The sequence below is a fragment of the Dermochelys coriacea genome, chromosome 5 (assembly GCF_009764565.3).
Source record: "Dermochelys coriacea isolate rDerCor1 chromosome 5, rDerCor1.pri.v4, whole genome shotgun sequence".
Classification (NCBI taxonomy): Eukaryota; Metazoa; Chordata; order Testudines; family Dermochelyidae; genus Dermochelys; species Dermochelys coriacea.
In genome coordinates, this window is record NC_050072.1 from 74,544,167 (window position 1) to 74,663,300 (window position 119,134).

The 119,134-nt window shown below is 41.5% G+C and overlaps 1 protein-coding gene across 4 annotated transcripts; it reads left to right on the top strand.

Annotated features, from left to right (window-relative positions):
- The first annotated feature begins 54,774 nt into the window (after window positions 1-54,774).
- On the top strand, window positions 54,775-118,089 carry LVRN (laeverin). 4 transcript variants are annotated; one of them, XM_038402474.2, is made up of 20 exons: window positions 54,781-55,661; window positions 73,315-73,457; window positions 75,879-76,018; window positions 77,250-77,376; window positions 85,206-85,360; window positions 86,916-87,029; window positions 89,498-89,641; window positions 90,011-90,076; window positions 90,215-90,280; window positions 92,140-92,306; window positions 93,048-93,124; window positions 96,438-96,577; window positions 98,978-99,033; window positions 100,838-100,991; window positions 102,539-102,633; window positions 103,363-103,470; window positions 107,499-107,669; window positions 109,448-109,588; window positions 111,826-111,901; window positions 116,188-118,089. In XM_038402474.2, the coding sequence occupies exons 1-20, from the start codon at window positions 55,006-55,008 to the stop codon at window positions 116,332-116,334; spliced, it is 2,943 nt and encodes a 980-aa protein (XP_038258402.1). In that variant the 5' UTR covers window positions 54,781-55,005; the 3' UTR covers window positions 116,335-118,089. The 4 variants fall into 4 exon arrangements, 2 of the variants coding, with proteins under 2 accessions (XP_043370808.1, XP_038258402.1); XR_006281512.1 differs by lacking the exons at window positions 109,448-109,588; window positions 116,188-118,089 and adding an exon at window positions 104,606-104,616 and having other exon boundaries at window positions 54,775-55,661; XR_006281511.1 differs by lacking the exons at window positions 111,826-111,901; window positions 116,188-118,089 and adding an exon at window positions 104,606-104,616 and having other exon boundaries at window positions 54,776-55,661; window positions 109,448-109,582.
- Window positions 118,090-119,134: the final 1,045 nt, after the last annotated feature.

The window sequence follows — 119,134 nt, forward strand, 5'->3', positions numbered from 1 at the left end:
GGAAGGGTATGGTGTGGTGGGAAGGAAGCTGGTTAAAAAGACCTGGCAGCTGGGATAAAAAGTTTCTTTAGGAGAATTGGGGGAGGGGAAAATACCCAGCCCAAAGACTGTTTGTTAGATTCAGGAACTGATGAGCTAGCCTCATGTTAAATTTTTGAAAGGACCAAGGTTTCAAATATTAGTTGGATTTCTATGAGTTAAAATATAAAGTATCAGCAATTCAATGGCTCCCTTGTTTGAAAATAGAGTAGTCGTGGAAATTGTAAAAAATTATAATACTTAAACTATTATTAAATTATGATATGTTCATTATTGAATTTGAAGTTGAATTCAGCTTTACCTGCAAACAGCTTTTATTCACTCACCTCTTGAAGAGCATGGTGTGGTGCCCATATTTGCTATCAAAAGTACATATCTGAAATTTCAAATTTCTTTCTGAATCATTGTCTGTCAAGACCAGCTGTAATGTTTCAGTTGTAGTGTGCGTGCTTCTGCCATCAAATTTCATAGAGCTGTAAATATAACAACTTTAAAGTTTGGAAGCAGAAAAATAGCATATTAATTAAATCTGCAGGTTAAATGTGGGGAGAGAAAGGTTGAATTAGATATGTAGAGACAGATATTAAACAAGATAAGTTAGAAACATGACTAGGAAGTAACAAGATTCAGCTACAAAAATGCAAGCTTATATAACTGGGATATAATAATCAAAAACAGATATTCAGTTGGCTTGAGATACTTGGAAACCAGTAATGTTTTAAAGGCCCGTGGGTGGTAATGGGCAGGAAATTAGTATGCTGTTGAGTTTGCAAAGTGATAGGGTAGTCAGATAAAAAACATCAAAACAAATTATGGGGCAGATTATCAGCTGACGTAAACTGTCACACTTTCAGTGGAAGGAGGGAGTTGCCATTATAATTATGACAATTTACATCAGCTAAGAATCTGCCTCTTTGATTTTGGGCTGGGTCCACTGATGCATTCCTTCATGGATCACTGAATGAAAAGTACTGTTCTGGGTAGCACTGGCAAGACTGCATCTAGAATAAAGCATGTAAGGGGAAACTGCAAAGAATGGAGGAAATATCCACTGTGAGAAGGTCCACTCTCACAGGCATTCCACATATTTTGTCTTATTACCGGTAAGCAGTGGGCCAAAGGTTTAGAGTTCTGCTGACTAATGACCAAAGTGTTGCATTTGTTTTGTTCATTTGTTTTTTTTAGCATAGGGCCAGTGAGAATATTTACTGGTTGTTTGTTCTGTCTCTAACTTCATAATAATACCTTTATATTTCCTTTACGTTAACTTGACTGAATCTGCTTTTTTAAAGGAGCTATGTTTCAGGGCCAAAATCCAGCCTTTGTTTCCAGGGATTCAGAAGTTCCACAAACACTGGGAAAGGGGGCATTCTTGTGTGCAAGAGTGTTGAGGGGCTGGTGGTGAGGGTGGTGAACAGCTCGATGAAGGGCGGGGCCTTAGGTGTCCTGTGGTAGGGATGAGTTCAGGGCTAGGGTTCCACCATCTTCGAGATCTTTGTATCTTCAGGCCCTCGGTGCACATTGGGGGTTGCAGAGCCTAATTCAGCTGGAGACAGTCTGGCCTGGCCACCTGGGGTGGATGTTGGACCAAGGATCTTAGCAGTAGTACATCAGAATCACTGAATTATGTTTTTTTCATTATAGATTCACTGACCCTTTCCTATTGAACCACAGACAGTTCTGGCGTCTGCCTTCTATTCTCCTTTGTGAACATAAAGAATTCAGAGAATATTTCAGTAATGGTACATAACGTATTCTGTTGCTAAATTATTATTGACATATCATGGAGTCTGTGCTTGCATCTACACAGGTTTCTGCTCCCCCTTATAGTTAGAGATAGTAGCAATGCCGATAATTAATGCTGCCTAACACTTCATTATAAGTTTCTGTTTTCAGTTGTTTATAACATTGCCAAAATTTAATCAATTGAGGTGAAACTTTCCATGTTTTTGTTTTTATTTTTATTTATTTGTATTATGGAAGTGCCTAAGGACCAGCTGAGAACAGGGCCGCATTGTTCTAGGCAGTGTACAAATAGAGTAACTCAGTCCCTGTCTAAAGAGCTTAATAGACAAGACAGACATGGGGGTAGGGAAAATGGATAGAACAGAGGGATGGTTTGCAAATGATGTGGTGTTGGCACAAAATTTTAAAAAGACCTCTGCAGTGGGTTCCTGTTAGGGGAGTGGATTAGCGAAGCTGACAGTCAAAACAAGGGACAGAAGGGACAGCATAAGGAGGATAAGGGCAGTGTTAAAAAGGGAGGGAAGAATGTAGGGGGAGCACACAGGGCTGATGGAATGAGGCTGAGGTGAATGGACTGAGCAAGGGGGCAGACCAGTCAGCACAAGAGAGAGAATGGCCAGATTAAAATTGTAGAAAGCGGTCTGATGACATCCATGTTTGACAGTCCTGCAATGGTAGTAACTATTGAGGATGCTCCTTGCCTTTACCCCTGCAGGCTTGAGTTTCTCTTGCCTCTGGGCTGTGTCTTCCCTCTAATTTCGGTTCAGTGTGAATTTTTTTGGAACATTTCAATGAAAACGATTTAGCCATTTCTAAGGATGAGGTTAGGGAAGAGTAGGTGGTAAACTTCTGCTACTGGCAGTAGCTCTGGGTTTAGACCAGGGCGCCCAGTCAGCAGCCTTTCTGTCTGGCTGCCCAGTTCTGAAGGCGGTGCCCTTGCTAGCTGTAGGGCAGAAGTAAGAGTAGAGATCCCACGACCCCTTACAGTAGCCCTGTACATCCCCCTACAATAGCCTTGCGACCTCCCCTTTCCTCCTCCCGACTTTTGTGTTGGGACTCCCATGGTTACACCGCCTTGAAATTTCAGATGTAAACATCTGAAAATATGAAAATGGCTAATTTTAAAAAACCCTGACCTTGAAATTGGTAGGGCCATACTCATGCCTCCTGCTTACCACTGATCTGCCTGTAAGCCAGCAGTTTCCAAGCTTTTGAGGGTCTCGCCCCCTCTTCATTTGCACACCACAGTCTGAGGACAGCTCAAGAAGATTTTCTTGCTGACTGATAGAGGTTATTGCTGCTAACATGTGACAAAATGAATGCGTTTCTGACCCAGTTGAGCTGAGTTGTGTTGAATGTTGGGGAAATATGACTTGAACTCAGATGGCAAGTGGGCTAAAAGATCTACTGTTGTTTTTTTAATTTTGCTCTGCTCAGTTTCCCCTGTGCAGACAGCAGTGACAGGCATGAGGTAGTGGAAAACAGGTAAAGTCTTTGTCTCCACATTTATGGACTATCAGAATTCAGTTTTCATGGTAAAAGCATTCACTTTGTCATAGCGATTTAGAATGTTAGTGCCACGGCCTTGCATGGACAAATTTAGATCATTCAGCTTTCTCCTGTCAGTGCTAGTGTGTGAGCAGCTTTTTTTTTTTTTTTTGCTTGGATGACATAATTTATAAATAAAATGCTAATATCTCAAGATGACTAAAATATACATCTATAAATGTGAAGGAAAAAATTACTGGCACAGTGTTGAAGTTCTAGTACCAACGCCACTACAAAAGTAATGATTAGGCCTCCCCAAGAAGTCATGGTCATGCACTGCAGTGACATAAAAAGAGGATTCTCTGACTGATTAACATCAATTTTTTTCTGTGATCAACCTTCCTAAGCTTTCCAATGAAGAAAGCTTTGATTTTCCTGCTATCCTATTTTCTGTAGCAGATAACTTTATCAAAGAAATGTAACCCAAGAGCATGCTTCCAGTCTTGTTGAGTTTATATCTCATTTCTGCAAACAAACAAACAAAACCCTTAATATGCTTAAAACACACACTTTTTGTTTCTAATGGTGCATGAATTATTTGAAAGTAAAATAAATTAACCTCTGAAAACTATGCTTTCCTAAGAAAAAAAAACCATAAAAAAACCCAGACTGGGTCCGATCAGTAGTTCATCTAGCTCAGTATCCTGTCTTCCGACAGTGGCCAATGCCAGGTGCCCCAGAGAGAATGAACAGAAGTAATCATCAAGTGATCTATCCCTTTTTGCCCATTAATGATTCCCAACAATCTGTTTGCTTTTTTCCCTTTTTTGAGTAGTGTCTCTATGCATGCTCCACTGTAGGTGTATCTGCGCATCTAATCAAAGATTTTAGGTAGCAGTGTCCATTTTGCTTGCACTTGGGTTGATAGCCTGGGAGCTGTTGCCAGCCTGAAGGGTAGTACTTTGTACAGGTAATTGCCTAGGTATTTTCTGTGCCTTTACCAACCCAGCCCTGAAGGTTGAGAGCAGTCATTATGCTCCCCAGAGGAACCATGTGGAATTTGATTTCCCTTTAGAATCTGTTAAATTTGTAGAATTCTAGAAAAGAATGCAGACCACAGCCTATTTTAGGAGTAGGAAAATGCCAGGAATTAAACCTGCTTTCTCAAACAGAAACTTTCTCCACACCACTTCTGTAGCTCCCCTTTTCAACATGGACACCGCTTCTTCTCACAAGTTTCTGGTGAGAAGGATCTTTCGACCGGAGTGAACCTTGACCAGACTATTATTTCCTGAGCGGCATCAGCTTGTCTTTTTGAGTTCTTTCTAAAAAGAGCTTATAGACATCATAGCCTTTGATTGAAAAGGCTTTCTTCCTGCCCCTAACTAGCAGTTATAATTCCTGTCAGAAGTGGGGCGTTTAGCATGGCAAGAAGATAACCCAAACCCACAGTTTTACGAGGTGGGTTTTTCACTGGATGTGGCAGTGTGGGAAGGGCCCCCAGTTATACAAATGCAGGAAGAAAATGTATGGAAACTTTAATTTATTTTTTTTTAAGACTATCAACCAATTATCCAATCCAATAAAGAACTATTTACAGAACTTCATCTACTGCTTTTGTAGTGGAAGAAGGGAGGGAATTGGTTCTGTGACTGCTCCAGCAGTTGGTCTTGGAATGTGGGGATTCAGAACGCATGCATGGTCCATATGTGCCAACTACTACACAAAAATGGTTTCATGGCTATGTGGCTAGACACCCAGCACTGCCATGGGGATGTGAGGCCGTGGTGGTTTGAAGAAGGTTATAGTTTGATATTGGACTTGTTCCTGGTGAGCGGAGATACAAGGCTCCCTTTATTTGCCTTTACCAGGAAACCACTTTCAAAATGTTGGATAAAGTGACCACACTTTAGAAAAAGCTTTAAATGGCCAGTAAAACTCAACCGGTCAGTGTAATTTATTAAATCAGACAGACTTAATTCACAAGTGGTTTGCATCAATATCGTATCTATGCTAAGACATTTATTACAGTTCATTTGCTACCAAAGGAAATAACTTGAAAATAAGAAAGCAAAGTGGAAAATAGAGTTTGCTCATAATAGTCAAAAGAAGAATGGACTAAAGCTATTTCCAGTATTTAGGTGGCTTCTTTCTGTAACAAGTTTTGCAACTCAGAGAGTAGTTATCACTGGTTCACTTTCAAACTGGGAGGATGTATGTAGTGGGGTCTTCCAGGAGTCTGTCCTGGAGCCAGTACTAGTCAATATTTTCATTAATGACCTGGATAACGGAGTGGATGACGACAAGCTGGGAGAAGTTGCAAGCATTTTGGAGGACAGGATTAGAATTTAAAATGCCTTTGATAAATTGGAGAACTGGTCTGCAATCAAAATGAAATTCAATGAAGATAAGTGTAAAGTATTAGGGAACGAGAAATCAAATACACAAATATAGAATAGAAAGTAACTGGGGCTAGGTAGTACTGCTGCTGAAAAGCCTCTGGGGATTGTAGTAGGTCACAAATTGAATGTGAGTCAGTGTGATGAAACGGCAAAAAAAAAAAAAGGCTAATATTCTGGGATGAATTAACAGGAATGTTGTATGTAAGAGAGGAGTGGTAATTGTTCTGCTGTACTCGGTCCTGGTGAGGCTTCAGCTGGAATATTGTGTCCAGTTTGGGGCACCATGCTTTAAGACAAATGGGAGAGTCCAGAGAAGAGCAACAAAAATGATAAAAGATTTAGAAGACCTGATGTGTGAAGAAAGGTTGGGGAAAAATTGACAAATTTAGTCTGAGAAAAGAAGACTGAGGGGGGACCTGATAAGTTTTCAAATGTATTAAAGGCTGTTATAAAGAGGATGGCGATCAATTGTTTTCCATGTCCACCAAGGATAGGATAAGAAGTAATGGGCTTGATCTGCCACAAGGGAGGCTAGATACTAGGAAAAATGTTCTAAAAAAGAAGGATAGTTAAGTACAGGAATAGGTTCCAGAGGGAGGTTATGGAATCCCTGTCATTGGATGATTTTTTAAGAACAGGTTAGACAGGGATGGTTTAGGTTTGTGTTCCACTTGATCCTCCTGGTAAGACCCAAGCAGAGTCATTCAAAAATATTAAATAGTAATTAACATGAACTGCTACTAAAATAAGCTTTATTAGAAACTACAAAATATCTCACACTATGCTGCACAAACCCACCACTTTCTGGAGGACACACTGTCTGTATTACTTTTGCCAAACTTTTAAGGATAATTTCAAAGTGTGTTAGTTATTTCAATGATGCAAAATAATCCAGGGTTTGAAGGGCATCCAGACTCAATTACTATATACTATATACTCAATTACCATATACTACATTATGCAGTAATTCAATTTGTGTGTGCCACGCACAAGCTGGCATACATATAGTCAAAGGTTTGGGAAGTGGAGAGGGGTAGGAAGGGTGGAAGGTAAATGGGTGATACGGAGTGGTGAGACCAGTTACAAATTCCCGCAATTACTACATCTTTTCTTCACCCAATCTTTCTCCAGTTTTATAAACTCACCAGTTAAAAAAGAAAAAATGGGACTACCTCAACTAACCTCTCTCCTTGCTTTTATACTTTCCTGTGCCCTCTTTTGAGATGCTCCCTCACCCTAATCCTGCCTGCTAAACTTTTTCATACCTGATAGTAATCAAAGCCTCCCAGCCTCCTTACCTGATAAAAAACCCTATTATCTCCTGTGAGCAGTACTCCTAGCAGACCTCCCCATTCCTTCACTCATTCTGTGACAAATGCTCTGATCCCCTTCCAGCTGCCAGGCTCTCTTGTCCCCATTCAGTTTTTTTCTTTAAAATTTCCCACCCATGGCAGCAAGGATGGTGGGTAGCACTGGTCTGAACAAGATTGTCATGGACCTGGGTGTTTGTGGCACAGGTTATGCCTGAGTAGGTTTGGGTAAGATAGTGGCAGCATTTTGTGACCACCTGCAACCCTGTGTTCACCAACACTGCAACCAGTGGATGTGCACCAGGTTTAGCAGTGAGGCAAGCGTTTTCAGAAAAAACAGCTAGTGTAGATGCACTCTAGTGCCTGTTATGTTTCTGGAGCCAACAGTGAAGGAGACAGACACACAGATGCAGAGGGAGCTGATGGATACATAGCTGTGTGCTGTGCTGCCTTTATTGTTCTGGCTGCAAAACTGAAACTAATATAAAAATGAGGTTTTGCACAGGGGAGGTGGGAGAGGAGAGCACAAAGATCCCTGAACACATAAAAGGACAGGACATTACAGTGACAAAACCCTGCTGTATCCCATCTCCTCATTATTTCAACTATGGCTAGTATTACAAGAAAATACTTGTCTGCTGCACAGGTCAGTCCTGTATATCGGTATATCTTGTATATCAGTCCTGTTATAGCCAGCCCATGAATATTTTATCATAGTGTAGGGAGGTGGTCGCCCTGCTCTGGCCCTGAAGGGGTTAAAACAGCCCTGGGAGAGGGCTGCCTGCAGAACCAATAGTAAAAGCAGCCCTGGAGAGGGCTGCTGCTGGGGGAAGCTGAGTGAGGCCAGCTCAATCAGGACCCAGCTGGCCCTTATAAGAGGGCTGTGAGCCAGAAGCTTGAGGCATCCCACTCTAGCCCTGGAGTGGGAAAGGCTAGCTGCCTGGGAGCAAGGTACCTGAGCTGGAGCAGTGGTGGGGAAGGGCAAAGGGAGCTGGGGCGCTCCAGCTTGGTAAATGCCCAGAAAGGTACTAGGGCTGCAGAGGGGCAGCCTGGGAATAGGCAGAGGCAGCTGGTCCTAACCCCTTGCCAATGACAAGTAGCCATTACACTGCAGTCTGCCCCAGTGAGCAGGGGCTAGATGATGACTGGCAGTAGCCACTGAGGCGAGGTGGGTTTAGAGGGTTAGGGGTTCCCCTGGGAAGGGAGACCCAGAGCATGGGGGGTACTGCTGGGGCAGAACCCCAAAGTTAAAGGGCACCATGGTCCGGGAGGAACACAGGGGTCAGTGGTAGGTGAGACACTGGCCTGTAGAGGGCGCTCCAGGCTGGAAGAGCTAATTCCCAAGACCAGCAGGAGGCGCTGCGCCAGTGAGTCCTCGCTTCGCTGCACATAAGTTTTGGAAATGTCCCAAATTCACAGAGTTGTGGAATGAAATTAAGAAATGAAAGAGTGCCCATACCAAAAATTCAACTCATAATTATTTTAAACGTCCTGTTTAATATAGGCTTAGTTGAATTGTTTGGATAGAACACACAACAACTAATTCATAATCTGTTATTTTGGTCCAGGAAAGCGTTTCTCTTTGAGTGAATAAACAGCCTGGATCCTATGAAGCAGCTGTGGAGGAGACAGAAAGGGGATATTTTCTTGTGAATGCACTCACATATTTATATAGATGAACTACCATGCATAATTCTTATGTAAACACACACTTTATCCACATGAAGGATATATCCTGGTTATCTTTAATTTCCTCCTACTCAATGCTTCAAAGACTGAAATCCTCCTCTTGGATAAAACATTCTTTGTGTGCCATGTGACACTTATTACTTTTTTTTAAGTTGGGTCTCAGTTCCAGAGGTCTTAGAAGAAATCCAGATTTAGCAATGATCCTGTCTTTTCTCATCTCCTGTATACAAGTTTGCCTACCTCAGTATTGCCAGAATTCATTCATATTCTTGACTTTTCTGTTGCAGAACTTTAATTATTTTCTGCCTTGCCTACTGCAGTTCCTTCTTTTATCAGGTTTCATATTTTTAGTGTGTGTACATAATGACAAAGTATTAGCAACCTCACATTGATTATATTTTCCTTTTCCAGTGTTGGTTCAGGAAGGAGAGCAGTATGTAAAACCAAGGAGAGAAATCTATGGCACAGATTAAGATTCCTTAAGAACAAAGATTGTACCCACTGAGCAATGAGAGAAGAGAAAGTAGAGAAAAGATGGGTAAACGATGAGGTTGTAGTGACCCAGATTGAAAAAGGTTTTTGTGATGGGGTGTACCAGGCCCAGAGGCCGTACTGGAGGCCTTGTGGCCCTTTCACACCCTGCCCCAGGAAAGGGAGCAGTAGAGGTGGGTCTTCCAGGCTCCCTAGAGAGGCTTCGGGGGGGGGGGGGAGAAGCAGCCAATCAGAGCCCATCAGGCTCTCAAAAGTTGCTGCTGAACAGAGCAGTCATTGACTGGAGCCAGAGGAGCAAGGGTGGTGCTCCTAGTGAGGTGCAGGAGCTGTAGTATATGGATAGAGCAGTTGCTGTCTGGAACCATAGGAACAAGAAAGGTGCTTTGCTGGCTGCTGGAACTCAAATGATATCTTCAGCCCTGAGGTAAGGTGAAGCAGAGGGGCTGCATGGGAAGTGGCCTGAGGAATAGCAGCAGCACCTATTACACAAAGCACAAGTGGCTGCTATTTATAGAGTGCTTGGGGTCAGGACTTTGAGTAATGGGTGGGTCTGGGTCCCCTGCACTGGCAGAATGGCCTAAGCTCTGTGAAGGGGACAAATGGTATTTAGAGGGGCAAAACTCCTTCTCCATGGAGAAGGCACTGCTCTACAAAAGAGCAGGGACAGATTGAAAACTAGCCCAGAGGGGCTGAAGATTGAGCCCTGAGACAGTACCGAGGGCACTGTGACAAGTCCTGCTGGACTTTTCACCTCAGAAGGGGTTTGTGTGTTCAGGGATATAGACTATGTATGGCTTAGCCGGAGGGCTGAGCCCCTGAAGACCCATTTAATTCCAGAAAAGTCTGAGAGAGACATTAGGGAAGTCCTGTACAATTCTTGAGTGAGAGTTCATCCCAGTCCAATAACTGAAGCATGAACATCTTTTGTACAGAACAACACAAGGGTGATTTGCTTGTTCATCCAGGCTTTCATACTAGGCTTAGTATCGTGGTATCTGACTGACTTTCTTCTGGACCACATGCATGGCTGGACTCTCTATGGAAAAGGGACCACTGTGCAGAATAGCTCTGTCCCTTATCAAAAGAATCTTCTGAAAATTAAAGGTCAAGTCCACCTCCAAAGAAGACTAGACTCAAGCATGTCTGTACATGGCTGGGAGGGATTCATGGCGAAGACCGAACGGTAAATGTGAAAGCAAGGTGAGTCCAAATTATTGTAAAAGAGCCAGTTTGTTAGTTTTAAAACAACTCAAAAGCTGAACTTCTAGCTAAAGAAAGGGTGTTTCCAGAATAAGTGGAATAAGATCAGGCAAGATTTACATGCCCTGAGACAGGAACCATTTATTATACTTTTATGTTTGAAGTGTGGTGGGATGGATCAGACACAGCAGAAACCTTTGAATTTCAGCTTTTGTTTTGTAGTTTGAAACTCCCAATGGGGTTTCTGCAGCTGGGCTGAGTAATTCTGAATGTATTCATCTCAACAAAGCTTTAATAACTCATATTGCACAACACTACAGTCTATTACTAGTCTTCTGATATCTGTAGTCACTGCCAGAATACTTAGGGGCCCCTGCATTTTGTACACGCAAATTTGAACCACCCCAGTTTGACTATAATTATCTGGCTAGACTGTAGGGGAAAATATTTGAATTTACTTTTTTGTTGTTGCATTTTTTTCATTCCCCTTATTTACCCACCTGACCATAATCTACTCTGAGTGGTGCTGCTATACCATGCTTAATGGATGTAATATTGTGGATAATGTATTCTTTTAGCTAAGAGAATGAGAGATTAAAGAACCTTGAGAAAGATGAGAGCTGTGGCCAAACTGGGAGTTGGGGAGAGGTAAAGAGAATAATCTTTATCCAATCCCATAAACAGATGTGGTTTGGTGGTTCGGTGAATCTAGCCAGGTTTTCAGTTTTCCAACTGCTTCTCTCAACTCTAGGGATGGGCATGAAAAGTAAAGCCCAGCACAACTTGTACTGTATTGTACCCATGAGGATTGTATTTCGGAAATGGCCTCAAGTCAGATGACAATTGATGGAATAACCTCCACTATTATAATCCTACCACATTTACCATGTCTCGTCTGCAGTCCTGTTCTGACGTCCTGAAATATCTATAATTTAAAAACAAAACACAAACACACACAAAAATACCACCCCAAGGGTTTTCTCCTATTTTAATTTTTTCCTGTGCTTTTCTAGCAAACATAATCTTTAAATAAATATATGCAGAACAAAATGACACAATGAAATTGTTTTTAAAGTACAGATCTAAACTGAAAAGTTACAGAAAAATAACAATGGGGGTTCCTATATTTATTGTTTCTCAACAGGTTTCAGATCAAACTTGTTTAGCTGACAAATAAAAACGCAAGTTTTCTAACTGCTAGCCTTGCAAACTCAGCTTGGGATCTGAGAATCAAGCTGAAGCTTGAATTTGCATTGGCCCATCAATCAACACCATTAATAAAGATTCTGCTACTGCAAGTTAGTTACCAAGTCTGCTGATGTTACATGAGCCAGATAGAATCCAACTCACTCTACATAGTCCTTCGGAGCCAATACTACTATTAGGAGTAAAAAACAAAATAATCTTTTACTGTTATCAGAAATGTAAGTGGGTCTGACACTGTGAATAAGCCCCCTGTTTTGTAGAAAAGAGAATCTCAGCTTTTGTTTAAATAATAAGTTTCTAACCCTTGAAAACCTAAACTAGTTTAAACTAATTACTAAAGCTGAAAGGAACAAATAGGATACTTGGGAAATGACCTGAAGATCTCTGTGGCACACACAGCTGTTTATTTTAAATAAAGAGGAAGTAAGTTTTGAGTATATTGCAAAGATCACTTTGAGGAGATAGGGCTGGGTCCAATGTTCATCAAAGTCAATGGAAAGACTCCCAGGATAGGATCTACAAAGGTACTTAGGCATCTAAATCCCATTTTTAACCACCATTGCAATCCACAAAACATCTGCTTGGCTTCTGCTGAGCCCTGTAGGCTTCTGCAGTTGGTCAGCACCTATGTTTTACTGCCCCCCTCCCCAAAAGAGTTCTCTAGCCACGTACGTTTCTGTAGCTCAGCATGTGCACTACTGTCTCATTCTAGGTACCCAGGTGTCTGTCTCTAGCCAGAATGATTCACAAACCAGGGGAAACCATAGGTGTTTGGCCACCTAAGATGCATGCAGGGCCTGGTCCGGTAGCTAGGCTCAGAGGCTGCTTAACTCCATGCAAAGCAGCAGGAGTGGTCTTCTATTATAACCTTTACCTTTGTGGTTAGGGTACTCACCCTGGATGTGGAAAACTCCTGGTTCAAGTCTCCTTCTCACTCCCTATGGATGTGCTAGGGTGACCAGATGTCCCGATTTTATAGGGACAGTCCCATTTTGGGGACTCTTTCTTATATAGGCGCCTATTACCCCCAACCCCTGTCCTGATTTTTCACACTTGCTGTCTGGTCATCCTAGAGTGTGCACATGTGTGGGTCCCAGCTGCTCCCTGGCCCCCTCATTGAAGCAGGTGTGAAGGGTTACTGCCCTGGGAACTGCAGGGCACCAGTGGACGTGGGGCCAACTGCACACAGGGGCGTGGGGCAGGGCTAGCTGGAGGCAGGGAGTGCAGGGCTGGCTGCGGGCAGGGCAGGGAGTGCCGAGCTGGATGGAGACAGGAAGGTGCGGGGTTGGCTAGAGGCAAGGAGGTGTGGGGCTGACTGTGGGCAAGGCAGGGGGTGCATGCGGCAGGGGCTGGCTGCAGGCAGGGCAGGGGTGCGGGGTGGCTGGAGACGAGCTGACTGCAGGCAGTGGGTACGGAAGGGGCTGACTGGAGGTAGGGGCTAGCTGCAGGCAGGGCAGGGGGTGCGTGTGGCAGGGGTTGGCTGGATACAGGGAAGGGGTTGCAGGGCTGGCTGGAGACAGGGCAGGGGCTGGCTGCAGGCAGGGGGTACATGTGGCAGTGGCTGGCTGTGGGCAAGGCAGAGGGTGCGGGGGTGGTTGGAGACAGGGCAGGGGGTGCGGCAGGAGCTGGCTGCAGGCGGGGATGGTTGGAGATGGGGGCTGGCTGCAGTCAGGGCAGGGGGTGCATGCAGCGGGGGCTGGCTGCGGGCTGGGCAGGGGGTACGTGCGGCAAGGGTGCAGGGTGGCTGGAGACGGGCTGGCTGTAGGCAGGGGGTGTGGCACGGGCTGGTGTGGGCAGGGCAGGGGGTGGCTGGAGGCATGGGCTGGTTGCAGGCAGGGGGTGCAGGTGTGCCTGGAGATGGGCTGGTACGAGCAGGGGGTACCGGGGGTGTAGCAGGGGCTGGCTGCGGGCAGGGCAGGGGATGGCTGGAGACGGGGGGTGGCTGCGGGCAGGGGGTGCGGCAGGGGCTGGCTGCGGGCAGGGCAGGAGGTGCGGCAGGGGCTGGCTGTGGGCAGGGGTGCTGGGGTGGCTGGAGGCAGGGGCTGGCTGTGGCAGGGCAGGGGGTGCGACGGGCTGGCTGCGGGCAGAGGGTGCGGGGGTGTCTGAGGCAGGGCAGGGGCTGGCTGGAGACGGGGGGTGGCTGCGGGCAGGGGGTGCGGCAGGGGCTGGAGGCAGGGCAGGGGGTGGCTGAGGCAGGGCAGGGGTGGCTGGAGACGGGCTGGCTGGAGAAAGGGCAGGGGGTGCGGGGCTGGCTGGAGGCAGGGGGTGGTTGGAGACGGGGGCTGGCTGGAGGCAGGGGGTGGCTGCGGGCAGGGGGTGCGGCAGGGGCTGGAGGCAGGGCAGAGGGTGCAGCAAGGGCTGGCTGCGGGCAGAGTGGTGGGTACTCACGGGGAGAGCAGCAGGATGCAGCCCAGGCCCAGCAGAACAGCTGGGGACCCACCAGACAGCATGGGGAGCCCCAGGGCCAGGGGAGCAGCAGCGGCAGGGCTCGTGCCCAGGGCCAGGCGGCAGCCCACATGGCTCCCGCAGTGCAGCGCCCCCGGCAGCCGGAGGAGGAATTACATCACTTCCCGGCCGGAGCCCATCAAAGCCTCAGTGCCCCCTGCAGGGAAGCAGGTTAACAACCGGTTCCAAAACTGGTTCAAAATTTAATAACCTATTCGCGCAAACCGGTGTGAACTGGCTCCAGCTCACCACTGGCTCTAACCACTGGGCTATGGGATATCCTGATGTGGGTCTTCCTCAGTCTCTCCTATTGAAGTTGTTCCACTTTAAGTAAATATTAATTGAGCCAGTGGAGTTGTTAGACTGACTCTACAACCAAGGGATTAGGCCACTCCCCTGAGAGGTGGCAGATACCTGTTGAAAGCCTTGCTCCTCATCAGGTGCAGAGGAGACTTAAGGGCAGGGTTCTCCCCCCATCGAAAGTGAGTACCCTACCCACAAGGTTATAAGGGAGGTCCTCCAGCCCTTCCCAGCCCCAGGTTGTTATGTGTGGAATTAAGTGGCCTCTGAGCATGCATGTTGGATTAGGCCCTGCACACAATTTAGGCACGAATTGCCTATTTTCCTTGGTTAGTGGGCCACTAGCAGAGACAGATGCCTCCCTGCAGCCCAGACTTAAGCACTGAGCTCCAAGACAGGGATTGGGCTTCGTACACCTTCCTGTCCTCAGCATCTCCCATTAGTCAGTTTAGGCAGCTCCCCGCCAAGTATGCTGGCTTTTGGATCACATTCTAAAGCATCGTCTCTCTCCGTTCATTGTGTAGGAGCCTAGGCACCTAATGCAGCTTTGTGGATAATAGTGTTGATCATGTGATTTTTTTTTTTCTAAGCTGTTCTCAAATAGTTGAAAGAAAGAATCTGATAGACTTGAGGAACACACCAATAACCTACTGATTTGCACCTATTGTGGCTTAGTGCTATAATCAGAAATACATTGTTTATTTGTAACATAAAAACTCACCATCTATGTGGTATTATATCCTTTCCTCATAAACATTCTCAAGAAATATGCCTTCTGGTCAAAAGATGGTATGAATAAGGGTAAAGATCATAAAGAGTTAGTTTTCCTACACAACATACTTGTTTCTTAAGAACTTATGTATTCCTTATTGCACATTTAATTCACTAAATGAAGCTATTCATGATTCAAAACAGAATAATCTATTTAATTAAGAAATGAGTCATTGACCTCATGAATTGTTATTGTCTTTTAATACCATCTCTGTTTTTATTCAAAAAGCTTCTGAAATATAAACCTTGACCTTTTTTTTTGAAAAAGACCAGATAGATAGTCTGAATAAAAATGAAATGTTATCTTTATTTTCTGTAGTGTTCTTATTAACTAAACCATCAGTGTCTTAGCATGGCAATGTATTTCAATACATGTTTCAATTATTTTAAAAATACCAGTTGGAAATGTCCCATACTAGAATTTCATTTATAACTAACTGATTTACTGTTAGAATTTGTGATATTAATTTTCACATCTGCATCATAAGCAGGTTTTCTGATAGATATTTCTCCTCCCTTGTGAGTTTAAAAAATACAACTGACATTTTCGACATGTCATTTTCAGTTGTCAGGATGAGAAAAGTTATGTTTGGATGATAATATGCTGTTTCTTTTATAAGTACAGTATGTAACAATGAAATGTGATACATAACGATGCTTGTTTTTCTGTAATACGACTACAATGTCATAAAAACAGTTTTTGAATTTTTTTTTTTTTGGTAACAAACACAATGTTCTTTATTTTCTTTGTGGGATCTACCACAGGAAAATTGAGCTTAATTTAATTTGCGTGTTCTTGCCATCAGCTTAAAATGTATAACATCCATCACATTCATGTATATTGTGTTAGTCACAACAGCAGAAACTCGATTTTCTGTACAACATAGCAAGTAAATATTTTCCAAAAGTAGATAAATATTTTAATTTCAAGTGATGTCCCCCTCGTGCAGAGCTCAAGAAGTAGTAATGACATGATATTGGCTGTTGTTGACAAATCTAGTTGTTAAACTAACAATTTTATTAATAATGGGAACGGATGTGACAATGTCAGAATATCAACCAAATAGGCAGTTACTCACAACCAAACACAGCAACGAAGCAATGGGGTATTAGGACCAAATAATAAGGACACTAAAGGCGAGTCAATTAATATAAATCTGTGGATTTAAATTTCTCACTTGCATATACTCTAATTACAAGCTTCTTAAATTTATAAACAACAACATCAAATCAATAATAGTTTCCACAGTATATCATAGAGAGAGTGTCATACCATCTAATTGACAAGCCAGGGAATACAGGAAAGGACCCTAAATTAATTACACAATGTTGTGCTAAAGAATATGTTGAGAACATTAGTGCACCTATCCTGCAACTATATGTGTTCAGATGGATATCTGTATTCAGGCAGAGCCCCACTAAAGTCCTGTTGAAGTTGAGGAGGCTCCATGTAGGGGTGCAGGAATTCACGTATACTTATTTAACTGTAGGATGGGGACCGACGGTTGCAAAGTAGTTAAAAGCCAAGAAATGCCAGAGTTAAGGTTGGGTACACAACTTTCTGTGCCAGCGACTTCTCGCCTAATCTTATGAGAGTGTTCTGGTTGCACATTATGTAAAGTAGAAAAAAATGTAAATAACATAGCTGAAGCAGCAATATGCGTTGTCAAATGATCGCCCTAAAGAACCTGAGCATCAGAGATAAAGAGGAAAAGGCAGAGTATATTATCTGCGTTGGCTGCTTCTCTCTCTCACTTCAGATTTATACTGCCACAGGCATTGTTGGTTACCCAAAGGCCTTAAAGGCATGATTCAAACCCTACTGGAGTCAATGGGAGGCTTTTCATTGACTTCAGCAAAATTTGGATTGGGCCCTACATCCCCTTTTGGACAGGTCACTTGTGTTCACCTAGTCTCTGAACTATTTGGTAACTTTCTGTTCTGTGTTCCGGTTGTTCAAGGCTAAGTGGTCTTGGAAGCAACTCCTTCTTTGAAAATGCAGGTATCTTTTATAAATGCTTGCAATGGCTGATATGGCTTGCTGTGATAAAATGAACTCTTTCACTATTCACCAAAAATGTTTGGCCTGTAAGTGTTAACTTGTATATTGCTTTTCATAGCCCTGCTCTTGGGTCTGAGCAAGGTGTAGTGCAGGGATCGGCAACCTTTGGCCCGCGACTCGCCAGGGTAAGCCCCCTGGCAGGCTGGGCCAGTTTGTTTTCCTGCCGTGTCTGCAGATTCAGCTGATCGCGGCTCCCACTGGCCGCGGTTTGCCGCTGCAGGCCAATGGGGGCTGCGGGAAGTGGTGGCCAGCACATTACTCGGTCAGCACTGCTTCCCGCAGTCCCCATTGGCCTGGACCAGCAAACTGCGGCCAGTGGGAGCCACGATTGGCCGAACCTGTGGACGCGGCAAGTAAACAAAGTGGCCCGGCCCACCAGGGAGCTTACCCTGGCGGGCCGCGTGCCAAAGGTTGACAATCCCTGGTGTAGTGTGATATCCTTAAGTTAACATAAGAACGGTCATAATAATAGGTCAGACCAATGGTCCATCTAGCCCAGTATCCTGTCTTCCGATCATGGCCAATGCCAGGTGCTTCAGAGGGAATAAATAGAACAGGTAATCATCAAGTGATCAGTCCTCTCTCGCCCATTCCCAGCTTCTGGCAAACAGAGGCTAGGGATACCATCCCTGCACATCCTGGCTAATAGCCATTGTTGGACCTATCCTCCATGAATTTATCTAGTTCTTTTTTGAATCCTGTAATAGTCTTGGCCTTGACCACATCCTCTGGTCCACGTGTTGACTGTGCATTGTGTGAAGAAATACTTCCTTTTGTTTGTTTTAAATCTGCTGCCTATTAATTTCATTTGATGACTCCTAATTCTTGTGATTATGAGACAGAGTAAATAACACTTCCTTATTTACTTCACATCAGTCACGATTTTCTAGACCTCTATCATCTTCCCCCCCCCTTAGTTGTCTCTTTTCCAAGCTGAAAAGTCCCAGGTTTATTAATCTCTACTTATATGGAAGCTGTTCCATACCCCTACTAATTTTTGTTGTCCTTTTCTGAACTTTTTCTAATTCCAAAATACCTTTTTTGAGATGGGGCAACCATGTCTGCACACAGTATTCAAGATGTGGACGTACCATGGATTTATATAGAGGCAATATGATATTTTCTGTCTTATTCTCTATCCCTTTTACTAATGATTCCCAACATTCTGTTCACTTTTTTGACTACCGCTGCATGTTGAGTGGATGTTTTCGGAGAACTATCCCCAATGACTCCAAGATCTCTTTCTTGAGTGGTAACAGTTAATTTAGACCCCATCATTTTATATGTATAGTTGGGATTGTGCTTCCCAATGTGCATTACTTTGCCTTCATCAACATTGAATTTCATCTGCCATTTTGTTGCCCAGTTACCCAGTTTTGTGAGATCCCTTTGTAACTCTTTTGCAGTCTGTTTTGGACTTAACTATCTTGAGTAGTTTTGTGTCACCTGCAAATTTTGCCATCTCGCTGTTTACCCCTTTTTCCAGATCATTTATGAATATGTTAAATAGGACTGGTCCTAGCACAGACCCTTGGGGGACGCCACTATTTACTCATTCTGAAAATTAACCATTTATTCCTATCCTTTGTTTCCTATCTTTTAACCAGTTACTGACCCCAGAGACCTTCCCTCTTATCCCATGACAGCTCACTTTGCTTAAGAGCCTTTGAAGAGGGACCTTGGCAAAGGCTTTCTGAAAATCTAAATACACTATATCCATTGGATTCCCCCTTGTCCACATGCTTGTTGACCCCTTCAAAGAATTCTAGTAGATTGGTGAGGCATGATTTCCCTTTACAAAAAACATGTTGACTCTTCCCCAACAAATCATGTTCATCTGTGTCTGACAATTTTGTTCTTTACTATAGGTTCAACCAGTTTGCCTGGTACTGAAGTTAGGCTTACCAGCCTGTAATTGTCGGGATCACCTCTGAGCCTTTTTTAAAAATTGGCATCATATTAGCTATCCTCTAGTCATCTGGTACAGAAGCTGTTTTAAATGATAGGTTACATACCACAGCTAGTATTTCTGCAATTTCACATTTGAATTCCTTCAGAATGCTTGGGTGAATACCATCTGGTTCTGGTGACTTATTACTGTTTAGTTTATCAGTTTGTTCCAAAATCTCCCCTAATGACACCTAAATCTGAGGAACTGTCCCAGACTGGCCACCTAAAAAGAATGGCTCAGGTTTGGGAATTTCCCTCACATCCTCTGCAGTAAAGACCGATGCAAAGAATTCATTTAGTTTCTCCACAATGGCCTAATCGTTCCTGGCCATATTGTTCCTTTAGCATCTCGATCGTCCAGTGGTCCCACTGGTTGTTTAGCAGGCTTCCTGCTTCTGATATAGTTAAATTTTTGCTATGACTTTTTGAGTCTTTGGCTAGTTGTTCTTCAGATTCTTTTTTGGCCTTCCTAATTATATTTTTACACTTTATTTGCCAGAGTTCTCCTTTTTATTTTCCTCACTAGGATTCAACTTGGGCTGTCAATTAATTGCAGTTAACTCACACGATTAACTCAGAAAAATTAATCGCGATGAATCACACTGTTAAACAATAGAATACCAACTGAAATTTATTAAATATTTTGGATGTTTTTCCACATTTTCATATATATTCTCTGTTGTAAATGAAATCGAAGTGTATATTTTTTATTATAAATATTTGCACTGTAAAAATGATAAACTGAAGAGATAGTATTTTTCAATTCACCTCATACAAGTAGTAGTGCAATCTCTTTGTCATGAAAGTGCAATTTACAAATGTAGATTTGTTTTGTTTTTGAGTGCAGTTATGTAACAAACAAACAAAATGTAGGTTTCAGAGTAGCAGCCGTGTTAGTCTGTATTCGCAAAAAGAAAAGGAGTACTTGTGGCACCTTAGAGACTAACAAATTTATTAGAGCATAAGCTTTCGTGAGCTACAGCTCACTTCATCAGATGCATTCATTCAAACAAAATGTAAAACTTCAGTGCCTATAAGTCCACTCAGTTCTACTTCTCATTCAGCCAATCGCTTAGACTAACATGTTTGTTTATCTTTACAGGAGATAATGCTACCCGCTTCTCACTTTCTGGTGACATTGTAAATAAGAACAAGCATCTGCATGGCACTTTTGTAGCCGGCATTGCAAGGTATTTAGGTGCCAGATGTGCTAAACATTTGTATGCCCCTTCCTGCTTTAGCCACCATTCCAGAGGACATGCTTCTGTGCTGATGATGCATGTTAAAAAAATAATGCATTAATTAAATTTGTGACTGAACTCCTTGGGGGAGAATTGTATGTCCTCTGCTCTGTTTTACCGGCATTCTGCCGTATATTTCATGTTATAGCAGTTATAGAAGTAGGACGGAGTGGACTTGCAGGCTCTGAAGTTTTACTTTCTTGTTTTTGAGTGCAGTTTTTTGTACATTTGTAAGTTCAAATTTCATGATAAAGAGATTGCACTACAGTACTTGTATTAGGTGAATTGAAAAATACTATTTTGTTTTTTTACAGTACAAATACTTGTAATAAAAAATAAAGTGAGCACTGTACACTTTGTATTCTGTGTTGCAATTGAAATCAATTTATTTCAAAATGTAGAAAACATCCAAAATATTTAAATAAATGGTATTCTATTGTTTAACAGCACGATAAATCGCGATTAACTTTTTTAATCGCTTGACACTCCTAGATTTAACTTCCACTTATTTAAAGGATTCCTTTTTGCCTCTCATTGTTTCTTTTACTTTTCTGTTTAGTCACTGTGGCACTTTTTTGGTTCTCTTACTATGTTTTTTAATTTGGGGTATACATTTAAGTAGAGCCTCTATTATGGTGTCTTTAAAAAGTTTGCATGCAGCTTGCAGGGATTTCCCTTTGGCTCTGTACCTTTTTAATTTCTGTTTAACTAACTTCCTCTTTTTTTTGTGTAGTTCCTCTTTCTGAAATTAAATGCTACCGTGTTGGGCTGCTGTGGGGTTTCCCTGCTACAGGGGTGTTAAATTTAATTATATTATGGTCACTATTACTAAGTGGTTCAGCCATAGTTGATGCAGCAGCTGTGCTTTGGAAGAAATACAAAAACACAACAACATCCCCACCCACCCTCACATATATATTTATAGTTGCATTTGCATAGAGAAATGTTTAAACTCAAAATTATCCACACCAATACACAACATTTTATGGTAGTTGGCTCCAAACCTGTGTTAACAGCCATCACATCTTCCAGTGTTGTTCCAGTTCCAGTGCAAGAATTGACAGTGTCCAAAAACCTAGAGATCCAGAGTCCTGGAGCTGAAACTAATTTAGGGAAACTTTGTATCCAAATATTAGGTCTAGCTCTATAAAAATATAGGGCTAACATTTTTCTGAAGTGCAGAGCATCCAAAACTCCATTTGAAACCAGTGAGAGCTGCTGTAATCAGGTCTGTAGTGATCAGGCTGGAGCTTGCTGCAGAATACCCCTGGGAAAGCAGAGACATTGATAGAACCAGCTGCCTTGAAACAGGTACCAGAATCTGAATATTAGATCTAGTTTTGAACCCTAAAAAGACCATTCACAGTGCAGACTTTATTTAACTGCTTTGTTGACTTGGTCCAAGTCCCATCAAAGTCAGTGGAACTTGGATGAGAGTTGGATTGGGCCCTATTACTGTATTTGATAAGTTTGTACCATGAACTTTTGTATTTTTTTGTGATCCTGTGTAACTCAGGTCCATGATTAAGGCTGTTTGGATGTTAAAGGTTGAGTATGACTGCTCTAAAGAGTGGCAATGATTAACAAAGAACTGAGGGAGAGTCCTAAAGAATTCAGACTGTCTCCTTTTAGATAAAAGCCTCTACAACAACTAACCCATCATCATTTGCTGAATTTGGTTCCAAGATCTTAAGAAAATAAAAAGCTTCATTCTTAATGGAAAATAGCATGGCTCTTGCAGGCATCAGCACGTATGTACTGTCTGCGCATTTGGAATGGAAGCATGGCTAGGAGTTTGCCATCTGTTGTACTATCAGCATTCTGTTCCCTGCTCTGCCATTGTCTTGACCTTGGGTAAGCCACTTAGTCTCTGCTTCATTTTCATATAAAGGTGTTATGAAACTTACTTCATGTACGCACCATGCATTGAAATCTTTGGATGAAAGGTCCTACATAAATGCAATGTGTCCTTGCAGAGAATAGTGTTCAAGTCTGCCTCTTGGATAACAGCATGTGTGGACTTATAAAAGAACTGTCAGCCAACCAGGACAAGGGCAGTCAAGCCTAGTGGCTAGGGTCAGAGCTGTAGTCAGAAGCTAAAGCCAAGGGTCAAACTGGAAAGCAGGAATTGGATACCAGAACCGAGGGTTGAGCCAGAGACAAGGGTCAAGCCAGAGGTCAGGAATTGGAGCCAGCAGGGGTTCAAGGAAGGGGCAGAAGGCTGGGTGCAAGGCAGGAGCAGCCAGAGCCAGGTAATACAGGAGTAGGTGCACTGATGAGTATGAGCATTGAGAAGCCAGCAAGCTGCTGCTGCTGGCTTCAGAACCACCCTGCTGGCTTCTGCACCCAATCAGGTGGCATGGCTAATCAGGCAGCCTGTTGTGGGCCAGCTGTACTGATGAGGCTGCCTGGAGACTAGCTCTGCTGCAGGTCCTGATTCCTAACAGTATCCCCCCCTCGAAGGCGGCTTGGGACCTGGTTTCTCAGGGTAAGTGTGGTGGAAGGCACACAGGACATCCGAGGCATGGATGCGTTCTGCAGGTTCCCCTGGACATTTGTCCCAGTCATCCATACCTGTCCCAGTCAATTAGATATTGAAGTTTTCCTCAGACCCAACGAGAGTCTAGAATCTGCAGAACCATGTATTCTTGCACCTGAAAAGTTGTAGGCAAAGGAGGGGGAGTAGTATGGAGTGGGAAGGGGTTCTTGCTAATGGTTTTAGAAGGGAGACCTGGAAGATGAGATAAACTTTCAGGGAATCTGGTAGTTGTTACTTGAAAGTAACTTGACTAATCTGCTTTGTGATCGGAGAAGGTCCCAGGGTACTTATGGCCCAGCTTTGCAGAGGGGCAAGTCGATCATCGATTCTGGACAGACAACCACATCTTATGCCCTACCCCAAAGCCAGGTGTTGGCGGGTGGGACTGGTCAGCATACTGTTTGTAGGTAGCCTTGGTGACTTCTAACTGACTCTGGAGTTCTTGGTGTGCCTGCTGCACATGAGTTTGGTAACAGCAGCCATCAATGATTAGGAGGGGATCTCTGGATGAGCATGAAGATGGAAACCGTAGTTAGCAAAGAAGGGAGTCGTCTTGGTGGAGGTGTGTATGGCATTGTTGTAAGCAAACTCAGCATGAGGGATCAGGGACAGCCAGTCATCATGATGATAGTTTAGGATGCAATGTAGATACTGTTCAAGGACCTGCTCTGCCTGCCTGTAGGTGCTAGGGTGACCGGCTGTTGAGGTTAGGGTCTCGATACTCTGGCTGCACAGAAATTCTCACCAGAAGTGGGAAATAAACTGAAATCCTTGGTCAGCCCATAAGCAAGCTGTCGAGATGAAAGATGTTGCTTACAAACAGGTGGGCTTTTTCCTGAGTAGAGGGGAGCGCTTGATATGGAACAAAATACACCATATTGGTTAAATCGTTCACCACCACTAGAATGGTAGTGTGGCCTTGGGAAGGTGGTAATTCCATGATCAAGTCCATGGAAATGAGGGCCCCAGGCCAAAGTGAAGTGGGTAAGGGCTGGAGAAGACCCAGCAGTCTTGAACAAGGGAATCTTGGTTCAGGCACAAAGATCACAGGATTCAACCTAGGATGCAACAGAGGTGCATACAGCAGGCTACCAAAAGTTCCTGGAAGCCAGGTCTTAGAATGGCCAAAGTGACTGCTAGGGGAGCATTATGGCAGAGTTGTAGGATTCAAAACTGAGTGGCGCCTTGAGGCACATTACCATGAGGAACATGTCTTAGGATCCCCTCCTGGCATGTGAAGCCTGTGGTGGTCTGCTCCTGGTAATGGTCTTAGGCTTGGATGGCAAAGAGATTGGTGGGTAACAGAGAAGATTGAGGATAGCAGGTCAGAGGCTGTGGTGCCAGAAATGAAGTCTGAGGGCTTGAGAATTGTGGATGTATTATCCTCACCAGGCTTGTAGCACTCCTCCTTTATGTCCTCGTTTAACCCCAGGCAGAAATGGTGGTGATGTGCTGCCTCATCCCACCTGGTATCAGGAGCCAGACAACAAAATTCAGCAGTGTACTTGGCTATGAGCTGTGCCCCAGCCAAAAGACCTGCAAGGGTTGCCTCAGTTGTCTGCACATGGCCGGGGTTACCAACGATAATGGGCATAGCTTGAATGAATTCCTCTAATGGTTGCAAGAGGGAACTGAACCGCTCCAGGGACAGGAAAGCCCAGGCCCCTGCAGTCAACAAACTAAGATGAACCCCACGTGGGCCTGATCCATGGAGAATGATCAGGGGCATAGGAGGAACAGGAGTCAACATTGATTCAGGAACTTCCCCCCCCCCCCCCCCCCAACTGGTCCCAATCACCATCAAATTTGTCGGGCAGCAGAATCTTTGGCTCCAAGAGGGGCAGAGTAGGAGCAACCTGCGCCTGGAGTGCTGTATTTTGTGGTTGCGGGGCAGTTACTTGGAACTGCAGGTTCTGGACAGCATCTACCAGTTTCACTGGGGCCTTAGTAGGGTCCATGCCAGAGCCAAGAGCCCCTGGCCCCAATTTTAAGGGCTTCTCAATCTGTTAGCTGACTGAGATCAGAGTGGTCTAGCCTAGTGGTCCCAGCTAGTGGTTAGGGTCAGGAGCCAAAGCCCAGGGTCAAACTGGAGGTCAGGAACTAGAGTGAGAGGGTATCAGACAAGGAGGGGTTCAAGGCAAGGGCAGGACAAAGGCAAGGCTGGGTGCAAGGCAGGAGCAGAGGAACATGATAACACAGAAGGAGGCACAGTGGTAGGCATAAGCATTGAGAAGCAGCAAGCTGCTGCTGCTGGCTTAAGAGCCAGCCTGCTGGTCCCTGCAGCAGTCGGGTAGCATGGCTAATCAGGCAGCTTGCTGCAGATCAGCTGTACTGATGAGATTTCTGGGAGAGGAGCTGCAGGCCCTGATACCTGACAAGAACACTCATTACCTTTTGTTAATCTCTAAGGTGCCACAAGTACTCCTTTACCTTTTGCAATGTTTGTTGTTTTTCAGTAATAAAGAGATTTTATGAAATATGGATTTGTGCCCCATCTGACATAAAGAAGGCCTGAAAAGATATATATCATAAAGCAAAGAAAGGCAAAGCCTGTTTCCCCCTCTTTGTAAATCACTGGCATTTTGATAAAGTCTGCACTGTGATTATTATTTTTAAGAATACTGGTTGATAATTTTATACAAAAGGGTACAAAACTTTAGGATTAGCAGGATGATTATTGCTTCACATACTAAGTATATTTGGTACCGGTAGTTTGTTTGTATCCAAAATTATTTACTCATGCACCAAGGGGAATGCAGACAGCAGCATGTTGCTCTTGGATTTTCTGTTAATTAGAGGTAGAGATTAACTGAAGAGAGAAAGTTGATCTCTTTTGGGGGGATTAAGTACTGCCATATTGTCTATTTTTCAAATGAAGGCTTTATTCTGGTCTTGTGTACTTGTACAGATTGTTTTGTAAACATATTTTTCACTTCCCTCCTACACAGTTGGACAGGAACACTGTATCCTGAACTGCAAATCTGAATTTAATATGGTCACCTACTTGATTGTTGCATTTGAATAATACCATATGTGTAACCCTAACAGATGCTTATTGTGCAGCAGTACTGTAAATAGGGGAAAACTTGAATTCTCTATGAAAGATATCTTGAAAGAGAAGAGAGAGAGCCAGTTTCTAAATATTTTCATACTTCAGAGAATGCTACTGAAATATTTAAATTCCATGAGCTCTTTGAAATGCAATGTACCAGTAAAACAAAAGAGAAAATATGCAATTAGGAATATATCACTGATTTAATATTGGTTATTTACTTGCTTAACCCATTTAAAGCACTTTATAGACACTGATATCATGGTGATAGGTGTGATATAAGAACCTAGAGAGAACAGAATAAGAATAAAATGAATAATTTACTAGTTAATAGACATGATATTTAGTCTAAAGGATGTCCATTTCATTAAACTTCAGAGTCACTTTGAATTTTGTAGGTATTTTATGTAATATTTTTATTATGTTTAACCTATTGGACGTATGGGGTCAGATTCTACTCATTGACATCATCTTAAATTATTTGTTTTAACAGAGAGTAGAATCTGGCCCTTGATGTGCAGATATCATTTTTGGTAACACTCTCACCATTAATGGTGTGATCAAAAATTTCTTCTTGGATGATATTCTTATATTCTAGCTAAATGTTTTATTTAGGATTGTGTAAATATGTATTTAGGCTTTTGAGTTAAATGAGCATTTTGGAATTATTCACACTAGACCATTGCACCTCTGATATGTACATAGATAGATTGGCACACATACTGATTTGGGGGGAGAGGGGAAGGCTTTAATAAATAGTATTTACAGAAGCCATGATGGCACGTAGACTATGCTGATGCCAGGAGCTGCCTATCTAAGTTAACTCAAATGCGGAAAAAGAGGAGGGTTCCTGTGATGGTGTATATAAACCTGGGACTGAAGAGATTAAGGAGCAGTTTGGGGCCTATGTGGCTCCACCCCACTGCACCTGTAGAGCCTGTTCCAGTTGGAGGAGGAGCTTAAGAAAAGAGTCAGTCAGACAGCTCCAATTGGGGCAGGTGAGGGCTGAGCTAGGCTGAACTGGCAGGTGTGGGGGAAATGGAAGTAATAGCTAATGATACTAAAACCTGGCTAGAAAATGTGGATAGGGAAATGCAAATGAGGAAGAAGAAAAGGGTAGATTCTTTGGAACCAGCAGAAGGAGCAGCAAGCGGGAAGGTAGGAGTAGGACATGGGGGGGGAATTATATAATAGTAAAATCGCTAACTAAGGACATAAAAATAGGGGATGTCTGCCCCTGGACGATTGCAGAGTAATTTAAAAAAATTGTTGGAGATATAGTAAGGGCTAGGAAACTACCTGATGGAGACTTGTTAATAGAATGCAAAAACAAAGAACTAGTAGGAAAGCTCCTAAGACACTGCTGCTAGGAAAGCTAAAAATAAGCTGTTATTACCTAGGTTTCTAAATGACGTGAGAGGGGCCGTATATGGTGTGGCACTTGAAATGTCAGTAGAGACCATAAAGCCAGAATAGGCGAAGATAAAGTGAAATATGTGAAGAGGCTAATTAGCAGAAGAGGAGGTGCTGGTCATGTTTAAGGCCATTTCCAGAGAGTAACTTTAGAGTATAAGATGTTCTGGACTAAGCTGTATATACCTCCTCCAGTGAGATGCTACCAGTGTCAGATTTGGTCAGGTAGCAAATGATTGCAAAGGGAAATTAAGGTGCAGCAAGTGGGGAGGTGACCATTCATACAACAATTGTGAGGAAGGGGCAGAACAACAATGTTGTAACTGGGGAGTGAAGACACAGCTCAGCATATGGAGAATGTACTGTGGGAAAGTAAATGACAGAAATACAACCCCCCCCCAAATCATTAATAACATCTCCTATGCAAAAGCTCCTAGGAGACACCTAAAAGGAGGGGGAAAAGAAAACGCATATTGGGACAGGGATCAAAAGCAACAAAATATTGGGAAGGAAGTAATGAGTGATATCAGGGTAAAAGGAGATGACATGCTACTTATAGAAAAAGAGAGTCATTGCACTTATGATTGAAGTAATATATTATATGTCTCAGACAGGAAAGAAAACAGAAAAAAAGAGAATTGTAGTTGACAATGCTGAAAAATATCAATGAGCTAACAACCTGTCATTGGAATGACACCATACTTTCCTAAGTGAAAGAAGTATTGAAAGTGATAAGTGGGGGGTGATTATTTTTAGCTGGCATGCATATGGGCAGGATTTAAAGAAACATATAATTGATATGAAAATCAAGCCTGATTATAATATGCCTACAAGACACTTGGCTAATTAAAAGAAAACAAACCTAGACTATAAAATCCCTGGATGTAGCATATATAAACATGATAGAGAAATAAGAAAAGATAGGGATGTCTGTACCTTCATTAAGGAGAGCCTAAACTACCTCAAAGTAGAGATTACAAAGCTAAGTATTGACTATAATGCTGTTGAGAAATGGATACAAAACACTGTCTCTCAGATCATATAATATTTATAACTTGCAAAGAAAACTAGGGGTTATGGAACTGAATTAATTGCAGATGTCACACGCCCATACATTATCTGCAGTGATCCGAACAGTCAGATTGTGGAGAAGTAGGACAAATGATAATGGAAAATGGCTAGAGCAATTTTTTTGAAAATAATCTAGTAATAGTAAATGATGGAGCACCTACCAGCTTCAATGCAGTGCAATGGAGCACCTACCAGCTTCAACAGAAACCTCTCTTGCTTAGACCTGGGAATAGCTTCTAGTAATATAGCAACAAAAAGCAGCTGAGCAATTTACAGAGAAGAGAGAATGGGTAGTGACCACTTCCTGAGGTTAATTATCAAGGAAAAGGAAATACCCCTACCTGAAACCTTAAAAAAAGCAAATTGGAACTTCCTCAGATATAAAAGTGAGGAATATGTGGGCAAGCAATGTATAAACAAGGATATTGAGGAATTCTGTAGTAATATTACTAATGGAATTATAAAGACAGACATCTTAGCTATGCTGAAGATACCAATCCTAATTAGAGATAGGAAAAGTATACCATTGTGGAACAAGGAATGTGACAAGATAATTAAGGGAAAGGAACAAGGCATATAAGAAAGGAAAAACTACATTAAACGGTAAGGAGTTAATGATGTGAAAAAAGTAAGGGAGTTGCACAGAGGGCAATAAAAAGTGCAGAAAGAGAAAGCTGGAGTAAATATTGTGGGAAAGTCAGTAAAGATACCAATACATTGGAACCTTGCAGTGGAAGGTCATGGAGTAATGATCTCAAACAAAAAGATATCAGAAATTCTGGCTGCCATGTTTCACTTCACCTTGAATGGTCCCTTGAAATATGGGTTAACTACTCGTGCTAAACAATCTATTCTACCTTGTATTTACTGTGACACCATATTTCCCAGATGTGAAGAAGAGCAATGTGTAAGCTTATAAGCTTGTCTCTCTCTCCAACAGAAATTGGTCCAATATAAGATATTACCTCACCTCCTATGTTTCAAAAATGGTGAAGATCAGAGGATAGAAACTAGGAAAAGGAAAAGAATCATCCTTAATAATAATTTATGAAATGATGAAGAGGTGGGAGGAGGATGTGGATCTTATTTTAAATGAAAACTTCAGTAGGAGTAAACTCCAAAAAAGTGGTGATGAGGAGCAAAAAACAACACACCAGGCAAGGAGACAAAATAAGTTTTGAAATGCTCAAAAACCTAGGTGATGAAAGCCTGGGGGATTATACAATAGTATATTATACAATAGCATATGGGAAAAGGGGAAATACCTAGAAATGTGTGATTATTGTTCCACTGAGGAAACCAGGCAAGATGCATTCTAGGTCTGAGGCATACAGATCAATTGTCCTCACAACATGTTTAGGTAAAACTCTGGAAAAACTGATGACTGTGAGATTAGTAGCACACTTGGAAAGAAATAGGCTCATGGATGGAACACAAAGTGGGTTCAGAAGCGATATGTGTGTGCAGCTGACCACACTGTAGGGATAGAGATAGATGCACCAAAAAAAGTGTGAGAACCAAAGAATATGTGTTAGTAGCATTCCTGGACCTAGAAAAAGCCGGTGATGTGCTCTGGGGAGAGGACTGTAATATAAAATGACAACCTTGAGTATGGTAGGAAAAACATACAGATGGATAAGGGATTTCCTTAGCAAAAGAATTATACAAAGCGTGGGTAAGGAAAACCTTTTCCACCATATATTCCATTACAAATGGAATTCCATAGGGGAGTGTCATTAGTTCAGCCATTTCTAATACTGAATAAATTGCCTTTCAAAGATGAAGAGAGCAGGAATAGGGTTCACATTGTTTTTCTGATGACTCTGCCATATGGCCCAAAAGCAGAAACCTTAAAAGTGACACCAAAAGAATCAGTGCTGCACTTTAGAGGCATTCAGAATGGGGAAACAGGTGGGGCTTCAGATTCTTGCTTGAAAAAAATATGGGAATGATCTTCACAACACAGAAGATTCAAAAAGAAGTAAAACATGTGTATATATAAAATGACCATCAGAAAAGTATAGCAAAAATGTACAAATTCTTAGGTGTGGAATTTGACACCAAGCTCATTTGGAAGGACCATAATAAAAATATTATCGATAAGTAAAAAGTAAGAATCACCTTAGTATATCTGGATCCTCTTGGAAAGCAGATAAGAAAATGGTGACGTTATACAGAGCACTAATCAGACTTCTTATTATTGATATGACTGCCAGGAATTTAGGTCAGAATTGAAATAAAATCTCAGAAAACTAGTCTGTATCCAAGCTGACACTGCATATAGCATGTGGTACCTTCATTAGTACGCTTCTGTGTGTAATGCAGATAGCAGCTGAAAAAATGCCTCTCACTCTTACAATGAAGCTCCTAGACTTAACCTGTTGGCGCAAAGTTCTAGGTAATAGTGAAGATGATAATAATGAGCTAATATATACACTGATTGTTGGGAATTAAGTGGAAACTGGGTAGGACAAAAACTCAAAATTTCTCATGTAAGTAGGATAGGGAAGTGGATAAAGGATCTCCATGAAAAGAGAGGCTTAAAAGAGGCCAAAATCTATAGCTAAGGGAAAATACTCTTATCACTGGAAAATCATTCCCCCTGAGATAGACATGGAATTATGTAATAAAATAAAAGGAGAAGAATGATAAATTTACAAGATATTGCAAATCACTATATCTGTGATAAATAAGGACATTATTCTCAATTATATAGTGATGGATCCAAAGAGGAGGGAAGAGTGCAAATAGCTTGTGTCCTCACATTCAGACTCAAGAAAGCCATAAAGCTAACTAACTTTATCTCTGTCTTTAAGGCGGAGCTAACAGGAATATTTCTGGCACTAATTTAGTCCTTAGATGTGTGACCAGCTGCTATGGCCATCCTGTCTGATTCCTTATCAGGGTTGTAGTCACTAGACAATGGCAAGTCAGGCAGTAAAAATGGTATACTTAATGAAATAATAGTGCTAACAACAGAACTGGCCCAATTGGATGTGACCGTAGCATAGATCCTGGCATATGTAAGGATAGCTGGCAATGAATTGGCCGACAAAGAGGCAAAAAAAAAAAATGCTATTAAGCACAAACAACTTGACCTAGAGATCCTCTTAAGCAAACTGGAATTTAAACACTTAATCAAAAGTGACCTAAGGAAGGAATGGCAGGAACTGTGGGCACATGAAACAAAGGGGAAAAAATTCTGTGAAGAATGCCCAAGAGTTGAAAATGTTGATATAATCCAAACCTCTGAGAGGAAGAGTGAAGTGGCTCTATTCAGAATTTTAACAAATTATTGTTGATTAAACAGTAATATATTTCTAATAAACAAACATAAGGATGGTGTATGCGAAACACATACGGTCCAAAAAACTGATATATCATCTTTTATAGAACTGTAGAGATTGTACCACTGAAAGGACATTATAACTCAGAAGCCTTCGAGTAACATTTTCTTTGGAAAACCTCTCCAAAATACCCAATTTTAAAAAAAAGTTCTGCAATTCTTTAAGAATACAGGGAAAAGAACAGGTTATGATTTAAAATCTATTTGCTGCACCACAAAACAAATGAAGAAGAAGGGGGCAGACAGGATAGGAGGAGACACCTATCCTGGCAGCTCCTGAGTATAGGTCTAGCTGGAGTCTTGGCTGCAGGGGAGAGGTCTGCAAGTAGCAGCAGTTATCACAGGCCCTAGAGAAGGGACTAGCCTTTTCCTAGGACTAGGGAACCTAGTTCACACCATCTTCTGATGAATCATTTGCAAGGCTTTTGACCATGCTCTGAACTGGGAGGGTAAGTGGCAGGAGGTGGCCCAGGGAGATAGACCTGAAGCACTCCTGGCTGTTTGATATCACTGCCCCTCAGAGGGCCCTGGTTTAGAGCCCAGTGGACAGGGAGGACTGGGCTCCCCAACCAACTCCCTCCCTCTCCACCTCCCCCTTCATCCCCCAGAGATAAGAAGGAATAGAAACATTGTAAGCCTTGAGGCAAGGGTGTGGAATCTATGGGGTCCTGAATATGGGGTGAAGACTCTTTTGAGAGGGAGTTTGACACTAACAGCTCTTAGCAAAGGGTTTCCTGTTCTTTGCAAACAATGCTCACCTCAGACCTGACAAACTCACTATACCAAACACGTCTTACAGGATATTAATCCATAAAGAGTAACACACAAGGTATCTCAAAAAAGCTCACAACTTGTCAACATTCATAATCATTATGAGATGTATTCCTAGGTAATATTTAAGGAATCATGTATTTATATATGAAAGTATGTTTTATGGACTTGGAGTAGAAATTAATCACCAGGGGATAATATGGTTCAGTGATGGCCTATTCAGGCGGGAAAGAGTATCACCCCATCCTGTTTAGCTGGTGAGGTAATGCAAAGCTCAATTGTTTAGCCTTGCACAATGTTAAAACTTTGAAATGGAAAACATCAGAGGCAACTACAAACAATCAAAACTACTTAAAGGTAAAAAAGAAAGTTTACAACAAGGCAAGGGTTCATCCTATCTGTGAATAGAAACCAAAGGCTGTTTCCAGGGGTGCTGGAACAATTTGTATAGTGGGGGTGCTGTGAGCCATTGAACCAAATTGTAAACCCTGTATATAATGAAAACCACTTCAAGCCAGGGGGTGCTGCAGCACCCCTTGCACCTGTAGTTCCAGCCCCCATGGCTGTTTCAGTATAACAGAGGAGGGAGAAGCAGTCTGTATCCATTCAAAGAGGAAACCACTGGCAGGGGATGCTGCAGATGGGAGAGAGTTGTGACCCAGGTATGTAACCCACTAAGAGGCACCACCAATAAGTGCCACCTGTCACAGTTCCTTTAAACTTTTATACCGATTCAGCGTCCCAACCTCTTTGTCATTTTTTTGTTAATCCTCTGTCATTTTCCATTCCTATGGCATCACTATGAAAACTCCCCTAAAGAAAACGTTTTTTTGAAGTACTTGCTACCTGCTTATTGCTAGGGTTTTATAATTCAACTTGTATGTTTTTTATAACCCAGGTCAACACGAGAGCTGTAACATGACAGCTCTGTACAGGTTTGTTTAAGGTCAACTTAATTTGAAGAGCTCTGTTTTCTCTGGCTGAGGCAATTAGATTAAAACACTGTCAAGGAATAAGATTGTATCTGAAAAGAGTGTCTATTTTTAACTGGCTGGGAAAACATAACGTGTTCTGTAGAAATCAATGTCATGAAATGGAAACAAATTAGATTAATTTGGAAAATTCAAAATTGCTCAAGTATTTCTTAAAGCTTATAAAAGGAGAATTTATTCTAATTACTATAAATGATGTGTATATATGGAATCACTCTCAAATTTAGACTAATCATCTGTTCATGTCAGACTCCATTAATTGATCTCCACAAGGGAATTAAAAATATAGGGAAGAAATAAGAGTAAATTATTGGGGCTACTCCTTTGAGGTGTTTTGGTGATGTCATAAACCACGAGAATGCAGAATGGGTGTGTAGTGACAAAAATATGTACCACACTAGAGGGTGATGAGACTTTTCCCAGTGGGTTTCCCAGCTATTGACTAATAGCAGAGGAATGGCAAGACTCACAAATTTCAGGTTCCATTACAGGCCCTATAGGGTAAGATGCTCTGGGCCCAGACTCTTCTGCCTATTCCCCGACCCCCCCCCCACCCAGAAACTTTATCCCTTCTTGTCAGTCCCCTCCAACATGTCCTCCATCCCAACCCTGTCTCTTTCCCAACCCAAGCTCCACATCCCAGTCCCAATCTCTGCCCTTGCCAGTCCCAGTCTATTTGCCCAGCCAGTCTCTCCTCCAACTCCTCCTCTGAACCCAGTTGCAGCCCACCCTCTGGCTTTCAATTCCCCTCCAACATTTCCCTGCCCACCTCCCAGTTCCTGGCTTCTTGCCCAGATAGTTCCAGTCTCTATAGCCTGGTTCCTAGTCCCAATCTCCTGGACCAGCTAGTCCTAGTGTCCCTGTCTGCCCCAACTCCCAGTTCACCTCTTCCTCCACTTTCCAGTCCCAGTCCCCCCACAGCACAAGCTCCTTGTCCCAATTTATTCTGCTTGCCCTCTCCCACCGTGTCTGGCTCTTGTCCCTGCTGCATTTAAATTAGGCAGCTTCCTCCTCCATGCTTCCTAACTCAGTGGGAAAGTTCTGCTCAGCCCTGGGCTGAAGCATGCTCAATCAGACGGAAATGTCAGAATTTTAACTGCAATGCTCTATCTAGTCTTCACTGATCACATGTGAACTATGATGTTCCAGATGGTGTTATCCTTGCCAAATTTGGGCTGATTTTCACAGTATTGTCAAAAACCTTTCCCCGACACAAAGGCCACCCCATGCCATATTTTAAGTCCCTGCTTGAAAGCATGTGGGCACTAGAGTATCTCAAAGGAAAAGTTGCCAGAATTTTTTAACATGGACAAAGCTATTTATTTTTATTAGCCTTGTTTTCAGAATGAATGTGCCAGTTTGGCTGACATAAAAAAAAATCAGCCTTGGGAAGACACCGAGCATGGAAAACTTCAGTCCAAATAATTAAAGTTTGGCAAAGTTATAAACAATGGTAAACAGGGTCTTATAATAGGAAGTGTTGGGCAACCTTAATAATAGATAAGGTTAAGATTCTGTCACAGGTATTTTTAGTAAAAGCCAAAGACAGGTCATGGGATTCTGTGAATTTTTGTTTTTTGCCCATGACCTGTCTGACTTTTACTAAAAATACCTGGGGGGGGGGGGGGGTGAGAAACAGCTCTGCCAAAGGCTTGCAGCTGCTCCAGTCGCGCTCCTGTGGAACAGGCTGACCACTGCTGCTCCAGCCCCAGGGAGGCTGATCCAAACCTAGCTGTTGCTCCAGCAGCCTGGGGGCCGATGCTCTTGTGGCTCCGGCGGCCCTGGGGCTGGCCTGTGGTGCCCATGGCCCTGGGACTGTTGTCCCTGCGGCAGAGTCTGACCCAATCCCAGCTGCTGCTTCAGTCCTAAGGTCACTGCTCCAGCCCTGCCACAGAAGTCCCGGAGGTCCCAGAAAGTCCAGGAATCTGTGACCTCCATGACAGAGTCATATCCTTAATAATATCATTTCATCTATTTATAGCCCTAACAAAAAACAAAGTTAAGAATAGGATGAGGACGAGGTTTACAATGCAGTATGGACACCCAAGCCCGGGCTTGGAACCACTGAGTCAAAAAGCCCATGTCCCACAGACCCAGATTAACAATGCATAAAATTACTGTTAGCTGACAAAGAACACTGATTTAAAGGTGCCTTTTGAAGACTTTATTGGTAGGCATAATAACCCACCAGCCTTCATGAATTTTGATGATATAACTCTAGGGATTAATAATGCAGAGGTGAGAATGAAGGGAGTTGCATATGAACAAAAGAAAGGGAGGAGATGTCAAGCTACTTTGCAAGTAAGGCCATTTCTCACTCTTTTTAAGATTGGTTTTGTTCTCAGTTATATATCAGTGTAAAGGAGTGCCTCCAGTGAAGTCAATGGAAATACGTGAGGGAAAGCTAGTGGCACAGGAGAATCGGGTAAGTGAAATTAGGATGCCTGAATGTGGATGAAGTCAACCTAAGAGACGGACCGGTAGTCTGTCCTTTTCATTTATGGAAAACTCCTCTACTTCCAAATGGAATCTGGCTGAGATTTAGTACAATCTCTAAGTGGCATCCCTGGACCAAGCATTGTTTCCCTAGGAAGATCCATACTATAGCTAGATATTGCAGTGAAGTGTGGAGGAAAAAACCACAGGACCTGTCTGGTCCACTCTGGAATGACCACAAGAATAGGAACAGTGGCATTTCCCATCCCCAATTGTACTACCACAGAGCATGGAGCTTTGAACTGTTTCCCAGCACATACACTTTTTTTCTTAGTGTGTGAGTGTGTTGTTTGCTTCAGGATTTCTCTGCCTGCTAGGCATCCCTATTCTGCTGCACAGCTATTGGATCTGCTAATCCTAGTGCGGGGAGGGAAGAGGCTATTCTGATCCTCTGCTGACATCATTCTTGTCTTAGTGATTGATAAATAATGTGAGTCTGGACATGCCCAAATCTCCTCATGCTGAACATGGCTAAACCAGAAATCCTTTTATTAGCGTCTCACAGGATGGGGACCTCTTCTCTCTCTCCTGAGGCCAGTTCTGCTTTGATCACTCATGTAGTGGTGACGAAGAACTTGGGATTCCTCTTCCTCCCCATACGGAATTGATGATCTGACCCTGCAAGCTTCAGTTAGTCATTATAAGACTGATAAACTCATTCTAATTTCCCCTTCCCCAGCCTGACTTTCTCCCTGTCAAATGTGTACATTGTTGTATTTTAGGAGCCTGATCCGTGACAAAATATTAGTTGCATAAACTCACAGCATTAGCTGTCTTCTGAGGGATAAGCCTAGTGGCCTCCTGCCATTTTACTCACTTCTGTGATTAGCTTGCACTCTCCTTCTCATGGATCTTCATGGGGGCAGCCACTGGCCTGCTCCTTCCTCCCAAATATAACAGCCAGGTCAGTTTCCCCTGCTGTCTGTTTAGGGGAATAGCCAGTAGGCTCGCTTCCTGTTCAAACCCAAGTTATTTTCTTCAGGAGGTTATGCCACTTGCTTATCCCAGTCCTTGTTCTGAAGCAGCAAGGCTAGTAAGATTTCTCTGGGTCCTGCTACTGCCACTCCATTGTCCCTTTCACTGTACTGGAGGCTGAGATGCCCTACAGTACTGAGTAATCACCAATCTTACATGATATTCAGGCATATAACTATTGTTTTCAAAACAAAGGCAGATCCTCAGAAGTTTGTTTTTACTAGATTAAGAGTTGCTCTGAGACTTATCCATAGTTTTTGTTAATTTGGAGCCCTATCTGCACCAAAGATTGGTTCTCCTGTTCAGTCTTGACAACCTGGCTCTTTCTGCTGCTTGCACACTAGTTCTTAGCAAGAATTTTAACCTATCCCTAGTCTCATTTATAAGGATCCCCCTTCCCTCCAATCCTGCCTAAAAGAAACCCCAACTACTCTGCACCTGCAGCAGTAAGGAAGAGAGCTGGGTGGGTGTGGGGTTGTGTGTGTACATGTGGTGTTTGGGTTTTTTTTACACACAAGTCCAGTGATGTTAAAGGTATATGGATTCATATCATGACTTCTATAGCACACCATAGCTTTTTATTTATTTATCTTTTGCCATGAGGCATGTTATGAAGTGTAGGGACTGGCCAGTGTCCAAAATTAGCCAATCATGCAAGATTTGGCAGGAATCCTCCTCCTTGTCTCTTTTTGTGTCAGAATGGGGGATGGGAAAGGAACCTTCCTTGGGAATTCATTAGTGTTTGAGCTGAATCCTGGCAATGGTAAATTCAGAACATAAATAAGTAGAGATAGTGCTTCTGCTGGCTATACTCTGACAATGGTAAAATATGTCCAAGTAAAGCAGGGGTGGCCAACCTGAACCTGAGAAGGAGCCATAATTTACCAATGTACATTGCCAACGAGCCACAGTAATACATCAGCAGCCCTGCATCAGCTTCTCCCACCCTCCCCCCCCCTCCGGCTCCCACCCAGCTCCCAGCACTTCCTGCCCAAGGGCAGCTCTGCCGATCAGCGCTTCTCCCTCCCTCCCTGCACCTCCTGATCAGCTGTTTCATGGCATGCAGGAGGCTCTGATGGAGAGCGGGAGGAGTGAGGGCATGGCAGGCTCAGGGGACGGGGTGGAAAGGGGTGAAATGGGGGCAGGGCCTGTGGCAGAGCCAGGGGTTGAGCAGTGAGCACCCCCTGGCACATTGGAAAGTTGGCACCTGTAGCTCCATCCCTGGAGTCGGTGCCTATACAAGGAGCCGCATATTAACTTCTGAAGAGCCACATGTGGCTCCGAAGCCACAGGTTGGCCACCCCTGATGTAAAGCAACCCCTGTCCTGAGACTGACACACAAAAGGGCTCAATCAGAGACCTGTTAATCCATTTGCATCAACACGTTTCCAGTAAACTATGGCTGAATGTTCTGCCAGAAAGAGGCCCTAGAAAGTGGACTCTCTAGAGTCTGTAAAACACAAAGCTCCGGCCAATTTGATCACAGGTGATATACAGCCATCATCTGTGGTGAAACACGAATGGTTTGTCTGATTGACAAAGGTTCTGTAACATTGCTGTAAACTCTCCTGGAAGCTTATCTTGTAAAATGATACCAGAAATCTGGGGGAGGAGGGAGAAGTCCACCTCTGAGCTTTAGAGACCCTTCAATCATAACTTTTCATTTAATTCACTGCCAACATGGATCCACACTCACATCTCTCAGGCATTGCTTAGTCTCTGTGACTTATGATGACTTTAATAGAAAATCAGTTCTGCATTGCAAGATCTTCCATGATGAGGATATAGATGCCTTAACTTTAGGTTTGGAAGGATTAGATTTGTATAGGTAAATGTCAGTCAATATCAGTTTCACTGTACGCACACAAACCAACAAATATTTCTGTTGATAATCAAAATTTACGGATAGGCAAAATAAGAAAAATGCTGCTTGAGAATATAATTTTGATTTAAAGATATTTACTTTATATATTTTGACATGATTTTGACTCTGTGTTTTAACATTTAAGGCTTTAACTGTTAAAAACACAATGTCTTACTGTCACTAAATAAGTGTCTGATAATTGACTGGCACTGCCCATTTAAGATTTAAAAATAAATCTTATCCATTGAGGTTATTTAAAAAAAAAACCCTGAATTCCATCACACCTACTTAATTTCCATTGCTTTTTAAAATCACTCTGGACTACTTGGCATATTGTCAAAACTAGAATCCATCTTGATTTACAAGATAATGGGACAGATGTTAAAAATACTGTCAGCAAAAGAAGTTTGTATTATTTTGGGCTGTTTTGTGCACAAACCCTGCAGCTGTCATTAATTATGTTCTGCTGAAACAGCTATCCATGGGCAAAGTGAGCAATATGAGCCAAGGCTCTGGTAAACATTTCATGCCATCCAAAAACCTTGGCCTTCTTCAAAAACAGATACAACTAGAGGAGACAAATTCCTTCCTGGTCTAACTCATTGAGTAAAGTTATACACCAGGATCGATAAGGCCCAATGTACCACTGTATGGCATTTGACATCCTGTGGCGGATAGAGAATTCATGGACAGGCCTGCCAAGAGCAATGATGCACCCCAGGGCAGAATAGTCATGCTCGTCCGGTACAGCCAGGGCTTCTACATGCTTGCCCGGCTGCCTTTGCCACCATCGGTACCACCCCACGCGCCCCTAGGAGCCCTGCGGCCCACCCGGGGAATTTAAAAGGCCCCGGACCCTTTTAAATCACCCAGGCCCCTGGGCAAATGCCCCTTTTCTCCCCCTCCCCCTGCCCTCCCATCGGCGGGCCTGTTCATGGAATCGAAGTGTGTTTTGCACTGAGGCGACAAATACCACCTTCCTGACTCCATTACAACTGTGGAGTTGGCTGGAGAGGGCATGAGCCCTCTATGCAGTTAACAGGGAAAATCAGCCCTGGACAAATTCTTATTTCTTACGGCTTATTTGCAGCTTGCATTTGCTGGGCCAGATTCTAACTGGCTTCTTTTCCTTGGCCCTTAGGGCCACATTTTTAAAGGTATTTAGGCATTGCTGTACTCAGTATTGTAGTGCCTAACTGATTTAGGAGCCTGGCTCAATTTTAAAAGGGATTTAGGCACTTGGGAGACAAAATCCCATTGACAGCTGATGTCATTTAGCCTCTCAAGTGCCTAAATCCCTTTTGAAAGTGAGACTAAGGCACCTAAATCAGTTAGGCATTGCAATACTAAGTGCAGGAATATCTAAATACCTTTAAAAATCTGGGTTTAAGTGATGTTTGAAAATAGTACTTAGGCTCTCAAGTCACTTAGGTTATGTCTACACAGCAAAGAAAACCCCCATGGCTGGCCAGTGCTGGCTGGCCAGTGCTAGCTGACTTGGGCTTGCAGCGCTTGGACTGTGGAGCTGTTGCATTGGTGTCTAGACGTCTAGGCTTGGGTTGGAATCTGGGCTCTGGGATCCTCCCACCCTGCAGGGTCCCAGAGCTCAAGCCCGAGCCCAGAAGTCTAGACAGTAATGAAACAGCTCCACAGCCCGAGTGCCGCAAGCCTGAGTTGGCTGATACTGGCCAGCCGCAGGTTTTCTTTGCTGTGTAGACATACCCTTAGATACTTCTTTGAAAAATTTATCCTTTATCTAACTAGCTAACATCAACTTAATTTACTTTAATGTAATACCTACTTAGCAAAAATTGTCTTTACATATTAATTCTTGGCCAACCATTTGCTCACTTCACACAGTTTCACAAACACAACTCCTAAAATGTATAATGATTTAATTGAGCTAATTTGATTTATGGTGAATCAAATCTTTCTTTTATGTCTTGAGGTATGTATTTAATGCAATTACATATATGGTACATAGAATATTTTTTCAGTAACTAAACTTCAAATTAAATTGCTGGCACTTTTTAGAGAATACAGTTTTATAGCTGCTTAAATGCAGTAAAAATCGTAATCAGGTTAAACTTTTCTTTATAAAAAAGCATAATTAATTCCATCTGGACTGGATTTTCAATATTGAGGATAGTTCTTGCACTCACACATTCTTTTCATCTCAAATTGTAACAATACGATTTTCAAAACTCAGTTCCAGTTAACAGTATGGTGTTTTTTTATTCACACCAAAACTAACTGAGGGAAATATAACTAACTTGTTTGCTATATATCCTTCTTTGCAAAGGTGTTGGTTTTCCCAATCCTGGAAATCAGGGTCTTTTCCAGGCATATCTGATTCCAGCTGATTTAGCCTAATTGACTTTTGAACCCACCATAGATACAACCACAGCCTTTTTTTATTCCAAGTAACGCAGACTGATGACATCCTGTCTTGCTCATATCCTGGGTTATTGCTCTCACACACATACGCAAGTAACCACGCAGCTATGATTAATTGTCCAGCCATTAGTTTAGAGCTTTACAGTGAATCTCTTGGGGGAAAATCTCATCAATTTCCTCAGTAATCACCATGTCATAATAATCTTTTCCAAGTCAATAGATATATCTGTACAAAAGGCCAATGTGAATTTTAGTCTGCAAAAATTAAGGCATTAGTTCAAAGCATGGAGGCAACATGCTCCTTAGAATATTGAATACAGAATTAGAATATTTATATGTCAGAAAGACACTGATAGGGTTGGAGGGAGTTTAGAGATGAACAACAAACCTAATCAGAAGATTGGAGAAACTACCTAAAAGGAAATTGAGATATGGCTAGCTTTGGCTAAGTGGTGGCTATTGGGTGACATCATAGGCTACAAATGTTATTACTTTACCAAGCAGAGAGAAGAATTAGTGTGTAATATATGAAAGTATAGCTAGAGGTAATGAAATGAACTAAGTAAGAGAAAAACTAAGACATAGGTTGTGGAATAGTCTCCAAGAATAAATAGTGGAAGCTTGGAACTCTTTAAAATTAGACTGAACAAAATGACAATGTTATTAGAACTGGGTACAACTTTTCAACTGAACTTTTTTGGCCAAAAATGCAGATATGGTGACACTGTAACATTTAGCAGATTCATGTTGGTTTCACCAAATTGTTCAAGTGGAAAAACAGCCTCCAACCCCCAAAATCCAAAATAGTTAATGCTCCACTTAAACATTTATAAAACAAAGCATTTGGGTTTTTTTAATTCAAAATGACATATTCAGGATTGTCCTTCACATTTATTTTTTTTTAAATTCAAAAACATTAAAAAATGCTTAATCTAAATTAAATGAATTTTTTACTTTTTTGATTCACTGAAAAATTTTCTTCTTAGGTTGACCCAAAATGATTTTTTCCCCAGTTTTTCAGAATTGCCAGTAAACTGTGAACTCTATTATTTGTACAGCCCTAAATGTAATTTAGGGAACAATCCTGCATCTAAAAGATGATGTCCATTTCTAGAATTATTAACTTTATTTGTGTGGTTTTAGAACTATACCATGGTGCTCTTTCACAAGAATAAAGCTGCTAACGAAACGTCCTGATGAAATTTCAGTGTGAGTTGGTTTAATATTCTGCTTATTAAAATTTAATTGAAAATTTCAGTTGTAGATAGTTTAGATCAGGAAGTGAGACTATCAAGTGCACTATTGATTACCATATTTCACTTTAAAGGATGGTGGGTGAACTGATCCCATCAGGTCATATTTTACCTTTGTCTTGTTTTTGTTTAAAAATCTCCTTGACGTCAGTAGGACATCTGCATAAAGAACAAGGGTGAAATCATGTCTGTAATCTGTAAATCAAATAGTAAAGTTTGAAACATTTTTCGTGTCCTTAAGAATGCAAGATGTCTAAGTACTTTTATATTATGTGATTTAATTCTACACTCAGATGTGTAATTTACTTATATGGAAGCCACCTCTGTGCATTCAAGGTCAGAATTTGGTCTGATGTAGGATATGAGTGTAAAACATTCCTGATGTATAGTGCCTAATTGGCTGTGTCCAGATCATATGCTTCATATAATTTCCACCCCAAAACCATATAACCCAGGTACCCTAAATGTAGTAATTCTGTCATATGTTCAGCAAAAAGGTGAACTGAACTATTTATAATGTACTGCATACTAATCTTTAAAATGTCAAATTGAATATTTTTGTTACTGCCAAGGTGGGTAATCCATAACATAGACTAATTTCAGTCCTCATCCTTATTTTACACATGTGCACAATTAGAACAACAAACCCCATACAAAACAATGGAATTAACAAGACATTTAACTCTACCATGCAGTTACGTTGCTTTTTATTTCTCCAAACACTCTATTACTTACTGTTCTGTGTTAAGATTATAATTTATTCGTTTGAGACCTTGTCTTTATTTCTGTCTGAAAAGCACCTAGAAAACTATTGATACTATACATAAAATAATAATTTAGTTATTTTTATTGTAGTATGCAGGTTGCAAATTGCTTTGATCAACTTCACTTTTTAAAAAAAGCACTTTTGACAAGCTGAATGCTAGAACTGTATGAAACTGCAATCATTTTCAGAAAAAATTCATCACAATTTCATTTGAGATGATTTTTATGTGTAAAATGTTTTTCTTTTTTTCATAAAATTTCACAAAATGGAGTCTTCTAATGGAAACATAGAATCTGATCGTCTTCACACTGCATTTCAAAAACATGGGAATTTTCACTCAAAATAGTTTATTTTTAAAGCAAAAAAATTTTAAAAAATCCACAATCTTTTCCCTGATTTTTCACAATGTTGACCATTTTCACAAAATCATAATTAAATGAACAAACATCAATTCTGTTGTTTTGAAATATTGTGCATAGTCCTACTCTATATTATAGGTGGTGCAGGTTACCTGACACTTTCCGTTATATAACTCTGTTTTCAGTTGCTTATAACTTTACCAAATGTAAAGTTTCAGGCTGAAACTTTCCATGCTAAGGGTCTGCTTAAAGCTGAATACTTTTGGACAATTTCAACTGAAACATTATGTCTATTTTCAAGAATAATATTAGAGGAAAATACATTGGCAAAACAATGTTAAAAATATTCTTACAACTGTTTCATTGATAAGGACTAGTGTCTCTATGCTTTGGAGCAAAGGCTTGAAATTTGACAGGAAAAATTGCCCCATAGTTGGAGAAGTGCCATTTCCCACCCCATGAAAAACTGATCGCATTATAAGTCTCTGAAAAAAATCAGTTTGCACATGCTCAGTAGAGGCTTGTTAGACTTTGGCTGCTAAATTCTCTGAAGAATTCATCTCCACTGAGCATGCTCCAGTCTCTTTCAGATTTTATATATTAACCAGATTGCACATTTGCCACCCCTACAGAGTGAGTGAGCATACTCCCTTCCAGGGCTGCAGGGGCCACGCAGGACTTTCAGTGTCACTGCTCCTCCTGGCAGTTGGGGAGCTGCTGTGGTGCCAGGCACTAGAACTGAGAGCAAGCAGAGAGGCTGTCCCCCTTGTGCTTTCAGTGTTCCCCAGCTGGCTCCCAGGTGAGGACGAGAAAGAAGCTGCCTGATTTGAATGGAGTGGGGGTAGGGGGAGAGAGGTTGGGCTTGATGGAGGGAGTATAGGAGCTTGAGGGGGAGGAGAGGTGTTAGGAGCAGGAGCTGGGTGGGTGGGACAGGAGCAGAGGGCGGAACAGAAGACAGAGGAAATAGGAATAAAGGAGGGGAGTGGAGAGAGGGAGGGGGTGAGAGAGAGGGTCAGAAGCTGGGGAAGATAGAGATAGGCAGCAGCTGGGGAGATGCCAACAGAGAAAGGGACTAGGACAGGAGCTGAGGAGGGGGGAAATAGGAGCAGAAAGTGACAGGAAGATACTCAGCAGGACAGGAACAGAAGAGTCTGTAACCACTACACCACACTCCCCTCCAGAACTTGGAATGGAATACATTATTCCTGAGTCTTAGTATTCCTTTGTTTCTAACAAATAGGTGTGAAACTTGCTGGCTAAGTGTGTGTGACTCTATCCCCCTCTAATGGCAGTCAATATGGAAGATAACAGTCTTCTACTGCCACTACTTGCTCCATTAGTTTAAATGGTAGAGGACTGTGCTGTGGATCTAATGATCCCAACTCTGCTGCTGATCCATGTGAAAAAAAATGTAATCATCATGCAGTTAAAGTCTGTGTCATAATGCATACACACAAGGAGGCTGCATTAAGGTTTGACAGGCAAGCTTAATTTTGGCTTTCCTACCTTTTGAGTACTTTGTGCGACCTTAACTTTCCCTTAATGTAGGTTGCTTAGATGTAATTTAAAAACAACTTATGCATTTTGGCTCATAATACCATGATGCAAAGGTATGGTTACATATTTAAATTAATTGTGTTCAGTATACAGCACTAGTGTTTTTGCTAACTAAAGGGTATAACTTACTGGTAGTGTTATCTAGGGAAAGCTATTAATTAATGAAATCAGGCCAGAATTTGAAAACTATACAGAATGTATGACATGGCTACAGCCAAGAGCACAATTTTTACATTTTTGTGAGACTCTACTAAAAGATGTGGAAGAAACTAGATATTGAAATTTGATCTGGGGAGAGATCTCTTTTTGTGCCCAAGTGTAAATCGGATGGCCTTACAAAAGTTGTTGTTCACGCAATTAGAAAGTTAGTTATGTGTAGTACCTTCTCTATATGCAGTTTTCAATCTTCAGTGATTGGGAGTTTGGGGCATTTCCACTTCCTGGGTACTATGTTTTTTGGCTACTGATCTGAGAATGCAGATCTTATAATGATTTAAGAGAAGAGTTGAGAATATGATTTGTGGAGCTTTGAACAAGACCTCAACACCAGTACAAGGTGCCAGAGGCTCAGTCCAACAGTCTTCTTAACATTTTGGCCCCAATCTCTCAAAGCATTTAAGCATATGCTTAACTTTATCATGTCTTTAATGGGATTACCTACATCAATAAAGTTATGCACATTTTAAAGTGTCTGCAGGATCAGGCCCTAAAGATTTAATTTGGGTTTCTCTTAGTGAGTACTATTTTACATAACCCCGATCCTTATTTTTTCAATGTCAGATTTCAAAATTAGTATCCTTTTCTCAGGTTTCAGAGTAACAGCCATGTTAGTCTGTATTCACAAAAAGAAAAGGAGTACTTGTGTGCTACAGCTCACGAAAGCTTATGCTCAAATAAATTTGTTAGTCTCTAAGGTGCCACAAGTACTCCTTATCCTTTTCTCAACTTCATAAATATTTAGGTTTTATTTTTACTGTAACAGTCAATTCTACTTTGAAAATAATATACTGTAAATTTGTAACTAGTGAATTTTTATCTGTTCTTAAGATTGCAGAAGGTATATTCATTTTATTAATTATTATTATTTGGGTCTCTTGTTGCTATTTTACTTCTCTAAAAAAATCTTTTCTTTTAATGCTCAGCTGGATCTTTGGTAAAATCAGCTAAACAGAGAAAGAATCCCTCTCTTCCTAATGCTTTGTAATACTAATTTCATTACTTCTGCAAGCTTGTCATTATTTTTATAAACATACCACTTCATGATAATAATTCATATAGATTTGTGTCCTTCCCTTATATTGTTTTTGTTGCACAAAAATGCAGAATCCTACAAAAACAGAAGAATGAGCTCTCCTGTGACTTGTGGTAAATCTATAGAAGTGATGCCAAAAAATACAACATGAAAAGATTTGAATCCTTGCAATCATTGTTATTGCATTGAAGTTAATACTGGCTAGTTGTTCTCCGATCTCACAAACAAAAGTTTCCTTTACTGTTTAGCACAGTCTGAGGGGAAAGAAGTGTAAAAACTGAAAAACACTGAAATTCTCCTGTGACAGTGGGAGGATCGCTGGAGAACTTATTGAACTACTAGGAAGGACACTAATGTTTTCTTCAGTCCTGTGTTCCTGCAGTATCTGGACAGTACTTTTCAAACAACTACAAAAGAGTATTACAGGATGTGTATCACACAGCAGCCTTTTGAAATCAGTTCAGATTCTTACTACTAGCTGTGCTTAATCCAGTGCAATTATTTTTTTAAAAAAAGCCATTTGTTGTTTCATTTGTGCACCACAGTGCACTAATTTTCCTATATAATGGCTTTTATTTATGACTCCCTCATCTGATTTTTTTGTTGGTTTGTTTGTTTTTAATGGGCTTGCTGGAAATGCAGCTGCCCAAGACGCATACACTTTGCACATTCTTTACTTAAAAACCTGGCCCAAGGACACTAGACTAATCTTGCTTTTTCAGTATAATTGTCTCAGTAGTGACTTGCCATAATTTTCCCTTAAATAGAAGTTGGATTAGCAAATGGATATTTAGCCTTTTTGACCCAAATTCATCTTTATTTTTATTTCTGGACCTCAACTCTTTGATCTCCTTGCACATGACGCATCCTTTTGCCTGTATTTTGATTCAAAGCTAAGGAATACTGAGAAGTGAATGTATTAGTGTGAAACATCTACAAGCATTGTAGAAAGTATCAGTGCATCTAAATGCCTTTTGGGATCCCTGTTTTGAGCTATCTGTTTTACATCTGGAGTAGATCTGAGAAGTGCTTCCAGAGACTTTGGAAATAAAATATTAAAGTCCCATTAGTTTTCCTCCCATGTGAACAACAAAAAGATGCATTCAAAAGAGTTTCTCGTTTCCTCCAGTGAATTACTCCATGATATAATCTTCCCAGGAAAAGTAGTTTTTAAAGGCTTAATGGGGGGAGAAACTTATCAATTCCCTCTCCCCTTTGCATGGGGATTACACAGTCAAAGCAAACGAGTGCTATCTTTTTTCGACCTGAGTGGTTCGTCAAAATTCGGGGTCCTGCAGGTTGTTTCAGTTAGGAGGGAAACTTGATGATGGTGTCCAGGTATTTTTTTGATGTAATCTTGTTTATTTACAAAGAATGTATACAAAAATGGTTACTTATCTGTAGTATAACTGCTGCTCTTCAAGATATGGGTGCAGACAAATATTCCATTCAGGTGTGCATGTGCCCAGCATATTGAAGACAGAGAACTTTGCTTAAAAGTACCTAGTGGGCAACACCTCCTAATGGCCCCTCCTAGGGTGTTTTTAAGGGCAGTGCTGCCCTGACCCTCCCCTCGGTGCCTTTGTACGAGAAAGCACGAGTGGGGACTCTGATGCAGAAGAGACAGAGGGTGGGTTATGGAATACATCTGCACCCACAACTCGAAGTACAACAGGTACAGTACAGGTAAGTAATTTTTTCCCCCTTCTTTGAATGGTTGCAGGTGTGTATTTCACTCAGGTGACTCACAAGCAATAACAGAAGGAGGTAGGACTAGAGTCTACTTAAAGAACATCTGCAGAATTGCCTTTCCAAAGTTTGCAGCTGATCCAGACATAGTCATACTAGCATAATGTTTGGTAAAAGTATGCACTGAAGACCAGTTAGCAGCCCTGCAAATGTCCAATATAGAACATCACTGAGGAATGTGATTTGAAGCCGCTTGGGCCTTCATCGAATCAGTGACAAGTCTCTGTGGCAATGTAGTGTGAGCTATCCATATGCTGTCATCATGCAGGAAGTGATCCATCTGGAAATCATTTGTGTGGAGACTGCCTGATCGTTCATTTGATCCGCATATGAGACCAATACTTAAGGAGTGACCAAAATGGTTTAATTTTCTCCAGACAAATGCCAAGCATCATCTCATATCCAACATATGAACACACTGTTCATTTGCATTTTTGTGCTACTTAGGAAAGAATACAAGTAAGTATATTGTTTGGTTAAAGTGAAACTGTGAACTCAACTTAGACAAACATTTTGGATGTGGCCCTAGGGCCACTTTGTTTTTGAAAACCTGCACATATGAAGGCCCTGACATTTGGGCCTACAGTTCACTTACTCTCCTTGCAGATGTTATGGCAATCAAAAAAGCTGTCATTTGGCAAAGGAGGGACAGAGAACACGTTAATAGGGGATCAAACAGAGCAATACAGTGCTAAGAGCCCACAGTGGACAGGGTGGATTTGATTTAAATCAAATTGATTTAAATCATTAGACAGGAAAACTCGATTTAATCATGAATTTCTAATAAAAGTGCATTCTTGTTGGTTGTTACAACCTTAATACATATTCTTCACAACTCAGAGATAGATGTAGGTTTCATTTTTAGAAGGTACACACTATACCTTTTCAAGTGATTTATTTTGAAAACTTTTCAGATTAGTTTTACAGCTATATCAGAAAACAAATGATTGTTTGGTTATTTCATTTGCCAAAGGTAATTGAAGCAGATATTTATGAAGTCATTGGGAGGTGAACTATCTCCAATTAAACAGGTTAATCATTAATATTTGGAGGATTTTCTTGCCATGCTGTATTAGGAGGAGAACATCACCAGACACACACTTACATTGTTTTAGTTAACTAAAACAACGTTATGTATTCTGGATTTTTTTCTTCAACAGCAAATATATATTTTAACAAAACAAGCGTATGAATTTTTGAATTTAGTTACACATTCAAGTTTTTAAAATCAGGTTTGTTTTTGTTAATTGTTTTTTAGTAAAATGAAATATTAAAAAAAAATTAAATCTACTATGTCAGCCAGGTCAACATGAGAAACTTAAAATATTGGCTTCTGCAGCTAACTCAGTCATCTTCACCTTCATTTTCCTGTTTGTCATAATCTGGAAAAGAAAAACAAGCTTTCCTGCTTTTTCAGGTCCCAAATGAAGATGGATCCCTGGATGTTGCTCTTCAGAGACCCCGCATGATTCTGGGAGAAATTCCTGTGAGGTGATCAGCCACGTGATTCTAAACAATCGGTAAGTCATTGTCTGTTGGAGTAATGCCTTCCTTGATACAGAAAAACCACAACTTTGTTTCTTCCTGACAGAGTTGGTTGGAGTAGACCACCCCTTGCGTGTTCATATAAATGTGGTGGTATTGTCAGCAAGTATGTGGACAGCAGTACCTTTGATTTGAGTCCAAAAGGCCCTGCACGCATTTTAAATTGCTCGGAGCTGAAGTTCCAGCATGTTGATATGAAGTAAGCTTTCTGTTCTATCCACATGACCTGAACTTCCACCATCTGTAGATAGCAATCCTTCCACAATAGGTTGGGGAGTACAACTATAATCCTGGTGGGTGAAGAATGGATGAAGGGCACACCCTCACAAACATTGTTTTGAAATGCCAACCGTTGTAGGGAGGCCAGGATTGCTGATGGCATTCATAGTAGGGTGTCCAACAACTGACAATTTAGGAGATAGACCAACTTTGAAGATTATGAGGATGCAGTCTCACATGCTGGATTATGTATGTGCATGCAGCTATATGACCTGATAACTTCAGGTATATACAGATCATGGTTGAAGGCTGTTAGATTAAAGGCAGAGACATAAGTGCAAACTCTTTGAAATCATTCTTTTGGCAGAAGAGCCCTCAAACTCAGAATCTAGCAGGGGCCTCAATGAACTCAACTTTTTTGTGTTGGAATTAATGTTGACTTTTCCTTGTTCAAAATTAGGCCCAGTCGATCAGAGATCTAGTGTAAACTGAATGTAGCAGAGGACCTGAACTTCAGACTTGCCCCTCACTAGTCAATCCTCCTGGTAAAGAAAGACATGAATCTCCATTTTCCTGAGAGAGCCTGCCAATACAATCATATATTTGGTAGATACACGTGGGGCTGTACTGTGTATTAATGATGTTGACATACCACTACAAATCTCAGAAACCTTGTGTAACTTGGGAAAATTGCTACACAAACACAGGCATTATGAAGATCGAGGGCAGCAAATCAGTCATTGTGGTCAAATATGGGGAGAATTGTAGCTAGGATTACTGTCTTGAATCTCATAGTTGATGTACTTGTTGAGAACTTGGAGGTCAAGAATAGGTTCCACCTCTCCCTTAGAGTTGGGATCAAGAAAAAACAAGAATAGAATCCATTTCCCCAGTCCTGAAGGGGAACTTCTTCTGTGACTTCCAAAACACAAAGTCTGGATCTGCTGAAGTGACTTGTGAAAGGGGTCCCTGTAAAGAGATGGAGTGGGAGGATAAGGAGAATGGATGGACAGGAATTGGATGGCATAACCAAATCCCACAGTGCTTAGGACCCATTTGTCTGTGGTTATCATTTCCCAAACCCTGTAGAAGTGGGATAGCTTGTTCTCAAATAGAGAAGAAATGGCCTGGCTGTTGACAACTGGCATGCTGTTCTCTAAAGGAGAGTCAAATTTGCTGCTTGCCCAAAGCTGGTGGAGGTGTGACTTTTGTCTCCTTCTGGAGAAGTTTTTCTGCCTAGTGGACCAAATCAGCTGTCTAACATACTGCTGGGAGTATTGGCAGAATTGCTGTTGCTGACCTCAATAATGATACCTCTTAATTGCTAGGGTATAAACCTCCAGTGACTTTAAAGTGACCCTAGAGTTTCTAAAAGAATGTAGCATCTGATTAGTTTTCTCAAAAAAACAAGAACTGACCATGAAGGAGGAGGTCTTCTGTAGTCTGAACATCAGGAGCAATCCCAGAGTTCAGCAACCAAGACGCTCTTCTGATTGTTACAGCTAAAGCCATAATCCTGGAGGAGGTGTCCACTGCACTGAATACTGTTTTCAGTGATGTCTTAGCCACTAGAATGATACAGTAGTCTGGAAGGGTTGAGAACCGCTATACTAGATGACCCTCAGCAGGAAAGCCTTAAATTCTTTCCTGGTATCTTGAGGAATTTATCAGTAAATTTAGATATTGTGTTCCAGTTCACAAAGTCACACTTAATAAAAGTGCCTGCTGATTAGCAATACACATATGTAATGATGATGGAGAATACTTTTTTCTCCCCCATAAAATCCAATCTCTTGGCCTCTTTCTTTAGGTGTCGACTTATCTGTCTCCTTTCTCATTAGCAACAGTTACCAAAAGAGAGTTAGGGGCTAGATGAGTGTAGAAACATTCAAACCCTTGCCTGGGGACATAGTATCACTTGTTGGTACATTTTGGAGTAGAGACAAAGAAGCTGGCATTGCCACAAGGACTTTGCAGGTCCAAACAAATGTCATTTATACGGAGGGGTATCTGATAGGGAAGTTGAAGAATGTCCACTAATTTATGGGCATTCTCTTGGACAAACTCAGCTTGAATGACCAAAGCTGTAGCTATCCTCCTTAGAAGGTCCTGGTAAGACTTAACATCTTCCAAAACTGGAGAGGATAAGCCTAGGATTGTGGAATCATCCTGTGAAGAAGACAACAAAGGAGAGCATGGAGCAAGAACACCTTCTTGAGGAAAACCTTGTTCCTGCTGCAGCATCAGAGAGTGAGTAGGAGCAATATCAGTTTGTGTCTCCAGAGCAAATGGGGCAGGAGGTGAAATAACTGGAGGGTCTGGTGATCTTGGTCAGGAACTAGCAGATGATGGAGATCTTGAAGAATGTGGCTATCCCACAGATTCCAAGGAAGCCAACGTGGAAATGAGTATGGCACAGGAGCCAATAAGCATTGGTCTAAATACTCCTGTCCCTAGAGTGGTTTTGGTACTGATGATGATCTTCTATAGGAAATCTGGGGGACTTCTGAGACCAGCACCTGGAAGGAGACAGGGAGGAAAACTATGACTCTGAGCTTGAGCGTAAGGAGCCCCTCCAATAGTCTGCAAGCAGCAGAGGGGTCAAACCTGTTGGGGTCCCCAAATGCCATGATCTGGCAGACCTTCAGGGAGCAAACTGTATCTACACCACAGATAGTGAAATAGTTATTGCTGAAAGCAGGTGTAAAATTGAAGCTGCATTAACATTCAGAAAGGGTATCCGTACCAGAGCTGAGGTCAGTACTAGGGCCAAGGTTGATCTTGCAGTGCAGATGTCAGGATTGGTACCGAGGGAAGGACGTCTTGATGCTGATAATAGAACCAGATTCACCTCTCTGGCAGGTATTCACAGCGGTACCAAAGAAGGCAACTATTCTTAATCTGAAGCAACCAATCTGGACTGTGTTGGTACCACCAGAAGTGTGGCCACCACTGAGAACTCTTAGGAGAGGAGAGTTGGGACTGGAAAGGCAGAGTAGATCAGCTGCTGCTTGATATGCCACTTGGGTTGATACCATCAGGGCATAAACAGATGTTGGTACCTGTCTCAATGGACATCTGACAGATGGTGCTGGAGTCACAGTATGGTGTTGCTCTGATCCTGTTTGGGTACTGGGGAGTAGGTAGATGGCCCTGCTCTATCATGAGTACCTGAGAAGATGCTGCACCATCCCACACTTAGAAGGTTAGGGTTGGAAGGGACCTCAAGAGGTCATCTAGTCCAACCCCCTGCTCAAAGCAGGGCCAATCCCCAATTTTTGCCCAAGATCCCTAAATGGCCCCTTCAAGGATTGAACTCACAACCCTGGGTTTAGCAGGCCAATGCTCAAACCACTGAGCTATCCCTCCCCCCGAAGATGAAGAATCTCTCTGAGCTCTGGAGTGGCTCTGATTAGACTTGAGTTCTCTTCCTCAGGGAGCCAGAGGAATGAGAATATTCTCATCTTCTGCATGGAGAAGAGTCCAAATTTGGCAGTCTGTCCAAACTCCATACCAGCTCTGAAATCTGAGGGACACGGCAGTCAGAGAAAGGTCCCAGAGCTGAAGCCAGCCTCATAGCTTATTCCATGACTCCCTTCAGATATTTCTTCAAGAATAAGTCCTTGGCACCCTTTGTCCCCTTCTTGAAGAAACAGCAAATGGAGCACTTTTCTTTAATGTGCTCCTCTCCTAAACACAACAAACACCAAGTGGGGGAGTCACAATTCAGGATCGCTACTCCACACAAAAGTGTCTAAACGCTGGGTAGGCATTTTATCAGATAATCACTAAAACAGCAACTAACCACTTAACTAACAACTACAAGGGTACTACTAAGTAAACTAAATCATTACAACAAATCACAGAGAATTTGTGCAGTAACTGTGAGATAACAACCCATGGAGGAAGCTCTGACTTAGGCCACAGGTGGTGAGAAGGAACCGAGGAGTGGCAGTTGGGGTGCCACTGTCCTTAAATGGCCTCGGGAGGGTCCACAAGGTGGTATGAGGGTGCATGTGCTGCCCAAGTAGTTCTAAGCAAAGTTCTCTAGCTTTGGTGTACTGGGAGCATGCTCCTGGAAGTGAAATACATATCTGCAACCACTCAAAGAATAACTCCTATATCCCTGAACACAACAGGAATCAAACAGGAGTTTGCTATCAGATCACAGTGGAAACCACCTTCAGCTTCATGTGGCTTTGTTTTGGGCAAGGGACCCTATTGTTTCGGCTCTCTCTTCCATACAGCAGCTTAATTGTCTTTTACATTTATCCTCCATGAAAGGCAGCTGTAACACCCACCATCTTACATAAAGTTTAACGCAACAGGTAAGAAAAGTAAGAATGTTCAGCTAGCTCCAGATGCCAGATCTAGGCTCATAGGCTGAGATGCATCTGGGTCTGGAGTTATTTATTTATTTTGGTGCACTAGGGGCAACTACACTTGTTCTCTGTTCATGCCATAGAATTTCAATGGTGGGGGCCCAAAATTGACTGGGTATGGCCAGATTCAGGTAGTGGATCTAGGTTTTTGTGGTGCTGGTATGCGAGGATGTGCCAGGATCAAGTATTTTTGGTGTTGTAGGAAGGGCTAGACTTGTCCTCTATTTAGGCGTTAGAATTTGAGGAATCGGGGGCTAAAATGTGTCTGACTCGCCCACTATTGTGCTGAAATGCATCAGGAACCAGATGTGTGTGTGTGTGTGTGTGTGTGTGTGTGTGTGAGTGAGTGAGTGAGTGAGTGAGTGAGTAATCCGAGCGTTTAGATTCGTTTGATACACTTCGAGGGCTGGGGGCCAAAGAGGGGCAGGATCCAAGGGGATCCGCCTCTTACCTTTTCCCACCTCCAGAGCAAGCGGGGAGCACGGGAGCGTGGGGACCTCTCCCCTTCCTCCTGCCTTGCCCCTCGCCGGAGGGGCTCCACCTCCACCCGCGCGCCCAGGGTATTTGTTGGTTGCGCGCAGGGCGCAGCCCCAGCCGCACTCGCTGCCTGGCTCGGAGAGTAACGGGGCGCCCCTCGGCCGTGCTGTGCCCCCGGCGCCTGCTGCCATGGGACCCAAGGCCGCCTCCGGCTTCTACCTGGGCAGGAAGCCCGCCGCCCTGCTCGCGCTGCTGCTGGCCGCGCTGCTGCTGGCCCTGGCCGTGCTGGGGGCTCTGTACGGGCGCTGCCTGCAGGAGGTGGAGGCGCTGCGGGCGGCAGCGGCTCCCCGCTCGCCCACAGCCGGCCCCAAGGCGGAGGGCGGCGGCTGCTGCCCCCCCAGCCCCAGTCCCGGCAGCACGCGCCCGCCGGGGGCCTGGGACGACTCCCGCCTGCCGCGCGCTCTGCGGCCCCTCCACTACGAGCTGCGGCTCTGGCCCCGCGTGAGCCCCGGCCAGCCCGGCCCCTTTGTCTTCTCCGGGCAGGTGAACATCACGGTGCGCTGCGCCCAGGACACGGCCACCGTCCTGCTGCACAGCGCCCAGCTGGAGCTGTGGGGGGCGGCCGTGCGGGGGCCCCTGCCCGCGGGGCCGGCCGGCGGCGGGGGGGGCAGCATCGAGGTGGCGGAGCTGTGGCTGCAGGAGCGGCAGGAGTACGCGGTGCTGGCGCTGCGGCGGAGCCTGCGGGCCGGCGGGCGCTACGTGCTGCAGCTCAGCTTCAGGGGGCCCCTGAGCGAGGATCTGGACGGGCTCTTCCTCACCCGCTACACGGACCAGGGGCAGAGCAGGTGAGCGCGCGGGGACGTGCCGCGGCAGCTGGGCGCCGCCTGGGGTTTAGCGTAGGGCAGGTGCCGGACTTCAGCGCCCGGCTCCGAGAATGTGGCCCCGAAGGGCGCTTTGCGCCGGCCAGCCGCAGAAGAGTTGCTGGCTAATTCCCGAGCCAGTTTCTGAGATGACCGCCCGGGAAAGGGCTTGGGCACTTCTGTTCCGGTCAAAGGCTGGGACACCAGCCCCTCCGGGCTTTAGAGGCCCTTGTTTTTATAGTGCCATCATATGAGGATCAGAGGGCCCGACCCAAACCCATGTAGGTCAATGGAAAGATTGCCCCGGACTTCAGTGGGCTTTGGCTAATCCCCTAAATCAGTAGTTTTCAACCTCTGCTCTGGGAACCCATGGGGGTCCGCAGGCTGACTTTCACTTGGAAATGTTTAGGGGTCCGCAAATGAAAAAAGGCTGAAAACCACTGCCCTCAGTGCTTGTTTTGGTGGGGTTTTCGGGGGGCGGCGGCACACAGCCAGTTGGCTCTCTTCTTTCCTCTTTTTTCCCAAAAAGGAATTATAAGCTTTTTAGAGATGGAGGAAGCTGAAACCGAAAACTCAGATCTGATCACATCTTGCATTTTAGGAAAATCAATACAAATTTGCAATCACACACCCATCTACTTAGTAATGTCCTCTAGGGGTATCTCTATTTTGTATCTGATCTTAGCTGAAGAAAATCTCTCCTTTGCCAATAACTTAAGTTCTCTCTTTGTCTGTTATGTGGAGTTAAACAACAAAAGCACTTTCGTAGCTATAGAACATGTAAAAGACACTATAAAAATAATGTAGTCTTGTCTGACAACAGGAATATCCCTCCCCTAACCTCTGCCTTTCAGGTTTACACAACCATACAGTTTGTTATTTGATAATGTGTTAGCAGATCCTCTATGAAGGAAAAAAGTCACAGCAACATACATTCATAAGTTGTTCCTTAACCTGTTCCATGCTTTTTATTTACCAAGGTCACAAAGCTATTAAACAAGACTCTGTAGGTTCCCTCTGCTGGCTTGCAATCTGTAGGTCTGGTTCTAGAGTCCTTATTCTTGCTGAGTAAGGTAGCACTTATGCAAGTAGTTCCATTGACCTCAGTGTGAGAAAGTGCAACTCAATACAGTAAAGATTGCAGGATTGGGGCCTTTGGGCCCTATATATTAGCTGGGTTTTATAGTATGTCTCTTCCTTCCTCTCCCCCCACAATTACATTGAGACTCGTTATGAAAAATAGATTTGGCAAAAGCTTGTGTCTGTTAAAGTTAACTGTTGCTGGATTATTGGCACTGGTATCCTCTCAAAAGAGGACTAAATGGTCAGCACTGTTGCAGTTATATAGAAGCTGTAGTTGCCTTTCCTGTGATTATCTGATGTTACAAATAAGACCAACTAGTTGATGGCTTGCAAAAAGATGCTGGAGCCCCTTATTTATATTAGCTCAGGTGTCCACCGTAGAACCAATTATGTGGCCAAAACTATAGTGCAAAATGCAGCTCAGACATCTTTCAGCTTCCTGTAGCTAAAGAACTACAGTCCCCATAAAGTACAAGTTTCTCACACACATTAGCATAACAGCTCAGGGAAAGTCAATATTCAAATTTTAAAGCGAAACAGATGGGGAGCTGTTTTTCTAGTGTTTGATACTTACTTTAGGTCTGCAAAGACAAATCTGAACAGCCCAGATCTGCTGGCCACTTCTATTCTCCCAGGCTGCTTCCCCGGTCTCATCTCCCTCCCTAGTTTACTGTTACAGCCTGTATCCTAGTTGCCCCAATGCCTTCCCACTCCATCATCCATGATTCTTGTCATTCATGCCTCCTCCCCAGGCTCTGAGTTGTGTTGCCAAGCTCTCCCTTGCCAGCATTATTCCTAGTCTCAAGGAATTCCACAGGCTTGTCAGAGCAGGATCCCCCCTTCTGGCAAATCACAGGAGGTTCATCCTAGACAGAAGAGCTCAGTAGGGGAGCAACAAGCTCTGCATCACTGATGCCATTAGCTTCCCTGATCTAGCCCCATCATATGAACAAGTGGTACAGACACATGCTTTGTGCTAAAGATGACAAATGTGGAACTGGTCAGTCTGCTTCCAGTTTTGCGCCTCAGCCTTCTTACCATTCTGCATGTCTCCTTCTCCCCAACCTCTCACACTTGCTCAGCTTCCCAGCGCTACTTCTAGTCCAGTAGACTTTCTCAGGTCTCCCAGAGTGGGGCTCCACTCTGGCAAACCATAAAAGGTTTTATCCAATGGAGCAGCTGCCTCAACAGAGGCAAGCTATGCTGCTCTGTGCTCTGACTGCTTCAAATCTCCCCTTCCATTAATGTTAATATGAGGGACAAGGACAGCACACACATCCAATGTATCATCGTCAGACTCAAATGCAAAACCTTAACTCTGACCTCAGATGTTTTCATGCACATCTGACACATTATGCACTTCACCTGTATGTCTGTCTGTAGAGAATATATCTTAATTGAGCTAAGGTTAGAGTTCAGGCTGTGTGTTTGAGTGGGGTTTTTTTGTTTTTGGGTTTTTGTTATTGAGGAATTAGATGCATGAACTGCAGGTGTATGTTGGAATAAAATGGTACCTAGGTGTAGAGTGGAGGAGTCTTTGAATGTTGTTGTTAGGTGATATGAATGTTAGTGTTTGCTTAACTGCAACTATAAGAGTCAAATCACCAGTGACAGTGCTTTACACTTTCAAAACTGTGCACACAATGTAGAGACACTATCAACTTAAACTTGGCTCACTACAAGTTAAATAAACACAGTCATTTTAAATAAATTAACCTCCAAAATTGCAATTATGTGCTTACATGTTGCATAGACTTTGTGCTGGCAAATTTCATCCTAAGAATCTGGAAACAAAACTCATTAAACAAAAGTGAAACTTAATTAATTGATTTTCATTGTCCAAACTGAGATGCACGAGGTAAACAAAACACATCAGTAAATGGGATTTTTAATTTTTTTCACCTTTAATAATTTAAGGAGTAGTGAATTGTTCAAGGTCAATAGAGCTAGAATTAGAATTCTGGCATTCTTGGGTCCTAACCTACTGATTAATTCACTAGATTAAGTTGTCTATCAGTGGGTTGGATATTACGGGAATGTGCCAACTAGATAATATTCATTTTGCTAAAAAAAAATCCATTCATGCATGAACACACGCCAGTAATAAAAAAAAACTTAATTTTTTTGTTTTATTGAAACAAAGTGTCATGTGACTTTCATATAACCTAACTCCACTGATACCAAATCTGGAGAATTTAACTTTCACTGACTGCTTTTTTCCTTGTTTTTTATTTATTTATTTATTTATTTTGAGAAGTTGGTTGGCATGAGAGAAGAACAGTAAGAGCTTTTATTTGGACAAATTTCTTCTATTTTTTCCTGCAATCTTCATCCATTCTTTCATGGATCTCTCTATGTAATGGTATTTGTCTAATTATGGAGTTTGAGGAAAACCACAATATTTTGCTTATTTTCTTTTGAAAGCCCCCTTTAGTTTTGTACAAGTAGGTGTAGAATATTATACCACTAAGGGTATGTCTACACTACGAAATTAGGTTGAATTTGTAGAAGTCAGTTTTTTAGAAATCGTTTTTATATAGTTGATTGTGTGTGTCCCCACACAAAATGCTCTAAGTGCATTAAGTGCAGTAACTCGGCGGAGTGCTTCCACAGTATCGAGACTAGGGTCGACTTCCGGAGCGTTGCACTGTGGGTAGCTATCCCACAGTTACCGCAGTCTCCACTGCCCATTGGAATTCTGGGTTGAGATCCCAATGCCTAATGGGGCAAAAACATTGTCGTAGTGGTTCTGGGTACATGTCGTCAGGCCCTCCCTCCCTCCATGAAAGCAATGGCAGACAATCGTTTCACGCCTTTTTTCCTGAGTTACCTGTGCAGATGCCATACCACGGCAAGCATGGAGCCCAGTCAGCTCACTGTCACCGTACGTCTCCTGGGTGCTGGCAGACGTGGTACTGCATTGCTACACAGCAGCAGCCCATTGTTTTGACGGTGCAATAGGCCTGATAACCATCATCGTCATGTCCAAGGTGCTCCTGGCTGCCTCGGTAAGGTCGGTCAGGAGCGCCTGGGCAGACATGGGTGCAGGGACTAAAATAGGAGTGACTCGACCAGGTCATTCTCTTTAGTCCTGCTGGCAGTCCTATTGCACCATCTTCTGGCGAGCAGCCAGGAGATGAGGATGGCTAGCAGTCCTATTGCACTGTCTGCTGCCAGCCAAAAATGTAAAAGATAGATGGAGTGGATCAAAACAAGAAATACACTAGATTTGTTTTGTATTCATTTACTTCCCCCTCCCTCCCTCCATGAAATCAACGGCCAACAATCGTTTTGGTGAGGTCTGTCAGGGGCACCTTGAAAAGTTTAATGGAGATTCAGTCCTGCCTGAAATACTGGGGGGAGGGATAGCTCAGTGGGTTGAGCATTGGGTTGAGCATTGTCCTGCTGAACCCAGGGTTTTGAGTTCAATCCTTGAGGGGACCATTCTGTGTGACAGTTATTTTTGTTTCTCCTTGATGTAAAGCCACCCCCTTTGTTGATTTTAATTCCCTGTAAGACAACCCTATAAGTCATGTTGTCAGTCGCCCCTCCCTCCATCAGAGCAACAGCAGACAATCGTTCTGTGCCTTTTTTCTGTGCAGACGCCATACCACAGCAAGCATGGAGCCTGCTCAGATCACTTTGGCAATTAGGAGCACATTAAACACCATGTGCATTATCCAGCAATATATGCAGCACCAGAACCTGGCAAAGTGAAACCGGGCGAGTAGGCGACATCAGCGCGGTGACAAGAGTGATGAGGACATGGACACAGACTTCTCTCAAAGCACAGGCCCTGGTGATGTTGGCATCATGGTGCTTTTGGGGCAGGTTTATGCGGTGGAATGCCAACTCTGGGTTCAGAAAACAAGCACAGACTGGTGGGACCGCATAGTGTTGCAGGTCTGGAACGATTCCTAGTGGCTGCGAAACTTTCGCATGCATAAGGTCACTTTCATGGAACTTTGTGACTTGCTTTTCCCTGCCCTGAGGCACAAGAATACCAAGATGAGAGCAGCCCTCACAGTTGAGAAGCGAGTGGCAATAACCCTGTGGAAGCTTGTAATGCCAGACAGCTTTGGAGTGGGCAAGTCTACTGTGGGGGCTGCTGTGATGCAAGTAGCCAATGCAATCAAAGATCTGCTGATATCAAGGGTAGTGACCCTGGGAAATGTGCAGGTCATAGTGAATGGCTTTGCTGCAATGGGATTCCTTAACTGTGGTGGGGCCATAGATGGAACCCATATCCCTATCTTGGCACCGGAGCACATGGCCGGCGAGTACATAAACTGCAAGGGGTACTTTTCAATAGTGCTGCAAGCACTGGTGGATCACAAAGGACGTTTCACCAACATCAACATGGGATGGCCGGGAAAGGTACATGACGCTTGCATCTTCAGGAACTCTGGTCTGTTTCAAAAGCTGCAGGAAGGGACTTTATTCCCAGACCAGCAAATAACCTTTGGGGATGTTGAAATGCCTATAGTTATCCTTGGGGACCCAGCCTACCCCTTAATGCCATGGCTCATGAAGCTATACACAGGCAGCCTGGACAGTAGTCAGGAGCTGTTCAACTACAGGCTGAGCAAATGCAGAATGTGGTAGAATGTGCATTTGGACATTTAAAAGTGCACTGGTGTAGTTTACTGACTCGGTTAGACCTCAGCGAAACCAATATTCCCACAGATTTTACTGCTTGCTGTGCGCTCCACAATATCTGTGAGAGTAAGGTAGGGTAGTAGGTTGAGGCAAATCGCCTGCCCACTGGTTACGCGCAGCCAGACTACCAGGGCAGTTAGAAGAGCACAGGAGGGCACGGTGCGCATCAGAGAAGCTTTGAAAACCAGTTTCATGACTGGCCAGGCTACGGTGTGAAAGTTCTGTTTGTTTCTCCTTGATGAACCCCCCCGCCCCTTGGTTCACTCTACTTCCCTGTAAGCTAACCACCCTCCCCTCCTCCCTTCGATCACCGCTTGCAGAGGCAATAAAGTTATTGTTGCTTCATATTCATATATACTTTATTTATTCATCACAAAAATAGGGGGATAACTGCCAAGCTAGCCCAGGAGGGGTGGTGGAGGAGGGAAGGACAAGGCCACACAGCACTTTAAAAGTTTAAAACCTTAAAACTTTTTCAATGCCAGCCGTCTGTTGCTTGGACAATCCTCTGGGGTGGAGTGGCTGGATGGCCAGAGGCCCCCCCACCACATTCCTGGGCATCTGGGTGATGAGGCTATGGAATTTGGGGAGGAGGGCGGTTGGTTACACAGAGGCTGTAGCGGCGGTCTGTGCTCCTGCTGCCTTTCCTACAGCTCAACCATACGCTGGAGCATATTAGTTTTATCTTCCAGCAGCCTCAGCATTGAATCCCACCTCCTCTCATCACGCTGCTACCACCTTTCAGCTTCAGCCCTCTCTTCAGCCCGCCACCTCTCTTCCCGGTCATTTTGTGCTTTCCTGCACTCTGACATTGTCTGCCTCCACGCATTTGTCTGTGCTCTGTCAATGTGGGAGGACAGCACGAGGTCAGAGAACATTTCATTGCGAGTGCGGTTTTTTCGCTTTCTAATCTTCGCTAGCCTCTGGGAAGCAGAAGATCCTTCTGTGGAGGATCCTTGAAACACATGCAGCTGGTGGGGGAAAAAAAAAAGAGACAGTGGTGTTTAAAAAGACACATTTTATAGAACAATGGGTACACTCTTTCACGGTAAACCTTGCTGTTAACATTACATACATGGAACATGTGCTTTCGTTCCAAGGTCGCATTTTGCCTCCCCCCACCAAGTGGCTAACAGCGGGGAACATTTCTTTTCAGCTACAGGCAAACAGCCCAGCAGGAGCGGGCACCTCTGAATGTCCCCTTAAGAAAAGCATCCTATTTGAACCAGGTGACCATGAGTGATATCACTCTCCTGAGGATAACATAGAGAGATAAAGAATGGATGTTTGAACGCCAGCAAACATACACTGCAATGCTTTGTTCTGCAATGATTCCCAACTACGTGCTACTGTCCTGGCATGGTAAAGTGTCCTACCATGGTGGACGGAATAAGGCTGCCCTCCCCAGAAACCTTTTGCAAAGGTTTTGGGAGTACATCCAGGAGAGCTTTATGGAGATGTCCCTGGAGGATTTCCACTCCATCCCCAGACACCTTAACAGACTTTTCCAGTAGCTGTACTGGCCATGAATGCCAGGGCAAATTAATCATTAAACACGCTTGCTTTTAAACCATGTATACTATTTAAAAAGGTACACTCTCACCAGAGGTCCCTTCTCTGCCTGGCGGGTCTGGGAGGCAGCCTTGGGTGGGTTCGCGGGGTACTGGCTCCAGGTCCAGGGTGAGAAACAGTTCCTGGCTGTCGGGAAAACTGGTTTCTCTGCTTGCTTGCTGTGAGCTATCTATGACCTCATCATCATCATCTTCCTCGTCCCCAAAACCTGCTTCCGTGTTGCCTCCATCTCCATTGAAGGAGTCAAACAACACGGTTGGGGTAGTGGTGGCTGAACCCCCTAAAATGGCATGCAGCTCATCATAGAAGTGGTATTTTTGGGCTCTGACCCGGAGCAGCCATTTGTCTCTCTGGTTTTCTGGTAGGCTTGCCGCCGCTCCTTAAGTTTCACGTGGCACTGCTTCAGGTCCCTGTTATGGCCTCTGTCCTTCATGCTCTGGGAGATTTTTTCAAATGTTTGGCATTTCGTCTTTTGGAATGGAGTTCTGATAGCACAGATTCCTCTCCCCATACAGCAACCGGATCCTGTACCTCCTGTTCGGTACATGCTGGAGCTCTTTTGCAATTTCGGGACTCCATCATGGTCACCTCTGCTGATGAGCTCTGCACTCAACTGCAGCTTGCCACGCTGGCCAAACTGGAAATGAAAGTCAAAAGTTTGCTGGTCTTTTCCTGTCTACCTGGCCAGTGCATCTGAGTTGAGAGTGCTGTCCAGAGCGGTCATAATGGAGCACTCTGGGATAGCTCCCAGAGGCCAATACCGTCTAATTGTGTCCACAGTATCCCAAATTCGACCCAGCAAGGCCGATTTCAGCACTAATTCCCTTGTCGGGGGTGGAGTAGAGAAATCAATTTTTAAGAGCCCTCTAAGTCGAAAAAAAGAGCTTTGTCATGTGGATGGGTGCAGGGTTAAATCGATTTAACACTGCTAAATTCGACCTCAACTCCTAGTGTAGACCAGGACTAAGTATATAAATGAATACCCTGTGTATGTATTCTTAGTACTCATTTACATTCTGATCTTTATGTTGTGACTTCATTTTATGGTACAACCTCCCTAAACAGCTTAGTAAAGTGGCAAAAAGATTTATATGAATTGTTCCATTCTATCCTTGATTTACCCTGTCGTAACTATGGTATGTAATATTGAGGTCTGGTGAAAAGATTCCAGTTATGTCCAGACAGTAGATTAAATCAAAGGAAGTCTATGGGTTGCAGATTTAACATGTTGCTTTGCTTTTCTGCTCTTATCTGCATTCTTAAGTCAATTTTTGCATATCTTTCCTTATTTTAAATGACTTTCTCTGAACATAATCCATGCAACACTATTTTGTAACTTCTCCTTCTTTCAGAGTGAAGTCTTCAATCTTGCCATAGTAGACATTTCTTGGCTCTGGGTCTCTTGCAGTTTGCTGCAGAAACTCAAACCTCCTCCTGCAATATGCATGTATTTTGGGGACATCATTTGTAAAGTCTAATAAGGTTACTCTGACAAGGTTATTTTAATTATTTAAGAAGACTAATTCTAATGGATGATTGGATTGCTCAGACACTATGTAATAGGGTACCTTTCACTTCTAGGTCTTTGGTTCAAATCTAGGTTGATAGTTGTTTTGGTAAAGCCACTGTACAACTTGCAGAAGATAATGGTTTTCTGTCACTTTGTGCTAACAGTTTCTCCTGCTCAGATGACCACACAGCTGTTGGCAGTTTAATAGAGGCGAAAGGCTTAATTGGCATTGAGAATGAACTTCTCTCTCACTTTGTCAAATCAGAGTTAAGGCACATTGGTGAACTGGTTTAGAAAACCTGTGTCCATCTGTGCTATAATTCTTATAGAGCGAGAGCTCTCTAGTCCTCTCACAAACACTAAACTCACAAATAAGAAAAAAGCAATATGAATAACAACACAATAACCATTAATGGTCTGTTTGATTATAGATAATGGCAAGTGATCTAAGTTACACACTTAATCAGGTCTTGAAGTGTGTGGGGGGGGGGGAGGGGAAGGAAATGAAAAACAAAGGCACTATTTGTAGCCACTATGGAGTACATTTCTGCAGCGCTTACAGCACCAAAAGGTGTCAAATATAAGCCTGGCCCCACTTCTGGATGCATTGCACTGGTCAGACAGTACATAGTAGATCAAAAGCTATCCTTATGGGGGTCAAGCTGTGGAATCCATGAGTGACATATAGCTAAAAGAGTCATTGTCAGGATCGGGGGGACAGAAAGGTGTTTTAAAGACACACTTGTCTTCCTTCTTCCTACTTCAGTTGTATTGGATTAACTCCGTGGAATTTGGGAGACATGTTTTACTGTCAGACCTACATGCAGAACTTTCACTGCTGTGAATTGAGTGCTGTGTGCTCAGATCAAGAGTAGTATATGTCCCTATAGAATTTGTACGAAAGTACTGGCTTAATTTCATGTAAATCTTAAGATTTTTGAGTACTATCCTAATCAGTGCAATTTTTCTTAGTACCCATTCTGTACACAATACAGTCTTGCCCTCTGATTGCAAATGTAACTGATTCTTGAAGACTCACAAGTTATTTACCCCTTCTCGTAACACAAGAACTAGGGGTCACCAAATGAACTTAATAGGCAGCAGGCTTAAAACAAACAAAAGGAAGTATTTCTTCACACAGCGCAGTCAACCTGTGGAACTCTTTGTCAGAGTATGTTGTGAAGGCCAAGTCTATAACAGGGTTCAAAAAAGAACTAGATAAATTAATGGAGGGATAGGTCCATCAATGGCTGTTAGCCAGGATGGGCAGGGATGGTATCCGTAGCCTCGGTTTGCCAGAAGCTGGGAATGAGTGACAGAGAATGGATCACTTGATGATTACCTTTCATTCATTCTGGGGCATCTGGCATTGGCCACTGTTGGAAGACAGGATACTGAGCCAGATGGACCTTTGGTCTGATCCAGTATGACCATTCTTATGTTCTTATGTTTTAGATGAACACTGGTAGGTGTAAATGGACAATCCACTACCTGTTCTGGTGGGTTTTTTTTAAATTGTCTGTATTATGTCAATTGATAAGACCTAGAAACAGGACCAATATGGATTACCAAGTACTAACAGTTACATACTAAAACCTGTTGTCTACCCTAAAACTAAGATGGTTTACACTAAGCTATCTTCAAGATTCAGTCGCCATACATGGTTCAAATGAGTTCAACGTGGTTGTAAGCTTTTTAAAATTTGTAGTTGTGTGTAAACGGTGTTAATGATTTCAAAAATGTTACTTTCCTAAACAGTTGGGACACGGGAAGAAGGTGGAAACTGTTGTAGTACTTCCAGTGTCATCCTAATACTATTATATTCTAGCAAGAAGGCTGTTAATAGGAGTTATTGGAGAAATGCCAGTTTATCCTCCATAAACATGAAGACTTTATACATGATGAAAAAGATTTCTAGTGTTTTAAACTTAGTTCATTTCATATGAGGTGAAATACAACTGGGAATAGCTGAAGTAATCATGCCTTATTCTCAAAGAGCCTGTTAACGGTCAGGTTGCCCTTATTTGGGAATACTCTAATTCTGATTTTATTTTGCTAACCTCTGGCATTTTTATGCAACAGGGATTGGCAACTTTTGGCATGCGGCCCAGCAGAGTAAGCCCCCTGGTGGGCCGGGCCGGTTTGTTTACCTGCTGTGTCCACAGGTTCTGCCGATCGCGGCTCCCAGTGGCCGCGGTTCGCCACTCCAGGCCAATGGGGGCTGCGGAAAGTGGTGCGGGCGAAGGGGTGTGCTGGCCACTGGTTCCCACAGCCACTGTTGGCCTGCAGTGGCGAACTGCAGCCAGTGGGAGCTGCGATTGGCCAAACCTGCAGATGCGTCAGGTATACAAACTGGCCCGGCCCGCCAGGGGGCTTACCCTGGCGGGCCGCGTACCAAAAGTTGCCGATCCCTGTTATACAACATTTATTAAAATAGTTCATTAAAAGGTTCATTTTCTACAAATTTCTTTGAGCAAAAGAGGAATAGTGGGGGGAGTTAATTTGTCTGCTTATACAATGCTGGGCCTTAGGAAAATAAAATTCCATTTGGACTGATTTGTGTCAAATGTGGTAGATTTGCAATGTGGAATAAAGTATACTAGAATTCAGTCAGATTAGGATCTTTTAAAAATAAGCAAACAAACAGTGACTCATACCACTGCCTGACCTGAGGTACTGGGGGTGAAACATCCACTGTTTAAGTACAGTAGATGAAGCATTTTCATACTTTTTTTTAATGTGGAAATCTGCTGGAAAAACAACCTTTAATTCTTTTTGTAATAATGCCGTGGCTAACATGTGTTGTGCTTTGTAATGAAAATTATTTGCTGGCAGTGTGCCAAATTCATGCAGTCTCTCTGCTAGCTTCTACTGGCACAGATTCTGGCATGGTGGGGAGAGGGAAAAGAAGGAGGGGAATAGAAATTCCACTGGGGTTGGGGAGTTTGCAGTGATGCAAGGTGCCCACAATATCTCCTAAGACCAACAGCAAGTGCTACCCCAGTACTGGGCATTGCTGGTTGGGAAGGGTCATGGTTAGGGTGTCAGATTTATGCACTGATATACTCATTAGGTCTACCCCCTACATAGCCTATGCCATTGAAGCTCCTATAGAATCCATAGAGATTAAAGGTGCTCTCTAACTCTGTGGAAACTCTAAGGGAGGGCTCTCTTGAGGGCACCCATTTAAAGATTTCTGGCTCCCAGTCATTACCTCTTGGGCAGAGACCCATGTCTCACTCCACCCTGACTGGGGTTCTTTAAGGCTGCACAGCTCCCTGCATTTACACTGTGATATCCCCAGCAAGCCAGACTGCTTAAAAGGCCACCAACTGTACTTTGTTTTTTCTCTAGAGAGGCTGTGTGTTGCTTGCAATTAAAGGTTACCACAGAGCTCTTTCTAAGCAAGCACTTGTATTCTAACAGGGAGAACATTAAAAACAATAGAAGATCTTTAGGTGAGCAAAAATGCTTACCAGAGATCACCACCAACTCCACCCTCAAGTTCTGGTCAGTCCTTCAAAACCCACAACTGGGTTTGCCCTGTTGCACGTTCCTGACAATCTCAGATTCAGAACCAGACCCCTGGCTAGGCAGTTGAGCTGTTTCTTTATACAAGCCCTTGATTTCCAGTCTCCGAGAAGAGGTAATCAGCAGACAATGACTCCTTCCTCAGGGCTTAGTTTCAAAAGGCTGAGTTTTTGCATAACCGGAGATGGGGAATTTGCATTAACCTCTCCCTAAGTTTTCCTCAGGAACTCCACTTCACACTTATTGTCAAAAAGTTTATTCTTTTCTGGCACATTTGCAATATAGTCCTTTGAACTACCAGACTTCACATCACATCTCTCCTCTAGAGGGGTTTCATATAATCCCAGCTCAAAATAATACATAAACTTAATACTATAAAGATTTTCAAGGATAGTGCAGGAAATTGCCATCTGTTGCATCTCCCCGCCAAAGTAGATGTAACTAGGGCTATGTCTACACTACAGCCTGTCTGAAAAATTTATCACAGGTTTCAGAGTAGCAGCCGTGTTAGTCTGTATTCGCAAAAAGAAAAGGAGTACTTGTGGCACCTTAGAGACTAACAAATTTATTAGAGCATAAGCTTTCGTGAGCTACAGCTCACTTCATCGGATGCATTTTCCACCAAATGCATCCGATGAAGTGAGCTGTAGCTCACGAAAGCTTATGCTCTAATAAATTTGTTAGTCTCTAAGGTGCCACAAGTACTCCTTTTCTTTTTGAAAAATTTATGTCGCTCATAATATTCCACTCCCCTGACTGACATAAATTACACCGACATAAGTGTACGCACAGCGCTGTGTTGGTGGGACATGCCGACATAGCTTATTCCACTTGTGGAGGTGTTTTTTTATGCTGACAGGAGAGCTCTCTCCTGTTGGCATAGAGCATCTTCACCTCATGCGCTGCAGTGGTGCAGCTGTATCAGTACAGATGCAGCGCTGAACATATAGATATGGCTTAGGGTGGTTGACCTGCATCCTAGGGGAACCTATTGTCTTATTTCCTGGACAGGGCATCAGCAACCAAATTTGAATTCCCTTTAACACAAGTCATTTCCATCTTAATCTTGGAGCACTAATCTCTATTTTAGCTATGTGGCATTTGTCCTTTTCATTTGTTGAGTGGGGAATGGTCACTGCATGCAATGGTCACATGTCATCCAAAAGAGTACTGCTGTAGTTTGCTGAGGGCCCACACCATAACCAAGCATTCTTTTTCCATTGTTGCATAGTTGTTTTTCCTCAGGGATGCAATTTCTTGGTCCCACACACTGTGGGGTGCCTCTCCTCTTTTCATCAGCTTGCATCAGCACAACCCTGAGCCTGTGTCAGAGGCATCTCTGAATACCATGGAAGCCTTTTCAAAGTTTGGATATACCAGAACTGCGTCTGTACTTATGGCTTCTTTCAGTTCACAGAAGTTGCATTGACTCTGGTTGGACCAGATAACCTTGTCTGACTTACCCTTCTTACACACAGATCAGTGAGGGACAACCTCTGCTAATATCTGGCCATCCCAGTAAAAAATTGTACCTGGTTTTTGTGTCTGGGGAGTGGGGCAATTCTTAACCTCCACTCTTGCAGGCTCTGGTTTTATGCATCCCCTCTCCACTCCATGGTCAGAGTAGCCCACTTCGGCCACCCCCATTTTGCATTTTTCCACCTTTACAGTCAGGCCTACTGTCTGAATGCTATAAAACATCTTCCTTAAAGGGGTCACATGCTCTTCCCAAATCTGACTGAAAATACAAATGTTATCTTTTTTTGCTGGAGAAAGATTGTGACATTTTCCACAATGTCAAACCACTTTATGCTCAGGATTTGGCACTGACAGCACATGTGCAGTGCTTCTAACACTGGAATGAGCATCATAACTTGGTCCCCTGTACCATATGTCAGAGCACATGTGGTGTGGTCCCGCCAGACTTTCTGTTTCTTCTAAGCTCTAGATAGATTCTCTCAGAGAAAACCCAGAAGGTCAGTGAGTTGTTTTTTTCCTCCAGAAACCCAACAAGTACTCCACCATGGACATTCCCTTGGGAGAAGCTGTCCCTTCCCACTTTGCCCTCATTAGGTCCAGGGAACCTCCTCCTCCAATAGAGCAGTTCAAAAGGGGAGAATCCTGTGGATTTCCAGAGAACCTCCTAATACGCAAATAACAGGTCAGGTACATATTTATCCCAATCACCAGGCTGTTGGTCCACAAAGTTTTCAATATAATTTTAAGGATTCCATTAAATCTCTCAACCAGCCTGGTAGTGTGGGGGTAGTAGGGAGATGACCAAAATTGTGGAACCGCACATTTCTCCCATAGCCCTTCATGTAGGGCTGACATAAGTTAGCCCCGCGATCAATCAAAACCTCAGGGAGAACCGCCCTTGTCCCTAGATGAATGTTGTTAGCCCTACCTATCAGCCAACTTGTCTGACTCTATGGAGGACAGAGCTACTGCTTATTGATAGCGATACTACCACCAGAATATACTTTTTCTCCATATGGGTAGTTTTGCTAAGGGGTCCCACAATGTCCATAGCAATCCTCGGAAAGCATTCCTCTATAATGGGAGGAGGAATCAAGACAGCCTTGCCCTTATTCCAGCCATTTTCCACCCTCTGACAGGGGTCACAGCTCTTACAGTATTTTGGCACTGCCTCAAAAACCCCAGCCCAGTAGAAATTCTGGAGTAAGCACTGTTTGCTGAGCTGTATTCCCAAGTATCCCAACTAGCCTGAGTAGTCTAAGATGGTACTTTTGTGATACCACCTATTGTCTCTGTATACTCCATGGCTCAACATTCTTAGGGTGCATCCACTCTTTATAAAGCTACCTCTGATCCCAGAGAAACCTTTCCAGGCACCATCCTGTCAGGAAGTAGCCTGGGGAGTCTGCTGCAGCCCTAGGTTTTCCTTGAGGGGTCAGTTAATTGTTCCCGCATGATTTCCAAAGCAGAAACTGGGAGAGCTTAGGCTGATCACTGGGGCCCACTTACACAGACCTCAGAGGGGGAATCAGGAGGACTCTGCCTAACCCCAGGCCGTGCACTCACATGGTCAGGCAGCAACTCAGAGTTGTGTGCCAGCTTTCAGCTCGGTCTGAGGCAGGGGCTCTGGCTTTCTGCTCTTGGCTCCAAGTAACCATACAAGTGATGCAGGCCCAGGACTGCAGGTCATTTCCCAACAAGACCTCTACTGGTAGTTGGGAAGGTACCCAAACAGTGCTAGGGCCCTGATTGCCACCCCATTTCAGGTGGATCTGAGCCACAGGGACATGGAAATGGGGACCTATTATTCCCTGAATAGTCATGAATCTGTCTGGAATGATCCATGAGGGGTTTGCTGCTCATGGGCATACAAGTTACTTGGGTTCCAGTATCCCTCCGTCATTGGGTCGTTTCCCATCCACCTCCACTGAGAAACAGTGTTTAATTGATTCCCATTTGGAGTTTGACAGAGTCAAATTCACTGATGGGATTAGTTTTGGTTCCACTGATGGTGGAGTCATTGCCACCTGGACCGGCTATGTGCTACAACTAGCCTCTGATCACCCTAGCACCAGGCAGTATTTTGTCTTATGATCACTTTTATGGCAATAAAAACGTATCAGCTTCCCAGGTTCCCTTTTTGGGCCTTTGTTATGGTTTGCCTCCTACCCGTGTCTGGATTTAGCCCATTCTCCCTTGGGGGGGGAAATGGGGGGGCAGAGCTTGATTGGGTGGCCAGATTTGTGCTATCTCCCTTGATTTTTTTTTTTTTAACTGCCAATGGACTGTCTGCATGTTGGTTGGCCCATTTCCCAGATACGGTCATGCCTCTAGGATATTTGTCTATTAACCATTATTTCAGGTTGTGGTGGCAGAGTTTAAGGAATTGTTGTAAGCCCATTAATTCATAGACCTCATCGACCATGAAAACCCTCCAACCAGTTCCCCTAATTTGAGTTGAAACCACAGATCATGTCCCTTTTTTTTCTGAACTCCCCAAATCTTCTATATGCAGGGAGAAGTTTGAACTTTGGCAAGAAAGCTTGTTTATGTTGCCCATGATCTTTATATTTCTCTCTGTCCATAAGGGGGAAAATATCTAAGTCCTTTGTGATAGTAATGGAGCCAGGCACCAGACCATGTCCTCCTGCCCTATCTTATTCAATTCACACCCCATTTTAAAAGCATTTAGAAATACATCCATGTCATCCCCTTCCTTAAAGCAAGGAAATAATTTGGAATCTCTGCCACCCACTGGGACAGGTACGTGGGTGTCTGGTTTCACGTACTGAATTAGGGTTTTGTGGGTGCAATCTGTCCATTTCAAGATGATGTCAACATTCCACGTCCTCCTCTCTTTCCTCATGCTGTCAGTAGCATTCCCTGTCTTCTCTCTCACCTTGGTGATACCCATCTTCAAGCATCTGGTTTTCAAAACACAGGTGGTTCATCTCCAGCTGTATCCTCTCATGGTCTACCTGTAGATCTGCCTCCAATTCCTGTTATGTGATTCATTTGGTTTGTACAGGTAATGGAAATTGCCTCTGTCAGCATCTTCCCTGCTTCTCTCCAGTAAGGATTTTCCTCAACTGTCTCAAGTTGGGCACCCAAAACCAGTGGACGCTTTTGAAAATTTGGCCATTGGGCCCACTGGCTTCTCCCCTGCCCACTGCACTCTGACCCAAAGCCCTCTGTCCAAACTACCACAAGCAGCATCTTGGAGCAGAGCTCTGCAGCATGCAGGGTTCTTCTGTAGGGTTCTTCTGTGCCTGGTTTGGGTGGAGATGAGGGGCACGTTTTACACATAAACACTTCCTATAATTCTTAAAACCCTTTAATAAACTCTACCTTTTTTAAAATAAGAAAGTTTTGGATTAGAGAGAAAAGCAAGCATCCACATCGAATCTACTTCTGATAAAATATGGGTGGCCGCATAATTTCTGAGCACTTGACTGCTGTAAGTGGTCTGACTATGTGTGAGACTTTAACACCATATTAGAAATCAAATTAGAAAAACAAAACCAAATATATAAAAATGTGAACTCTTCAGTTAGAAAAGAAAGACATGGAAAAAAAGAATTAGCCTTAAAATGGTTAAATTAAACAAGGCGCAAATCTGCACATGGATCTCAGTGGGGACAACTGAGTCATAAATTTCTCTAAATAATGACTAACCCTTTTCTAAATCCACATATGTATATGATTTACCTTTTCTTTTTCTAATTTGGCAGATTTTGTGCACTATATAATGGTTTTGATCAGCTACAACATGGTGGATTAACCATATCTGTATTTCCAATCTAGTATGCTGATTGCATCACAGCTTGAACCAACATATGCCAGGACTGTTTATCCCTGCTTTGATGAACCTGCCATGAAGGCAACCTTTAATATCATAATTGTCCATCATCCCAGTTATGTGGCACTTTCCAACATGCCTGCTATAGGTAGGTTAAAAAATGGACATCTGTATTTCTCCAAGTTACCTTAATAAAGGTTTGAATTTACTTGAACAGTATATAATCATAGCACATTATTTTACTGTGTCATCCTGTACTATACTGGTCTGTTATTGATGGGCTAAAGGCTCAAATATATGAAAATTCTGTTCAATTAACATGTTCTGTCCTAGCAATACAGAGCAATAATACAGAGCATTGACTGGAGGTTAACTATAAAAAAATAAATGTAAGTGGAAGGAGGTTAGCAGAACATGACGTTGCAGAGACCAGGTTCTTAGATCTGTGTGGGAAGACTTTGAATGGTCCTATGGTAGTCCTTGCTGGTCAAAAGAGTAATTTTGACACATTGCTGGAGGGATACTCCATCTCCCAAAAGGAGGCAGTTGCTGCTCCTGTTTGGGGACAGAAAGGGTTAGGGTTTGTCTACATGGTGAATAGGGTGGGGAACACTGCTCCCTGGAGTGCCCCCCTTGCATAATGTGACTGGTCTCCTCATTTCCAGTGCCTTTTGCAGGCATCTGCCTCTAACAAGATCTTCCATGGCTCAGCCTTCCGGTCAAGGCACAAAGTTCAAACCCTTTGTGAGCTAACCGAAAGGTCCAAATGAAAATCAAAACAAGTCTGAATAGATTTTTTTGCCCCTTGGGCTACTTAAGTCTTCTGCTTCCACTTACAAACCCTATCTCAGGGTTCCCTGACACAGCAATCGACTCTACTCCCTCTGGGCTTTTCTCCAAAGAAGAATCCTGCCACCTCTGCAGTCTCTCCCTGGATCTTGCCCCCGTTTCAGGCCCACCAGAGGGATTGATTCTATTTCTTCTGCCTTCCTAGTGAGAGGGAACTCCCTACTTCCCCTCTCCCAGTTCTTCTTCCCTCAACTGAGCTCAGCTCCATTTAAGTTGTCCTCTGTGGCTGGGGTCAGTCATTCTAACTCTATTACAACCAGCTGGGATCACTAATTATCCCTACCTGGCTAGATCAGAGGAAAGGTTGAAGGGTAACTGCTAGGTCATGGGCAAGGCTCAGTCCAGGTTTCCTTAAAGGGCCAACCAGCCTGAGAGAGGGACTTATTTTGGAATAACTATTCCTGATTAACTCCATGTGCAAACTCCCCCCTCTCCCCAGAATATGAGTGCCTTATTTTGGAATAAGCATCTGCACATGGAGTTAATCAGGAATACTTAATCTGCTTTGAATTCATACCCTACTTTTATTCCAGATTAATTTTTTGAGGCAGGAACATTATCTAGTAGGTCTGAAAAAAAGTCAGAGAGGGTTAGTAAAAATCTATAAATTCACAGGCAAATATGCACAGTCATAGTTTTGAAAGGTGGGTCGTGGTGGTATTGTGTCACCTTTCAATGGTGACATATCCATGTCTGGTAGCTGTGATTGATTGCACAACAGTTCATGTTCTGAGTCTTACTATACAGTGTTTACTCAGTATATTTTACTACATGACTTTTACTTACTTCTGAAGTTGTGGTGTTGTATGTGTGAGAGCTATACTTCTGTTATTTAAGGACAGGGGCTGGGGAGATTGTGTGTATCTTAAAAAAAAATTCTTGGGTGCTTATGATAACTGCCTTAACAGTCACATAATTGAATTCTTCTGTTAATCCACAGAATAGACATGACAGGGTCAGCAGCCGTGCAAGCTATTATATATTTCCCTGGCAATGTTTCTCACCACTGATTCTCACCTGATGTGGGATGCTGTGTGTGACAAAGATGCCACATGAGGGACAGATGGTATTCAGGCAGGAACCCTAAAAAGCTGTGGGATTCCTTCCTTTCACGTGTAAATGTCTCTTTTAATATCCTTACTGTCATGATTCTTTATTTCTCAAGTCATAATTTTAAGTAATAAAAGTCAACGGTTACCAAATCTGTGAGGCATGTAATGTAACTTTGGGACTAAAACGGGAATATCTGTGAAGGTAGTCTGTAAATATTTCCTCTCTCAGAACCTCCTTCCATGGGTTTTTCTGTGGAGGGTCTGATTGGGCCCTTTATTTGAAGCATGTGAGATTTAAGCATTTGATAACTCTCAGGCATGTTTGATATTTATTTGAGTGATATTATGAACATACATATTATAGAAGTGTAGCATGGGAGAATATTTTTGATGCTTGTCCACATCCCAAAACCAATTCACAGTTTGATGTGCTTCATAGATTTTGATGAAGAAGCTTAGGAGTGGAATAGTAGAGTCTTTGTATTTAAGGTAATAATTCAAATACATGGAATGAGCTAAGTGGGAAAGTTGGCATGGTGCTATTGCCAAAATATATGTAGCCAGTGCTGTCATACAGAGTATAAAAGACTAGTTTTAAAACACAAACTCTTGTTTTATTATATAGTAGTGATAGTTTGTTTCTATACTAAAATTGTGTTTTGTTCTAGATACATCTGAAATGAAAGATGAGAATGGAAGCCTATGGACTGTTACCACATTTAACACGACACTGAAAATGTCAACTTATCTAACTGCTTTTGTGGTTTGTGACTTTGATTACATCACCAGGACTGAAAGGGGCAATGAGGTAAATAAGAGCCTTCATAACTCATTAGAGCAGCTAACAGAATAAATTGTGAATCATATGTTTGATAAGATGTAACTTGTATTGAATATACGTCCTATTTTGAAAGTATTTGATTACATGGCAAAACTGTTAACATTTATCCAATAAATACATGTGCAGAAAAATCTCCTTCATAATAATTAGTTTATATACGCTGTACAGATCGCTACATCAATAAATTCTGATGTGAATGATAAGCAGAGTAAAACCTTCTGAAAAGTTACTACCCAGAAAGTATTTTTTTGTAATTCAAGATCTCTTTAGCACTTTTCATTTAAAAAGTGTAACTCTGTTCCTGCTCCCACTGAAATTGGTGACAAGACAATGGGAGCTAGGTGAAAATATATCCATGAGAGCCTGCCATACGCCAAGGTATTTAAAGTTAAAGCTGTCACTATTATTTTAACTCTTTCCTTTGTGTCTAAGTATTAAAGAACACAATGGTGTGCTGATTTGAGACTCTTACTATACATTGGCAGAAAAAGGGAACTGAAGGTTGGAGAGACTATGTTAACTTAATACCTGTACCTTTTCACTTTAAATTAAAACCTGGAGATCAAATGCCTCTAAAACTGTGCCCATACATTTTGCATTTACAATCACTTGCATGTGCAGAACTCGCATCTGGGTTCAATTTGGCAAACTGCTATGTATTCAAAACTTGCTGGCTAAATTTTCAAAGGGTCTCAGATTAATGTGTGCACGCATATGTATATATCGATGGGGTAACAGTATATTTAATTTATCAGTTTATTCATGCAAATACCTAAATTTCCTGTCCAAAAGCTCATTTCTGACCACAGACAGATGCACATTCATTTTGCTGGTACAAGTTAAGATATCACTTTTAAAAATGTGGTCTTCAATGTTATGATGTTGTAAGATGGTGTTTCATATTTAATAAAAGAACAACTAGGAAACTATCTATATACATTTAGACTCAAATCTTGGTCCCTTTGAAGTCAGTGCCAAAACTTTCAATGATTTCAATGGGCTTAGGATTTGCCCATTAATTTGTTCGGACAAGTAATAAATTGATTTTTTTTCTTGTATGAAAAGTTTAATTGCAGGATCTGATGCGGACAGACAGCATTTCCAAAACAGCTATTCAGAAATGTTACCTTCACAGCAGAGAGGTGAATAAAGTGAAAATTTAAGTTGTCTAAAATAACATTTCCTTGCTTTATTATAGATACGTATTTGGGGTCGGAAAGAAGCAATTAAAAATGGGTATGCTGAATATGCTTTAAATATCACAGGCCCACTCTTTTCATTTCTGGAAGATTTATTTAACGTCAGCTACCCGCTTTCAAAAACAGGTGAGGTACCTTCCTTTCATTAAACACAAATGGTTGCTGATGATGTAACATCTACAGAAATATTGGGTCCTGTCTTGCCAGACTCTTACTTTTATCAGTGCAGGATTCAGAGAATACTAGCCCTAGGGTTGCCAACTTTCTAATTGCACAAAACTGAACACCCCTGCCCCACCCGTTCTCCAAGGCCCCACCCCTCCACTCGCTCTATCACCCCCCCTCCGTTGCTCACTCGCTCTCCCCCACCCTCACTCACTTTCACTGGGCTGGGGCATGGGTTTGGGTGTGGGGAGGGCGGGAGTGAGGGTTCTGGCTGGGGGTGTGAGCTCTGGGTGGGGACAGGGATGAGGAGTTTGGGGTGCAGGAGGGGGCTCAGGGCTGGGGCAGGGGCTTGGGATGTGGTGGGGGCATGGGGTGCAGGCTCTGGGAGGTAGTTTGGGTGCAGGAGGGTACTCTGGGCTAAGGCAGGAGGTTGGGGTGCAGGAGGGGGATGAAGGCTCCATCTTGGGGTGCAGGCTCTGGGGTGGGGACAGGGATGAGGGGTTTGGGATGCAGGAGGGGACGGGGTTGGGACGTGTGTGGGGGGGTGCGCTCTGGGAGGGAGTTTGGCTGTGGGAGGGGACTCTGTGCTGGGGCAGGGGGTTAGGGTATGGGGAGTGGGTTTGGGGTGTGGGGTCCTGGTGGCTCTTATCATGGCTCCCAGGAAGTGGCCACCAGGTCCCTGTGGACCCTAGTCCCATGGGCAGCCAGGGAGGCTTCGCATGCTGCCCTCAAGACGCCTGCAGGTGCTGCCCCTGCAGCTCCCATTGGTCGCGGTTCACAGCCAATGGGAGCTGCGGAGCCGGCACTTGGGCAGGGGCAGCGCATGGCGCCTCCTTGGCCACCCATGCACCTAGGGGCCGCAGGGACCTTGCAACTGCTTCCAGGAGGCGTGCAAAGCCAGGGCAGGTTGGGAGCCTGCCTTAGCCCCGGGCCCACGCTGCGCTGCCGACCGGACTTTTAATGGCCCGGTCAGCAGTGCCGACCAGAGCTGCCAGGGTCCCTTTTCAACCAGGCATTCCAGTTGAAAACCATATCCCTTCTTTCCGTGCAGCATCTTACATTAATCTGTAAGTCAGTGACCTCTCCTCACAATGACCTTGCTTTCTCTGAAATATTGTTCCTAACATAATTAACCCACACCTCCCCAAACTTTCTTTGCTTCCTGTACTATGTCCCCATCTAACTTGTAAATTACCAACATCTCTTTGCACTTTACTAGCTTTTGGTGCAGTATCTTATCCTAATTTGTAACTCACCAACATCTCCCTGTATCTTCCTTCGTGAAAAAATGTCCCTTGTAGGCAAACTCTATTTCTGCTTAGAAGGAAACGTGCAATAGCCATTTCTTAAACCTCATTATCTTAGTTTTATGTATACCCTGTGCAAAGGTTGTAGACATCATTATGGGTCCTGATTCACCACTGAATTTTTCCAGTTTTACACCAGTATAACTTAATAGACTTCAACAGAGTGACACAGATGTAAACTAGATCTATGGAGTGGTGACATAGGCCTCCTAGTAAAAATTTCAGCCTTGTGATGACATTGATTACTAAGCAGACTTCCTTTTGACTTCATTTGAGAGTTTGGCTTAAAAATCCATGGCATGATGTGACCCATTGTGAATGGTTTCATGTAAATACTGAGCACATTTATTATGAGCTCAAAAACAAAAAGTTAAAGATCAATGCATTTCAGTTTAAAAAATTGAGCTCTTCTTAATATATAAGAGCTAAAGAAATCATTTTTAACCACCAGTTTCCTTTTATTTTGTACTCTGACAATTTAAAATACCTAAATAATTTTTTAATAGTCTGGAAGATGAAATTTGCTCATTAGTTACCACCTATATAGTTTTAAATGAAATATCCCTTGTTGATATCCTTGATGTCCATTCAAAATCTGTCTTCATTTCCTTCAATGTCCAAATCCAGGGTGGATAAAAATTAAAGAATTTTTTTTAAATTTGAAATTGGATTTTTTATTTAAATTTTTATTTAAACTTTTTTATTTTTAAATTTTATTTAAATTATACTGTTTTTCTTTTTTAAAATAAACCTCTTTTTAAAATGACATCTGAATTTAATACAAAGGCCTAAACTTATTGCAATTTAGTTGTAAATGTGAAACATGTTTTGATAAGAGATGTTTGTTTATCCAAAATATTTTGTTCAATAAACATTTTATATGCTGTGTTTTTGTGTTTAATTAAATCCCAGTTACCATCCTAGACACAAATCATGAGCAAAAAGTTAATTAACTAGTAAATAAACAATATATTATTCACCATTTTCTAACATACAAAAATATACAATTCATAAGCATCTGAAAATATTAAGCTATATAATTCCTTAAATAAATATATATAATTATAGTGTACCTCCTAGGTAGCAAAAAGATGTACCAAATCTAGTGTAAAGGCTCTATTTAGTTGTAAATCAACATATTCTTCAGGTAGTGTCTCTGTGTGTGCTCCATTTTGTGTACGCCTGAGCTTTGTGCCTTCAATTGAAGATTTTTTGGTAGGGATGCTCATCTGGCCCACACATGTGCCCCGCACATCCTTGTGTCTACCACCGAGACTATATGAGGCTGCATGGATGAACCACCTCAGTTCCTTCACAACTGCCATTGGCTTGAGACAGTGTCTACTGTGTGCCTGTTCTCTGATATTTAGCATTTTTCTCAGATAGTTAGTTACCTTATGGTTGGTTACCCTATAGTGTTATAGTTATTAGAAAAATTATTCCATTTGTTTTGCTTTTCTTTCTCAAGAAAAAGCAAAAGCAAACAAAAACCTCTTTTTATTCATATAGTTTTATTCATATAGTTATTCATATAGTTAGGAGATTTCTTCTCCTGGGGTTAAATTTTCATTAGTTTTGCTCATGAATGCTGGGATCCCCAAGATTCAAGAGGTGTCTCTCCTGTCATGAGGCTATTCCAAAAAGTGACAGACACTCCCAGTGCTTCCGCTGCCTCTGTGGTACTCATATCTCCAGTATGTGCAAGATCAGCACTTCCTTCAAGGGTAGATCCTGGAAAAATTAAGTTTAAACTCCTAATGATGGAGCAAACTTTATGTTCAGCTTCAGATCCTGGGGTACATAGACCTCCCAGTACAGCTAGTACCCCACCCACACTGAGATCTTGGTCACCAGAGACCGGTAGCAAGACAGGCAGCACCATGGAACTGAGTACATCTACAGTGCTGAAGTTCTCATTCATATCTGCCTATAAGCAGAAGGAGGTAAGGAGTAAATCTCCAAGAATCTCTCGGTCACCATCTCACAAGAAGGCTACAGGAAATCTCAGGTCCCAAGGGTAGTTCCATGTAGGCTCCCAGTGAGGCTGGTACTGCAAAGGCAAAGAGAAGTCAGTCCTCTAAGACAGACTCAGTACCAAGTTCAGATTCCCATACCCAGAGCAGCAGAGACATGGTTGAAAAGACCAAGCCGATCCTGGAACAATACTTGGAACCGATAACAAGAAGATAAATAATACCAAAGACTGTTTGCCTACCTGTGGTACTGAGGGAATCAGAACCAACTCACTCCCATACTAAGTGCTTGGTACCTGCTGCATCGATATCAAACCCATCCTCCACAGGTTCCCACTCAACCCAATCTTTGATACTGTTGGTACTGCAAGAGTTTAGGTACCCTAAGGATCTGATAATATCTTGTGAGCTGGAATATTTTCTGTGAATGAGTGGAGGTTTGTCATTGTCAAGGTGCTTTCAATGACCAACCCCTCTATCACCTAAAGCACCACACTCACCTTCATCTACTCTTCAAGTGGAACAGCTGTCCCCCCCCCCTACAGTATATGGAAGAGAACTCATCAGATTCTCAAATTTTGGTGCAGGTTCCCCTATCTATTCTGAGACGCATCATTCTCCCTGCTATACTAACATATTACAGGAGGATAGACTTCAAAGGATGCCCACATGGCAAGAACACAGATGGCTGCCTCCACTTTTGCCATTTGGGCCCCCTCACTGGCCTTGCTGAGATCTGTGGGCCTTCTATCACTAACAATTTACATCAAGGTCTTTGTAACATCGGAGGCAACAGAGAGGGACCCATTCTTCTCAACCCCCTTTATCACCGCATATGCCAGAGGAAGAGACCTTTGAGGAGGAAGAGGCAAGGGCTGATAAGGATGTGAAAACCTCTTACTAATATTTCCTCCACATCTCATGATGAAGTTGTCATGCCTCCATCACCTTCCATGGCAGATGACTTCAGGCAATTTCGGGAACCAAGGAAGTGGATTCTGACATGCTGCAGATTCCCTTAGTGGAGGTTCAGTAATCCTATCATAAACTCCTATATTTTACACACTTGATATTTATGAAGATTGCCGTTCTGGTCAATGAAACTTTTATGGAGCCTGCTAAGATGGTTTGGCAAACTCCAGCTACCACAACGCCTACCTGCAAGAGGGTGGATAAAAAGTATTATTTTCCAGTTAGGGAATTGGAGTATCAATCTTCTCAACAAATTCCCTAGTAGTGGAGGCCATTGATGAACAAGGCAGACAAACATAGCTCAAAGTCTACCCTGTACATGAACAACCACAAGAGACTTGATCTTTTTGGTCATAAATCCTATGTTTCAGTCACACTTCAGTTCAGAATAGCAAACCATCTGGTGTTCATGACCAAATCCAACAATTCTTTTATTGAGCATCTGCCAGAAAACATTGGGATCAGTTTAGATCTACTATACAAGAGGGTCAGCTTCCGGCAAAGACATCACTCCAGGCTCCCTTGGATGCAGCAGATACTGCAACATGGTCTATTTCCACTGCACTGGTCAGGAGAAGAGTGCCTTGGCTGCAGCTTTCGGGCTTTCCAGGAGAGGTTTGGAGTATTGTAAAAGACCTCCCCTTTGACAGTTGCAAGCACTTTGTAGGCTTGATGGATACATCTCTCCACACTTGAAAGGACTCAAGAGCTACACTGCAATCCCTAGGGATTTGCACTTCTGTAAATAAAAGGAGATTTAATAGGTCTCTGATGGCACAAAGAATACACCAAGCCCCATATTCAATATATTGTAGGCCCCTTGAACCTGCAGCCAAGAGACTAAGATAATAATATTTAATAAAAAAACCTCCTTCATCTACAGCTACATCTTCTCAGCCATCCATGTCCTCCAAGTGACAGTCTGATGGCTTGGTCAAGAGTCTCAACCATTTAACCAACATGGTCTAACAGCTGCAACATCTTATCCCCTTCCCCTTCCTGTTTAACAGTTCTCAACAAGATCAAACAAGATTGAGCCAGAGTAATATTGATTGCACCAACATGGTCAAGACAGGTCTGGTATCCCTACTTGATCACATACACTTCTGACCCTTTGTGGAGGCTTCCGATCAGTCTGACCAGTATTCTAGGACAGTAGGCAAGAACACTTCACCCCAATCTGCAGATTTTGAATCTCTAAGCCTGGTTCCTTGATGGGTCTGAGGAATTGAGACATCCTGTTTGATAGAGGTACAATCCATTTTATTAAAGAGTAGAAAAAAATCTACAAGAAATATTTACATCCAGAAATGAAAATATTATCTTTGGTGTAATAGTCATCAAATTTTGCTGACTCGCTCTCCTTTTCCCAAGGTACTGGATTACCTATTGGAACGGAAAACATTGGGTCTTTCTATGAATTCTATGAGAATTCATTTAGCACCAATAACAGTTTGTCACACACCCCTAGGGGGTTTTGCACTCTTTACTCACCCAACTATGGCAAAATTCCTAAGAAGTTTATCAAATATATCCCCACAAATCCGAGATCCTACACTGATCTGGGACTTGATCCTAGTGTTTAATTGCCTTATGAAACACACTTTTGAGCTACTAACTATGTGTTCTTTATTAGATTTCTCAACAAAGACAGCCTTCAGGGGTAGCAATCACTTCTGCCTGAAGGGTGGGAGAATTGGGGACCTTAATGACAGACTTCCCCATTTACGGTATTCACCGGAGATAAAGTGTTGCTGTGAGCACACCCAAGGTTTTTTACTTAAGATTTACTCAGAATTTCATATTAATCAAACCATTCATCTCCCATTTTTTTCTCCCCAAAACCACACCAAATATTCAAGAAGCCATATTCCATATCCTAGATGTCAGGAAGTCACTAGCCTTCTATCTAGATAGGACCAAACCATTTAAAAGATCTCCTAGCCTATTTGTATCCATTGTGGGTTTGGTAATTTCAAAACTGGGTTGTCAAAATGGATCTCTGGTTGTATTAAGATTTGTTATGACAGAACTCATGTTCAACCCCTTTCAAGAGCAATAGCACATTCCACAAGAGCACTATCTATCTCTATAACCTTACTTAAGGATGTACCAATTACAGACATCTGTAGAGTGGCAACTTGGTCATCTGTTCAGACTTTTTCTAATCATTATGCCTTGGTAACCGTGGCCAGATCAGATACTGCCTTGGACAATGTAGTTGTCTCCTCTGTATTGGACTCTATTCTGAATTGCCCACCTCCTTAATGGGAGATACTGTTCGGGAATCACCTGGAGTGGAGCACCCATAGTTCTTTATTTTCTAAAGAAAAGTGCCTTTTCATTGGTTGATATGAGGAGAAGTTACTCACCTTGTGCTGTAATTGGAGTTCTTTTAGATGTGTGTCCCTGCAGCTATTCCACTATCCATCCTTCTTCCCCTCTGCTTTGGAGTCTCCCTTGTGGGTCTTTGCAGTGGAGAAGGAAATAGGGCGGTTTACTCACGCAGCCCCATGTAACCTCGGTGCAGGGCGCAAGCATGTGTGGGGCATGTGTGGGCTGAACAGGCACTGCTACCAAAAACCTCCCTTCATAGGCACAGGTGTCCCTGAAGTGGAGCTCCCTCAGGAACACCCATCTCGAAGAACTCCAGTTACTGCACAAGGTGAGTATCCTTTCTTTTAATGGTTATATCAACCAATTCCTTTAGAAAATAACTGACGCACAAATGGTGAAGTTGATTAAAATCAAAGATTTAAATCAAGGCTTTCCACTTGGTGATTTAAATTGCCTTGATTTAAATCAACCCATCCTGCCAAAATTTATCTGAATCATAGATGTGATGAGCTCACTGCTTATCAGGCACAATGGGGAATACAGGGAAAACAGTCATGGTGGAGTGAGACTTGCTGTGAGGCGAGAGAGAAGGTGTTTCTGGGGCAACTTGATCCATACAAAAGAGTGGAAATGAGCCAGAGTTTGAGAAGGAGCCTTTCTTATCAGTAGCCAGGATGCAAAAAGTGGGGGAAACTACATGCCTAGAAGCCATGAGAGAGAGAGAGAGAGAGAGAGAAAGAAAGAAAGAGGAAAGATGTATTTTTCTGCTCCTTCCCTTCTGCATGCTCCCATAACTGGGGCAAAAGTAAGACAGAGAGAATGGAGAGCCAGAAGTACTCAGGAGTGTGAGGACAGTTGAATCTACTCTCTCTCAGCAGCTGGGAGGAAAATCCCTTTATCAAATATTTTAGTTCAGAGTGTACTTTGGTACATGACACTGTTGAGTGGTTTGGCTTGGACTTAGTTGACTTTGTTTTTCTGACTGAAAGCGGCATCCCTAGAGAGGCATAGCAGTCTCATAAGCAGTTAAAGACATGAAAGAAAACAATTCCAAAAAGCGTTTTCTAGATTATTGCAATGGTACAGCAGAGAACTAAAATATATATCTTGTAATTGCACATTGGGTAAACATAGAACAGTCATGTAAGCCTTTTACTCTTGAAAATTTTAAAGATTTTTTTTTCTGTTTAAATCAATTTAGATCTGATTGCACTGCCTGATTTTGGAGCAGGTGCTATGGAAAACTGGGGGCTAATGACTTTCCAAGAATCATCCTTGATGTACATCCCAAGTGATCAATCCGGAGGCAAAAAGTCTATGATTTGCCTAATTGTTTCACATGAGCTAGGACACCAGGCATGTGGTAAAACATTCTGTATATGTGTTTATCTATGAAGTTGCTCTTTTCCGGTTTATGTAGATGCAAAGTCTCTATTTAACATGGGAAAATAGCGACTTACATGTAAGGTGTAACAGTTGATGGTAACTAGAGGAAGGAATGCTACAGTAATAACCAAAGCCATTGTTTCAGTTGGTTGGAAGACACTTTGGTTATAAATTAACTTGGCAGATCAATATAAAAAACAAATTTCAGCATGACACAAGAACTTCCACCCAATATCTATTTATCTTGAATGAAATGCTGATTTTTGGAAATACTGATGACAGTATTAGCATTATTTGAAAAGTTGACTCAAAGGGGTCATGGATATACAGGTCTACTAATGAACCATTTGTTTATTTTCTTACAAGATACTTGGCTACCTTCCAAGAAAATACTCTACCCTAGCAATGAACATGGTATGCATATCGAGATAGAGTAATAATTCCCACAATGCATTGATGGGAGAATAGACTCCATAAACAATGTTAATTTTTAATGCGGATAGATGTAGCTATCGAAGAAGGCAAATAGTGAATGGGCTATGGAACTATAGAATGAAGGCAAGGTAAACACATTTTTATCTGTAGCTGGAACTGTTTACATAATGACCTACAGAATTTAAAATGATTTGGTTTGGAATGATAAAATAGTTTCACTTCATTTTTTACATACTTCATTTAATAATACTTTTGTCAAGAGAAAGTATTTTAAACAATAAAGTTAGCAAAAAGAGTTTAATTTGGCTAGTCCACATGCACACCCTCCTGAACTATGTTTGTTCATCTGACAGTCTGAAAAGTTAGTGTGTTTATTGAGGGCCAGTAAAATAAATATTATTACTTATTAAACATAGTTTTTAAATAAGGTAACAGACCTTAAGTATCAACAAATAACATATAATGAAATCACAAATCCCCAAACGATATATCAGATTTTTGTTAAATATAAACTGCCAACTATTAGTACATCACAGCTGTTGTAGAAGTTTTATTGCTCATCAGGATATGGATTTGCTGATTTTGGAAGTGGCTGTTTCCCCAGTTCTGTTTATCATCTACTTGACAATTTCCTTTTGTTAAGAACGAGGAAAAACAAAATAATAATATTTAATTGGAAAGAAGCTATTTTGAAAATACTTTTGTGTATTATTTGAGAAATGCCATATTTTCAAATTGTAGTCTGGCTTTCTCTGCTAGATTTACAAATGTATAAGTGACTGCTTTAATTTAAATAGAATGGAGAACTGTTTAAAATCACTGTAGGTGATTATGTTATGAAATCTCAGACCAAGGAATTAAAAAATATACAATCACTGACCTGCATCTGTGTGGCTTTTCTCAAGTTGTATCTTTGCACTACTGAATTTCCACCAACTGGAAAAAATTATAGCATTTGATTTGTGATAATGTATACACATTAAATAAAGTCACACTGTTCTCTTGATCATTCATGTCTGTTTAACATATAGGAATGAAAGCATCAGTTCAAAGAAATGCAATCTGAAACATTTTTTCTTTTCTATTTAAGTGGTTTGGAAATCTGGTTACCATGAATTGGTGGAATGATCTATGGCTTAATGAAGGATTTGCATCTTACTTTGAATACATTGGTGCTAGCTACATGGAACCCAGACTACCACTGGTAAGTACCAAAGCTGAATGTTAACGCTTTCCCCTTACAACCTATATTATTGTCCTGATCCTACACCAGTGAGGTGCAGTCAGTGGGAGCTTTCCTACTGTCTTTAATGGGCTCATGGTCAGTTCCAGTATAACTTTAAATGAAAATAATATAGATATTGTGTATAGAGTGGTGTGAATAACTGATTTTTCGGTTCTCTGGCTGTTCCAAAAAGTAAAAATAAAATTCATTTTGGATCAAACAAAATATTTAATTTGACCTGAAACCTAATGTTTCATTTCATTTTAGTTTTTAAAACATTTTAAAATAAAATTGAAAAAAATTTGAATGAAGAGTCATTTTGAATTAAAAAAATCAACGTTTCATTTCAACATTTTCTAAATGAAACCTTTCAATTTTTTCAGATTTTTTTTTAACCAAAATAATTTGGCACATTCAGCATGAATGCACAAAATGTTTCTGCTGACCCAAATCTGCATTTTTTTTGTTGGGGGGGGGGAAAGTTTCAGCAAAAACATTTCACCTATCTCTAATGATTTGTGTATATAATAGAGAGACAAATGTTGGCTCACAATTGCATCTGCTCTTTCAGCAGCACAGAGATAACATTTCAATATTTGCTTTGAATCTGTCTGTTACTATACATTCATTTTGTAATGATATTCACTATACCTAATTGATATAGGTGGGTTTGGTTTTGTAGTCTGTTTGTACATAGCTATGCAGCTTGTAATAATCTTTCTTGCACTCATGTTATATTAAGAGAGATAATAGGACATAACATTTTAGAACGTGTCTCATCTATTCACAATAATCTAATGTGATTAATCATGACTGTCAAAAATGCAAAGCTGTAAATGTAATGTAAATTTGTAAAATGTAAATTTTTCTTTACTATGTGAGGTGGGGGTACTCCACATACATGATTCCTGAGAAGCTCTTGCTTGTTTATTAACTATGTGATACAATTAATGTAATTCTCTCTAAACTAAAAAGTTTAGTATTTTGTATGTAAATGACTCCACAGCTGATAATGTAAATGTAAACTTATGTTTGAGACTATGGAGACATTGATGACAACTCCATAGTTAAGGTTGTGTTGAGTTTTTCTTTTTAAAACAGGATTTCATTCTCTGCTAGGGATGAAAATTAGTGTTTGTGATCACCAAAATTACCACTTGCTCTTTAAGCTTGTGCTTAAATTAATGCACCACTTAAGTACTTTGCTGAATTGGAAACTATTACAGGCATGTCAAATACATTCTTGAGAGGATCAAATCAGATTTTTAGGCCATGGAATCTACTAGTGTGCAACTTTGGACTTCCAGAACAGTTTGCTTGTTCTGTATAAAGCAGAATTTAATAGCACAGGAACATATAAAGGACTACATTTTAAGAATGAAGCCTTTGCCTCTTTTTTTGTAGATGCAGTTTGTCCTTGTAAAAGTCTGCGCCTGTAACTTCGTGACACAAAATGTATTGCAAATCAAAGCACTTAACATCATTAGTTATGCGTACAGCTACAGATTTGTGTCTGGAATCCGATAATTGCAGGTACCTGCAATAAGGGTTTTCACCTACAATTCGAATGCAGTTAAAAAATTACAAGCACAAATTGCATCTGCAACATTTCAAAATTTGGCTCCCAAAATTGTTTGCAAAATGCAAATAATCTGCAAATAAATAAGTTGACTGCTCTTAAAAGCCTGTCTCCTCCTCTTTGGTAGTGCAGGTGTTCAAAGAGACCTGCAGTGTTTTAAAAACACATGAAATAAAAGAACACCTACTTGCAGACCCACATTAGTAGCTGAACCTCCAGGTAGACTTAAAATGACAAATACATGTTCAAAGAAAACAGATGAACGTAAGTTTCTTCTTTACTTTCCTGAGTATGAGACTTGGCTTCAGGTCTCTGGGGTGACAGTTGTAAATTGTCACAATTTCATTAAAATTAAGGAAACTAAGCTGATTTACACCAGCTGAGGATCTGGCTTTCCACATTTGCTATCCAGAGACATCTGAAGCACCTAAAACTGCAGTCCTTTGGATGGCTATTGTGTTATTTAGTCTTTCAACATAGTAAACGGAGAACACTGAATGTGTCTTTCCAGATACATGAAGCAAGAACTGATTGTACTCGAAATGTAAATATATAATTCATTTTTACTTTTTGCAATTTTTGTTGCATTTAATAATTTTTAAATTTTTTCTTAAATCGTAAAACTTTAGTCCTCTTCATGAGACCCAAACCTGCCATCCTTCTGTGTGCAGAACTCCTACTACCTTCAATGGTAGTTCCACCTGTGGAGGATATGCAGGATCAGGCCCCTGATGCCCTTTATTCGGGGGTAAAGTTGCTTCCTTTTGAGGGGAAAAAATGAACGGAAAGGAAAATGTTGGCTTGTATGTCGTCTGTGTGGTTTATACAATTGGAATTCATTGAAATGAGAGTCTCTTTTAATTTTCAGAATAAAATCTTTTATTATCACATGTTACAACCTGTTTTAAGGGAAGATAAAGAAATAGCAGCTCGGTCATTATCAGCAAGAGAAGAAAAAATCAAAGGAACGTTTTCACTAATTGGCCTATTTGATATCTTCACTTACAGCAAGGTAAAAAAGAAAATCAAATAGTTTGCTTTTATGTACTGTCCAACAATTTTGTAAAACACAGATTTAAAAAGAACCAGCAAAATATTTTATTGCAAAACTACAATTGTTTAGTTATCTTTTCTTCTAAGATTTAATTTCCATAGTTCCATTTTTCGTTTAGTTATAAACACAAGCACATTGGGTGTTGCAAAAGTATTCATCTACAGGAAAGCGTAAATATGAATGCATTTGCTATGTATCATAAGTATTCAAAGTCAAAATAGAAATGATCAGTGTCACTTACAAAAATATGGCTTGAATATCAGTCATTGAATGGTTAAAGTTTATTTAAATAAACTCATGTGTTCAAACATCTTTTTTGTTCCATAGGGGGCCTCCATTATCTGGATGCTTTCCAGCTTTCTGACTGAGAGACTGTTTATCAAAGCACTCAATGTGAGTTTAAAAAACTAAACTTCTTCATCTGGGTTTATCAGTTTGAAAATAACAATGAGCATGAATGAGTTTTTCTTTTTCTGATTTTTTTTTATTAAAGCTTAATGAACTCTGATGTTTATATTTGTTTCATTGCAGTCATACCTGAAAGCATTTTCCTTTTCAAGTGTTAACCAAGATGATCTGTGGACTCGCATACAAATGGTACTTACCATGTCTTGTTAGTACTTTTGCTTTAATGGTTGGAATGGGCCAAATTCTGCTCATATATCAACTGTGGAACTTTGAAGTGGAATTTATCTACTCCTAACCTAGTTCCTACACACCTCCCCCATCCCCTGAATTCACTTTGCAGGCCTTTTGTGGCAGGATATTTGATGGGAGAGATTAGGGACAAAGGGTATGTCTACACTGAAATTAAAAACCGCAGCTGGCCCGTGCCAGTTGACTTGAGCTTGTGGGGCTCGAGCTAAGGGTTGTTTAATTGCAGTGTAGACGTTCAGGCTCATGTTGCAGCCTGAGCTCTGAGATCCTCCCACCTCGCAGGGTCCTAGAGCCTGGGCTCCAGACTGAGCCTGAACGTCTACACTGCAATTAAACAGCCCCTTAGCTCGAGCCCCACAAGCCCAAGTCAGCTGGCACAGGCCAGCTGTGGATTTTTAATTGCAGTATAGACATACTCTAAAGGGCCAGAGAGGAGGTCTGTGCACTTGCCTCTGCCTACACAAACCTGCATAGATTATTCTTGCTCTGAATACATTTTGTAATCTTTCACTTGGCCATTTAATTGGATAATCTTTTCTTACAGAGAGACAAGGTGGGTCTGGTAATATATTTTATTGGACCTTGTGTTGGTGAGAGAGACAAGCTTTCGGGCTTACATGGGACTCTTCTTCAGGTCTAGGAAATGTACTTAGAGTATCACAGCTAAATACCAGGTGGAGCAGATTTTTTTATCATAAGTAGTAAACATATTTTAAGGGACCATTCAAGGTGAAGTGGCTCATTAACAGCTCTCCAGTCATAAAGGGGAAATAAAAGCTGGGCAGTGGGGGTTTAAATGGATTATAAATTGTTGTAATAACCACCCCCTCAGCTTTTTTCTCTCTCCAACAGAAATTGGTCCAATAAAAGATATTACCTCAGCTACCTTGTCTCTTTAATATTCTGGGTCCAAACACAGCTACAACAACACTGCATATAAACTTTTCTGATCTTTATTTCTGTGTAACTTTAAAATCTTTTTTTATACCTTCACTTTGATACATAATAAATATTTTGTCTTGGACAATATTTTAAATTTAGTTTATTTATCATATGTCACTAAAGGGTCAGGATTTATCCATGTATATTACTATGAGGGCCCAACACTTCAGGGAAACTCCCCACCATCAATATTTGATAAAAGTCTGAATAAAACTGGACTCTAAGAAAACAAATATTAATAATGGATTTTTATTAATGGATTTTTATTATAATGTCTGTACCAGAATTTCTGTGGAGAATGATTCCATCATGCTACAACAGAGTCTTATCTTAAGAACAGAGGATTATATTCTCATATGGCATAAATTGGTGTAGGAGTATTGAAAGCAATGGAGCTACGCCAGTTCCCACTAGTTGAGAATCCAGCCCAGAATCAGTTGTCAGGGGTTACATTATTTATTTAATTAGTTAGTTAGTTTTCATAGTGTCTATCTTATATTCTAGGTGCTTTACATGAATTGAATAAACATCCCATACCACAAATTGTGTCTATCATTAACCACCCAAAGGTGCGGATATATTGAAATGAAAAAGAAAAAGGTAAAGAATCAAGTTACAAGAATTAGAAATGTCATTGCAATACTTTAGATTTCCCTAAAGAGTTGGGTCCTCTATAGGTTAGTGACAATAATGCTTTTTTTCGGTTAGTTACAATGATTCTCAATATAAAATACATATGAATGAAGATTAAGCTATTATAATTTCTCAAATACGTTACTACATCCCCCAGCGTGTTGCTGGGATCAGTGTATAAATAAACGTTTCATAAATGTTTCTAATTCAGCCCTTTCTTGAAGGTTGTAGATGCACAGAATGAAGTTCAGTTGCCAGCATCAGTAAAAAATATAATGGACTCCTGGACATGCCAAAATGGATTTCCAGTTTTAACATTAAATCTGTCCACCGGCATTATCAGTCAGGAACAATTTTATAATAAAAGGACAGAAAACAATACTACTTACAAGTATGTTTAGTTCATATTTTTAGCATTTAGGATACGTTTACCTTTTATTGCAGAAAAATATTGCATTAGCACATTATGTTTTGAACAGCTGTTTGTTTTTTCCCTTAGAATTGTCAAATGAAATCCGTTTGAGACATGAGTTTGAAGTGGTATTGCATGCAATTCCCTTTTCCAATTCCCCCTTGGGTAGCAACTATGCAAGGCCATTATGTGGCTGCAAAAGACAGACACAGAGACCAAGATCTTCCAAAATGGGTGACTAACTTTAGTAGCAGTAGCTTTGGTGCCCTTTTGCAGAAGGCTGGTGTGCTGCTCAGTGAGCACCCGGGGTCTCTTGTCTGCACAGAACACTTTTTAGCAAACATGTTTCTGAAAAAAGGAGTTTGGTGCCAGGAAGGGAATGAAGAGTAATGAAAGGAGAGAATGTAGGAGGATAAAATCACTGTTAGAAGAAGGAAAGTAATCCCCAGAGAAAGATTCTACTATCTGAGAATCTGCCAAAGGACTAAGCTAAATCTTGGCCCTATTGGATTTAAAGCCAAAACTCCCTTTTATCTTCAGTTAGACCAGGAGTTGATCCAACTTGAGTACTAACATCGGCAAAGATATAGTGCATCAGAGAGGGGAAAGGAGCAGCTGGAATTTTAAGAAATTACTTGCAATCTTATTCAACATCAGTTTAGAGCTTGTTTCCTTAACTATAAGAATTAATTAAATTGTCCAATTTTGTTTTTTGTTAAGTAACACATGGATTGTTCCTATTTCTTGGATAAGAAATGGATCTGCACAACCCTTAGTCTGGCTAGATAAAAGTAGCAGTAAGTAATGTTTTTGTTCATACATGTAAAAAAAAAAGCCTATAAGCTTTTATAAACGTGAGCTATATTTGAATTAGATAAGAAAGGATAAAAAACTCAATAAAAAAATCCACATTAATCTGCTTTAGTTATATCGCATGTTAAAATAAGTACATTTTCAAATAAAGAAAAATGATGTGCAAAAATCTGTTGTAACTGTAAAAGTACTATTTTAATCACACAATAGAATGGACATTGTGAGATAAGATTTCCATAACAACTTGAAATCTGCTATTTTGTACAGAGAGACAAACTCTGAGGTCCTATTCAGGTTTTACTCATTCCTTACTCAGGCTGCTTCCACTGACTTCAGTGGGAGTTTCTCCTGGACTGAGGAAGGACTTCAGGATTTGGCCATTATCAAAGGGTCATAATCATATAATACCTAAATACTGTAAATAACTCTGTGGTGTAACTCAAAATGCCACATTTGTACATCTAAGCAAACTGAAAAGGTGCAGTTTCAACAGTACTTAATTTAATTTGTTTATATAATTTTAAGGGAGGAGCAGAATTAAAATTAATCTTAAAAAATGAAACTGCACATGCATCCTCAGTCATAAAAAGGTGCAATTCCTTTTCATTTTACTATTCTGCAATAAACAGGTACACTTAGACAGAGATAAGGGTATAATCATTGCTACTTTAAACAAAAAGAAGCTTCATTAGATTACTGCCATTCTAAAAACCTAAATATTTGAAAGTTTGGACATTTTGAATTAACGTTCTAGAAACAGCCTTCATTCTAACCTTTACTCCACCACACTATGAACCATCTATATGAGGCAGACATATGCTTCTTCAAATACTTTTTTCAGTTCCTCAGTACATAATAATGATAATGTAATACACTGTATATCTATGTCAACACTCCTCTGTTCTGTCTTTGGAGTGGGTGTGGTAAGGTCAAAAGCTGTTAATCTATTTTGTATAATGAGAGAGAGGGCTATCAAAGTGAATATCTAGCCACAGGTGGGTGGAGGAAGCAGATAAATAAAATGGTATTTATTCACCCCAGAGAATACTTGTACTTTTCAATTTAAAATTCAATAAGCCACTGCATGAATGACAAGTTAGCAAATTAGGGCTGTTGCAGGAAAGCTATGTTAAGCAGTGGTCACTTTGAAGGTGCTATACTAAGTTCAGTGCTATGGATTAAACTTGTTGTAGGGTTAAAGAAAGGCTCCACTCCCTCACCCATCAACCTGTCACACATTCTCCTATGTGCAGCTCTTAGAATGACCAAACATCCCCATGAATTAGCATTTGGAGCATCTGTCTGAAGAAAATAAAATACTGCACATATTCAGTAGTTCCTTTAAAAATATTGGAACTTGTACTTGAAAACCAAATGTCTTCAAATCTATCAAAGTCAATAGGCCTCATTCAAGGCTACTGACACACCAAGTCTAAAGTTTTAAAACAAAGCCAATTCAGATTTGCTGTGCCAAAGTACAAAAGAAAGTGACTGAATGTTTTCTTAAAAGATTTTCTTAAAAACACTTTTTCGCACAAAGCATTCAAATAGCTAAATTAATTATCATGAAACTTATCTCACACTTACTCACCTAAAATAGAAATCATTTCTGGGTGAAACCAATTATAAAAATTTCAGCTCAAAAGTGTTTTGTGGAAATAGTTTAGGCAGAGGCCACTCAATACAATCTGCTACCCTAGGTAACACTTCTGTGTGCTGCCCCCCCCACTACTCAAATTTGGCCCAGCCACCTCCCCATCATGACAGGGGTTGGGGAAAATTTGAGCAAGTGGTGTTACAACCTGACACATGGAGTCACAGTGCTGCTCAAATTTGGCTCAGACACCACTTCATCATGATAGAGGAGCTATGGCCCTAGGCAGCTGCCCAGAAATCTGCCACCCTACGCAGCAGCTTAGGTGGTCTATAGCTAGAGTGGCCTCTGGGTTTACACATGTGAAAGTAAGGATTTAGGATGGAAGTGAAGTTTCAACTTTAATTGTAGCACGTTTACTGTAATGGCATAACTATGTATTAGGAGTAAACTTTTAAAAAGCACCTACTTGACTTAGGAACCTGTTTTAAAATTTTTCACATGCTTCTTCCCACCCTTTGTGTTTTGTTTAGTGACAGTGTTTAGAGCCCAATCCTGTATTCCGCACTCACTCACTCAAAAGACCCATTTAAAACCTGATTCTGCAGTCCTTATTCCCGTACTTACTGTCATACTACTTGCATCAGTACTACTCCATGATCTTATCTAAACTAGGGGAAAAGGTTGGATTTTTTGTTTTGTTTTTGTTTCTTTTAAATCAGGTTAGCTTAACTACAGTTGAAACAGTTGAAGCACCTTGTGTAGGTGCAGTTTTAACACCTTTTAAAATTGTTTTAGCTGCTCAATGTCTATGCTAGATTCCAGCTAGGTAACTAGTTAAGTAACTCAATTTTTTAAACCACACTTTTTTCCTAGTCTAGGAAGACTCAGATGAGTATCGATGGCAGAATCAGGCCCTTGATGAGTGATCAGACAGTGTAAGAACTGAAAGATTGGGCCTTGTATTTACAACAAAACTATTTAGTTGGATGTTTGCTATGGCTGCATAAGTTTACCCATTCTGATGCCCCCACAATTGTTTGGATTTATATTTGAATGCTGATAGGGAGGCAATTCTAATCTAAGATAACTGTGAGCCCTGTTATGGCTTGAAGATAGAGGCCCACAGAGGGAGCAGTGTGGAAGCACACTGCTCCAGGGAAAAGTCCAGATGTATTGAGCCTCAGGTGGACACAGTTTCTCCCAGAGATCTTGGCACACAGGCAGAGCGAGTCTCCATCCATTAGGAGGATGAATCATTAATTCCACAACACTGCCAGCCAGTCAGCTCCTTTAGTCAGTGAAGGTACAAGGTGAGTCCATGGCTCTGCCTCCTCCCTGCCTCCTTTGCAAAATTCCTTAAAGGGATAAGTTCTTGTGTTCTGTAGAGCATAGAGAATGCAATTGGACCTGATGCATGTGGGGGTCTCCTTCTGGCCCCGCCCTCCGCCACTATACCAAATCAAGGGCCGGGCACAATCTGGCTCCACATGTGAGCTTGTAACTCATAAAATCTTGAGAAACTGGCTCAGCTTTTTTGCCTCATGCATAGTAGCAATATAGTTTAATGATGTACTGATGCACATGCACATATATCAGATTAAAACTGAGCCCATATTTCATAGCAGTGTATAACATTCTGCACACCTGCATTAGTGATTGGTAAAATGATACAGCCTTTCCATTTTCAAATGTCCCCACAGAAATGTTTCCTGAAATGCAAATATCAGATTCAGAACATGACTGGATTTTGTTAAATATGAATATGACTGGGTACTACAGAGTTAATTATGATCCATTACATTTGAAGAGATTAGCACAACTGCTTGAAAAAGACCCAAAGGTAAGATAACTTGTTTATCAATGATGTAAACAAATTCTATACAATCAATTTCTTATTGCAATCATTACCAGTAGTTACTTTAACTGATAATTGAAAACTAGTGCATCAAATGCAAAGGGGCCAAATCTGTGCCCATTAAAGTTACTGACAAAATTCGGTTTGACTTTAGTGGGAACAAAAGTGGGACTAAAATAGCTTTTCATTTCAAGTGTGTGCTGAAAATTTTTTCATTATCCTAGGACCAGATTCTACCTGTAAAGCTGTCTTAATCAGTCCTGGAAGGATCTCCCAGGGTAAGGAGGTTCTTCCATGACTTCAAGCCATTGCAAAACCTTACCATTGTATGGGTATTGCTGGGATTTAGCTGCACTTAGAGCTGATGGAAAACATTCTGACAGAACACTTTTCCCATCAGAAAATCCTGATTTGATGGAACTGAATCATTTCACCAGAATGTGTTGATTTCATCAAAACTTCTGATGAAACTCTCCCTGACTCCCTAGTCAGTGGTCTCTGTGTCTGCTCAGTTCCCTGTGGACTTGGGCAGATCTGAGAGGCAGCAGCCTGGGGAGTTGGGTCACCAGGAACAAGCTGAAAAATTTCCATTGGGGTTCTCCCAAAATGGAAGTATTTTCAGAGTTTTCCCTCCCATGAAAAATTTCAATTTTTTTGCAGGAGGAAAATTCCGTTTTCCAGTCACTTCTACCAGTGTTCTGCTAATCCCTGGTTGTCATTTCAGCACCTTGTGACCAATGACAGCCAATATAACTTAGAGCAGTTTCATGCTGCTCTAACTTACATCAGAGAACTGGCTGAGCACAGCTTGGGCTCAGGATAAAGGGAGCGTAGAGATGAGCTTTAAGGTACCTTTACATTCTGCATGGTGTAGCCCAACCCAAATGGATTGCTTTTTAATTACACAGTTTTGAAAATGTAAAGACCAAAGCCAATTAAAAAGTTCAATAGGGCCAAATCAACCCCTCTGCTTCTGCTACAAAGTATAGGAAACAATGGCCAATATTGGCATGGGAATGGGGAGGCATGGAAAGGAGAAATGCCTCCTATTGGTATCGCTTTCTTGACTTTATGGAAACTGCTCTGGAGGGTGGGGTGGCAAGATTGGAGACAGCAGGGAGGGCTGAGAGTACAGCTGCTCTAAGATGCATACTTTTCCTTTCCTTCAAACCTGTATGGATTTCCTGATCAAGCAAATTCTGAAAGTCAGCATAAATTTAGGTGGGCTCCCAATCCATGCTTTGAATCCTCTGTTGGCATTCATCACTGAGAGAAGCCATGGGGACATGACAGAGCCATACTGCTATGCAGGCAGGAGAGAGATAAGCAGGAGCCAGGAGTTTTGACACAAATGGACCTGGACTCTGGTAAATGCTAGATTCACCTGGATTTCAGATTCCTTGGACCAATCCTCCACCCCCACACAAGTTCCCTTGAGGCTGGTGGAGAAACTCTACCAAAGGAACAGTGTGAAAGAAGTTTGCAATTTAATTCCATTATATAGGTTTAACCCACAAAATTGCCCAATGACATTTATGCTAAGAGATATGATAGCATTTAAATATCTAGACACTACTCCTGTAACTAGAAATAGGGAGGAAAAATGCATGTGTAGAGGAGAATCATATAGTAAGAGGGTGGGCAAGTTGTGCTCTTACTCTGCTTCTTGGTTGCATAATTTGCATAATATACATAAATGATGGCGGGATAGGTGTCTTTTCCACAGCTGCTGGGTGCATAGTCTGTTTTGCACCAGAATGAGGAGCCTGTAGTTCTTTTTACATATTCTGGTTACAACATAAATAATATTTGCACTTCACATAATCCAGTACAGGATAAGACCAAAGATTTACTCAATGGAGAACAAAATTACTAATTTGAGTTCTGCTTATGGTCTCCTGTAGCCAGAACAACTCAGAATTCAGAACAAATGTAAGACACTCTAGTCTGGACTGGTGTGAGTACTTGATTATGAATTGGAGTCTCAAAAAGGAAAAAACTGATTGTCAAGCTGAAGAAATCAGGATTTATTTTAGATACTGTAGAGCTTCGTTACTTTAATTTGCAATATTGCACATACTTAAGAGGATTTTTCATGCTTAGCAGTTCATTAGCTGTTGCAAATGGGTACCAGATGTAGAATTTTTTAAATCTACATACACAGAAAAATTTTTTCTTAAAGGCACATCGAGTAAATTATTTCAGCTCAAAATATGGGACCAAATCCTGCCATCCTTACTCAGGCAAAGCTTCCACTGAAGTCTATAAAGTTTGGCTTGAGAAAAGACTGCAGTGTTTGTCCCGGACTTTCAAAATGTAACTAAGTATGCTTTTCCTCAAAATGATATGTTTAATCTACTAACACCACATGAGTGCTTTCTGCAGGCTATTCCAGTTGTCAACAGGTTACATTTGATGGACGATGCTTTTACATTGGCACAGTGAGTATATTTTGATTCTATGATAGAAAATTATTATTAATGCGCTATTACATGACATTGTTATACTTCACATTCCTATTTTGACTTCGCTCCTTTGTCTCCATATATACCCTGTAAAGAAGACAGACTTCACCAGGGAACAGTTGGAAAAAAACCCATTAGGTCATCATCCATCCCCTGGCCAGTGCAGAGTAGTTCCTTATGGTATCTTTTCTAACCATTTATCCCAGCTCATATGTTTCAAGCAGTGGAGCTGCCACAACTTCCATCAGGAGACTTTTCTACAAGCTAATATAGATCCCCAATCAGAATCTTTCTTGATGTTGCGCCTAAATTTCCTTTTTCTTACTTCATCTCATTGTTCCTAGCTGATGGCTTATCTTAAGTGATCACTCTCCTTACAGTGTGTATGATAAACCCATTGTTTCATGTTCTCTGTGTGTGTGTATATAAATCTCTCCTCTGTTTTTACCACCAAATGCATCCGATGAAGTGAGCTGTAGCTCACGAAAGCTTATGCTCTAATAAATTTGTTAGTCTCTAAGGTGCCACCAGTACTCCTTTTCTTTTTGCGAATACAGACTAACACGGCTGCTACTCTGAAACCTGTATTCAACAAGTGAGCTGTAGCTCACGAAAGCTTATGCTCTAATAAATTTGTTAGTTTCTAAGGTGCCACAAGTACTGCTTTTCTTTCTGTTCCTGTTAAGTGATCTTCAAACTACTTGTAGATGTCCCTCTTTCATTACTGACACTGATAGAGACAGTTCGGGGGGTGAGATTGCCCTGACAAGTGTTGGGATTCTGCAAAAAAAAAAAAATATAAAACTTAACTTACCTTCACAGCTCCCTACTCTCCCACTCCCCCTGGAAAAACTCCTTTAAGGGATATCTAGGTCCTGCTGCAGGTGGGGGCATAACAGTTTCATTGGAGTCATGTTGCCAGGGATCTAGGGAAAACAGCAGGGAGCCCAGGAGTCAATGGTTGTCCCTGTGCCTCCAGCAGATACCTGAGATCCACAAAGTTATCAGAGTCACTGTGGTCTATAGGTAGGCAAAGCACCCCCACAACATTGGAGGAGTTTGGAGGGAACCCTGTGAGGGGAACCTTAGAGTTTTCCTCCCCCCCACTTTCTGTAAGTTTTCCCACCAGAGGGCACAGTCTGGCCTGTAGTAAGGAATTTGTAAAATGTGCTCCTCATATATAATTATGGCAGGGCTTCCCATGGAGGGTCTTGGATGGGCCCTCTGCAAAAGAGTGAAGTTTAGCCTAGTGTGTATTGGTGATATTCTAATGAATGAATAATTAATTAATTTAATTAATTAATATTTTTTAAATATCCCTGAATTACCATTTAATTGTTTATGCTTTTCGGATAATGGTTATTCCCCAAAGCAGTTTATAATGAAAATCTGTTGTTCGAATATTTTAAAAAGACTATAAATAATGTATCTCCAAAATGTTATTACATAAAAAATAGAGGGAATCTTCACTTTATCCTGGTGAGGATGTTAATTGGCGGGATCCTGCCAACACACCTTAGTGTAGTGTGCTTAATGTTTTGAGTTAGTTGAGCAGTCCCATTGGCTCTTGATAATAACACTTGGCTCAGCAGTATGTGTTTGCAGGATCAGACTCTTAAACTGGCCACTATTGTATTATATTTATTCTCATTGTCTGTCTTCTTTCCTAGACCCCACGGTATCTAGATGTTTATTCATCAGTTATCTAAATATACTGCTGTTCAAATGTGTGTTTGACTTGAATACCTATGCTCAGTTCTGTATTTTTTTTTTTAAATAGGGCTGGATATATTGAGATTGAGTCTGTATTTGAACTAACAAAGTACCTTGCCAAAGAAGATGAAATGTTTGTGTGGTATACAGTACTGTCAAACCTAATACCTGACAATTTGGAAAATATTCTGAACAACTATGAATTATATCCATTTTTAAAGGTATCATCTTTCTTTGTTAAATATTGAACACTTTAGACCAGTGGTTCCCAAACTTGTTCCACCGCTTGTGCAGGGAAAGCCCCTGGCGGGCCGGGCCACTTTGTTTACCTGCCGCGTCCGCAAGTTCAGCCGATCGCGGCTCCCAGTGGCCACAGTTCGCTGCTCCCGACCAATGGGAGCTGCTGGAAGTGGCAGCCAGTACGTCCCTCAGCCCCCGCCGCTTCCAGCAGCTCCCATTGGCCTGGAGCAGCGAACTACAGCTACTGGGAGCCGCGATCGGCCGAACCTGCAGATGCGGCAGGTAAACAAACCGGCCCGGCCCGCCAGGGGCTTTCCCCTGCACAAGTGGCAGAACAAGTTTGGGAACCGCTACTTTAGACCATGGGAGGAGGTGGGGAAGAGGCGGGGCTGGGGATTTGGGGAAGGGGTCCAAAAGGGACATGGTGGGGGCGGAGTTGGGGCAGGGACTTTTGGGGAAGAGGTTGGAATGGGAGTGGGGGCGGGCATGAGCACCCACCGGCGCCAGGAGAACTTGGCACCTATGAGCAGAGGTTTACAAACTATGGTCCATGGCCTGCCAGTGGTCTGTGAGCTCCGTTCAGGTGGTCCGTGGATAGTTCCCTCCAAGGTGCGCGCCTGGATAGCTGCACACGAGAGCGTGAAGGGCCACCCACCTAATTAGCCATGGTGTATTTCATTCATATTTTAACTGATATTAAAACATGAGTTCTGTGCTTTTATTTGTAGAACAAAAACCCATTAATTATTTTTAAGGGTTTTTTTTTAATATAGTGCTTTTATCCAAAGCACTTTACAGTAGTTGGCTAACGATACAAACAACATTTGGAAAGATCATTAAGTGGTCTGCCGAGACCCTCAGCAATTTTCAAGTGGTCCGTGAAAAAAGAAGTTTGAGATGCTCTGTTCTAGAGAACACACTACTCTTGTCATTTCTAATGGCTTCCAGTTTCTTTTAACCTGTCATGTCCTAAATAGTTTAGGTACAAAATACTTCAGGCTGCCACTCTCCCTGTATGGTAACCAGGTGAGATCATTTGAGGAAATTGAGCTAACAGTTCCCTTATTTAATCCGCAATTCAGCAAGCACTTAGGCATATGCTTAACTTTAAGCACTTGAGTAGTGCCATTGACTTCAATGGGTCAAATTACATGCTTAAAGATAAATGTGATTAAGTTCTTTGCTGAATTTTTAATATGGAGGAGGCAGAGAATTTTTCCAGTATCCTCCTTCTCTGGGACTTGCTTTCTTAGTTGTTTTCCAGAGTCTGAGTTTAACCTTCATGTCAAGTTCCAAAACTCATCTTTTCTTCCAGGGCTAAGGGAGCTGTAATGGGAACACCTCTGTCTGAGTGGTTCAGGGAGAATTTTGTATTTTGGACATTGATTCCAATTTTTATGTTTTATTTAAATTTTGCACCTGTACCCAGAGTTCCAATTTTAAAATGACCAAAATAAATAAATAAGTAGAGAAAAATACGGCAATATCATATCTATATGAAAGTAATTTCTCTCTCTTCTTTTAAAAGAAATATCTGTTAAAGAGAATGTTGCCAATATACCATTATTATGCAAGTATTATTCGTCAAAATTTTGATGCTTTGGCAGATGACTATTTTGATCAGTAAGTATTTTTTTAAAAAAATCAAATTTGAAGTGAATTGATTTGATAAAGACTATAATGCAAATTGAAAACAGTATACAGGAAATATTTTAATTAATTTCAATGTAACTGAAACATTATTATTAATAATGCAGTACCATAAACGTGCATGACATGTGAATTTTAAAATGAAATAGCAGCTGCAAGAGGGGCTGCCTGTTTTGTTATCAGGATTTGGGGAGGGGGTTAGTAAATTTAGTACTAGAGAACGATAGTGATTTAACACCTTGGAGCATGATATCCCTGATTTAGCCATAGAAATTTTACATCATAGCTATTAGCGGGGCAAGTAGGTCCTCCTGCTCCTTTGTACCTCAGACCTGACCTAAAGGAACCACTTCTTTAGGTTAAAGGTAATTCAGTTTGCATGGCCATTGAATCCTTAACATCTTTGCTGAGACATGACTGTTATAGCAATAGGGTCAGATCTCACAGTGGCAAGTGCAGTGTAAAAACATGGACAGATAGGTTTGTGGTGGGACTAGAATAAATTTAAACCTTGCTAATCCCTACAAACATCTCTGTCCCATCTCTGAGACTGCTATTTGGTTATGTTTTTATTATTGAACCTGCTGTTATTAGCAGAAGACTTCCTGAGATACAATGTCATTTGATAAAATTATGTTAAAAATTATTCATTGGGATAATACAAAATGTGTAATATGTGTCCTTTTTTTACTTCCCTTCAAGAATTTATTTGGAAAAACTTATTAATACAGCATGTTGGCTGGGTCTCCAAGACTGTTTAAACCTATCTTCTGAACTTTACACTAAGTGGATGGAGAACCCTGACAATGAGTAAGAATGACAATGTAATATTATAGATATGTATATTTGGATGTGTAAGTCAGATTTAAATTTAACAGGCCATTACATGGGCAGGTGGTGTAGGAGAGGTTCCTTGTTCACTTCTCTTGTTCCTATACAGATTGGTAAGACCTAAATTGTAAAAACGTAAATTGATATAATATTTAGTGCTTTTTCAGGTAAACTTAACTTTCATGAAGGATGCAGATTGACTGCCCTGTAAATTGAACTCTGTCTAAGCACCAAAGAGGCAAAGTGCAGATAAGGCTGTGGAAGTATCCTCAGCACTCTCTGTTTGCCTCAGTTCTAACCTCTGGGTATTGTCTATATTCATTTAATCTTTAGCTGAGCCAAACACTGCTAGTTGTGGTGGTGGTTTGTGACGTAGGCACTTGCCCATACCAAATCATTTCATATGTGCTACTTAACAACTATTCATTGTAAACAGCTTTTAGCCATTACAAACCCAGGGCCTGATCAGGCAAAGGTTACTCTAAATTAGAATGTCATTGATTTCAATGAGTCTCTAAGAGGGCATGTAAGCAGCACATGACAGCTGTTGGCAGGACCAAGGTTCTAGGCAGGATTTTAATAAGCAAAGCAGAAGTACTAGTCTGCCATGACATCCATTGCCCTATACAACATTAAGGTTGAAAATGTAAATGAATAAAAAGGCAGGCAATTCAAAAAGCAGGTTCCCACAGAGACATTAACTTTGTTACATTGCATACTCTGTATATGTTACCGTATGACTTTCACAGCTTCAGCAGTAGTCTAAACTGTGACATATAGCATCACTGTGGGAAATTTTACAGTTGCATATGGCATTGTTGTGGGGGGAACTTGACAGTTACAATGTTTTATTTTTGGTAGGTTTTTATTAAGGCTGTATAATATTGTAAAAATAAATAAATCCACAAGTAGAACATATCCAGAAGCACCCTAAATGGATTTCACAAACTGAAATCAAAAGTGCATGTTGGACTTTTATGTAACTGAAGATGGCCTATATTTGTCAACAAAACCATGTTAAAGTATTCCATTGCAGAAAAGCCCATATGGCATATTGTAATTCTCACTTCTCTTTCCCTCCCTCTTTTCTTGTTTTTCTATGCAATTATGATAGTTTTGGCACTGGTGAGTCTATGTTCTGTTTTATTATTCTTATCCTTTTTATATTTTTATTTTATCTGTTATAGTATAGTTACTAAATGTGAACAAAAATGTTGTTGGCTCTTATTTGAATCTATGTTCATAAAATCTGTGGCTAAGTCAGCTGAACTTGTAGTATTTATAATAAAGTTTTTGGGGGGGTTAGTAGCTTTGTAATGACTGAACTCATAAAAACTTCTTTTAAAGGTAAACTGAAAAGCTTTAAAATGTTAAACACTATTTAGTATCCAAAACATAATATTCTTATTATTGTGTAATGTCAGCTGTAAATACTGCAGTTAAGGATGCAAGATGATTTTCATCATAATCTCCTATTTTCAGTTGTTCATAATTAAGGCTACAATTTTGGCACAGACATTTTTAGTAAATTTCACAGCAGAGGTGTGTGTGTGTGTGGGGGGGGAATAAATTATGGAAGGACAAAGATCACCAGTAATGTATTGCTTGCTACATGCACCTACACAAAAGCTTTTAAGTAGCAAAAGCAGCTGTTGTTATTAATAAGGGTGAGGATAAGTTTGGGGATAAGTTGTAGAGTGAGCCCACCCCACACTTAACTGGAGTGGAACTCCTGTCCCACGGGGCTGGTCCTGGCTCCTCACTTCAGGCATTGCAATCTGGTGCCCCTTGAACCCTTGACAGATGGAGACAGAAATTGGATAGCTCAAACCTAGTAGCACTGCAACCCATACATCAAGTCACAATGCCACTCAGTTGGGGGAACAGGGAGGAATCAAATCTGTTTTAATAGCCATTGCCAAGATTTCACAGACTTTATTCAAATTCATGATTGCCATGACCTCTCTAACAAAATCTATGTCTTATTCATAATTTTTTTTGAAATATTCATCTTCCAGGCAGAAACTTTCCATGCTTAGTCTGAGTTCAAAATTGCACTTTTTCAAAAGTTTGAGTTTCTGTTTTTGAGTTAGGTGGAGAAAAATATACTTGTTCTGATTTCATAATGAATAAGACCATTCTTTCTTTGCATACAGTTAATTCACACAACAACTAGTCTTTAAAACTTCACATGTGGCCAGTCTTCACTAAGGAATGGCTGCCATCTATATTTGAAAAACAAATGCAATTATGAAACTATAAGTGATTCAAATATGTTCACTACTAAGTTTTTAATGAGAAAAAATAGCATGGAGCGAGGAGGCTCCCTACATTTCAGTTCATGGATTTTTTTTTTTTCCCCACAGATTGACCAATATATAGGGAGGCACAATTTTTCTACACACTGAACTGGAGAACACACCAAACCTGTAACAGATACAGGATCTGCAGAGAAATCCTTTTGGGTGCTGACACAGTGCATTCATGCTACCCCCCCAAGTTCCTTTTCTCCCTCCTGACAGGACAGTTCACAATGCAGTCATTCTGCCATAGGCTGACAATGTCATTATCTTCCATAGTGACATCCCCACAGGCTTGAAAGGGGATATTGCTATGGAGAGCAACCATCCCCCGATCCCTTACTGCCTAGGTGCACTTCCTCCTGACCCATGAAGCTCCAATCAAGTGGACTTGGGGTAATGGGTTTTTATAGGATCTGTGGAAAGAGCATGCTGTGGATCCCCTGCTCCCCTTTTCCCACACCCACCAGCCAATATCTTCCAGGTTTTTCTTCCTTTTACTCATGGGAGCAATATGGGCCTAACCTATTCCCTGTGGCATTGGGAAACTGTGTCACACTACAGCTCTACAGAGCTGTGTGTTGCACATGTGTATAGTGCTTTAGATAGACTCCCCTCTCCCCCTGCATTTTCAGAATGGTTGAAGTGCAAAGCCATGGAGCTGTGTAAAACAAAATGATATAACTCTATCATGCCAGAACTAGGTTTCCTGCCCCATTGTTTCTCCTCAGTTATTTTCCTGTCCATGGTGTTCCTTTTTTCTGTTTTACTCTATTCTTTTAGAACAAGGAAATGAAATTTTAAAAAGCCTATGCTAGTTTTAATGGTAAGTAATTTAATACAGAGACATTAGGAAAATAGAACGTTCAGAGTCTTATATCAGTGGGCCCCTTCCTGCCATAGGGAATCAACCAAAAATTCCAGTTGACATAAAATGTTTGTAAAGTGCATAGAGATCTTCACATGTATGATATGTTATTATTTCAGTAGAATAGTTAATATTGCTAACAACAAGAAGATTTAGTACCCTGTGCTGTTTTAGTGTTAATGACACTTTTGACTGTTGCAGAAGAAACATAAACATGTTCACTCTGGTCTCAGCATGTAAAATGTTGCAGTAGGCGAAACTGAAGGTGTTTTGGATTTGAGTTTTGTTGCAAAATTTTAATGCAAAATACATCACCTTGTAGGTACCATCCTCTGAAGTGTGAGTAGTGGGAGACAACTTGCTTCATGGAGAGGCAATCATTCTCTTTCTTCTTCTTGCATTCTCAAAACATATGGCTCTCTTCTTGAAATGGATAGTGTTTTCCTATCACCTGCACTGCTGGGATAGGCCCTTCTCAGAAAGGCCTTTTGGGTGGTGTTTTCATGTAAATGTTATCACATTAGCATGTGATATCACCATATTGTGATGTGATACAAGGATATTAATTATGTTGGCTAATATGAACTGTTTGCCCAGCCATATGAAAAAAGCTATTCAGTTCACCTTCAAGCATCTCTGTTGTGGTAATGCTTGATGTATGTAAAAATGCAGTCCTCAAATCTAGTTGCTTTTCAGATTTTTGTTCTGTGTTTAGTGCTCTTTTGTGATTATTTTATATTGTAATTGGTAAACATAATATATAATTTTCTGCCATATTTTAGCTGCTTGTTTTCATTTTATAGCAATATGGTGTCAACAACTATTATTCTATTTTACAGGATTCCCTTTACTATTAAAAGAACAATCTGTTGTTATGGTGTTGCAATGGGAAGTGATAAAGAATGGGACTTCGCATGGAAAATGTATAATCATAATAATTCCAAAGAAATAGATAAGGATATAATGCTCTTTGCCATGAGTTGCACCAGAGAGTCCTGGTTGCTTTACAGGTGACTTTGCTCAAATCATATTTTTAATGTATTTAACAGTAAATCATTAATTTCTTGGTTAAGGGTAAAATACTTATTAATTCAATAATAAGTTATCCATTGTTTAAAGTGCAGTCCTACTCCTAAAAATGGCTTTATAAACATTGCATTATTGAGTCCATAATTACCATAATTATCATTTCTCAATGGCTTCAAAGAAAATCTGCTTAGCTTATAAGTAAAAATATAGTGAAGCTGGATTCTATGATTGTTTATGTCCACTTTGCACCACTGAGAAGCTCACGATAGACAGGCAAGCGGAGCATCTCTCTCTTATTGGGGTAAACTCCATTGGTATAAAACTTGCAGAGGCAGCATAGCTGCCTCCTGTGGCAGCCACTCCTCTGGCATGGGGGGCATGTCAGGAGATGGAAGGAGTATATTGAGGGTGAGGATGGGAACAGAAAAGACATGATAGAGCAGAGCACTGCTATGCTGATGCTCCATTGTTCAGTGGTCATTTAAGGACCTTATGCCACTTTTTATAAGTTAGAGCTTGTCCTTACCAGCTCTAACCAGTTCAGGGGGCTTTCCCTGGCTCCCTGATGGCCCTCTCCTCCCTGTGCCTGAGAGAGTGAGAATCCAATGTGTTTTTCCAAATGGCAGTCTGCAAAGTCACTTAGGAAGAAGAAAGTCAAGATGGGCTTGTTCTGTCTCGCAAACAGTAAATATTCTACAATTGGAAATTAGTTAACAATCCTGTCTCTGTTGCTCAGCCAGAGAAAATTCAGATGACCTGCACCTGCCTTATGCATGTGGCAACTACCAGTGGGGAGCCTCTGAGAACACAGCTCCTTTGGCAGCCATGTTGCTCTGGAGGGTGGGAAGCATTCCTTAGGCACTAGGGACTTACCCAGGAGATCTGTGCCATTTCTGTTATCTTGACATATCCCACTGTGGCATGAAGGGTCCTGCTCCCTGCTCACTCTGCAGGAGAGCAAACACCAACCTTGCTCCTGACAGGATGAGTCCATAGAAACTAAGAATCCATGGAATTTTTTTCTGTGGAAGGGATAATTTGCCCCTAACATTTTCTGAGTAGTGCAAAGATAAGGAAAAGGAATATGCCCATACCTTGCACAATGCTTTTTCTCCATTGAGAACGTAAACCCAGTAAGTAATGAATAGTTAATGTTTATACTAAACATAAAAAGAAAAGGAAGACTTGTGGCACCTTAGAGACTAACAAATTTATTTGAGCATAAGCTTTCGTGAGCTACAGCTTGCTTCATTGGATGCATTCAGTGGAAAATACAGTGGGGAGATTTATATACACAGAGAACATGAAACAATGTGTGTTACCATATACACTGTAATGAGAATGATCAGGTAAGGTGAGCTATTACTAGCAGGAGAGCAGGGGGCTACAAAAGGTTTCGTCCCCCACTGCCCCACCCCCCACTCTCCTGCTGGTAATAGCTCACCTTACCTGATCACTCTCGTTACAGTGTGTATGGTAACACCCATTGTTTGATGTTCTCTGTGTATATAAATCTCCCCACTGTATTTTCCACTGAATGCATCCGATGAAGTGAGCTGTAGCTCACAAAAGCTTATGTTCAAATAAATTTGTTAGTTTCTAAGGTGCCACAAGTCCTCCTTTTCTTTTTGCGGATACAGACTAACACGGCTGCTACTCTGAAACCTATATTAAACATGATACTCTAATGATACAGGCAGCTCATAAGGTCAATGTTTGTATTCTAAATAGTTATATTTTCAATGTATTTTTTCAACAGGTATTTGCAGTACTCACTCAACAATTCATTATTGTCTTCTAATAATACGGTCATAGTCATTTCAAATGTGGCAGCCACTGAGATTGGCCAACGCATAGCTTGGGAATTTGTAACAGAAAATTGGCTACTTTTAAATGAAAGGTATGGTAAGCAACCAAATGATGTAATTCATTTTTATTTCTACTGTTGTTTCTCTGAATCTCTTCTCTACCTTAAGTTTGAGCTGTAGAGCCCAATTGCAGATGTTCTATTCCAGAGGTGTCTGCATTTCCATGGTGGTCTAAGTGATTCCTACATACAAAGGCTAAAATTATCAGAAGGGCTCAGCTTTCATTAAGGCTCCAAAATAAGTGGCTGGAAGAGCTCAACAGAAGTATGTGTGTGTCCCTCGTAACTGTCTCAATGGGAGCTAAGCGGTGCTGACCCGCTTTGAAAAATCTGGACCCTATTTTGGTGACTAAATGGGAGCTGAGCTTTTTTGAAAATCTGGCCCCAACTGCGAGACGGTGAGCATTTAAAAATCTGACTCATAGTGCAATCTTTTAAAGTGCTTTATGGCAAAAAACATTTTAAAAATGTGAGGGTTTACTGTTTGGAGTACACCAGTTTGCATGTTATTTAACAGAGTTCCATATACTCCATACAGCACAAATATTTAAATTGGAAGCACTGGAAGGTAGTTGGAGCCTATAACTCATTGGTTAGAGTAGGAAAGGGTATGGCCCAAATATTGTGGCAGGAGAATGGCTGGTCATCTAGGAATGAGATGTTGGGGGCAGATAAAAAAGGAAGGATTGGTATGTATGTGGTATGATTCCAGAAGCAAGGGGAATGAACAGAGGAGGTTTAAAGAGTGGTCAGACATGGTGGGGGGAAGGGTAAGTGGGCAGGAATGCTCTTGGATCAGATGGACAGCCAACTTTCAGATGGAAAATGCTATTGCTCTTTAGTTCTATCCATCGTGAGTTTATCAAGGCTATCAATATAATGGTTTAAGACAATACAGGCTTCCTGTATATAAGTATGAAACTTTCCAGTTCAGCCTCTTTGCCGAGTAAAGCCTGGGACAAATTGTATGGCAAACATGCAGTCAGTTTTTATATAGTAGGAAAATGCATTCTTATTTGGAAATGTTAGATGCTTGCATAGGGGAATCCTGCATGGCATAAAGTTGGGATAGCCTCATTTACATCACGTGCTCCTAGCCTCCCCAGCATAGGAGGTGGAACAAAAGTGGGATGGGATGTGGTTGTATCCTTTTGCACTCTTGCTATCCCTGGCTGGCAGAATGGTCCCAAGAGGACCATTACTATGGTATAACTTAGAGCAGCCATTTGATTTTGTGTATGTGCAACATAACTTAGCCCCTAAAGATAACCCAGTTTAGGGCCAGTTGTGGCAGCTTTTGCCACCACAACCTGTCCCCTGGCAGAATTTTTGTGCCACTGTGGATCACTGCACAATTATACTGATGTGAAACCTGTTGTGAATCTGGTCCCTCACTTTCAAATGAAACCACTGCTAATAGGAATATACTGAGATATCTGAAACTACATTTTAATCCTACGAGGGCAAAGGGGCATAACTCCCATTGAATTAAATGATTATTTAACCTGCTTACTCCAGGGCTGGATATAGTCCCTAGTATCTTTTATATCATAATATGCCATGGCTCTGATTCAAAACACTGATATTTCTCTTCCTCCTTCAAACTCTTGCACCTGATTATTTGCATGTGACTGACAATGGATGAGCATATTTTTCTAGGTTTCAGAGTAGCAGCCGTGTTAGTCTGTATTCGCAAAAAGAAAAGGAGTACTTGTGGCACCTTAGAGACTAACAAATTTATTAGAGCATAAGCTTTCGTGAGCTACAGCTCACTTCATCGGATGCAAATGCATCCGATGAAGTGAGCTGTAGCTCACGAAAGCTTATGCTCTAATAAATTTGTTAGTCTCTAAGGTGCCACAAGTACTCCTTTTCTTTTTGCATATTTTTCTAGTCTCTTCTAACTTGATTATGATTTTTAACTTTGTAAAAATGGCAGAGTTTACCCAATTAGAAAAGTCAGATGATTCCTGTCTATTTACCCTAGAGTGAGAGTAAATCTCTTACAGAAAGGAAAATTATTTGTAAACTGCACTCTGCATCCGGCATAAATATTTGCCTCACTAATTCAAACTCTGAGAATATTTCTTTAAATAATGGTGGGGGGAGTAGAGAACTCAGACTACTAAATTTCAGTTTCAAAGTTTCAACATAATAATAGATTAGGCTTGGCGAATATGCTTGCAGAAGAGGAACTCAGGCTGATGGCATATTTACCAACATAATATCAAATGCTTCTCTTCCTGACTGATATTTATATTACTTTATAGGTATAGGAATGGAATACTACAGAAATTATTGAGAATTATGGAAAACTTTGTCAATACAGACTTACAGATCCAAGAGGTAAGTTACTTATATGCCATTGGATAAATAACTAATTTAAACCTTGCTGTCAATTTGTAAATAGTTTTTTTTTAAATTACATATTTCTTAAAAAGAAATGGAAAGCATAAAATGTATTGAATAAATATATGGAAACTCATTGTGGTTTTTGTTGAGACATAGAGATAGGGGTGCAACCAGAATTTTCCTAAGGATGGGGCACAGAGCTCTCCCTCCGATGCCATATACCCAGACCAAATCCCCCACTGCCTCTTCACTCAGACCTGTTTCTCCCCAGTGCACTTAGCTCTACACATGGACCCCTCCTGCTTCCCCACACCCAGCCCTGTGCTTTCCCCCCATACTGCCATGTCCCCAGCTCCAAGTTCTCTCCCCTGCATCCAGCCCCATGCTTCCAGTACCCCCACCAATTCCCAATCACAATTTCTTTTCCTATTCCAGTCCCAGTCTCACCAGACTCCTTGTGCCAGTCTGCTCCCTTTCCTTCCTTGGGTCTGGCTTTTGTCCCCTGTGCATTTGGATAAGATTGCTTCCTTGCCCAGCAGAGGTCCACTGATACCAAAAGAGAGACAGTTTCCCTGCTCTCAGTTGTGGTGCCTGATCATTAGAGGGAAAGGTTGGCTTGGCCCCGTAGCCCTGGGCTTGAGCATGCTTATTAGCTAAGTGGGATGGCACATGCTCAGTTTGGTTGCAGGTAGGAGCTGTGAGAGGCTCGAGCAGGCTCAATGAGGATGGAATATTTGGAGAGTTAACCATTCTAATCAAAGTAATATCTACTGAGCAAATGCCAACTGATTCCCTCCTCCCGCAAAGGCTTATAACTTGGCCTTATCTAAGTGGATTTTCATGGGGACGGCAAAAGGCACATCCCTGATACAAAGACCCCTCTGCCAAATTTCAAGTCCCTGCTCCAAACCATGAGGGCACTAGAACTGTTGCTAGTTGCAAAAAAGGTTCCTAGAAATTTTTAACATGGGCAAAATAATGTATTTTTTTCCCTAACCTCGTTCTTTGAAATGGCTAAGCAATTTTGGATGAAATTTTCCAAATAATTCAGTCTGAGGCAGACTCAGAACATGGAAATTTTCAACCTAAACAGTTGAAGTGTTACCAAGTTGTAAGCAACTGAAAACAGGCACAGGGAACTTTTTTTTAACAGGTGGCACTAGCAACCTCCCCAATAATGTATTTACATGTACACACAATATGATTTCACTACAGAGGAATTTTAAGGTTGCAGTTAGCTTTTCAGTTAAAACAGAGTTTAAATCTTTTGTTAGGCATAAAAACAAATATTGATTATTACAAAAATGACAGCATTTACTCCTAATCCTTGTCTACTGTAGGATTCACCAAAAATTTCCACCACTGCTAACACCAGTGCAGCTCGGTTGGTAGGAACAATTCTGGGAGCAATTGTGTTAGGGTGACCAGACAGCAAGTATGAAAAATCAGGACTTTTTTTTTTCAAGGGCTATAATTGCCTATATAAGACAAAGCCCCTAATATCAAGACGTCTGGTCACTCTAAATTGTGTAGTCAGGGCACTAGTAGCTGCTGATATTTTTAACAACATGTTGTGTAGACCTGCTGTGAACAGACTGAGATGACATGATGGTTAAAATGTCAGTGGCTGCCAGAAGCCTAATCTAGGATTGTGCGGCCTATGTTACTGCTGCCAGTGGAGCTTCTGTAATGGTAGGAAATTATTCCAGGAAAAAAATCCTAGAGTGGACAAATTCATAGAGTAAAGATTGTATTTTCCAGAAATGTACAAGTAAATCCATTCAGGAAATCAGGAAGTTCAAAGAAATTGACTCCATCTTACATTCATGGCTGCAGACTAAAGCCTTTTCAGATCTTTCTAGCCTACAAATGCCTCTCTCTCTCTTTTTTGCAAAATTTCTATCACTCTTTAGGTAGATGTCCATAGAACTTGTGCATAGGCTAGTCCGAAAAAAACAACCCAAGTTATTAATCATAGCTGTTTCTAGTTGTACCCTGGGAGCAATTATTCATCAAAAGCTGATGTCTAAAATTTTATACATCTGGATAGAGCTCCTTGCTCTGGCTCCTTCATGCTGAGAAGTGGTGGTGTGGTGTGAAGGGGACCCCAAGGACATGTCTACACTGCAGCTGGGAGCATGCCTCCCAGCTCAGATAGATAGACTTGCACTACAGTGGCTGGAAGTAGCTAAAAATAGCAGTGTAGATGTTGTGGCTTCAGTGGAGACCCGAGCTCAGATCTAGGGACTCCAAACTACAATGTCCACACTGCTATTTTTAGAGCATTAGCTCAAGCTGAGCTAGCATAAGTCTGTCTACCCATGCTGGGAGGCTCGCTCCCAGATGCAGTGTAGACATACCCTGAAAGTTCTGGTTCCAGCATGGGGGCAGATTTCCCCCAGAGCAAGCGCTGTGAAGACAGCCATAAAGCTGTTTCCAAGGATCCCCTCACAAGCTATGCTGTAGAGGGCATGTTAGGTTGAAAAGGGCATGTGAGGGATGAGACTACAGCCTGCACCAGGGAGGAGTTTGAGGGCAGTGTGTGGCCCAAAGGGCAGCCCTTGGAGGCTACCATAACTTAGGCCAGGTGTTCTCACAACAAATTTTTGGTGGCCTCAGAATGCGGCCACCAACTCTTGCTGTGGCCACTCTGACAATTTTTCCTAAAATACTTAATTAACTTTAGGAAAAACAAATAAATATGCACATATTCATGTCCAAAGCATTGTAATTTATCTATATAGGGTTTTTTTTTTTGCAGACTCGATAATAAAAATAATGTACAGCTGTCTATTCTTTACTGGACCTAAACAGAATAGAAACACAAATAAGGTCCTTTGAACATTCTTGTCTTTTTTTTTTTTAAAGACTTGCTAGCTATAAGTAAGTCTGCTCTGAAAAGTGATATTTGTATGTTTGTTAATATCACTTTTCACAGCAGACCTACGCAGCCCCAGCAAGCCTGGACACAAAGTAAGCCCTGGATGGGGAGGTGGCTACAGAGGCAATGGGGCCAGGGGCAATGGGGCACTGGAGGAGGCAGCTGGGGCCAGAGGGTAATGGGGGAGGGGATGGGCTCAGGGCCAGAGCCCGCCACTGTGCAGCCAGGGAACAGAGCCCAAAGCCCCACACCCTGGGGACAGAGCCCCAAGTCCCACAGCTGGAGCCTGCTGTCTGCCACCCCAGGGCTGAAGCCCAACTCTACCATCCTAAGGAACATGGAGAACTCACTGACTGCCTGCTCTTCCAGCTTGTGTTTCTCCAGAAGGGGGCGGGGCCCAACTACTGCTGGTGGCCCTTGGGGAGGGGCTGCTGCTCCCCCCGAATCACTGTCCAGGAGGCTGTGGCTGCAAGAAAAGCTCCTGGTGGCCACATTTGAGAAAGACTGACTGAGGCTATGTCTTTCCTGCATCAAAAGTGTGTGTGGGGGGGGGGGGAGGGGGGTTTACAGCAGGATGACTAATGCTCCACTGTAAAATCCTAGTGGAGACAAGGCACTGACATTTTTACCATGAGGAGCTAGGCAAGGTCAACACTATGCCCCAGCCTCTGGTAGACTTTACCGAGTGGTAAGACTATAGCCTTGTCTGTGCTAGGATTTTACAGCAGGATAGCTAACATGCATTAGTTATGCTGAAGTAAAGTCGTGCCTTTTTTGGCAAGCCTATAAGTTACACAGGGTGCCTCTCCAGCCCTCAGATTTACCCAAGATCAAAAGATTTAAAGTGCTTTAAAGCCACCTTAATCCCCTTCCTCCTGGGCTGTGTTCTATGCTGTGCCTCTAAGAGACACAGCACAGAATCTCATCTCAGAACTCTGCTGTCTGTAACTATAGGTATGAACTAATTTGAAAAAGAAAAGGTGCCAGGCCAGTGAAGCCTCAAAGCTCTGCAGAAGCAGAGTTCCTGCTTTCATCTTTAAGGGGCTCAATTTTCAGCAGTGCAGAGCACTCCCACTCTGAAAATCATCCCCTTTAAGATATCCCAATCTGGGCCCCCAAAATCACTTTTGAACATTTAAGCTACAATATAGGAGCTTTGCAGAACAAGCACCTTCCTAAGCTAAAGTTTTAAGTGTCAAATTCTGGCTCCATTGATGTCAAATGCAAAACTCCCATTGATTTCAGTGAGATCAGTATTGTACCTTAAATGTAAATTTAAACCCTAAATGTAAAAAACAAGTTCTTATCTAGACAGTTCTAAGACATCTGTCGAAAGTGCATTCAATTTTTCAACTCAAAGTACTCTGTAGACTAACTTTATGTATATATATTTTTTTAGTTGCAGCTTTTTTACAATACTACACTGGACGAGGATCTACGGCTTGCTACTACTGAAACATTGCAGTTTGCAAAGTTTGCAAATAAGGAAAGGAGAAAACTCATAGCCAGATTTACTGATTGGTTACGGAAAAATATAGATGACTGACTTCTGAAATCTGTTTCTCATATATATTCTAATATATATATTAGAATATAGCTTGCTAGCATTTTTATACTATTTTCTGTTTTAATAAAGAGATAAAGCACATGATTTATATTCGAAACCAAAGATTCTAACCACAAAGCCAGACCAACCTGATTCACAATGGAAGGATAAAATTCTACAGAAAACATGCAAGAAAACTATCTGCATATTACATCTATCTTATTTCTCCATGGGATGATGCTTGAGAGACTTATTCTTAAATAAAGTCAAGAAAAATCTGCAGAAACATTTTTAAAGTATGTCAGCACTTTGGGGGAATCAGCCCTGTGGTTAAAACACAGGACTGGAAGTTAGAAGACTTGGGTTTTATTCTCTACTCTGACATTGGCTTGCTGTGTGACGTTTAGGCAAGTCGTTTAATCACACTGAGCCTCAGTTTTCATATTTGTGAAAAGGGAATGGGGACAATAATATGTAAGTTAGAGCAGTGTTATGGAACTTTAACTCTTGAAAGTTTGTTTGTGAAGTGCCTCTTGATCCTCAGAGGGAAGGCACTACAGGAATCCAAAGCTTACGTTTTTATATATTGAGTGCTTTTTCATCTACACTAAATTTCATTAGAGAATTTGTAGAAGTTTTACTTTCTTCCTGCCTATTATTAGGCTTAATGGAGATGACTGACAGCCAAATAAAACTCAGGCCATTAGTATTAAAGCAAGTCTATTAGCCCTTGGTTAGAGTGTATTAGTTTGTGGGTTTGTTTATTTGTACAGTTAACAAATTATGAAAAAATGAAGTTGCACCACTACCCCAATAAACAAAGAAAGTAATATTACATTACCCTAGGGAAACCCACTGAGGAAGTAACAGGCAGTGTTATAAAGGAAATAAAGAGCACAAAACAGAGCAATATCCAGGATTTCAAAATCAGAGTTTTCAATGTGGAAAATTCTTTGTTGGGTTCCCAGTGCGCATACGAGGATGCTGACAGCCATATCCTTAACCCCAACTAAGGGTATGTCTTGGAGCTGGGGGTGTGATTCCCAACCTGAGGAGACATGTAGCTGTGGCAGCACGGGTAGTAGGAAAGGCTGGCCACCCTGAGTATGTGCCTATGGTGTTGAATGAGTACATACTCTGGGTGGGTAGCCCCTCCCACTGCTCCTATGGCTGTGGCTACACTCTATTTTTAGCACACCCGCTTGATCAGAACTAGTGCAGGAGTGTCTCCTGGAGCTTGGAATCACACTCTCAGCTTAAAGAGTAGTTACGCCCTTAGTCTCCTCTGCACCTCTCCAATGGTGCAAAGTATAATTAAAGCTGCCTTTAGGCAGTAATGGAGGATTCTGTCAGCACAGGGGACATATCTGCTGATGTAGCCAGCTCTATGCTAGACACTCCTGGTCTCCCCAGCACCCATTCTAGGATGGGGAGGGTTTGGGGGCGGAATGCAATATGTTCCACTGATCATGGATCGCAAAGGAGCTGCTCCCTGCTAGCATGACTTAGAGTTTCTTCAGATAGATGCATGACTGATTTGGCCCCCTGCAGGATTGGTGCGAGGTGGAAAGGAATGGAATGACACCCAGGTGGGCACCGCTCTACACAATCTCACTGCAGGATTTATGTACCTAACTTTCAGCACCCAGCCTATCCAAACTATTGTCTTTCCCAGCTATCTGTAACCATTCTACCCTTTTCTTGTTTACAGAAATGTCAGGTTTTTTCCTGAATAAAAATATGTTAATAATTTAATCACCAATGTGTAAATATTTACAAAAGAAATTGTAAATAAGAAAATATTTCAAAATCACTATTGATTAATTGTGTGCTTCTTTAATAACATACCCTTTATATCCTTACAGCAACAATATAGTGATTGATTTTCCTAGCGTATATACCATATTGTATGTCTCTTTTCAAGCCTGAGACTAAATAGCAGGAAGAAAACCCAGAATTACTTGGTGCCTAATGTTGGCAGCCACTCAAAGAAAAGGAAGGAAAAACTTTTACCTCTTGATACTGCTTCTTGCTCTGCTGAGAATAGACAGTTGAAAACATGTCTAAGAACATATTCCTTTTCCAGGTAATTCTGTTTGAAATAACTGTAGAGGCAGAATAGCAGAGAGAGAATTACTTAGATTTGTTCAAGGATGAAAATAACAATATAGTATCTCTAGTGCTAGCCCTGTCCTTTCAGCCTGCTGTCATAAGCAAAATTTTCTATGAGAGAAAGAGAGCCTCAATTACTGATTCCATTATGGACCCAGGCATGCTAAAATTTGACCAGAACTAAGACAATTGATTTAAAAATATAATTGTATATAAACATTAGAGGCTGATCCACAATTAATGTCAGATCTCTCTCATACTATAGCTGTCAAGAAAAACTACTTCAGCCTGCTTGGTGTAATTCTCTTTTGATGCTAACTTGCCCTTAGTTTGTAGCAAGACAAGTCATCGTGGAACTAATCTCTTTGGTCTGTTTGGGTCAAGAGAGAAGCAGCAACTGGGCAATCAATATGTAAAAAGCAATTAATATGAATTTCCTGTTATTTTTCTGAGGGAATGTCAATAACACATATATAGTTTGTAGTATTTATTATTTCCTCATTTATTACAGTTCTCAATTCAGTTCAGCTAAAACCTAATTTATGTTAAGTGCATGAGAGAAAACAAAACAGATCACAATCGATGTATCAATTCTCTTTATGGAAAAGGATATGTGTTATGATACGTATGTTTTGGAATAGAAAAATAATGACCCTTCACCCACACTTTACATTCAGTTTCTGTGAGA

Coding starts and splice junctions, on each gene's coding strand:
- LVRN (XM_038402474.2), top strand. CDS start 55,006: ATGGGACCCAAGGCCGCCTCCGGCTTCTACCTGGGCAGGAAGCCCGCC. Junction 89,642..90,010: donor ATATCTTCACTTACAGCAAG/GTAAAAAAGAAA, acceptor TTTGTTCCATAG/GGGGCCTCCATTATCTGGAT. Junction 90,281..92,139: donor TGTGGACTCGCATACAAATG/GTACTTACCATG, acceptor CCTTTCTTGAAG/GTTGTAGATGCACAGAATGA.